Raw genomic sequence first — 144,179 nt, forward strand, 5'->3', positions numbered from 1 at the left:
CTTTGTGGTGAAGGCTTGCTATTATGAGCTAGCTGATGATGATGAATGGTAATGGCTCGTAGTGCTTCTCAAGAGCTAGCCTGACCCAGAAGGCTGCTTAAAATTCATCTATGGTATCAGCTGTTCAGCAATGTCTGAAACCCAGAAAGAGGCCTGCAATATTCTAATTTATTGCCAGTACCTCTTTTATGCCCATTGAACTATTCACATCTTTCATCAGTTGATTATTCTTTTTTTGCAGTTATGTTGGAGGGGGAAGAAGGAGAGAAAAAATTCCTTTGCCACACCAGTGTGTTACTATACTAGCATGTTGCTACTTATAAGGGAAGTTTTACCTTGTCTCTGTGGGATTAAGTTGGATCTGAGTTTGAAAAGAGACAGCAGGGAATGAGGATGAGAAAGTCTATTGAGACACAATAACCTCCCTTCCTAGGAGCAAGCACAGAACTTGTTTTAAGCTCAAGCTGTTCTTGCACTTCTATTTATTTTAAATCTCCTAGCATTGTGGACATTAGTAGGAAAAACCCTCTTCATGGCTATTTAAGATGCTGTCTCAGTAATATAATAAAAAAAATTAACGAAATTCTGTTCAAGCATCTGGTACCTGTATCATAGCTATAAAACACAATTTATGGAAAGGTTACTTACACTACAGTCATACTTTTCCTGATTTTCTTGTTTTCAAATGATAGACAAGCTTCTTGGTGGTTGGAAATGAACACTTTATGACTTAAACATGGTCAATACCTCTCAGATAAATTCAGACTCTCCCAAATATTAATTTCATAATTGGGTGAGCATAAGCAGCGATAAAGAAAGGACATCCCACAGTTGTACAGTTAGTTAAAAATAAGAAAACCTCCAGTATTGTGTTCCAGCCACTGGAGTATAACACATAATGGGTGTATCTAAGCAGATTTCAACAAGGTATTATGTTTGAAAAGCTGGGGTGCAGTAGAAATCAGCAACATAGTTTATTATTACATTCTTCTGTGTAGTGTCTTTAGAAATCATCAAACTACATTTTAAAACATCTTTGACACCTTTCCCGTTGTGTAAGATGAGTCAAGAAATTCACAAGTTGTGTTTTTCCTACCTATGGTATTCCTTCTCATAGACTGTTCATTGTGAGCATGTAAGTTAAATTGTTTGCTACAGTAAGAAGAAACTTTGAGTTCATAATCAGCATTTGCTATCCCTAATTCTGTGTCTACTTTACATGCTTGAAATGATAACTGAGATGCTAATGTAAGAATACACAGTCTGCTTAGTAGCATAGCAAAATCAGCATTTAAATGAAATCCCATTTAGCGTGCTCTTAGCACATTACCCTCTTGTAACCTAAAACAGCACATCTAGATCTGGTCTGACATGTCTTTTCTGGTTGAAGGGCTCAGCCAAGGAGTATGACTTCATGCTGCCTTCAATAGGTTGCCTAGAGCTCTTGATTACCCTTTATGATTTGTCTTTCTTGTAATAGATAGGGATGTTCTAGACTGAACTTCAAGAAAGTGAAATTAATTATTTCTGCCTTGGCTTCTTATTTGTGAGTATTGTAGGGAAACAGAATGAATGATGCTGCAGTAATTTGGGCTAGCTGTACACTTGTTAGGTAAATCCTGAATTTTCATAGAATATTAAGCAGCAAATCCTTATGTTTATAAACAAACGCATCTGCTTCCACACTGGAATAAGCTAGGAAGCTACTGAATTAATGGAAGACTGAAAGTACATGTGCTGTAGCTGTTCTCTTACTTTGTTTCTCTCTTGCATCATTGGTCTTGCAGTAGATACCTATCAACTACTTGACATAGCCTCCATTTCAAGGACATTAGAAATAAAAGAGGGGGCATGTATTTCAACAATTATTCACTTGTATTCAAGGGGTTTTTTTGTTTATTTTATGGAAGGAGTCTCATGACACCTTAGTGGCTGTGTATGCCACATGGCATTCAGAGGGGAGGCTCAGGAGTCAGTTTCCTGTGTTAGACATTGATGGAAAATGGAAAGCAAGTGTCAAGTAAAACCAATAGTCACTTATTTATAGTGGAAAGAAACACAGTGCATTGCTCATCTCTTCTAAGAGGGGGGCACAGGAAAAAAACAACACCATGTTATTTTAGACCTGTACTTGTAATACACAAGAGAATAAAAAAAGAATCAATTTCTTATAGCCTGTAAATTGCTCCTAGCCTGCATCACACTTTGCCAAATATAGAACAGTTGCCAGTATTATGTTTTAGTTGTGTGTCACAGCAATGACTAATGAGCAAAGGTGTGGATTTTTAATAGGACTACCTCCTTTCTCCCATCTTGTGCTAGTTAATAAGCTGGACTGTCTCATTGCTCGTTGGTCTCTCCTCTTTCCCCTCTTCATTTATTTGCATATTTTTAAAATGGCCTTGTTATAGTTCCCAATGATAAATTCTAGTGGAGGCAGGCTGCACTAGCTGCTGGCTGTCCTATAGGCATAGTTCTCTGGCTTCCAATTAGCTGCAGAAGAAATCCAGCTGACAAAAAATAAAAGATGGAATTCATATACTTGGCTGCATTAATCAAGACATAAACCACTCCATAACATGCATCAACAGTGCCTGCAACAATGGTTTTAAATATTTTATATTACATTCTTCAGACAAAGTGTGCTATTTATGGTTTTACATGTGACTTGGGTTATAATCTTGCCCAATGTTGTAGAATAGCCTCTCTGTCTTCTGCTCTGGTGTTGCCCTGGCTTACTAAAATCTTTCAGGAGCGTTTGGGTTATGCTCCCAGCTTCTCTCAGGGAGATTTCTTGAGTGCTGCAAAGCCTCCATTATAGACATTTAATGAACAGTTTTTTTGCTGATAATTATTCTGAGATTTCTTTGAGACGTTATAATTTTGCCAATACCTCTTAAGTAAAATTACATAATAATTGCTTGTAATGTTCAGGAAGCTGCTTACTGTCTGGGTGTGTGTGTGCTTGTGTGTGTATATCTATATCTAGATCTGGTTTTGTAAGGCAATGGAGAAGGCTGTAAACCTGCCAGGAGCTCTGTCCCTCCTGCCTCTAAGCCACTTGGTTTTTTGGGTTTTTTTTCTGGTATCCTGTGTGATTCTGTCTGAAGTCATACTCACTTTCAGAGAGCACTGAGGCATCTGGAGGGTTCTCTGAGTCTGACAAGGTGTTCTTCAGCTGCAGAGCCACTTGAGCCATGCTTTCAGGGTCTTTGTGTGCTTAACTTTTGTGTCTGGTCTGGAGAGACACCTTGCAGTTGCTAAGTGTCAAAGTAAACATGTCCAATGTGTTTTGTGTCCTCTTTTGACTTATCTTAGCCCCACAGATGTAAATAATATTTTACCAGAAATAATTCAGCACTTGAAGGCAAGCAGAATAGATGACCTAAATAGATGCTTTTCACCTATGAATATCTGTATCAGAGAGTTCTTTGTATCAGTCTGGCCGTGAAAGATAAAAAATACAGGACTGTACTGGCTTTTACAAAGTTTGGGGAATTCTTAGTAACGCTGTAATGTAATAAATTATTGCTTATCAGAAATATGTCATGTTTCAATGTCTGTGTTTTTAAAAGAAACTTCAAAAGAATGTCTTTGTCTCGCGGATTCCCTAGTTTTTCATAAAAGGCTAAAAAACACTTTTTGGAACCTTAAACCACTGTCTTCTCTCAAATCCATCTTGACAACTGTTTAACGCTATTATCATCACAAATGGACCTCACCAACATTGGAGGCATCTGAACAATTTTAAATGACACTGGAGTTCATGTAGGTGTGTTGCCTAGAAAGTAGCTGGATTAAAGGCTAAACTCATTTTGTCTGCTGTGAGCTGTGATACATCAGATATATTAAGTGGGAGCTTTGTAGACCAGAAGCTGAAGAGCAAGATTGAAAGAAAACAGTCCTAAAGACTAGTGAGCCAGGGGTATGGGCACATTAAGGCATTAATGTGCTATCTGGAAGCATGGGTTGTATTTCTAATCAAGGCTTTTCTGATCAGCTAATTCCTGTAACTGCGGACAATGAAACTCTGGTTTCCTCATTTCAAGCTCTTAGTTTTTCAGCTTAAGCTTTTGGGGAAGGATTTCAGTGTTGGTGAGATGGAAAAAAAAAAAAAAGAAAGCATATAGCTCACTTTAATATTGTTACTGAAATAATTCCATTTCTTGGACAATAGCTTTAGATCTGACTTGGAGTAGGTTGTGAATAAAACATATGATGATCAGTTGGCTGTCATGCAAACCTAAGGAATATGTATATAATTAGAAGGTTCTGGCAAGGGAGCAGGTGTCCATATGTTTTCTAGTACCATGATGGACATTGATTGATTTGGTTTAGTAGTTGTTTTTTTTCTGAGCTAGTTTGTTTTTCAGGTGATTGTACAAGCTTTAGGCCTGACATGTTCCAGAAAGGGCAATATGTGAAAAGTTCTTTTTTGTTTATTATCTGTCCAGATCAAACATTTTAATAATTGTTTTATTCCAGAATTTTTTTTTAAAGCCTTAAATCACCAACAATTCTGTGTCTGAAAGTAGATATCACTTGCTAAAGAACAAGACAAAAAATTACAAAAAATAGAACCTGCGGAATGTTAAAATTTTCCTTAAATACGTTACTTTCCAAACCTCCTGACTTCAGAAGTCTTTATGCTTAACTATCCTGACACTGAATGTGCTACAGGCTTTCCCTCTGGAAGCTCCCCCTGTCATCCTCCAGCTGCCTCTAGACATCATTCCCAGATGCCAAAATGTTGTACAAACTGTTGTTCTTGCAGGTCAGGTGTTATGGATCAACTTTACTTCTGTGAGAGCCTCTCCATTCAGAAAGGTGTTGGGAAGTCTGATAATGCTTTAGGGAAGGGAATCACTTGAAGTCTTGTTTGTGACCCAAATACACAAAACTCAGACTGCACTTTATGTATTTATTTTTTTTCTCTGCAAGTTGAATATATCTTAATGAATGCATTTATTAAGTGTTTTGAAGAGATATCAAGGATTGTGTACTGACAATGGTGAAGTGTGATGTACTGATATTTTAATGTGAATTATATGCCTTAATAGGATCCAAAGTCATGTCTTTTGACTGCCTTGCTAGTTGGCACTGTTGATAATGTTTTCTGAGAGGTAAAGCTGAGTCTTCGTCTGCTAAAATATGTGAGAAACTCAAATGGTTGGCTAAATGACTTTTATTCTTTTTGTATTAAACAATACTCTTCCATACTTCTTTAATGGTATGTGATGCCTGTCCTTGTCATAGTTATCTCTGTCTTCCTCACACTAAAACCAAAGGATATTAGTTTGCCTTTCTCAAGGGAGGAACATTGATCTACTCATGAGGAGGTCTGGTTTACAAAGCTTGTGAAATCCAGTGGAAATCCTTTGATTGGCAGGGAAAATTGCCACAGACTTGACTTTGTGTGCTGTAGCCTCACCAGAGATTTGCTTTGATGCTGCCTTGTTTCTTGCTAATATAAAAACAGAAGTTGCTGCATTCCCAATTACTACTTTATCTGTTGTAAACATCGTCCCTTGGGAAGGTGCTTACTTGGAAATTATCTGCATGTTTGACAGCAGGTTCTTTTCCCCGTGTTAAAAATGTAGGGCAGTATCTGTCAGTAATAGAGACCCTCTCTTGGTTTTTCCTTCTTTCTGTAGGTGGATAATTACATTTGCAGGCCCAAGGAAAAAAATCTGCTGTCATGCAGGCAATTTTCATTAATTCTGTAATAACTTAATCTGTGTCAAGGAACATAAAATGGATCAAAACCTAAGTGAGAATGACTTTTTAAATAATAAAATATTGGCACACAACTAAGTTTCAATGCATTATCATTCAAACTTGAGAAGCTGTTAAAGCTGGAATGTTGCAGTGCATCTCAAAGGAACCATTTTTAGTTTAATATGTTAAATTACATTAAAATTAAACTATAAAAATAGCCTCTCCTAAATTATATCTATAGCATGTGACCTGTCAGGCCTATCTTTTTTTTTTTTTTTTTTTTTTTTTTTTCCCTTCCTGCTTAATTATGACTAAGAATGTTATAAGCTTTTCTATTATATATATGGTGAAAACCAATTAGTCTTGCAGTGCTGGGCCTAGAAGCCTGATGGTAATGTGCTCAGTCACCAGCAAAAGAAAGTTATTAGAATCATTTGCAGCAGGCTACTCTGGAAGCCATAGAAATACATTCAATTCATCAAAGGTAGAGTTTCTGAGAGGTTCCAGTGCTGTATTTCTTCTTCTCCCTCAATCTCCAGAAATGCAGAGTGTGGCCTTTAGGTCCTCCTCATGAAACTGGGGAACAGAAAAACTTCAACACTGGTAAATTGGCTGTGTCAGGCTGAATGAGGTTGGACCACCACGAGCACTGGTGAGCAAAAGGGCTCTGATCAAAAGTGATGGAACATCCATGCACAGTGCAACCCAAAGCTTGTGTGGGTGAGGCAGGAAGTGATATGAAAGGCTGAATGAAGGTTAAAAAGACACATTCATGGGTTACAAATTACAGTCTGAAGCTGGTGCAGAAAACAGTGAATCAAGTATAGAGGGTAAATGTTAAAAATAAAATCCGTGCCTTGCTAGGGAAACATCTATTTAAGGAAACAGCCACTTGCAAGAATGTATCAGTTGTTTTTACCCTCTTAATATAGCTTTTCCTTGCTTGGATATTGCCCTTTTTTCTGTCTGGTGTTTTTTGGGGATTGGTTTGTTTGTTTTTATAATATCTAGCGTACTGGGGATAGGCATGGTCTTTGTACAGGATGAGAGCAAAGATTCTGGCATCATTATTTTTCACCTTAAAGTCTTGGATTCTTGGAAGCAGCCCTTTTTTTTTTTTTTTTTTCCCCATCCTCCCTTTCTTTTAATGAAAAAGGTAATATTCACAATATATACCTCAATAGACAACTCCCCAGTATTCCTTGTCTTACCTTTTTTGATGTATTTTAATTTGCACTGTTGCTGCAAAATAATAGAATTCATAATTCATGGAAGATTTGCTTTTATTTTCTCTAATTGCTCAAAATAAAGATTTCTGGAGCTTTTTATAGCTGAATTAGGAAGTATAAAGATACCATATCTCCAGGAAAACTTGACAGGTGACTTTTGGTTAGTGTTGCTGGGATTCAGCTGGTTCACAATAAATAGTAACAGGCTTTTGATTTCACAGGAATGGACGAACAAATATGAAGGGGGGCAAATATTTCATGGAAGTGAAATAAATTGGAGAGCTGGAGCCTCTGAGGAATTCAAACTAGTCTGGCTGGCTTTTTAACTCTTAACAAAATACTGTGGCTTTAGTGGCTCCGATCACCATGCTTGGCAAAATGATTTATTACTTCAGTGTTCACTGCTGTCACTAATGTCATTGACAATTGTATCATTTTAGGAAACAAAGTATTTAGCCAAACTCCATTTTCTTCATGGGAGCAAGTGCTCTTGAGGCTGAGTGGGTGTCATATGACTGAACTGATACATGAATAGTGTCATATCTGTACTTTGTTGATTTTATTTTTTTAAAAAAGACTGACTAGTGTTACCATGTGTATTTTAATATTTTAGTGAAATATTATCTAAACCCTGATGCTTGAGGACTGATGGATTAACACAACAAATAGTAGACTCTGAACTTTATGCTCGACTTGTAACAAGCACTGAACTTGCAGAGAATTGCATCTCTTTATTTGTCTTGCTTCTGTGGACTCTGGTATACATGTAATGCAGACTCCCACAGTTGAGATAATCTAAATGTACTTGCAAGGAGGTTTGTAATAAAAGTTAACCACCAGAGATTTGGTGGATGGAAAGTAAAACTTCGTTTACAAAATGCTGTGAAGACAACAATCCCTGTGGTTAATTATACTTCAGATAATTGGCACAATAATGCTACTTTACCTGAAGATGATTGATCTTGCATTTTTTTACATACACTCAGGATAAAATGTATTGCATATTGCTTTCATAAGAAGTTGATTGCAATATGGCTCTGGATTTCTTAGCTATATCTCAATGCCAGCAATAATATAATGAAGGCTAGAATACAGTGTAAAGGGGGGAAAAAAAAGAGTCATATTATGCTTAATTAGTCCCACAAATCTAATTTCGCACTTTCTGTAAAAACCAGAATAGCTTTCAGGTAAACACTGCCCTTCACTTTCTACATAAACATGTGGGAACACTTAAATGCTGTCCTTTGAATTAACAGCCAGTATTGATTTACTGTCAAAATAAAAATAGTGGTGATACAGGGAAGAGCTCCAGGAATTTTTATTTAGACCATTCCAGACCATGTTCCCAGTTAATCTGCTTGTTCCCAGAATTATTCTGAAATCCTAAAAATTAGAATTTTCTGTCTTGACTGCAGGAGAAGACTGTTTGCATTATCTGACACACGTTTAAATGGGATTATAGAGGTTAAAGGAACTGAATGTCTTCCTTCATTGCTAGGTCTGCTGAATAAGTGTAGCTTGAATGTGTAGTCATCAAAAGTATTGTCCATAGGTATTACCAGCTTTGGTTTAGTGCCTTGGGAACAGCTCACCTTGTGGGAAGCCATCTTACTAGCTCTATGGATCTGGACCTCTGCTGCTTTTAGCAAAATCATTTTAGAATGAGTCAATGGATGTGTCTGATTCTGAGCAGAGTGAGTAGCCTACTGAGCAGCTGAATATATAGTTTGCACTTTCTTCCTCTTCCATGTGTCAGATTGGCTCCTGACAGCCTGTGTGAGCATGGTTGGTAGCAAAGTGAATACACCAGACATAACTCCAAGGGATTCATTCTCTGTGCCCAAGGATGTGCTTGCAAGCCTGCAGGGTGGAAAACAGATGAGTGAACATTTGAGGCCACGTATGTGCCTACTAAAATGTGATCTCCTGCCTTATTTTTGATAGCTGTTCAAATTTCCAGGCATTTTGGGAGAAGTATTCTTGGCTATAGCACTACTAATGAAAGAAACTTTTGGGTAGAAAGACTCAGATTTGTTCCTTCCCACTTGAAAACTCAGCTGTGCTTATGTACTCTTTCTGTACTGCCTTAGGATGATCACTTGCTAGGTATTTCACAAGATCTGCCAGTAGCTGTGGAATGGGATGACTTGGCAGGAAAAATACTTTTCATGAAATCACTGAGAATGTTAACAGTGCTGCTGTGTGACCTCTCAAATCAGTTGTGTCCAGTCAGGTACAGCAGCGTGACAGCTGCCTCCTTACTGGCAAGTAGAAAGGTTCAGCAAAGGACCTTTAAGGTACAAACCCAAGAGCCTGCCACTGGAGAGTGGTTACAGGTCATCTGTAGACCAGGGAAGAGGAAAGATGACCACACTTGGACTTGGCAGTGAATTCCAGAAGCATTTGCTAAAAGAGCATAGTTCTGTGGGTTTTTTTCCCATTTACAGTGTTATTTAATTGCATGTGAGTTAAGGTTTTTTTAGATGGATTACTGCTGTCAGTGAGTTTTATAAACTATGACCTCTGCTCTGCAACCTCTCAAAGGCTTGCAAAAATAGCCACGCTGCTTAACCATGACATAGCTGTCAAACAGGTAATTGTGCTTTGACTGCCTGTAGCACTTGCTGTCACTTGGGAATGTCAGAAACTACTACTGTGGGCTATGCAGTCACTTAAGTATCTGTCCATAGTATGTTCTTTGCTTGATGAAAAAACTTCAGTGCCCTGTGTACTAGTGCATGCTTTCTGATGACTGGGGGTCATTTTAGATTTCATAAAGCATCTACAAAACCTCTGAATAAATTTGCAGAACTCTGAATCATTGTTTGGAATTTGATCTAGAATCCTTTAAAAAGAACTCAGAATAGGACCTGCCATGATATGCAACTCAAAACTCTTACCAAATGCACTAAGTTGGAAATAATTGCTTAGTTTCAATATACCTATGAATCATGATGGCATGTTAACAACAGATATTGTGACAGTCCTGTACCTCTCTGCTTCACGCATGCACCAAACCTGATGTCATGAGCTGATCCTGGACTTGCTCTGTAAGTGTCCATGCTAGTGAGAAAGAGATTGTTTACTGGAGTCAAGTCAGTCACTGTTGTCATTAAAAAAGGACTGTCAAAACCTTTTTTGGAAACAGATTTTACCATTACAGATAGGAAACATGCATTACTAACATAGTCATTTCTTATAGAAAAATTGAAACATTTTAGAATATCCTCCATATGTCCCATTTATTGCTAGTGAACTTGAACATCCACAGTAAGTTTTTTTTTTGCTTTGCAAGTTCCAGCCAAGAATATTCTGTTACTGGGTTATAGAGCAGGACAATGAGTGCTAGAGGTAATGTGTACTCTGAGGAGCTGGAAAGGTTAGCTTGTGTTCTTCAGAGGAGACAAAACCTTGGAATATTATATTTTCCCTTTATTTTTCTTTTTTTCTGTAAATTTGGTGCTTTGCTACTTTTTTCTTGACAGCTTCACTTCTTAGTCCATCTGCTTGAAGGAGATGTCAGTGTTTCATGACAACTACAATATTTTGAATGCAGTGGTAGTAAATCTATGTATGTTAATGATGATGAGACGTTCCAAAGCTTTGTATTTTGGCACGGAGCACAAACTCGGGATTGCTGGTACCTCGCTGCTGCCCTCTGCCTACCCACATTTGGTACTTAGTGGTTCCTTCTTTCTTTTTCTCTTGTCCTGAAAATTTTCCTTTCATCTTGTTTTTTAAGTGTTGTCTTTACTGTTCAGCTTTGATGAATGTGTCCTTACTCCTTACACCCCTTTAACGAAGTCTTGAAAAGCCTGTAAAAGAAAATTACAAACTCCTGTGTTATTTTTCTGTTCCTTCGGTTGAGGCTACTGAAGTCTTGCTGTCTCCTTTCCCTCACGAAGGCTGAGCCCTGAAGCAAACTGTTAGGAGGAGGAAAACACTGAGTATGAGAGGTTAGCATGCACTGCTGGAAGCATTAAAACCAGAAGGCAGCACTCTCTTTCAGCTCTGGCAATCCTGTACATTTTGTCTTTCAGGATTTTGTCCTCCCAAACTTACTATCATCCCCAGGTGCTAAACTATATGATACAGCTCTGACTGGGATGCTGTACCTGAGTCTGTATGCTAGTCCCATAATTGTGAAAACAGGACTCTGACAGCCATGCCATTCAGTGCTGTCTCTCCAAAAAACATTTTCTGAGTATTGCTGTCTTTGAAAGCAGGAACACTGATGTGAGACAAAAGAGTTCTAAATGGCAGGTTAAGAAATACCTAAGTCCCTGTCTAGGCTTTGACAGTCTCTTTTCCATACTCCAGTCAAATGAAATGTAGTAGTTAAACGTAGCAGCACAGGCTTTTTTCCTACTTTTTTTTCCCCCTTCTTTCTTTTCCTTCTTCCTAGAGTCAAGCTGAAGTGTTTGGAATAGGTAACATAGGAAGTTTTCTTTTTCCAAATAGATTGCTTTGCTAGATAAATTGCTTGCTTTGTATCTAGATAAAACAGAGTGCTTTTTATTCTGGCCAGGGAAGGGACATTCCTGACTGCTGCCTTTAATATCTGTCTTAAGTGTGAGTTTTTAGAAGTGCCATAGTACTCAGCTGGTGTGAAGTGAGTGGCCACACTTACACAAGTGGCTGTCGTGAATCGAGTTTCAAGAACTTCTGTGCTTTCCTGAGTAAGAGCACAAGAGCTCCAGGGCTGTTTCTAAGTATAGATGCAATTAATGTTAACTCAGGTAAAAAACCCTCATAGCAAAAGCTGATCTTTTTTCAGAGTGAGAGAATACAATGTTTTACCCCTGATTTAGAAGCAAAGAAAACACAACTGCAACCCATGGTGGATATCCAGTAATTGAAACCATCTAAACATAGCATGGAACATTGAGAGTTCTGCCTCAGTTGTTCAGAAGGAGCCTTAAGTCCTTCAAAGCAGGCTGTATGCAAATGGCAGCCCAGCCATTTGCATGGTAGCTGCTGGGTGAAGAGATGCTGCCCAGGATTACTGCATTTATTGCTTCAACAGTAACCAAAGCAGTATAATTCCATTAAGATCTAATCTGAATGGTTTTCAAGTTCTGTGTGTTGTGCAGAGAAAGGTGCAAATAAATTATGTGTCTAGATTTCCAACCTGTGTTATGAAGATTTGAAATATTCATAGAAGAGAGGATCATTTTAGCTTCTTGATTAGCATATAGTGATAGTGCTGGGGGCTCTAATATAAAAACCTATGAAATTGAACTTGATATGAACCATGACAGGCCTGTTTAATATGCTGATGGTTAAACTTTCTAGGGTTTTTTCACTGTATTGTACAAAATGGGGATGAAGTGGAAGTGATAAGTGTGCTTAAAAATTATTGTATAAATGTAGCACACTGTCATACAGTAAAGCATTTACCCTGGGGAAACAGAATGTACCTTGGTGTTTGTTGTTCCATCCCTTGCAAGTGCCTGTTTTCTACAGCTGTTTTTTCCTTGAAGTCTCATTTTTGTTGTTGTTTCTCTCTCAGTCTTCCTTTTAAAAAATATTTAAATTACAGTTAAAAGCTTGTAATCTAAATCTAAATAATGTTTTTGTCCCAAACAGGGTGAGATAGCAGATGAGATGTATATTCACAGCACAAGAATCTTATTCTGAGTGTACACAACTCATCTGCTATCTCGCCCCATTCAGGAAAATTTGTAAAAATAAGTAGCTTGATCAGGTTTCATCAACTGCATTTCAAAAGTAAATAAATGCTAAACCAAGTTTAGATTTTAGAGCTCTATTAACTGATGATATTTTTAAAAATACCAATCCTCTTGAAGCACTGAGATTTCATTCTGCTATGAAATGCACTATGATTTAGCACTCTGTCAGTAAAGGTTTGTTAGAAGCCTGGGAACAAAGTCCTTGACTTAACATCTTTGAAGCACAAAGCATCTTTAATATTAAAGGATCAAATAGGAAAAAATTACACAGACTCTGTGACAGAATTTGCTGATAAAAATGAATCTCATTGTTTGGCTTGCGTTTCTAATTTAGTGTGGATTTAGATGAAGTATCCTCTTTGTATGTGGCACAGACACGGTATGAGCTCTGACGCCAGAGCAGAGGTGGGATGAATAAACAGGAAATCGCAGGAAACATAATGGGATGACTCAAATGGTTTTTCTGATGGAAGTACTGTCTTTGCAATATGGTCTGTTGTAAAGGAATAGAATGACATTAAGGGTATTTCTTGCAATTTTAGGTAATTCATTATGCTCTATTTTTTCAACTGTGCTTTGCCAGTTTTTGCATTTTTACCTTATGATGAATGACAGCTCCCTATTTGTCTGCTTATTGAAACATGGCATTCAATAAAGTGTGCAAGATCAAATAATGAATTAGATGCTCAGCATCTGTAAGGTCTCCTTGGTTTACTGAAATTGATTAAATTATATGGGCTTATACCACCTGAGGGTGTGGCCTACTTTGGCTAATAGAGTAATGATTAAAAAGTAGGTTTTAGAACATCTAAGTTCTCCTCTGGCTTCTTCTATGTACTTAATTTTTGTTACTTGATTTAAGTCTTCTCATACTTTTTTAGAAGCTGGATTTTTTTTTTTCCATATTCCATCTGGATTTAGAGAAAGGTGAAGGTGAGTAGTAATAGAATCAATGAATGCATTACTGTAAGTGGCTCTGAGTAAGATAAGTGCTATCAATCAGAGTTTTTCAAGATCTATTTAGCATCCAGCAGCTCCTGTAGAGAACAGATGAGAATTTGTGAAAACACTTAATCTGACCCATCTTATTTAACATATCTAATTGGAAGCCAAGATTTTCTCAGAATGATGCAATATTGATTTGCAGGTCAATTGTAAAAATCTAATGCCCGTGTAATGTTGGAATTTTTTTTTTTAGATTTCCAGATCTTTCACGGAGTATAAATGTCTGGTTTGTTCAGTGATACACAGGTGTTACTTTCTTTCCTTTTACTTCTTGGAGTGGGCTATCAAATACTGAATGGTTTTATTGGTGTAAAGAATGAGGAATGAGTCCCTTGTACTTCTTAGCACCTGGTAACTGCAGTGGTCAGCACTCTGCTGCTCTGTTTGCCAGTGTGGCTGAGCTCACCTGATTTACCAGAGGATAAAGCTGAAGCACTTTGTCTTCAGTGGTTTGGGTTTTGGTTTGTCTACTTGGATGGTTTGTTTTGTGGGCTTTTTTTAATGTATATGGAACAGCAAAATAATATTCTTGGATAGATGCATAAATTCTTGCCACCAAAGGCAAATCTGTTGAGCTGTTGCACATACACAGAATTGGCCATACATTTATTGCTCACTCACAGCTACAGACATACCCAAGTTCAGTGCTTTGTTACAGTATGACAACTTTTCTGAGCCTTCTGTGTTTTTTACATAATTTGCTTCTATATTAAAGAATAAACTGCCATGTTTTTAAATTTTTCTTATATAACTTGTGTGCTGCTAATGTGTTGCTTTTCAAGAAAAATTGAGCAAAAATAGATCACATATAAGGTTGTCCTAAGAGGCCTGAGTAACGTTTAGTAGGCTTTTGAAAGGTCTCCATGGTGGAAGTCTTAACAGTGACTGGTAACAAGTTCATTCCTTACATGTGCACTGTTGCTTGTGTAATGTGTTGATTTTATAGAGATGGTTATCAGGAGAATTTGACCTCCTTCAAAATGGGTAACCTGAAGCACAGTGAAAGGGAATAATTTATTTAAGGTTACAAAATATGCCAGTGCCATTGTGGAAACAAGGGAGTTCTCTGGAATTGAAGCCCCATACTTCCCATCTAGAAGAGTATGCTTTTGTATGAAGAAACATTCAGAGTCTAGAAAGATGTGGAGTTTTGTGAATGCCTTGAAGTAAAACTTTGCTACCATTGAGCAGAGATTAGGATTTCTGTGCTGTTAATGGATACATTTAAGAATCTTAATTGATTTAATAAAGCTGCCATACTATTTTTTCCTTTGTAGCACTGACTCCAAACCGAGCTATGCCTAAGCTGTTGCTAAATAGAGAAACAGAAGAATTTCTGTGTAAGCCCTGTGGGGCTGAGAGCAGCAGGTATGATAAGGTGGAAAAACAGGCTAAGCAGATGGGCAAGAACAGGAGGAACTGTGTAGAAGACTTGTCCCCTAAACTAAGCAGTGCACAGTAATTTGCATCAGTGCTGCAGTGAATCAAACCTCTGTATTGTAACAATTTAATTGTAAATTGAAACTGCCGTGGGATGTCATAGCAATTGACTTTCTCTGCTGAATCCTTGAATTGCCACAGCTCTGCCAAACGACAAAAGATGCACATCTGTGCAGAAAGATGCCTTTCTCCCCTCAAACATGCAAAATTGCTGGATTTCTTTTGGATGTCTTCTTGCAAAGAAATAAAATGGGATAAACATCTTGCTACATCTGTAGCTACTTGCCAGGCTGGTTTTGCTCCTGGCAAAATCAAGCAGAATAGTAGAAAGAAATAGAAAGGGAGAAGGAGCTGGACACTCACAAGGGTTAGCTGTGTGATTTGTCAGCTGAGTTGGGCTTTTTTCCCCATAATTGTGCAGAAGTTTTAAGTAATACCTGAAACAGTTGAATGATTTGGGTTCTTTTCTGTATTCTTCTAGTGATAAAACAGGGAAAAGCCAAAAAGAAGGTAGTGGAAAGATGATTAATTGCTTCCAAAGCAATGATGCTTTTTAAAATTCAAAGCTTGAATGAACTGCAGCCTGCTTTTACCATAGAATCATAGAATCATAGAATCATAGGGGTTGGAAGGGACCTCGAAAGATCATCTAGTCCAACCCCCCCGCCAGAGCAGGGTCACCTAGAGTACATCACACAGGAAGGCGTCCATGTTAAACTGTCCTGTGAGTGTTGTCCATTTGCTCATCGTTCTTTGCAAAAATCAGTTTAATTCCATAGTTTGTTGCCTTAGATCCATACTTTTCTGTTGTTAAAGCAAAATCTAGTCTTCTGTTCTCCTTAGCCAAACTTGTAAACAGCCATGCTAGAAATCAATGGAGTTTACATTAAAAATTATACACAATTATTTTCAAGTTCATGTACTTTAAGAAGTTGTTTTAAGACAAACTAGTTAGTCTTTGTTAATTCTGTAGTTAGGCCAATAGTTGAAGAATCCACTACAGACTAATCTGTGGTTGGCACCATAAAATATTTAGTCTCTTTTGCCATACATACAAACCTTTTCGGAGTAGTTTAGATGTAGTGAGTTCTGCAAATAACCATAGGGAGCCACTGGGTATGGAGCAGTCTTGCAGAATGACATAAAACAAGAGAACAACAGAAAATCTTGGCTGCACAGTGGACCAACAATTAGGTTTATTTATATTCTCAACTATTCATTGCTGCTTGTGCTCAGAAGGCATCTTTTGGGCCATAGTTGGCAGTAAAATACTTACCTGGGGAGATGGCAGTTTCATGTGATGTTTCACAAATCTTAATAGGATCAGGAGAAACCTAAAAGCTTTTAACAGAGCTTCATACATGTCAGCTTGCATCTGACTGAGGCTTTTCAGTCATGTTAAAGCCAGCAAAATTTTCTTTCTGAGCCTTGTTTGTCTCACCTTGTGATACAAATGCTTTGTTGTGACTTTCTCTTAGAGGACCACAAGAATGCAGCAACCTGAGCTATTCGTTTTACTCATTTTGCATCATCCTTTAACATGTTGGTGAATAAGGTAGTGGTTGGTTTTGTGGTTTCTCAGGGAAGCAATCTCCTCTAGTTATTTTTGTTTTATGGAAGTTTTCTGGAAAATATCTTCTAATTTGTATTTATATCATTATGCCTCTCTGCATTCCTTCATCTTTACTGGCCCATGCTGTCTGCAATGGTGCTTTTTCCTTTCCCTTTGTCACTGCTTGAAAGTGAATTATCAGGTCAGCAATGCTGAGAAATGGCTTGTGAAGTGCCAGTTCAGTTCTCATGCAGCAAACCTTAGCTGCAGTTCTAAAAAGGTAGAAAATGTACAAGATGTGGTGTTGAGTGTCCCTTGAGGTGTATGTAATACACGCATGTACACAATTAGAAGTTAGTTGCAAACACAGTGACCAAAGGACTCAAACATCTTTTCAGTTCATGTACATCGAGATAATTTTCTATGCTTATGAAACATAAACTGCACTACAATCTGAAAAACTATCTTAGTTATTACTCCTTTGTTTTTTCATTATTTATGTCATGTAATAGTATATCTGTTCAGGTAATCAGACTATATAACTACAGAGGAATGTAAATGATATTTTTTGATACACTGAATAGCAGCCTTGGAATATAAATGATATTTATGAGTAAGTTGGGAGTGCTTTAAATATTGTGAATCTGCTTACTTTGACACATTGGGGATAATGATGCTGAAACACTAGGCTCTTTGTAAACTGTTTAATGGCAACAATTTTCTAAATCAAAGCAATCTACACTTCTCCATTTACAATTTCATTTCTAAGTACTAAAGTCTCATAAAGGGGCTTGCAACATTGAATCTTTAGCTTCTGTGAATAGTTACCTAGCACGGATGCAATGGCATTATCTCCAATTGAATGTTTTATCTTTAATATTATAAGGACTATCTATCTTCTATGCAGAAATAGAATGCTAACAGATGGAAAATTTATTTTTAAACTGTATTAGGGCCTGGAAAAGGACATTTTTGTGGAGGTGTTGTTTCAATTGTACTTTAGACTTTAATAGTAAAATGTCTTTAAAAAATCACCACTTTTCCCTAGCGAAACTTTCACTTGCTCAGTTCTCACTGTCAGGAACATTTTTCTTCACGTTCAACTGAAACTGTCCTTTTTAAGAAAATTTGCTGCTTTCCATTGGCAAGAGAATATATTGTTTGCTCTTATCTTCAGTTGTCTTCTCTGTTGGCATGAAAAGTGCAGTAAATCCATTTTAAACCTTGTTTGTTCATCTCACAATACAGCAGGTTTTTTTGATATTGTCTGCCCTACGAAGTCTTATTTCAGTGTTCTTGTGAGTAGAAACACAAAAATTTGGGTAATATGAAATATGCATAATGTTTATCTAAGAAGCTGAATGTGTCTAATATGTGTGTTGCAATAACACTTAGAAGTGAAAGATTTATGTCTTCATCTCCTCTTTACCCCTGTCTTCTTTCTTCTTGCTTACAGCTGGCAGGTTATTTTTGAATTCTATTTTGTGAAGATTTCTGACAAGCATAAACAGATCCTAACTGAAGCCTGTGTTTAATATTGCCCTTAACAAGGATTAGTGTAACATGTAAACACATTTCTCCAAATAATCCTCCTTCCTTTCTCTGAAGGGCAGTCAAGGGACTTGCTGTAAAAGTTACTTCCCTGAAGGAGGAGTTTTTCCATATGACCTGATCTTGCAGAGGAGGCAGGACTGTGTCTATTTTCTCTGTAGTCTAGTATATGCATCTTCACTGGCAAGAAGTATTAAATCTTAATTTAGTGTTTTAAGTAAGAAGTCAGGAGTATGCAGGTGTGGAATTGCTGTTGTTTAAGCTAACAAGAACGGATGGGGACCTCTGTGGAGATGACCTTGTGTTGGCTTCATTCATACTTATAAGTAAAATGTAGGATCTTCAGCTTTATCAATTGCGTGTGTAAACTTAAAGGTTAAAAATGTTACTAGGTATTGCCAAGTTGCATTGAAAAGGGAGAACGTTTTCTTGAGGGTTTTTTTTGTGGGAAGAACAGGGTGAGGGTTTGTCTGTTCATGTAGATTAAGGTTTTCTATTCCAATAATATTTTTGGTGTCATTAAGGTTGGATGCTGTTGTATTTTTAGGTAAACAATGGCTTAAGATAGGGTAAGAGTGATAATTAGCCCATGGTAGTTCTGGGCATAGTAAATGACAAAGCCACTCACAGAGCACACAAACGAGGGTGGTGTTTCCCAGTTTCACTAGTTTTCAGCGTGAGTCACATCACCTGTTGTTATTCTGGCTTAACTGGTCAGTGATGACACGGCTATTTGACATCATCCAGCCTTATTGTGGTAGGACAAGATAACTCTTTATGGCAATGGAGGAAGATGTTCCTTTCTGTTCTTATCAATCCTTCATTGTCAGGTTTTAACATTGCTAGGATTAAAAATCATCCATAAGGAGAAAAACAGTGGATCAGTTTGTACTTTTGTCTGGGTTTTTAATTAGAAAACCAACAAAACAGGGAGTTTGTCAAACCCCTGGCTTTTAGTACTTTTTAAAAAAAGTTTTTTAAAACCTATTTTTTTTTAATTTAAAAAAAATTGAAATCCATGGTCTGAAAGACACAGTATGTGGTTTTGAACCTGACTAGGATTCCTGCCTAGGTGGATGTGTTGCTGTTTGTGTGCTCTTGGAATGCTGACTGTGCTTGTATCCTGCACTACCTTGCATTACAATTATGTCTTAATTTTATTATGTAGGCTTTGGGTTTTATACCTCCAAGGAAGGGACAAGCACTACCTGTTAGCTGTCGAGAAGCAAGGGAAGTTAAGGGTACAAAACAAACAAAAGATACCAAAAGAAGACCATCTGAGTATATTTGCTGATATTCACTATTATAACATGAGTTGAGGAAATAATTTCTATAAATCTGAAGTGATTAAAGTTATTCATTATTCAGATGGTTTTGAACTGTTTTTGGAGCTGTTGAATATTTTTAAGTTTTAATTTACAATGAATCTTTCATACAGCATTTAGCTAGCTATTCTGTCATATTCTTTTAAAATATAGGATGTATTTTCCATTGAGTTGTCTAGAAATTGCATATACATACTGAGTGGGTAAAACTAGACAGTCATGAGATTATGAAGAAAGATAATGTCACAGAAATTTTTATGTATATTTGTTGCTGTTCAGAGTGTTGTGTCTAAGGAAAAAAAACAAACTATTCTTATAATTGTTTTTGACTGCCAGTAGTAAGAGGCAAATGCATGTAGACCATGTGAAAAAAATAAAACCAAAATTAAAATAAGAAAAAACCCAAACCACCTTATAGTACTGATGGTGGAGAAATTAGTTCAGATTGGGCTATACTTTTCATTTACAAAACAGTAGAGCTATTGCTTTTTATTCAACTACTTGATGTGCAGATTTCATCACAAGGAAATCCTAAAATCTTCAATAGCTGATACTGTGTCTAAAAGCCAGACACTCAGAACTGGATTTGAACAGCTACTTTAATCTCCCATCTGGTGGCTGGACTGGTCATGAGCTCTGAATGTCATGCCAGCTGGGGTGGTCTGCAGCCCTTCCGGTGTGTGGACAGGGGCTATTCCAAGTATAATGAAATTTAATAAGTTGCATCTAATTCTCTCAAATGTGGTAGCAATGGTCACCTTAGAATAGTTCAAGGAAGAACAGATTTCTTTAAGGAGCTCTATGATATATGAAGCAGCACCTTTTTTTTAATTTTATTTTTTAATACAGAAGACTGGTAAGGGATAGAAGAAGCAGTGCATAAATCTGGGCTTGAAAAAGGACAGAAGAGTTACAGGGGAGCTATGTAACTGTAAGAGGTCTGAAAATAATCTATTTTCACTCTGCGAGTGATTCAAGCAACAAGCTATATTTCCAGAAAGGAACACGGATGTACACTGCAAGTAGCCTGTGCTTGGATTGTTTGTTTCTTTTTAAGTCTTTTTTTGAGGAAATGCCATTCATTCAAGTAGTCTCTCAATGTAGCAATGATTGTTCATCTCAGTGTGTTGCCTCCTGTGCTACAGTCAATGCTTGAGAGCTGTTGAGACATTAAACTTGTAGTAATGCCTTGTGTGTGTATTAATATTCTGCTGCTGCTATACTGTGATTATCAGGTGTTTACTGTAATTGTGGTATATTAGGAAAAATATACGGAGTTTCATGATGCTCCCATATTCTTTTGCCACCTTTGTTTAGTGACAGTAAGGGAAAAGTTAGCAAACAGGTCTTAAAGTGAGGAACTAAAAGCTGACTCTACCCACAGTCCCTCCAGTTCACTGCGTGTCTTTGCACAGCCATGAATCAGTTGAGTACTTGTGTGCTAGCAAGAACTGGCAAGTGCAGCTGTGGCACATGTTGTGTGACAGACAGCAGCAGGATGAGCTCCAGACTGTTCAGAGAGGTTTGTCTCAGGGAAAGAATAAAGCCCTCTGTTGAACAGAAGAGAATCTGTTTATATGCAAATGTTGTCATAAGGCTTCAAATTGGATTATCAAAGGGTGTATCAGTACAAGCTTGTAAATCTGTCCCATGACTTTTTTATTCTGCCATGTATGTGACAAGTGCTGAAACAAAGATGTTGGTCAGATTGTGTGTATGGTGTGCAGCTCTAAAAATATTTGAGATGCACATTTCTCCAACATTCTGCACATACACACACACACTTCGCCAATATTCTAGATTTGACATTTTAAAGTGTATTTGGCTTTTTTTTTTTGTAATTTAAACAAAATACACAAAATATTGAGAGATAGTATGTTAAAGAAGCTTCATATTTACACTGCATAGCCAAATCATTCACTTTGGGGGTTTCCTCACTAATTTCTTAGCAACAACTGCACCAAAAAGCTTGATTATGTATTAGAAATTATGTTGAAAGTAATTGAATCACTCAGTAGAGTGAAAAGTTAAGGAGAATTTGCCCCTAGACTTCCTCTTGAGGTGTTATGGGTAACCAAACATGTTTGGAAAAGAAGCCTGCAATTTTTGGTGTTTCTCTGAAACTTTTCAGTAGTGGATACAGTTTGGGGTTTTTTTCCAAACAAAATCCTTTTTCTTTAGAAAATCAATTACATTCTTGACTAAGCATTTCATGTTGGAATGGAATGCTTATTCCCTTTTAAGTGGATTTAAAGTGGACTTAGATTCCCTTATTTAAATAGGCATGGGATGATAACAAAGCCATATTGTGTATCTGGGATAATCGGGAACAGAAGGAACCAAGAAAGATAAACCACCATCAGCTCTACCAGCTCTCCTTTTCTAGAAGACATTTGAAAAAGTTGTATAAACATTATGCTGCAACAGAGGGCACAACAGGAGATAGAATCATTAAAACAAAGGAGTTCTGAGTACACAAACTCCACGGGAAGATAAAACCTTCAGGCTATGGAAGCTGACACAAGTAAGCATAAGGAGAATTAGGAAAGAGTGGGGGATTCATGTAGTTCTTTTTAGCTGGTAAACAGAACTGAAGAGAATTGCTTTCTGTCTGTTCATGAAATTCGGACAGGTCATTAGTTCTGGAGAAATTGCTCCAAAGCTGCTGATGTGTGGATACCATTTCCAGATAGCTCATTACATACTGTCTAGGTTAAATGCTGATGCTCACCAATGTAAATCTAGCTATGCAGCTGGTGAATACAATTGGTTTGTAATGCATTTCAGCTGGTATGTTGGTCTGGGGAAAAAGAAAAAAAGGAATAATTGACACTGGGACAGTTGCAATGGTGACTATCACATTCTGAAGCATAAAATAAATAGCTCCTGCTTGAAGGGGAGGATGATGGAGTATCCAGCTGGTAGAGGCACACTACTCAGATATGCTCACTAACCAAGCAAGCAAGAAACAGCTGAATCAGGCTGGCTATGAAAATGAGCTTGCACTACTTAAGTCACTAGGCAGCTTATACGATGTCTTCTGCTAGCTGCAAGCAACAACAGACTCTAGGAGTGCACTTATTCTGGGATAAGAACTACATCTCTCTGCAAGATCAGAAAAAAAAAAAGGTATTGTGTTGATAGTGTGAAAAATAACAGAAAGTTTCCAAACTGCTGTTCGGTTCATTGTATGCTAGTTGGGCCCAAGAGAACATCCACTATCTCCTTTAGTTGATTATGCAAATATTAATAAATATGTGAATACCTCTTCCTACATTTTATCCTCTGTAATCTAATGTCTCCCCTGACACAATACTCTCAAATTATCTTCAGTGAGTAATGACTTGCATTTAGCATTTTATACCAAACTGTCATATAGATCATTTTCTTTAATACTTTACATAAATTAGGAATCCTCCCCCATGGAATGTGTATGGCTGCCAGAGAGTTTTTACAAGATTCAAAGTGCAAACAACACAATTCTGATGTAATTTGGAAACACATGAACAGAATAAAATGGTAAACTTGGAGGTTACTATAAATTACAGTGTCATTAGTCAAAACTATCCAGGGAGTCATTTAACTTTCCCAAATTATGATAATTTTCTTTGGTGGTGTAAACGGGGAACTCAGTCATTATTGTGTTAATTGTTATTTAGTCACCTTTATGGGTCTGTTTGGTACCTAAGAGATGACCTCTTCACAAAAAATACAGATGTGAGCACTGCTTTGTCTGAGGCAGACTTGATAGTAAAATAGAATGAACAGGCAGTAATAGGAGTATGTGCTACAGGGATCTCTGTAGGCTACAGCACCCAGGAGCTGCTGTACTGAACAAAATGCTGTCTGCACTTGAGGGGCAATGCCTGCCAATATGAGTACTTGCTGGAAACAGAGCACCACACCAGGCAGTATTCTTCCCATCCAGATACATGTGACGGAATCGTATGTTCCTTTCAGAATAAGTAGGATTTTTGATTCACATAATTAGAATTTTAGCAACTTCCAGTGCTAGGCTAAACTTTACTGCTCATTTTCTCCATTGGAAGTTGGAGTATGCTAAATGGGACAAAACCTGACACCTCTAATTCTGTGTTTTCCAAGCCATCAATTATATGAAGCCTCCTGAGGTAATTTTCAGTTGTTCTGTACTCTTTACAATTCATAGGACCCAACATTCATAACGCAGGGAAAAATAAGGCCAGGAGATTTCTGACAGCTGTTTAATGCATCCTTAAAAAAGCAGCTTTGAACAGGGAAGTGGTAAGTTCTGTGGTACCTGGCATTTCAAAGAGGAGCATGTGAGAAGGACGCTCTAACCAAGGTATCTTGCTGTCAGCACCTCCTCTTTATTACATTGCATTTATTTTCCCTTCTCTTGCTTCTGATGTGTTGCTCACGCTCAGGGGCTGTATCAGCCCATTGACCAGAAATGTCAGGGTGCTGGTGCAGCACTATCCTGAGAATGCAGCAGTTGCTTACCCAGCTTACTGCCAGAAAGGGCCAAGGTGTTCCTCCTTGTTCCTGGCAGCAGTTTCACAGAACTGTGGATTATTTAATTCCAGATGCATCATAGGTTGCCAGAAGTATTTATGAAGTTTGAATAATGCCTCAGTTTTGTACTAATGAATATTAAAAGGCAGCAATCCTGGTGTGCTTTTTCTCTCTTGTACTCCCATCCGTTCTATGTCCCTGTCTCTTAATAGCTCCCAACTGTTATCCTGGCAATAGAAGGGGGTTTATTACTTGCTGTGTCATCACCAGAAGGTGATATTTCACAGTGATAATGCAGTTCCCATAAAACGTGACTTTCAGGAAATAAACTGGGCCAGGCCATCTGAATTCTCCTAAGAGCATCCATGTTTAGCTTTTCCTGTTTATATCACTACAGAGGAAGGGATAAAAATTTATATTGCTTTTAAAAAGAAATAAAAAGTACTGAGTGTGACTGCTTTCTGGAGGACAAGGAAGAGGGGGAATAACAAGAGCTTTAGATGATGGAAGACACCATCTTCCCCCCACATTGGAATATCTCCCTGATGAGGAAAGGCTGAGAGAGTTGGGACTCTAGCCTGGAGAAGAGAAGGCTGAGCAGAGACCTTATTAATGCCTGTAAGTATCTCAGGGTGGGTGCAAGGAGGATGGAGTCAGACTCCGTTCAGTAGTTCTCAGGGACAGGATGAGGGGCAATGGGCACAAGCTGGAACATGGGAGGTTCCTTTGAAATATGAGAAAAATGTCTTTACTGTGAGGGTGACAGAGCCCTGGGACAGGCTGTCCAGGGAGGCTGCAGAGTCCCCTTCTCTGGAGCCATTCCAAACCCCCCTGGATGCAGCCCTGTGGAATGTGTTCCAGGGGATCCTGCTTTAGTGGGGAGTTGGAGTGGATGATCTCCAGAGGTCCCTTCCAACTCTGACAATTCTAGGAATCTGTAAAGAACAAACAGAAGGCAAAGAGGAAGGTTCTGTGGAACAGCAGGAGAGGCGGAATGGTTCAAGGGAGCATCAGGAGAGGAGGTGTTGAGGGGAGGGAGGGAAGGAGCTTCTAGTGTGTATGGGGAGAAAATCTGTCATGCAACTGCATGTGCAGATGCTGAGCCTGTGTTGATGACTCACGTCTGTTTTGTGAGGAGAATTTGCCTTGTGTAATAGGAAGCAATGAATCCCAAATTAAGTGCGAGGAACTTGGTAACTGTGTCAACTCTCTTTCTTGGCCTGAACTGCCTGGCATTTGGCAGGATCAGAGCAGTGTCTAGAGGGCTCTGAGTTTGTCTTACAAATCAACAGCACAGAAAGGAGGAAAGAGCAAATGACTAATTCAAAATTCTCAACTTCAAATTTACATGTAATAAAAATGAGAAGGATGGGATTTGTTGCTTAGTATATTCTTTGACATCATATTGGCTTGCAAAACAAACAGTATATTGTTATCTTATAAACCTGAGGTTTGATCAAGCTTATATTTGAGGATTTTTCATTTTATTTTTCTTAAGTTATATGGAATTCCCCTGCCTTACCCTTCAAAGCTTGGGCTAGAGACCAGAAGGACCTCATTAAAGATTGCTGAACATTGTTTCTCATTTTGCAACTTCCCTACTGATACTTCCATTACTTTTCCCTGTGGTGCTTGACAATGCGTGCGCTCTGTGTAGTGCGTTACTAAGCATAATAGGAAAGCATGTGGGGAATAAAAAGTAGTTATTCTTGAAGCATCTATAACATCAGCTAATTTATGTATGAAATCTGCTAGCAATATAAAGAAAATAAGCAGTGTGTGTTTTCAAAGAAGCTTGTGCATTTTGGTTATGCAATTCCAGAAGGAAATCTTTCATCTCAATGCTTGGCAGGGCCAGAAGCAGCTGCCATGTAATGGGAAGGAGGATGGAAAGTACATTTGCCCTGTGGTGGGTGATGCTAATCAACTCATGTAATCCCTTAGATAAATCTGTCTTGATATTGTTGCTGTTTCCTCCTTTGTTGGGAGGGTTGAGTTGGTTGTGGGTTTTTTTTCAAAGTTGGTACTGCATTCTCCTGAAATTAAGCTATGACCATAAGTGCTGAACACTTTTGAAAATCAAGTCTTGGTACATCATTTTTCCTCTTTTACTTTGTTTTATGGACAGAGTACTAGATTTAATATCAGCACAATAAAACCTTGCTAATATTCACCATCTAGTATGCATTACTGTAAAAACAGATCAATAAAAAGATGACTAGAATGAAAAATCCTCACAGTTGTATCTTGCAACAGGAACACCCTTTTCTTACTCAAACTGCTTAATTCATAGATGATGTTTTCATGTTGATTTCCTGCCCCCCCAATATTGTTCTTAATCAAGCCTCATAAAAGAGGCTTGCCTCTTTGAGAATGTGCCTTTTGGGGCTAAATTAACGTTTTAATTAACAATATATCCTCCCAGATTTCTTGGATATTATTACACTTCTGCTTCTTAACTGTAAGAAACACATTTCTTGTTTGTGTAGTTAACAGATGAAATTAAACCATAAAAAGGTTTATATTTTAACTCCAAGAGTTTTCTTACCCCCAAATGCACCTTCTAATGTTAGAAACTGAGCAGCAGGGAGGTCTGGGTTGGATGTTTCCTGGCCGTTAGAGCTCACTGTGCCCCGAGATCCCTGCGGCAGAACAGCACTAAGCGCTGCAGCTGCCTCACAGCAGGCTCTGGGGTGCTGGCCCGCTGAAGGGCACTTGCTTACCTTACCAAATTAAAAGCCCAGCAAGTAAAGGTTTGGGTGATATTTAAGCATATTTTATCAGCTCCTATTCTGCTTCTATTTACTGAAGTTCTCACCGATGGAAGATGATGGATGAGCTGATTGCTTGGCTTTTGAAAAGGTGAAATACATCTTCTCTGATTTATTCTTCTCACATTGATAAAACAGCTTTTGGTGTAATTGGAGAGTGTCCAAGCCCAGCTAGATACGTAGAGTCCTGGCAGCTTCTCTAACTGCTGGATTGCACTCAAGCTTGTGTATGTATGATAATGGAGATTCTCACAGATTTCAGATTTAATGTCAAGTCTAGTGTTAAAGCCAATTATAGACGGATATAAATCTATAAGCCTGCCTCTGGGTAATAAGAATATCTGTGTATTTGGTTCTTGACTGAAAAGAAGCCGTGGAACTTCCTACCAGAGAGGGATCTGGCCCATCATTTCTGTGCTTTTATGTGATCTATGGTTATATACACAAAGATGTTACCAAACCTTACCAAAATATTATTTTGTTGAGTGCCCACTAGGTAGCGCTCCCTCAGATACACGATTGATTTCTCTGTGTGTGAGAATCTCTGCAGTTGTTTTATTTGCTTGTGATTAGACCCTGATGAGTTGAAGGGTTATGGGCTTGGCTGTGCCCATAGGTTACATTTCTCAAAATATACTATGGAGTTCTGTGATTAACAAAACTACTTAAAATGTGTCATAATACAGCACTGTGAAAATGTAATAAGGTTAATTATATCAAGGGCTTATTTTCCAAACTCTTGTATTTAAATTCAGCCTAAAGCAACACCACTAATTTTACTAAATGGGCAAGGACTGTATCTTATTTTTTACACTTCTATAAATGTCTGTCTCCTTTGTACCTGTTGATTATTCAAGATCTAGAATGAAAGATGTCTAGATGGATTTAAGTATGTATATTTTATAAAATCTATAAAGTATCTGTTAAACAGATGTGACATGTAGCATTTCAGTGTTCCATAATGTTTTTGTATCTTTTTAGTGAGTTCTTTTCATGAAATGCAGATTTTAATCTAGCTATCGTTTGTTTCCTTCTTTTTTCAAATATCACACTTTGCCATGGTTTTGGCTCTTTCCTACAGTTCATGGTTTTGTCATTCCTTTCTCAGACACTGATGTTCACTGCAAGGCTACATCAGAGCTGTCAGCCTTGACAAATAGATCTTAAAAGTCTTGGAACAAAAGGGATTTCAATTACAGTGCTGATGAGAAACACACTAGGTTAATAATACTGCTTTTCTTAAGGAGAAGATGACTCAAACAGCAATATGAAGTAAAAAGTGATTTTTTTTCATCTTGGAGATCATAGAGAACATAGTTCTTGAATAATTCCACATTCTTCTCAGTGCTTTTTGTAAAAGATAAGGAAACACGTTCTGACTGTAGTGTGTGCATGTGTGTGTGCTCCTAAACATGTGAAGCCTGTTAGAGATGTTATTTCTTTGCTCCTAATGTTGAAATTGGCTGTAAGTAATAGTTTTGAGTGGTACATGTTTGCACCTAGTTGGTCACGCATCTACAAAAGTGACACTTTTTTTTTTTTCCCTGCACAAAGTCCTTAATTTTGTGGCTTTCCCTAAAAGGCTGCAATGTGGAGATGGGGTTTTAACTTCAAATCACTTCCCTTCAATTTCTCTTTCAGTTCCTGATTTAAATGGTGTGTACACTTAAGAGCAACTCACTGATACAGCTCCTGGGCTGAATGTCTGTTTATCTTGCATTGTTTGTAGTGTCCTGAACTTCCCATAGAAAATACAGTTCTGGAAGTGTATTGTGTTCATAGTTCATAAGAGTTTGTTAGAAAGCTGGCTGCAGATTCCCAGCTTTAAAAAAAACAAACCCACACAATAAAAAACCCCACTCAAATACTTTTTTTATTTTTTATTTTTTTTCTCCAAATCTGTGCTTTTTGTACTTCTGCCTATTATTTGCTCTGTTCTCTCTGTGGTGCTCATTTCCTTTCTTACTGCTATAATGGGTTTCTCACTCAGTATGCTGTAGTTTCCAAATATAATTAAATTACAGGATGCTGTGTTAAGCAATACAAGTCATTGTACTGACAAGAGAGCTATACTGTGAAGAGGCTGCAACATAAAAACCACAGAGGCTGAAGGTTCAGCTCAGAAATGGAGGCTCAGGAACAAAGGACACTTGCTCAAACCCACATTCAGTTTCTCTTTGGCAACAGCCACAAACTGAAGCCCAATCTTTTTGCCTCATGTATGAGGCCACTTGGGTAATTTTTTTTCTTTCTCTGAAAAAATTTTAAAATTCTTTATGCATATTTATGGAGTTTTCCAACATTGGGAAATACAGAAACCAGCAAATATTTCTGAAGTTTACAAAGAAAATCAAATTAAATTGCTGGTTTAGAAGGGAAGATAAAAACCTCAATGCTTTGTTCTGCTTTTTTTAAAAAATGACTAAAAATGCCCCTGTCTCTGACACACTAAGATTTTCAGGAAAGGCTTTGTACATTATTAATACAAAGCTTGTTATCAGTATAATTTCTTTCCATTGTCAGTTCCTAGTGTGAAATCTGCGAGTAGTTGTTGATTTAGCAGAGCTACCTGTGTGTGTATGACAAACTCACTGCGGTTTTTAAGCATCAGAATAGATTTGCCATACTTTTGTAACAGTTACTTGTCTTTTTTAAATATATTGTGGTTTATATATTGTATTTGTATATATATTGTGTTGTGTTTCTCTTTGTTTCCTATGACAAAGATCAGTGGGATCAAGCTAGGAAGCGGTAAGACCTTTGAGTATTATAGCACAGACAAGTTGCTGGGAGTCTCTTTCATCATTGCAATTTTCCAAGCTGCTAATCCTGTGTTTTAAGGGGAGGTGTTTGGAGGGATTATATTGACTCTTATTCTCACTCATGTATCTAAAGAAAATTCTGTTTTAGGAGTTAAATATTCCGTCATAAAATGATATCAGCTTTAGGGAGGTCAGATGCATCAATCACTGATAGAATGCAATCTTTCAGATTAACTAGACTTGGCAAATGAGTTAGGCATGAGTTGTAAGTCAAGCATGTGCTTAAATCTCATTGACTTTTTAAAAGCAGTATGAGTGCTGTTCTGTGCTAAATTGGAAACGTAATGCTGTTTCACTGTCATCAGTTTGAATCTATTTTTAGCTGTTCACACAGTATCAGGAAAAGAAGGTTCTAGACACTTGCCAGCCGCGCTTTAAGATTGTTGTGCTGATATTTCTCTTGGAGAGCAGCAACTTTTCTCCTTTTGCAAACTGATCATTACAGTTTTTCATTGTCTCCCTCCCCAGGACTTCACTTTATCTGCCAATGAAAGGCTTGGCAGGTGAGGCATGAAAAAAAGCTCAGCTGTACTGGACTTCAGTGGGAACAGCTGTAATTGGTATCTTATCCATCCAATTTCCAACGGAAAGTTGCCATTTATTATAGTTAATAAAGCACCATGTCTCTTAACATTTAGAAATTGAACTTAAATATCATGTTTGTGGAGTTTGAAGGAGGTGGATTTTAATGTCATACTCTGTAACTTTTGAACATATTGGGGAAGAAATTGAAGTGTCCTGGATTGATATTGCTGTTTGGTTTTTTTGAGAGCAGCTCTTGAGCTGTGAGTGAACAAAGGTGGCCACATATCCCTCTTCCCCTCCCCTTTTAGGGAGAAAAAAAAGTAAGTAGTGTGTTATCAGGTATGGTTTCTAGCTATGGGTTATACATGCCTGTCATGGGCATTATAAAAATATACAGCGTTCAGTACCAGAGACCCAATTTCTGACCTATTTTTGATTTACTCTAGTACTTCAGTTTGTAGGTTGCGTTACACGTAACGACACTGCCTCTCAAGCCATAAAGTAACCTCTGCTTCAAAATTGAAATAGTCCAGCTCATAATGGCATGAATAACCTGGTACATTGGGTGCTTTGTTGATTTAGTCATTTGGCTTATTCAACATAAAAATTACCAGCAATTTTAGAATAAGTTAGGAAGAAGAATGTAGCATCCTGTATCATTAGACAAGAAGTATAGTTTAGAAAAATTGAACTGTGAATTGGAGTCTGATGGGGCTGCATTGTCCTCTGCAAGAAATAGTCCCTGACAAGATTTGAGGAAAATCACCACTCTGTGGCTTTTTTACCTAGGGGCCTTTATTTGTCAGAAAAAACTTTGGGTCATGGTGTTTCTTTTTCCTTTTTCTGCAATAGCAGACAAAGTTTTGAATTCATGGTATTAAAAAAATAATAATAAAAAAATAATTTTAAAAATTGCTTTTAGAGATCAATCAAAAAATCCCACCCCAAGATGCTGGCCTGGCACTTTCTGAAATGCTGAAACTACAAAGGGGATCATGCTTTCTTACCCAAAATGCAGGCGTTCTTGACATCAGGAAATGGTTGAGATGCCAGAGCTTTCAGTAGAGAGCAGTCAGCTTTAGGCTTCTTTGGAAAGCATTCTGCAGTGTAAAAGATCCAAGTGCAGCATTTAGTGCCATGACTTGGAAACACATGGGCAGACAAAGTTGAAAACAATGATATTGATGCAAGGGTAGGCTGTAACACTTGAATACTTTAACTGATTTGAGGGGAAAAAGGGGGAAGAGAGTGGATGAGTTTTATTGCTTCAAGGTGTGTATATGCCAGGATAAAGATTTCAGGACTAGAGAATGCAGCTGATGCACATAAATGGCTAATCTATTAGAATATGGATCGCCATTCTCACCCAAAAGTGCATATTGTCAGCATCAACCACTTGCTGCAGAGCCAACAGCTGTAAGTCTTTTTCAGTCTTTAACATGACAAAAGCAGACAAAGTCTAAAATGCCCTTCTCCTTGAAAAGCAGGATGGAGCAGGATATAGAAAAGACTTTTCACAAAGTAGCATGCGATTCAGATGGAAAATGTCAGGTTTTGAAAATTATTAATCTTTGTGCTGCACAAAACTGTCAGCTGTAGGGGCTTTTCGTGTAGGAGGTTCTTGAGGGAGAGTATTTTGAAATGGATGTTTTTTGTTTTTCTTCTTTCCTTTGTTTTGGGGTTCTTTCTTTTCTCCTCCCACCTGTAGGAAGTTTAAGTTCACCTTTAGGATGGTAGCTGCCAGGCAGCAAAAGTTACAGAAAACTGATGTGAGTTACTTATAGCTCAGTCAGAATTACACTTGGATGTTACTGCCCCTGGATTCTGATTCACTGTCAAGGGAAAAACAAGGGAGGGGAAAAAAATATTTCCAAAATTGGAAAGCAGCTGAATGAGAAATTCTGTGCCAATTTATTACAGAAATTAGATTTTGGTAGGAGATGCTAAACTAGAGATCTGCCAAAGCCGTGATCTGGAATGTCTTAGATGGTTCTTTACTGCTGAAAGCTTTTCTGTGAAAGCTTATTGTATTTTGATACTGCTCTAGACAGTAAAAAATGGTTCCAGCTTCTGTTAAGACCCAGAGGAGGAAACAGTCCTCAGTGTATCTCAATGAGAAGGACCAGCTCTTTGCAGGGAGTTTGCTCTCCATTCCAACCAGGTGCATTTCTCAGAGACTGTTGCTATTGTTGTTCAGTGGCCTCTCATCCCTGGTGGGGTTACTGTGAGCTGAGGAGGGAGGTGTTTGCTCTAGAGCTACGTTACGTCCTTCAGTAACTTGACGTTCTTGGACTGGGGATCTATCAGGTATTTCTAGCCTGTGTTGCATGATCATGATGGCTGTTGAGGAGTGACTTCAGGTTTCCTGTTTAAAGGTTCTTTAAGACTGGTACACAAGAAAAGTGAAAAAACTTTACTCTCTCTGTTTAGGGTAGGTTATCTTTGCTTAAATTCTTCCAGGGTTTAGGAAAAGCTATCTGACTGAAAGCTATCTGAATGAAAAAGTAAGCAAATTGTAAAGTATTTATTTGTTAAAACAATTAACTGGAGGGCACTACAGAAATCATGTTCTAGTGCAGAAAGCAGCTTATAAGAACTATAGTAACAAATAAATGAAATGCCTCACAGGTGTATGTATATAATATTACAGTGTGCTAGAACATTTTAATATTTCAGTTTTAATTGCATGGATGCTAGGATCACAAGTTGTATTCTCATAAATGTATCTTTTTCATCTTATCTGTCTGTAATGTCTTTCTGTGTGCAGGTTGTCTGTGGTTTTGTTCATGTCCACTGTTATTATATGTAAGACTTAAGATTCTGGGATCCTGTAGGAACGTGATGTTTCATAAGCTTTTTCTTAATTATGTATGTGTGGAGATTACATCTTTTACTAATATCTGTTACAAATTTTAAGCTATATTGGGTAGGAAAAGTAGGAAAGTAGCCCCAGTCATACCTTGAAATTCACTAAGGTATTAAAGTTGAAAATAATCTTTGCAGTAAATGATGAGTGGCCAGAGCACATCTGCTGACCGTAGGCTGTGACACTGCACGTCTTGGCTTGGTCACCCCAGCTAATAAAACTATAGGATCTTTTCAGCAGAATAAGAGTAAAACCTAGATTGATTTAAGATTGAGAGAAGAGCTTCCATGATACTTAGGAGCAGGAGGAAGGTGTGTAATGGATCCAAGCTTTCGACTCCCAATTAAGTTGACATAGTCAATAGGAAGTAATATGAGTAAAGACCACAGATTAATTGGGTTCCATTTGCTTTGGGACTTTAGAAGAAACTGCCAGATGTTGAAAATGTCTCATTTCAGCAGAAGTGAATATGAAGCCAATCCACATCTTGACTGTATTGCACATTTTTCACTTGCAGCACGAGTCATGAGTACAATTGGATGTAGATAAATTGTGCTAATTTGAGACACTAATTCTAACTGTGTCCAGTGTTTCTTTTTCCTTGTGTTGCCTAGTCTTTCCTTCCCTGTTATGGCTGACTCAGAGAATTAATTTCTTTAATTGGAGAGGAAGCACAGGACTATGCAAGTGTGTGTTTGTTTCTGGATTATCCTTTGGGGTTTTTTTCTCAACTGCTGTTTCAGAATTTGAATTCCGGTACTGATGCAGATGGCTCAGGCTGCATGCATGACAGCCAAGGGTAACAGTTCTGTGGGTGAATAATGACCAGTAGATGGCAGGTGGTTTAATGAAGAGCTGACCAGTCTGCAGTGCCAATGAACTGTGAAAGATGTGTATTTTACTATATCCTTGTCCCACTTTGTTTCTGTTTCATTTAGCTGGTGCAGCTGGTCATGTGTCTGTTTCATAAAAGATTTGAAGCAGTGGAGTTCCTCGAAAGTCTACAGGTATAAAACCAGTAGCCAGAACCCTTTAAGAAGATCACTGTAGTGCTCACTGCACTGGCTATTTTTCCCCCCTTTGTTATACTGCATTCATTTGCTGCAAACACACATTAAAATATTTGAAAATGTGAATGTCATTTGTTTGTTTGATTGATATTTACAGAAAGATCTAAAAAACCTCTATGGTTCAAATCTCTCTACGTATGTAGAAAATACCTACTAATTGGATCTTTCCCAGTATGAGGGATACTGGATACTGATAAACTGGATAGTGTTTGAAATTCCTGGTTTTTTTGGTAAGAAAAAGCATTATAAATGTTAGCTTCCAAAACTGTATTATTTAGCTACAGAGAAAGGTAAAGGTTGCTTCCCCCCCACACACACCAATCACAGTAAAATAAAATTTCAGAATGTCATCAATTCATCTCTATTTAATTACTGTAAAGTGCAACAAGGAATAGAAATGCTCACAAATACAGCTACTACATGGTTTGCTCTTCTGTATTTTATAGGAATTTGGAAATGCAGTATCTAAACTTGTATCTAAATTGTGCACTGTCTGTCACAGTTGGAGTGATGTATATCAATATCTAATGTTAACAATTTTAGTATAAAATTTTAGTCAACTGAAGAGGCAAGAATAACTCCAGCATTCTTTAGTCCAATTTTAATTAGCTCCTTAGGGATTTAAGGCTCAGATCATGACAATTACACCATGATGCCTTACTCTTGGTTACTGAGTGGACCTAAACTGTGTTTCAATCTATGCATGACTGCAGTGGCATTAAAAACTACCAGCATTAAAATAAAGGATGTATCTTTAAGAGCTTGCTTTCTGAAATTAGACTAGAAGGAACAAAATTCTGTTTCTCTCTTAGCTTATATTTTTTTCAAACAAGCATTTCCATATCATTGTCTCAGTAATTAAGATTAACTGAGCCCAGATTTCATCACAGGAATGATAGTGTCTTCTGTGAATGCAGCAGGAATGAACAGTACTTTATTAGGTGAAACATGGCATTTTTAGTAGCAGATGAGCTAATTTAGGGAGTCCTCTTTCAAATCAGTTTCTTCCAGAAGTTGTACTTGTTAGTACTGGGAACAAAATTGTTATTTAATGATAATATGGCTTACTTTCTTGGGATGAATTATTAGGCATAACTCTTTACCATATTTAGGGAGTATCACAGGAATTTTAACAAAAGATGGAATTAACTGCATGTAAGTATAATTATTAGTACAACTTTGGACTGTAACAGTGGACTGTAAGAGGTTATGTTAGCTAAGGAGGAGCTGGAGAGAGCTGCTTGCATATCCTAGGAAGGAAATACTATTTCTTCTTCTGTTTCTTGTTATATATTTTACCTGGCAGAAAAGTCACTGTGTCAGGACAGGTCCTAGTTAATTTTCTACCTTTATGAAACAATACCTTTAAATAAACCCAAAGAAGCCGTGTGGTTCATGTAATTGGTAACTGGCTGTGGCTAAAAAAGGGAAAATGTGGGAGGGCAAGTTCCTTTTGTATTTGGATTTGTGCTATTGTCTGTTCAGATATTAATGATTCAAACACCATACTCACTTTTTCATGCTATAATTTTCTTATGACAGTGACTGATATTTGAGTTTGATTCACAGCAACATTATGGTGCAAGGCAAAAGAAGAAAATAAAAAATGCCAACTTTTCAAATGGGAACAATATTTTAGCTGCTATTAGAAGTGCACGTAGGCATAAGAGCTATTTCTGAACAGAAGGTCAATATGCTTACATTACTCTGCACACCACTCAGGATCTTTATCTTATCCCTAGTTATCACAACTTCTAGATGTATATATATAAAAATATATAAATCCACGTGGGGTTGGGACGGCTGCCTTGTATTACTTTGGATCCAAACAAGATCTTGTGAGGTTTTAGTGCCAAACCAGGCTTTGCTTCCACAGTGGTGCAGCTTAACTAATCTTAAGGCAAGCAAGTTCCTGAATGAGACTTCTGACTGAGTAATTTGACCTGGCTTTATAGTAACTTTCATCTAACCAATTCACCACTTTCAAGGCATTTCTCATTGTATTAGTTCACGTTTTAGCCAAATATTAAGGACAAGGGAAGAAATGAGCTTTTAATCTTTGGTTCAGCACAAATCCTGAGGTTCCTGTGCTCTTTGTCAAAAAAATAGGAGATAAATAATAGTACTTATCACTATGAAGCTTCTAATATGAAAACATCCAATTCTAGAATACTTTTAAAATCTCAAGTATGATCTCCATACATTATTTTTATCTGCATTAGAAAAAAAAAATAAGACTTGCTGTTAATGTTTGCTTAATTAGAAACTCTGTTTTGAGGTGTCTTGTAGCTGAAGACAAATCCTGCTTTATTAATGCAAATATCAGTCTTCGTAAAAATAAGGATCCCTTGAGCTTTCTGTTTCAAAGTGTTGGGTGCTACTCTCTGTTCTTGGCTCTGGTGCAATCATGTGCCCTCAGTATTTAATACTATCAGTTCATTGATACCTTTCTTACTGGAATGCAGGGATTTGAGAAGTTTAAATGGACAGGCTGGGCAGAGTTTCTGCTGGGATGACAAGCACAGCATTAAACAAATACTGCCTGTCTTTCCAGTGCTGCCAGCCAAGAGCAACGTTAATGTGCTTTGTTATGCAACATCTGTTGTCAAGAATTGTGTGCATTATCACGTGATGGTGGAGGAAGAAAGGTGATTTTTTCCCCCCTCAAACATTTACAAAAGAAATTAAACTGACATTATCTGCAGAACAGCTTTGAAGCTGCAGTAGTTTTAAGAGAAAAGCAGTTTGGCATATGTGTGGGTTATTTTTGCCCCCTTTTTTAATGCATTATCAGCAGTTGTACAGCAGCCTTATTACTTGCTTCCAAACAAAACAAAAACTTGTCTGTAGTCCAGTTTGAAGCAGAATGTGAATAGCTCTGCAGTAAGCATCTCCTCCAGCAGCTGAATTGGTAGCTGGGCACATCAATGCCTTTAGCCTTAATAATGACAATTGATTGGTGAATTAAGTTGGAGAATAGAGCTCTGTGGCTCATACAGGAAATAAAATACCATTGTAGCTAAGAATAAGCCTTGTACCACAGGTGCAACTGTGAACCGGGTGTGAATTCATTACATTTATTATTGCTTTGTTGCTGAGCTAGAAGTACTTGCATCAGCAGGTACCGAATTTTGGTCCAGGGTTTGATAAGCAGATACATTAAGTCAGTAATTGTACTTGGGAGAAATCTTAGCTTCCACTCATTATTTGTGGACAAATTGGAGTTTTTAGTTTATGTCAGGTTAGTTTCTCCCATGGAAGTTACTGTCTTTGGTTTATCACAGTGCAGTTGATCCAAATGGTTTTTACAGCCTTGCTGCTCAAGGGAGAGCAATCCAGGTGGAGTGTCTTTCGAGCAGTTCTAGCAGCTGAAGAATCCCATCCTCGTAATTTCAAGCTGATTTCAGTCCTTGGGGGATGGTAGCAGGGACAAAGGGCAGCAGATTAAAGCTGTTACTATGTATCTGATTAGATTTGGGATCAAATATATTCTCCAAATTGCTGGGTCCTAATCAAAATGAGTTGGTGATATTTAAAAGCACATTACTTATGTTATGATCATTTCCCTTTGACTTATATGTTAATAAGCACATTAACTTTATCCTAACATAATTCACTTCCTGTTGCTGAATTGTTATCCTAGAACAGAATTCAAGAAGTTACTTTTTTTTTTTTTGCTGCCCTTTTTGTATCATTAGCGAAGTAATTATTGCGGTTTTATTCCTAATATTCTCACAGGTGGAAAGAGTTAACTATTTTCCCTTCATTGTTGAGGATAGAAATGAACATTTTAGCCTTACTCTATTTTGGTTCTAATTAGCTCCTTTTCTGGGTTACAGGCATTTGAAAAACCAAGCTACGTTTTAATACGTAAAATAAAAATATAATTTAAAATCTGTGAAAATGTCCTTTTGTGGAAAAAAAACCTCTTCAATTTAAACTTAAACTAGATAGTTTATTTGCCTTTGTGTGCCAAAGATCAGTCTACTAAAGAAATCTGGTATAGATTTCAATGTAAATGTGAGATACCATCTAAATATACAGAATATCCACAGAGAGCACTCCAGAGAAGCCTCCCTCAGTTCTGTGTCTCCTGCTTTATCTTGTGCTTCTGTGCTAAATTGTAGCAGTGACTTTCTTCAGCTGCCTGGAAGACCTGTTCCATAGTGTAGGAACTGTAAGTAAGTATTTGACTTTTTAAAGGCAACCATTGTAGCTGGCAGCCCTCTGAGGAGCACGGAACATCAGTTACTAAAATGATATTGGTTAATCTATTCAGAATTCATTTCTTGTTGCCTGAAACAGGCCGAGTATCCCAGGCAACAACCTTGAACCTTCAAGGCAATTTGTTGATCCCAAAGATGATCAACCCCAAAGGTGACACATCTGATGGTCTGGAAATACGTGGCCGCCCCCCTCTCTCCCTACACCTCCATGATAAATAGGAGGTATTTCCAGGAAACCATTGTTAGAATGTGTATAGGCAATGCTGTTGCTATTGCAGACAAACCCTGCATAGTCAGCATGTGGCAGTAGGTATTTGGTACATACTGGAAATTTTAGGGGCCTTTTAAGGTCAGTCAATAATCTATTGAGGTTTTGGTCTTTTCAGTCCTCTTTCTTAGGTGAAGGTAAATAATTGTCCTCATCCATTTGATTCTACTTGCAAGGCCAAGTCCAGTAGTACCATGTATTTTCCCATAGCATTTTAAAAGTAATTTATTTCTTCTGGTTTAATAATCTTCATACTTTGCATGCTGGAAGACCTTTTGTTACAGATTAATCTATTTAGAATGCTGGAGAATCTTTTTGCCCTTAAAAATTTATATTCCTTGCATACTGCTTAAATAAAAAAAATCTAGATTTTAAATAAATGCATGAGTGTATGAAAGATTCTTCAAGTTTGTAATCCACTTAATATTTAATAAATACAATATATCATTTTAATAAATGTGTCTAGCTTAGATTTAGAATACATAAGGAATTACAATAGGATAACACATTCATCTCTCTTGGCATAGAAAAGACCACAAATATTTTATGAACATATTAATCCTCATTGGTGAAAATAAATGCCCTACCCTCCTGCAACCCATTAACAATGTGGCTTATGGAGAGCTATTTTTATGAATTTCATTGAACTGTAAGTTTCTCATGAAATGGCTGAAGAGAGGGCACAACAATGTCAGCCCAGCAATTAAATTCTAGAAGGAAAGCGGTGCTAGTGAAAAGGGCTCCTTTTCCTTTTCCTCTGGGACTTGGCAGCAGGAATAAAATGGTAGTTCTGGTCAGGATTAAGAATGGGTGGAGATGGTGACAGGTGACTGCTTTCACTCTTGATCTGTGTAGGTGAAGCAATCAGTTGGAGAACTGGTATCTGAAAGATACTCTGAAAGAGTAGCCCTGTGTAGAGCTGAGGAAGTACTTTTTACTTGGGTTGCTTGATAAAAGAGTCAGAGATTTAAGGCTGGAATTTGTGGATAAAGGTGTGATGCTTTTAAACTTTGTTCTATGTTATAGAATTAAACATATATAACTAAATTCAGCTTTCTGCCTAGTGCACAGAGATTAAACAAAAACTATGGGTTTTAAGGAAAGTATACAGCCCTTAGCTAAAACTCACAAGATATTAAAAAAGAAGATGGAATAAATGAGGATTGAGAAAATGGCTTCACTTACTAGTGTGAAAATCCTTTATGTGGAAGAAGTCCTGCTTGCTAAAGGAACAGTACTCAATATTCTTAAGGAATGCAGCAGATTTTTTTGACATCATAGGGTCTTTCTCAAATAGATTCTGTGTGAGAAGACATTAGGATGATAGTGTTGCTGTTATTTGTGAGAAGTGAGAGGAGAAAAAAGGGGTTTGGCCAGAGAAATACAAGAAATCAGAATGGTTTAAGGAAGCAGAGCTTTTCTGCTGAGTTCTGGTTGAGGGATTCCATGTGTGCTCCTTGTCAGTGAGAAGAATAGGTGTTCAAACCAACACGATGCCTTGCTTTTTAATGGAGAAATTGTGTGCACACGGTTAGCTAGCATGGGGTTTTGACCAAGGAGCAGTAAGTTATTAACACAGGCTCACTCAGTTGCTTACAACTGTGACAGGTCTTTCTGTCATTCTCCAGACAGTTCTGCTCACCACTCATGAGCCTGGATAGTCTTTTGTTCACTGGGACTTTATTCTACAAGTCTGTTTTATTGCTCTTGAAAAAATCATTTAACCTTTTACAGCTTTGTAGACATAAGTTAAGTAGGAAAGGCTGTTAAAGTGAAGAGATGAACAGGCTTTTAGAAGTATGTATATTATACTTCACAGTTATCTTGGTTTTTAATCCTATTAAGAAAACTTATTTCTACAGTATACATTGACTCTTCCTCTCCTGATAATAAGCTGGAGAGCCTTCTAAATAACAGAGGATGCAGCTTGGCATGCTTTTACTAAGTGCTGGAACACAGCTCTGTGGCTTTTGGTTCCTGGTTTCATGGCTTGCTCTTAGTCACATAGTCCATATGCAGACTGACTGCTTACTCTTCTGTAAAATTAGATAGATAATGGGTGCTTCCTAGGTTTGTTTGTCAGACTGCCTTGATGCATGCAAAAAAAAAAAGTAATTATCAAAGAAGCCACAGAGTATTTCAAAGCAAGCAAAATGGAAAAAAACCCCAGGTATATAACAAATAGTTCCAAGGAAAAGCATCCAGCTTAAAATCTAGTCCTATGCACAGAGAAGAAATAAGATTCTTTAAAATTCAGATAAGCAGGGTTAGTTTGCAGCTAAAGATTCTGAGCACACTGTTTTTTTGTGATAATATTTTAGATTTATTTCCACAACTTATTGCACATTCATTTTTTTGAGTTTTCATTGCAGAAAATTGCCCAGAGGAATGGATTTTGTCTTCCTCAGCTGGCAGAACAATTTTCCACTTGTCGCCCAAATATTTGATGGGAAGGGTTACGGTACAGCTGCTGGAAGTTTATACTTTATATCCATAGGAAGCAAGAGGGTCTGATGAAACTAATATACTGATATCAAAGGTGGGCTTGCTGAGATCTGGAGAGAGAACTTGTGACTTTCAGCATGTGCTGAAAATTTAGGAGACCTTGTCTGCCAAGGTGTGAAGCACAGACATGATCATGGTTTTATAGTATGGTTTTAAGCAATCCTTGATTTCTCACCAGGCCTCCCTTTTGTTCAATGCAACACCTTTTCTTTTAGTTGCTAAGGTATGTGGGTTTTCAGTTTCACACTCGGTGTTTCAAGTGCTGGTAGGTCTCACACCTTATCAGTGGAGCAGATTGCATCAGCACAGAAAGGGAGTCAGAAGGGTCCGTTCATTGGAACTTTTACTTCAACTTCCCCACAAGAGGGCATCCGAGGAGACGTCAGTATTTAAGAGAGCATCTTAAAAATAGAAGTGGCAACTACCTCAGACTTGTAACTTAGAAGCAGGAGAAATGCTCCCTGTAGGGTAGGTGAATATCCAGTGGAAAAAAATCAATAAACAGCTGTATTACTGGGTTGCAGAGGCATCTCTCTGCTTGGCAGAATGCTCCTGTATCAATAACTTGTGTTATTAGTCTTCTTTACTCCTGGGTACAAAAACGTCATCAAAAAGAGAGGTATTTTTTCTAGTTTTTGGTAGGTACTTGACACTGAAGCCACCAGTTTTGCTATGAAGTTCAGTCCATTCTGGAAATGGAGTAGAAATAATTTAGCTGTAATATGATTTTGCCAGCTGAGAATCCTCACTGTGATATTAGCAATTTTTTTTTTAACAAAGCAAAGTTGATCATGTAAGATGAATTTCTTTGATTTTTAGCTTATCTTATTTGTGTTTCACAACTCTGAAAACTACAGTTGCAATAAACAAAACCAGAGAGAACCAGAGCAAATACACGTTATTCTGATATCTGCTACTTTCAAAGGTATTTTTTATTCAAAAGGAAATTAGTCTGCTTAGTAATTCTTGGTTGTCTCTGCCTTGATGTCACAGGGAGCCCAGAATACCCTTAGTTTGTGTGTCTCTCAGGTGTAACTGGTAATTATTTTTGTGTTTGGTTCATTAAGCCTTATTCTTTGGTGAATAAATAATCTGACACGCGGACAGCTGTCACATTGCAGTGGGAAGTTTTCCTTAAGTGAGTTTTCTTGTACTGAAATGTTAAGATGAGAAATTTGCCTGAATTCTTAGGTATTGCTCTGGCAGATTTCCCTCCATGAGCAGCACAAGCCTGCTCAGCCACCCCCTGTGCTGGTGTGCAAATTAGAGAGGAGTGGGTAGGTGAGAGATGCTTTTGCAGAAATCACATGGATTTCCACCAGCATTGTGCAGTTTCCTAGAGAGGAAATGGTAAATGTAGGCTTGTGTTGGCACTGACATTTTTGCATTACTGTTGTATCATTATCTCTACAGACTTGCACTGCCACTGGTTTGTTTTGTTTTCATCAGAAAATTATTTCAATTCTAGTATCAGTGGCATCTTTATCTTCTTCCACTTTGATATTTTATTATTATCTTATAAGAACGGGATATTGTCTTGGCAACCTAATTATGATTTCAAGCACTACTGAAATGCAAAGTGAACAAAATATCTCAGGGAAGAAAGAAAAATTACCCTAAATGTATATATTTGATAAATGTACATGCTTCAGTTCCAATTCCATGTTTCATTTGCCTGAAGGTGTTTCAGCTATCTTGTCATGTTTGGTTAGGCACAGAAGTCACATGAAGAACAGTTCTTAATTCCATACCTTTCACCTGCAGCCTAATGTCCAGTTTCTTACAACATGGTTCATTTACCAAAATAAAGGAGGCTTAATTCACAGTAACACAAATGCAAGCAAACACAGCCATGCTTTGTCAGATCATACCAAGAGAAGAGTATAATGTCAAAAATTCCCCCCAGTGAATTACTGAATAAATTGCATCCAGATTTTATGTATCCATTAAACCTCATATGGAAATTTTGCTGGAATTGTGGGAAAATATATAATGAGAAACAGTTTACCAACATGGTAGTTCTCACCCGTGGATGCAGAGTGTGCTAATGGGTGTATAAGCACATTTCCTTTCTGCAAACATTCTTCCCACGCTGCTTTTAATATATTCATTTACTGAATTAAATATTCATAATTTCAGCAAATCATTGTTTTGTGGAATCTACTGGAGAGGAACACTGGGTATTGAACGTGTCTGAACATAAGCAGTGCTGCTTTCCTTACTCATTGTTTTGCATCATTGTCATGCACTCATCAACAGTTATTGAACATTTTCTTCTTCCCCAGGGTATTATATATAAACTACATGCAGCACAGGACATAATTGAATTTTAGAATATCAGAGACTATTTTTCCTAATCCCCAATCAAGTACATTACTTAGTTCTTCTCCTTTACTGATCTTAAGAAGTTTTTCTTGAACTTGCTGAAAAGTATGTGTTTGTGGAGAAAAGGAGGACCAAACAGCTTGTGTGGTAATTTCCCCTTTGTGTGCAGTTACGTGTCAGGTTGCACAGATAAAATGACTTATATTGAAAGAAGTCTGTAGTGTATAAACACATGTAGTATCAGCATAGTAGATGGATAATATCTATGGAAATCTGTGTATTGCCACAGGTGCTGGAGGTCCATGCAGATGTGTTAACTCGTAAATCTAGACCTGGCATCATGCTGTACAGTAGCCAGAAGCAGCCAGGAACCCAGTTAAAAACATTAAAAAACATTTGAAGTGTTTCTTTAAGCTTACAAATTATATAATTGGGGAATAGGCTGGAGTAGAAAAAGCAGGAAACACTGTGGTACCACTGACCCTGAGGCTGCAGAGCCTGGCACAGGACATCAGTTAGTGCCACTTGGCTTGTCCAGACGTCTGTATCATCTGTGGAGACAGATTTGGCTGGCAAATGAAAATGGCTGTGCAGTGGGTGCTCTCTGGCACTCATACCAATTAAGCAGTTCTGTATCATTTACCAGGAGTGCTGAATAAGTAAAAATTGGATTCTCCTTCAATGTATAAAGTTTAAAGAAAAATTATGCAGTGAAACTCATCAGCATGCATGTTTTATTACTGACCATTCCCACTGTTCCTGTATTGTCAATCTTTGCTAAATACCACGTCCCCATAGGCTTTAGTAAATCCGTGTACTAGAGGAAATAACAAAAGCATTAAAGGATTTAATGTGGGCAACAAGATCTCCTATTTCCATCTATATCTGAATGGCTTCCAAAAAATCCACATGTTTGCATAAGGGACAGGGTCATCTGATTAAAAAACAGACAAATCTCACAGAGTCACTGACTTAATAATGCCTCAGATGTTATTATGAGAGCCATTCCACACATAAGGAAGTTAGGCATTCTGTAATAGGAATTTTTTTCATCCTCTCATTTATGGATTCAGGGAACTTGAAAAAAGGAAGCAAAGGGGGAGGAACTTCTGAGTAAGGCCAGGAAGTTAGAGGGAATGCTTTTCTATCAGAATGGCTGTTGTCCCCCTGCCAGCACAGCTAATGAAGGAGAGGAACAGTCATCAGGGCAGTAATGTAAATTAGAAAAAAAACTCAACAAAAACAAAATCCCACAAGCATAAAGGGAAAGCAGGGATCCTCTGATCTCAAGAATGCTTAATGAGAGTGGGAGGAAACTATCATGTTTGTTACTTTGTCTAGAGCTTTGTTTTTATTGGACCACAAACATTTAAAAGGGACTGTGTTTAGAAACTTAAGAAACCTTCCCTGATGGGCAGCATTAGAGGATGCCGTTGTCTTCTGAGGGTGATTGTTACAAAAGGATTATTCATATTTATTTCCAGCAAGTTACTTGGTTTGTTTGGGACACACCTAACTTGGATTGGTTGTTTAGGTTTTTTTAATATAGAAAGTAATGCTATTTACTTATTTTAAATAATTCTTAAATTAAAAAAATAATAATTTAGAATTCAGGATTTATCATTGCTTTAAAATCTCACTTTAACATCTAAATTAGATCCTAATCAGGTTTGGAATATTGAAGGATTCATGCCTCTTGTTGTCAAGATTTTCTACTGTGATCTCACAACTAACAGCAGTGTAGTTATTTCATATAAGAATTTAGTGTTTGTTCCTAACTTTCCTTTTTTTTTTTTTTCCTCTTTTTTGTTTCTATTACTGTCATAAAAAGATTTAAAGTCCCTCTTGGTCTAGTGTGCAGAACATAAAACACAAAGCACTTCCCGAAAGGTAATTTTCCAGGAATGAAAAATACAAGAATTGTGTTTCATAGTTTGCTCTTCTGTCATTCACTATTGCATTAAAACAGCCACTTTTCTGTTAACTATGAATGGCCTGAATCTTAAAAACTGACAGTTATAAATTAAAAACCTTAATAATTTTAAATCAGAGCAATATGCCAAGTTCAGAAGGCTTTCAGATTATTTTGAATACAAGTTGGGGTACAAAAAAGTTGATACACAAAAGAAAGATTAAAGTTAAAAAATCCAAATACTGTTGTGTGACTCTTCTGTCTCAGCATAATAAAGGGACCAGTAGAAAACTCTTGTGTATCATAAATCACACTAGATAGTTATGATGCAAAACTTTAGATGTTGCGACACATGAACTGGGTGTCACTGCAGTCTGGTTGGTCAACATATGGAGGAGTTCACTCCGTTTATCTGTTGGTGAGGTGAGCTGGACAAAGGCATGGCAATCTCATAGGTGGTGTAGAATTTGGTGTTTTCAGGTGCTCGTCAGTCATACATAACAAGAAGGTAAATACATATATTTAAATGCAGATTCCACTTCTGAGGAGAATTGTGCCCTTAATTTCAGCAAGGCTGGGATTTCATCCGTTGTGCCTTGCTTAAATAGCAAATTTAGTGGAATAACAATGGGTCATTCCTTGTAAAATTGTCCACTCTTCTTTCTGAACAGAGGGGTGTTGCTGCCTTGTGAAGCACTCAAAGCTTTGGTGGGATCATGGGATTTCCAAGCCTCTACACAATCTTATAATGACATTTTTGTTATTTCCTATAAAGCATGGATTTAATAAAGCCTGCAGGGACACAGTATTACTGAAGATTGACAAGATGGAAATTGGCATAAATTTTCAGTATTAAAAGGCTAAAAATTATGATAATATTTTACAAAGTACACTGTGAATGTAGTTTAAAACATTGAGCTCACTTGAAAACGATAACGATCCCACAGTGCACACAGTGTGTATTTGCACACACAGATAAAATGAGTGCTGAGAGAGATACCTATTTTTACTAGAAATTGAAGACAAAGTATGTTCTTATCATTCCATAATCTACTAGACATGTGAAGGTTTTCAGATTTCCTTCATAACATTGTAACTTACCTTTCCTCGAACTTAATTGGTTTTGGTTCAATCACATAGATGTTGCCCTCAGCTACTCCTCTCCCTCTGATACTCTGTTCCCTTCATCTGCACGTCCCCCTCCATTGCCATTTGGCTATGCTGTAGTGCTCAGTACTTTAATCTGACTTCATAAATTGATCCCTTCTGACTTTTTGTTGCCGTTTTCTGAATTTTCTTACAAAACTGACAAACTATTGAAATAAATCCCAGCGTTGCTAAAAATCAGTGGGAATTTCCTGGGTTTGACAGCAGCAGCTCAATTAGAAGAGGTGTATTAAAGGAAAAGCTTCTATTCCAATGCTTCCATGTTCATGTCTAAGCACAGGAATTCAGGAAATAAGACACCTTGGCTTGCCCATTGCTGGGCAAATGCCCTTGGAGCCTGCTGAGCTACACACTGAGAGAGCTCACTATCTCTGGCCCTACAGAAACCATTTTTCCGCTTTTATATCACCTTAAAAGGGGCTGCAGTAAATGGGACCAGTGTAAAAGCATATTGAAAATTTCCTGTAAGTGGGTATGAAATCACAGTTTGCTTATTCTGCTGCTGGAGTGCTGCAGTAATGCTGTTCATATCAGTGTATTTCTCTGTGGTTAACGCTCTGATCCCTGTTAAATCCGCAGCAACTGTCTAAAGGAAATTAAAGTCAGTGAAAGAAAGGAAGATTTGGTGGTTAAGGCACTGGGCTGTCACTCACCAGAATAAGGTTCAGTTTCTTTTACTTCCGCAGACTTCCCGTATGACCTTAGGTGACTCATTTAATCTTTCTGTGCCTCAGTTCACCATCTATAAAATTGGCAGTAGTGATGGTGCAGTTGTCTGATGATTCTGATATTTCTTTTCTGTCAATTTTCTTGACAGTTCTTACACTTAACATTATTTTATAGTTTTGTGTGTGTCCAATTCCTTGCATAGCACAATCCTCACAGCTCTTGAGTTCTGCAGGGGCTTCTCTAGTAACATCAGTTTTTAATAAATTCCAAACTGATACTTAATCAATTAAATGAGATGATACAAATGGTGCAGCAACATGAAAAATGTATATTTTCCTTTCCTTCCCTTTCAGGAAATGATAACAGTGAAGCCCTTCCAGAGTCTATCCCATCTGCTCCTGGAACACTGCCTCATTTTATGGAGGAACCAGATGATGCCTACATTATAAAAAGCAACCCCATTGTCTTACGCTGTAAAGCTATGCCAGCTATGCAGATTTTCTTCAAGTGCAATGGTGAATGGGTCCATCAAAATGAGCACGTGTCTGAGGAAAGCATGGATGAGGCTACAGGTAAGGGCTCGTGTCCTTTGGGAGATAGATCTGAACTCAGTGTCTATCAACAATGCAAAAAGCAGAGTAAAGAACAGGAGATCTCTTTCAGAGGTACACACAGAGGAGAGTTGTGTGACTTAGCAGATAGCTGCAGGCTTGCCCTGGGCTGAAGGGATGGGAACCAGCTCCAGTTCAGAGATGATGTTCTGATGTCTCCTCTGCCCTGAGCACAGCCCTGCAGCTCTGGTAGGAGGCACAGTGGGGCAGCTGGTTACAGGGAAGGGGAATACAGATCCTGGCAGAGGAGGGATAGTTTGAATGGGGGATACAAAGGGAATGAAAATGACTGCAGATTAGGAAGTGTTACACAGAGACAGTAACAAACTGGATGTGCACCACCAACTTTCCCAAGGGGAGACATAAGGCCTGACCAAAAACTAACTATACACAGTGAGCCTTCTGAAAGAAACAAACCATTTGGGAGGGAAAGAGTGGTGTAATTTGTAGTAGCAACTAGAAACAGAGAAACAGGCTTTTATGAAATTCCTGTCAGGATGAAATCTGAAAAAACACCATCGTGGTGGTAGAAATTTGCCTTTACCCCCAAGCAGTGAGTGGTATTTGGTAGATAATAAAGTAGGAGAAATCCTTTGGATAAAAGTGTGTCTCTAAAAGAAGAGAATGAGAAGGGAGAAAGTTGAAAATTATCAACAGATTTTATCATGCTCCAAGCACACCCCATACTTTTTCTCATTTAGAAGCAGCTTGATAAGTATTGCAAAGCAATTTAATACTGCAGTGTCTTGTAATTTTACAATTCTGTTTTGTTATTGCTTTCCTCCCCTTTTGAAATTCGAGGATTGCTAGGCAACTCCATGTCTTGGAAACAGTAATGTATGTATAACTCTATCAGTAAAAGAAATTCTTTTTTAGAGGAAAAAAAAGCTATTTAAAAAGAAGTTACATCTCCTGAAGTGGTGTTTGGCATTCTTTCTAAGTGACACATTCTAAATAAATTTCATATTAAATACTTTGTAAATGCTAATCTGGATGAATTTTAATTTTTACAGTTACCTCTTCGAAAATAATTTAATAGGCATAACCTTTACTTCTAAAGGCACTGCTGAATCAATGTAGAAGAAATGTCATCCCTAAATGTTTTTCTTCCATATGGTTAATGAAAATCTGTCTTGTGAATACTGCAATTATGTTTTCTAAGCCTTGGATTAATAACAGAATAAAAAAAGATAAAGTAACATTAGGTTTTGGGGTTTTTTTTAATTAACATGAGTAACATTGATGTTTGAGACACGGAGCCTTAGGCTTAGCAAATGGCATCTGGAATATAATTTTTTCAGGTTTGACTTTAGCCCAGGGACAGAGCTAACCCTGAAAGTATTTTCTTTAAACATAAGCAAGGTCCAGACAGTTCAGTGTGTCCGTGTGTTCCAAGAATTACCATAATGGTCCTTAGGACACACAAATGCCAGTACAGGCTCTATACAGTGTAGTGAAGGACAGACAGGAGTATTCTCTCACCATGATGCATCCATTTCCATAACTGATTTTGGAACTCTTCCTTATCCTCCAGTAAACAGGCAAATTTTGGGGGTTTTTAGAATTCATGTGCATACTGGCAGTGCCCTCACTTCTGGAGTCAAATCTGGGGCATAAACATGAGTGTTACCAAGCACACACAGTGTTCTACATTCTGTGTGGACTCCAACTGTGAAAAACTGCACTAGAATTTATGGCAAGAGAGGGGACTCTGGTTAAAGGGTGAGTTCTGGTGTGCTCACTAAAGGAAGCTTAAACTACATTAAAATGCATCTGGCCTTTTCCATCCTTCCCCTATTTGTTATGTGCTTAAAATTCTGAGGGGGTGTATAGGAAAGTGGTGAACAGTAACAACAAGAAACCCAAACAAGAGGAAATTTAGTGCTGAATACAAGAAATATCTGGTAGCATCTCCACTAATTCCTGCCAGCCAGCTCTTAGCCAGGCATGTGCACGAAGTGCTTGGCAATGGCACTTGAAGGCACACTGTCCTGCTGGGCTTCACCTCCAGCTCTGCATTGTGTGCACATAAAGGGCCAGGAAGGACAGCTGTCAGCAGGGAGTGGGTATATTTTGTCATTGTGATGCACATGGAATCCAATTTTCCATTATTTTGGTTTTATCCTCAGTTGCAGCAAAGAGGTAATACTGCATAGTCTGCCTTTTCTGTTTATTCCATGTATGTGGCAGAACAGGAACTTCAATCTCTCTATGTACTCTGCCTCATAAAGTGAGAGCCTAGGCTAGTAGATGCTACTGTGATAAAACTGTAATAATTACAGTTTGATTAATTTCCTTCTGCTATATTTTTCTTGCCTGAACATTGCAGCATGCACCTCAGAATTAGTTTACAAATATTTCAACTTCTGGTTTCACCAGAGGATCAGACCTGCTAAGAGTAACTAGAGTCTTCTTGTCAGATAAATAAAAGGATTGCAGCAATAACTGCTGTCAGTGTTTTTCTTATTTAAACAAATAAAGCTGACAAATGCTGAAGTTCTGTGCAGCTCTGTTATGTTTAGTACATGGAGAGCAATTATTCATCAGCTGCCAGCATTAGTCTATCTGCAGCTAAACCATCCAACAGTGCAGAAAGCTCATTAGCATATCAGTGCCACAGTCATAATTTTACATTCTGTAAGGCTGTACTGTATAACAAAAGATGATGGTTATAATTTGCACAATAATTTAAAGGGTTGGACTTGCAGTGCTTATTAGAGTTATACAAGTCATAGGTAAAATGTTGCTCTTGTTTATTATGTGCCTGTTTTTATTTGCATGGATTTTTCATTCTGTGTAATTTTCTATGAACAATTTTCTTGAAATGCAAAGGGTAGGTGAGTACATTTGTTGGTGAATTATAGTGATGATAAATGAAGAATATATGCTTCTGTTCCCAATAGGTTTGCCTTCTGTACTTGTTTCTAAACCAAATGAAAATAGGTGTCCTTTCTCCATATACAAAACATAACTTTCTCCAAAGACCAGATGTTCTCCAGAGGTCCCTTCCAACTGCAACAATTCTGTGACTCTGCTCTTTTGGATGCATGTATTTAGTCTACTGGCAAACTGGGAGACCTTTAAAAGGACCTGAATTCCTACCTGTCCCATTCTCAAAATGCTGAATCACCAGCTTCTAAAAATCATGTGCTGTTTGTTTGCCTGATTCAAACCACATTAAATGTCACTTCAGAAAATATAAGTTGATATATGGATTAATTTAATAACGTGTCAATGAAAGGAAGAGTTGTGGGCCGGATAATACTCTACCTTAGTAAATCTGAAGCTATAACTCCCTGTATTCCCTGATAGCTGCTCAGAATTTTACAGTACCAGTGAGCCTAGAAATGGCTTCTGCTTCTCAGAAGTTGGTACCAGTAAAGGATGTGTCACTGTTAGCATGGATGCACCAGGAAGCTGTATGATACACAGTTCTTATTGCCTTGTTTCTGTTTGCTGCTTCCAAAAACTCCTGGAGCAGCTCATAAATTAAAAGTTCAGAAGACAGTTCCAGAGCCAGGTGGGCGAAGGGCAGCATTGTCAGCAAAGCTGTACTTCATGGCTGGTGCCAGGGAGTATAACTGGGATGGCAGTATAACTGGAGATACTCCAGTAGAGCCGGAAGTTGTACCTTCGCAGCAACACCCAGAGCAGTGCTGAGCTGACAGGCAGGTTGGATGCAGGTGGCTGCCCAGAAATGCTTGTCAGCTGACGGAATGCTGGGCTAGCTGACTGGAGACAGCCCAGCTGAGAAAGGTCAATATTTGTCAAAGATTTAACTATTTTACACCCTTATCGAAAAAGGCTTCAAGTGGATGGTTTGCAACCTTGTTGGACATGGCTGCAAATGAACTTGGATTTGGAGGCTCTGGAGCTTTGATGCTTTGCAGCTTTGGTTGAGCTAATTCGGGGACTGGACACAGCACAATTTGCCAGAGCTAAGTATGGGAGGTGTGTCAGTGTCCTGTGGTGTGGTGGGATACCAGAGCTCCAGCCCGTTCAGAGCTGCTGTGCCAGGTCACCAGGATTCAGGTGCTCTCTAATGGAACTTACTGTAGCTGCTCTTATCTTTAACCTATAAAGATCACTGTACAAAATGGTTGTGTGACTGAGGACCCACAGTTTCATCACTGTTGGAGCAGGTTGGATATTTAAATTGAGATGGTGCATTTTCATCATGCGTTTTGCAGTCATTGTGTCAGCAAGGAGAGGAGTTTCTGACAGAACTGCTGAGCTCAGTGTGCTGCATTTATTTCATAATGGCTTGTTTTCACCATGGCAGAAAATAAAGGGACGTTTTGTAGATGGTTTTCTTGAAAACTGCATTAACATATTTTTTAAAAAAAAACAAAACACAAACCGAAATTCAAATAAAAACAACCAGGAAACCTCTGTTTGTTTATTACAGAGTGAATAAAGATTTGAGTGACTAATATGATTATTGAAACAACTTGGGAAGCTACCACAGGTTTGTCCATGTCTTTAGGTGTCATGGTGGAACCAGGCAGGCTGACAAGGTAAATGAAAATAAGTAAAAATCCCCTTTGCCTGCTACTGGAAAAGTAGTAAAAAATTGTATTGCTTTATAGTATTTCAAGCTTGTCTGACTTCCCTGTCCCTCTGCTGTGAATACCCCCAGTGAGTCTCATGTCTCCTGTTTACCAAATCATAGAATCATAGAATCCTAGGGGTTGGAAGGGACCTCGAGAGATCATCTAGTCCAACCCCCCCTGCCAGAGCAGGGTCACCTAGAGTACATCACACAGGAAGGTGTCCAGACGGGTCTTGAATGTCTCCAGTGAAGAAGACTCCACAACCTCTCTGGGCAGCCTGTTCCAGTGCTCTGTCACTCTCACAGTAAAAAAATTTTTTCTGATATTCACCTTAAACCTCTCCTATGCTCCATTACTCCTTGTCCTATCACTGGTCATCACTGAAAAAAGCTTAGCTCCATCTTCTTGACACTCACTCTTTACGTATTTGTAAACATTAATGAGGTCACCCCTCAGTCTCCTTTTCTCCAAGCTAAAGAGACCCAGCTCCCTCAGCCTTTCCTCATAAGGGAGATGTTCCATTCCCTTAATCATCTTTGTGGCTCTGCGTTGGACTCTTTCCAGCAGTTCCCTGTCCTTCCTGAACTGAGGGGCCCAGAACTGGACACAAAGGAACTCGTTGACTTCTTAGTGCCTTTCAGAAGTGAAATATCCAGCTGTTAATGATGCCTGAGATTAAGAGGAAGCCAATTTTTATGGAGTTTGTGTATAGAAATTTCCTGCTGCTTTATAAACTTCACAAGCATGAAATATTTTAAGATTGAATTTTCATTCATTTCCAGTGAAGGGGAAATAAGTATCTTGGGACTGCACAGGAAGAGAAAGAAGAAAGTAGTAGGCATAAATGTTTTCTATTTTCAAATTAATGTTTTTTCTGACTAGCTCTTTCAAATGATTTCCAATGCCTTCTAACCTAGATTGGGATTATATTTCCTCTCCCCAGGGCTGTCATGCAAATCTCGTTGCAGATAAGGCAAAGATCCCAAGTTTATAAGGTGTCAAGTTTACAAGGCTTCTTGAGGTCTTGTATTTAACTTCAAGCTTTGTCTGAAGGGCAATACTGCTAAATTTCACATGTGCCCAGGAGGTTATGAAAGTGGTAGCAGGCTAAGAAAAAGCACAGGGCTTTTCCCATCCTGTTACTTCTGCTTAGCCTTGACTATTCCCTTAGATCCTTTTCTCACCTCTGTATGTGTGACTGGTTCCTACCTCAGGAAAGAGATACGCATTTGTTTTGATAATCAACAAGTGGATTTGCAGTAGACAACAACAACATTGCACTGCAGAGGAATTTAGCAAGGTTATACTTTGGGAAACCAAGGTATCTGATCTTATAAACACTCCTGCTTGTCAAAGTTAAGAAAAGCACGACTTAGTTTTGTGGCTCATTCACTTGCTTCCCAGGAGGACAGGGTGGCAAAAGGACCATCTCCATTTGTGAGCTATGAAGTTTAGTCTCCTCCCTTTCTTTTTTCCTCCTTCCAGACTGGAGTGGCTAGAGCTGAGCTTTCTCTGTGCCACAGTGCAAGGCGTGGCTTTTCTCTCCCATATGAAGAAATGGCTGCTGGACAGAGCTGTGGTGTGGAGCAGTGTGGCTGAGCCAGGCTGGGATTCAGTGGGGAATTTGATTAGTTCCTCTCATATGTGCATAGTTCTGGCTGCTTGACTTGTATGGAGCTCTACCAGGGTACTTCAGAAAGGTTGTCAAGGTTAATGAGAGGTTAGATGGGAGGACAATTTTATTGTATATTTTATTATAAAATTCCAGGTAAACATTCTGGGTGAAAAAAACACAAGAGACAAGGTTTGTGAGGGAGGTGATGTATTCAGGCAAAGACCACAATGGATGGGCAGTTCTCCTAACTCAATGCATTATGACTTACTCAGCTTTTAGGATTTAATTAGTGGTGATATATTAGCATCAAAGCAATTAAAGCATTGCCTTGATTAAAAATGGAATTGTTTAATTACAAGAACAGGTTTAGCTACCCTTAGCTTTATGCCCAAGTAAGACAGCCTGTAGCAGCTCATTTTCTGTATCTTTCTTCCTGCAGGACTGAAAGTTCGAGAGGTGTTCATCAATGTGACGAGGCAGCAGGTGGAAGATTTCCACGGGCCAGAAGATTACTGGTGTCAGTGTGTTGCATGGAGCCATCTAGGGACCTCAAAGAGCAGGAAGGCATCTGTCCGCATAGCTTGTGAGTAGAGCAAACGTTCTGCTGCCCTAGGTTTTGTAAGATGTGGAAACATTCTGGTTTTTAGGGTTAAATATAAATGCACCCTGGTAAGGTACTGCTGTCTTTGCAAGGCCCCCCTTGCAGAAAATGTGTCTTGGTTTTTTTTGCAGACCTTACTTTATATTTTAATGTGGATTGATTTAATTTGTATTTAAACTCAGCAAGTCTGTTTCAGAGATTCTGGATGGCACACACAGTGTCACAATAGTGCAGTGTAATGGAAAAAGTTAATGCAGATTGGAAATCCCCTGAAAAGTGCCCTTTTGCTCCATGTTGATCACAGGAGTCTAAAAAATGTGAAGAACCATTTAACAATGTCTGTCTTCAATACTTTGTATTTAAAACATTGCAACAAGTAGAAGCTTTTGTAGAATTAGTATTTTAAATCTGTTTTTTGATACTGAGGCACATCATTGGTCATTAGGTATGATAAGCTGTGGGGAAAATGAAATAAAAGTAGGAAAAAAGGGAATAATTCCAATCAGTAGAGGGGGGAAAAAAAAAACTTTCCTCCTTTCACTGAGGAAATGAGATACAAAGATCCTAAACAAACAAAGACTGCTACAGAAATTTACTCATTTCTCTATGGGACTAAGCATAAATTGTTTGGAAAAAATAATTTTTAAATGCTGTTCATATAGACATTTCTAAGAGCCACTGTTGAAGATGATAAAATAATGCATTAGCAAGCTAGGTAGTCTTCCACTTTTCTAACTGCACAGTTGATGTCAAATCTGTATCAGATGGTTGAATCTGTCATTCAGACAAGTTAAAGTACCTTAGGAAAAATTTCCTTCTGGTAACAAGGGGAAAGTGTTATACTTGCACATCATCCTTGGACTGGAAAATGGAACAGCAGCTTCTCAAAGTCAGCCCATATATTGCATGTGCTGTAATGAAGTTAGAAGCTCAGCATGTGCTTACCACATTGGAGAACACCACACAGAGGAAGGAAGGGCAATCCTCTCCATCAGCTGCTGGCTGGTAGATTATTCCATCTCACTGCCATTGTGACCAAAGGTTGCTAGAGGGAGGTGGGAATGGATTTTAGGCTGCTGTGTGTTCCCAGGTGCTAACATCTGCTCTTTCATGTGCCTTCTGCAAGACCTCCTGCTGAGACTTTGGAGCCAGGTGCATGACCTATAGAGCCATATGCTGTGATGTCCAGGATTGAGACATGGGACCCTACATGGCTGCACTGTGCTGCTAAGCTACTTGTGAATGATGCTATATGCCTGCTGCATAATGGGGTCAGAAAGTCATTCCACTGTTCAGAATTATGAATTATTCAGCTAAAATGTATCTCTAAGTCACACCAAACAGGAACAGTCATTACCAGTGGTAATTTTGAAAACAGCCATGTGATTATGGCAGTTGTTGTCACTACTTGCTTCCAGAGCATAGCTACTTCCTACCTTAACCAAGGTCTGGTCTTGTAGGCTGACAAATATTAAGATGTAAACAACAACATTGTATATTAATTAAGAGTTATGGGGGGAGGGAAGTATTTGTTTTAGTTTCTTTTGTCATAAAAGATTCAAGCCAGAATTTTTAATGCAGTGGGGAGCAGAGGACAACCATTGTCCTCAGATAGGAAGTGTACAGTTTATTTCTGTTCCTCATAGCTGAGGTAGGATGCTTCTTGGGAGGAGATGAGGGACAGGACGAATGGGTTGGAGAGGTTCAAGCAAAAAACTCTGAATGGTAACTTTGTCAAGTAGTGTTCTAGAAAATCTTGATAAATCTTTTTCTGTAAGATTACGCTCATTTGAGATAAGTTATTGACCTGGTTAAACCATGACAGTAATAGGACAACTCTTTGATTTTATAAATGATAGATTATTTCTTTTGTTGGCTGATTTACTTTGAATGTGTAAATGCGTAAATTCAGTTTTTTATTTTGCTGCATTAACTGTCATAACACTGAATGAGCTAATAATACCCCTGTAGTGCTAAGCTGCGAAGTACTATTATTCTGAATTGAATTTTTATTGACTTTTCTCTGCACTGTGATTTCCCAACCCCACAATATGGCAATGTGAGTAAAAATCAGAATGAGCAGATGCAGGTGGAACCGTGCATTGGGACTTTTAAAGCCATCACTGTGGTTCCAGTTCTGCAGAAGACCACATCCCCAGCTGCCATCTGTAACTGCAGACACCATATGAGCCCAGCAGGGAACGCACTTCACTGCTGCTCTGTGTACTGCCCCGAGTGTGGCTCAGCACTGCCTCACAACTGGGCTCCTGTGCTGCCCATTTGCTGTGCTACTTTGACTTGAAGCCGTGGGGATTTTTTAACAAAAGAACAGCAATTCGGGAGGGCAGAGATGACAGGACTTCTTAGTCCAGACAGAAAAAATGAAGAGCAGCCAACAGCTGCCTATGAACCACCCAGCCTGAGTTTCCGGGGCTCATCCTTTTGTGCACCTGTATCACCCTCTTGCTGGTGAACAACCTAGCTGCTTAATTATGGGCATGGATTTCTGGCTTAGGGAATAGGCTGTAGGGGATTAGAGATGAGACTGTGTAGGTCCAGTTTGTGACAACACACAGCACCCATAGCTTTTCCACAGCACCTGCCTGTGTGATGCATAGTGTGGTGGTGTCGTTTGCACTTAAAGTCTAGAGAGTGTGAATTGTGCTTCAAGTCCAAAGCATTTCAGCACTTACATTTCTGTGAAAAGCAGGTAAGAAGCTCTTTATGATAGTGTGGAATGCAGAGAAAATTAGAAATGGATCTTATTCCATTTTTCATCCTGATAAAGGCATTTGTAGTCACAACTGAAGCCTAACTGTTAATGAATGAGTTTTTAAATAGGGTATTGGAAAAGAGATTGGTTATCTGTGTGAAAAAAATCAACTTCAAAGAAATCATAGAAAGGAGAATATATGCGCTGTGTGCATCCTGACTGGCATGCAAAAGTAAGTCTTAATGAATTTTATGAAATACATTAAAGTGTAACTGATTCAGAGCGTCTGCTGATCAGGGAGTGTATTTCATGAAGTGTAAGCAATGGAGAGAATTACATCAGTAAATCCACACTGTGGAATTTGAGACACTGAAGACGATGCATATGTCTAAAGGATTCTATGAAACATCCTAGCTTTCAAAGCACGTTGTAAGTGGCGTTCTCTCCATTTTGCTTTCATTCCCCAGCAAGCAAAGCTAGGTACTCAAAGGCAGCCCTGGGTTAGGTCCAGGTCAGTGGGTACAGGTTTCCTTTGTGGCTGTTCTCAGGTGCCCAGACACTTGTACATACAAGTGTTGCAGCCACATCACTGTGTCTCTCAGACAATATGCCCTGTTTCTTACCCTGAATTATTAGCTGGGCCATGGTGTCTGAAATGAAAGAGTCTTCTAATCAGCCAGTTTGGAATGTGTGGAATTGCTCTCAATCCTTTCCTTTCTTTCCCTGCAGCTCATGGTATGTAGGCAATCTAAAAAACCATGTAGCTTAGAACACTTTGTAAAATACCCTGGCACTCCTCTGAAGTAGAATGTACTAGGAAAATTACTCGGCCAGTCTTGGATTCCTTCAGTTGGTTCCAACAGAACCATAATGATGCCTCCTGTTGTTCTTGCTGTGAATTCTCCCATTTTGGACAGGCAACTGGGACCACAGAGCTTATGGGTTCTAAAATTGATTGTGTGGTCACACAGATCGTTTCTTAAAGGTGGGGAAATAGAAACACAAGTAGAGATGTCAGGATCTCTGCCTCTCATCTGGGGAAGAATTAATAGCTCTCAGCCCTTCATTGCTTTATGCTCACACCGAAGAGCCTGGCAAAGCAGCACTGGTGCTCACTTCTACAAGGTGTTGTTTGGGGAGGAATGGCTTTTGGAGGAATAATGAATTATTGCATTAAACTCTGCAGATTTACGGAAAAACTTTGAGCAAGACCCACAAGGGAAGGAGGTTCCTATCGAGGGGATGATCGTTCTCCACTGTCGGCCACCTGAGGGAGTCCCTGCAGCTGAGGTGAGGCTTTGAGCAGTGTCACTGCTGGTGGCTGTTTCCTCCTGGGCTACTGAGCAATGGGGACAGAAGCAAAAAGCAAACTGCTATGTGGTTTTCAAGGTCTAGTGTTGGTTACAGTGTTCTTCTCGCACAGACTTCTTTCAATATGTTTTATCATTATTGTTGTTGTCATTATTATTGTAATTATTATTATAATTATTATTCTTATGTAAATTTTTTTAAAGTATGGCCTTTTCATCAGAATTCAGGAACGTTTGCTTGAAAAAAATTCCAGTTATGTGACAGTTTTCAAGTTGTATGCTTACATTTTAGAATTATTTGAACTACACTGCTTTACACTCAACAGTTATACACGATATCTGTCTTTTATGAACTTAGGAATTATATCCAGTGTAAAAATGACATTTTAATTGCTTTCTACAGATAAAAATGGTAGAGTTCTCAGTAAACCCTGATTCACTGATGTTGACTGTAAAATTGTTATTGCTGTTAATAAAGCCTGTAAATATGAACAGGTCATATTTGCTTTGGACAATAAAATTTCACATAAAGGCTCAGGATGCAAGGCTAATTCTCTGCTCATCAAGGTGAACAGTCTACTGGAAATAATTCAGTGTCTTTAGAACCTGGGTACCAGATTCAAATAATTAATGGCTCTGGTCTGTGAAAGTAAGCTTGGGGTTATAAACACTCTTGGTCTTTTCAAGTTAAAGATGACCTGCCCTGATAAACATGTGGATGAGAAATAACTGAGGTTGCCATTAAGTCTTGCTCAAGAATTGTTATGTGGGTACTGAGAAGTGTAGAAGGTTTCAAAACCCAGTGTTGGCAGCAAATCTACAGTTCTGATCCAAGAATTTGTTTCATTAGAGTTTGGATGAAGCCCTAGATTCAACATAAGGCTTGAAATAGTTATGGACAAAGAAGTTCATCTTCTGTTTTATTAGATGCAAAATAGATGCTAATTGTGGCATTGCTGATTTTTGTTTGTTTTCTTACTCCTTACTCTGAATGGAGCTGGAAATGCAAACTGAAAACAGAACACACAGGAGACTTGAGCACCTTTTTATGTTACCATGCCAACATCTGTCTGAACCTCTTGGAAGATTGTGATTATTCCATCAAGCACAGAAGTTCAGGAACATTTTCCCAAAGAGCACACATTTCCTGTGCTTGCCATAGTCACAAGTTATCTAGTGATTTATTTCTGACAATGGCTACGAGTGACTGATCATGTACCTCTAATCATGTAATGCAGCTCCATGCAAGGCAGACACTTTACAACTGGAATGAAATTTAAGTTCAGTTCAATTATTTATGTGAGCCTGCCCCATTATCAAGAATATAAATCTTAATCTCTGGAATTGTTTTTCTACAGCTTAGAGGTGCTGGAGACTTCTTAGATTCAAGGATAGAAGCATTAAAAATAAATGTTCTTGATCTACACCATAGTTTAATCTGAAAAATCCTGTCATTAGTTCTATAACAAGTGGAAAGCAGGGGTATTTTTTGTGATGGCTGCCATCATAGGTTCTTTGGAATTGCCAGGAGGCAGAGCCTTTATTTTCCTCTATTTCTTTCCACATTTCTAGTCACTCCTGATATATTTTCACCTAAGTGGTTTTAGCCCCTGCTAATGTTTCTGTGTTTCAAACTGAGCGAGTGGATGTCAGCAGTTCTTGGTAGGCAGAGATACTTGTTACTTGATTTATCAGCATTGCCCAGGCTTATTTATGCCATTATTTGCCACCAGTGGCAACCCCTGTCTGTACTTTTTTGCAGCACTAGGGGTCCACATCTGAGAGTTCCTGACCTGTCAGCACAGTCAGAATCTTTGCCCATGGTGCTTCTACTAATCCTTTTGTTTGTTTGTTTCCTTTTGGGGTGGGACAGCAGGGATGACAGAGATCATGCAGTGATCAGGACCAAATCTCACAGAGAGGTTATCTAGAGAGAATTCCTCTAGATCAAGTTTAGTTTTGTTGGGGGAATTCTCTGTTCCTACCATCTGTTCTGGTATGAGTCAGGCTTCCATATCTCATCATGCAATGAAAATACCCAGATTAAGTTTGCTTATTGTGTTAGTTTCCACATACAAAATGATTAAGGGTTTGGATCCATAGTTTAAATGTATCTAAACTGTATATGGCTTAAAACTTGGCTTATAGAAATTAATTTACAAATAATGGAAGCTCACATGAGATAGTCAATGCTGTGTGCTCATGCAGTTCAGTTTTAGTACAGTCTTAAAGCAGAATGACATGAGTGAAAGCAAACCATCAAGGAGGACTGCAAATAAAGAACAGCAGTGTTCTAACTTGACTTCAGTGTTACACAGGAGTGAATCAGGAGCACCAAATCCTGCTGAGTCAAGCACTGATTTTAATACTGCTTCGAAATGCACTGTACTGCTTTGATTCATTTAGCAGCAAGTTTCAGTTGGTTGTGTCAACTAGGTCTTAAGTAAAAGACATAAAGGAGCATCTCTCTAAATCTGCATTCTTTTTCCAAGAATTTGATTTCACTCTTTATGGAGCCAAAGTCCATCTCTTGTGCATGAAATAGCATGGAATGTGCCTGATTTTACTTCATGTGGCAACAGCAGTCAAGAAAACAGTGGAACTGATGTATTCTCTAGTGTTGTACCCTTTCTAATAGTTTAGACAGCCTTAGCAAATGAGGAAACCCTTTTGAATTCTGTGTGAGCTGGGATAGGCACCTACCTCTAAATGTGGTGATAGCAGCTACCATCTCTTGGAGCACCATGGCTCTGCTTCTAGAAGGTGCAGCATCTCGAGTCATGTGCAGGTCCAGGTCAGCTCTCTTCAGTCACTCTTTCGCCTGCCCTGTGTTTCGGTCTCTGCAGCCTTTAGTGGCAGGTTTCCCATCTCCAGAGTCTGCCTCTATAAAGAAGAAAACATAAGAATATTTTGCACATCTCTGCTTTGGAAGTTGCTGAAGGTTTGAGGCATTCAGGCTGGAAAAAACTATTAAACCCTCTTCTCATGCATTCACATGGCAAGCGAAACAGAGCTGGTGAGCAGCTGTGCCTACAGGCATCAGCACCCAGCCCAAATAAATTCAGGTTTTTATGAGTTAAACATCAAAATAAAAAAGAAAACGCAGCATTTAAGTAGAGTATTGGATAATCCCCTGTGTTTGCAAATGTTGATTTAAATATAACAGTCTCTGCTGGCACAGGCTTGATGAGACCAGAGCCATTTCTTTCACTATTGATGCAGAGTAGGCTTAGGAAAGAGACAGTTATGGCTTTCAATTCCCACAACAGATTCTCCCCATAGATATGTTTATTAATTGTGTGCAATAGAGGCCTCGTTTACCTTGGAGCAAATGCAACAAGGCAGTTGTACAGTACAGGAATCAGCTGCACTCTGATGAGTCCTTGTCTGCTGGTCAGTTTTGTTAGACTGCCAGGTGAGTACCTTGGGCTTGGATCTCTGGACCTCATGTTAGTATTGCTGAGGCTGTTACACTTCACAGAGAGCAGGGGAAGTACTTCTGATTTTCACTGGCGTGAGGAGAATGAGAGGAAAGGGAGGGCTGAGTTCTCTCAGAAAATGTGGAGTTGAATATTGAGTTTGCCAGAGTAGCCTTGCTACTGATACTTATCTGCATCTCTTTAGAAGACTAACCTTACATTATCTACAGCTGGTTGTTTGGGGGAAGAAGGGCTTCACTCTATTAAAAAGACATTTTTACAATCAGTGTCCTTGACAGTCACATAATGCATGGTGTATTTCTTTGAGTTTCATTATCTGCTAGTCTACCTTACTAGTAGCCTCCCTTCACACATGAACTTCTCTAACTAGAAAGAAACCTTTACTGCAGCTCCAAGAAATACGGGGCTGGTGCAAAGCGGCTTGGCTTGGCTGAGGCACGACCTGCCTGTGCAGTCCTGATGGCACCTTGGGGTAGCTCACAGCTGTGTGCCAGGCTCTGGGAACTCAGGCAGCCTAGCAATGCGACTCCAGAGTATATCGTGTATCAGGCATATCTGCATGCTTTTGTCCTGGTGGGCAGCAGCCCCATGTATGACTATCCTCAGCTGCTTTTAGCAGTTCATTGTTATTGAGGTGAATTGCTTCTCACACTTGGGTTTTTTTTTCCCAGTGCTGTGTTTTCTCTGTGTGTTTTGCACTTGTTTATTATTGTTGTGTAAGTTTATTACTTTGCATTATTCCCGGGACGTCACAGCAGTTATTCGTGGTGCACTCTTTTGTCTCACACTACAGAAGTATGACACTGGTTTTAGCTGACTTTTAGATCATCTCCTTAATCTACAGCCTTGCATAAAATATGCTTTGCCTTTAGCTTTAGCCAAGACTCTTAACTCCTGTGTGTGGCTTATAAATGGCTACACTCAAGCCTTGGAAGTGTGAAATGAAGACTGGCTGGGGGAAATGAGGCATAGCTTCGCCCTTTTTAAATGAGAGAATGTGTTCCATAGTGCCTAGTGGAGCTCAGCAGTCTCTCTGCTTACTTCCCTGCCCCTGCTTCTCAAGTTTCAGGCATTTTCTCTTCATCCCAATCCTGAAAAGGTTTCTCAAGGGGCAATGGTGCAGTCCACCTTGGGATCATGGGAGCAGCAATACATTCATGTATACATTATCTTCTCAGCTGATCTTAACTTTTTTTCTCTCTTTAAGTAGTTTTTCTCTGGTCTGTATATTCTTCAGTTTCTTGAAATTCTTGGTTTTGGGGGTGGGCAGGGGAGAAGACATCAGAAATAAATCCCCCTTTTTGCTGCATTAGACAAGCTTGCTGCTCTACGTGTATGTGCTGAGTATTAGCATTTTCGGTCTTTGGTTCATTCTGTTTAATGCTTTCTCCTCCTTCCTCCTCCTGTGTTTAAATAATTCTTCCCTAAAGCACATACTCTTTGAGGTGCTTTTCCTTTTGGTCAGCCTCAGCACAAAGCTGGCTTTCGCTGGGGCCCCCTGAGTGTAAAGCAGCATTTCCATGGTTTGGATTGCAGGGCTAGGAAACTACAGTGGGTTTTTTCTGCTGCCGGGTCTAGTCTGATGATAGGAGGCTTTGATGTTACCACAGTATCTAAGGTTCCCTAAAGCTTCGCACGAAGGTTCACAAATATGTTTAAAGGAGTTAAACACCTTTGGGTCCCTAAACCAGCCAGGCCAGGTCCCCCAGCCCCTTTTTACAAATCTCAACTTTGAATCACTAGCCAAACTGCAAAGCACGTGAGATGCAAGCTGCGAGTTTCTAACTAGGTATTAAGTCCTCATCCTTGAGAAATACACAATGTACTGCTGTTGTGTGTGCATTGCAGTCCTGCCATTAACATGATCTAGTGCTGTTCATGCCTATTACCTTGGCTATATAAAGCATCTTTGGTAAGATTTCATATCCATAATGCTGGCAGGTTGGGAACCCTAATCATACCTTAGTGTTTTCCTGTGCTCTTGCCAAAGGATATTTTGCTCTCTATTAGTTTTAAGAACATACTGAGCACTGGAGTCATTGCCTCTCAGTGACACAATCATTTACTCTCAAAGTGAAACAATGAAGAATGTAGACATCTTGATTCTGTCACTGTGTGCAGCTCTGTGCCAGCTTAGGTATAGCATCTGGAATCAATGTGACTGATGGATCCTGGTGGTTTGAGACAGAGTCAGCAAACAGAATAAATTCTACCATCCTCTCTAGTTCACTGATGGCCATTCCTTCTCACTGCCTGGTGCTTGATAGTTAGTCTTGCACTCTGTGACTGTTGTCAAACCAGTCTTGTAGCCTGAAAAATAGTCCGTAATCCATTTACTTAAGTTTAGGATTATCTGTTCTGTTTTTTCTATCTTATTAGTGCTTCAGGGAGTAAAATATTAATTATTTTTGCTACAGGAGCCACAAAATGTTTGCTTCTATAGCTAGTAATCTTTTCAGACAACTGTTTTTAAGATCCTTTCACTGTTGTGGACAGGCGTTGTGGTACGCTGTAGGCGTATTACTGCTCAATCTCCCAGCAGTAACAAAAGGCCTTTAAATTTCTCATAGCTTATTTCACTTTAATTCAGTAGCCTTGAAAATCAGGTTGTAAAATGTTTCTTTCCTAGGATAATGAGCTTCCATATTTTGTGCTGACATTAATCAGCAGAAGGAGATTCTATCACCTTCTTGAGACCTGGGTTTAATGTGAACTTAATATATCTTGAATTTGAAGAAGGTGTGAAACGCAATCCTGTAAAATGGAGCATTTCCTAAAACTGCAAGCAGTTGGCCTGTGGTGTATTTAACACATTCTATCATCATTGCTAGTTACTCTAGATTTATAGTGATCCTTAGAAATGTCAGGCCCTTTGTACTGAAGTGCCATATAAACCATGACATTAGCAATAAGTGTTTATAAACCTCAGGCTTTTCACATAAATAAGAACAAACCAAATCTTTGGCTTGCTAGACTCTGCTCGTCTTCACTAGAACAGGGCTGCAGTTCTCACGCTGCAGTTTTGTGCTGAATGTGGTAACAGCTCAGGGCAGCCAGCTCCCAATCAGAAACGCCTGATAGCAACAGGATTGAGGTCCATTGTGATGCACAAGGTGCAAATCTGAGCAGAAATTGACCTTAAAATGTATTTTAATTCCTTTCTATTATAAAGAACTACTCTGAGACTGTATCTCTGAATAGCTCATATTTGACCATTTGTAGCTTTCAGCTCTTTCTATACTGTCTGATTTTGGTTGTAGTTTTATTTTTTGGTAATAAAGGGCAGCTGTTGTGCTGAACTATTACTGATGAGGGTAAACTTGTGTTGAGTGTTCTGCTGAGGCTTGTGGAATACTCTAAAATAACTTTATCATTTAATATATGCATATATTTTAGTTTTAAACATGTTTTATACAGTGCTACTTTTTCAAATGTTTAACACAGATTTTGACATTTTTATGGACTGCTGTAGATGTTCCAGTGAATATCTGCATGAGTTCTGATGGTTTATTTACCACTATGGCTTTTAATGGAAATGCAAAATCATTTCTCTTCTGGGCAGCACATACTGCATTGCAAACACATCAACAAAATGTGAAACCCCCATAAAATTCAAAAGCTGCAAGTATTCCAAAAGTAAAGTCATTGCTGCCTGTTTTACACAGGCTTGTGTATTTATGGGGCTTGAACACATACTGTAAAATGTAATATGGCAGGATAATGGTATTGTAGTGAAACACTATGGCAAAAAAGGCTTGGTGAATTATAGTCTTCAATGAATCTTGTGTCTAGTTACAGAAAACAGAGTATGATTACTAAATGCAAACAGCATGCATTTTATACAGTTAGTTATAGATCTTGGGTCTCATCTGGAATGTCAGTATTTGCTTTACTTTTAACATGAGCTACAAGCACAAGGAATGCCTTCCATTTTATATCTCAGACTGTTCGCTTTCAAGACTGGTCTCAGGTATGCACAATCTGTCTCAATGAATAGTTGTCTACATGTAAGCTCTTCCTACAGACTGGATTTCCTTCTAAGCAACCACTGCAGCCAACATTCACATTTTTTAAATCATAAAGTTATGGAAAACTCTAAGAAATGTAATAGTTAACTTAGACATGACAAAATTAGATGACATTGCGTTTGGAACAGCAAAATAAATTCCTTTGGCTTTGTGAAGGGTTTATGCAAATTCTTAACTCTTGCTGTTAGAAATGAAAAGTAGGTTTCAACATTTCAGGACCCCTGACTGCTCCTCTGTAGGTTGCTGCAAGGTCTCTAAGGCAGGCCCCTCCTCTGCAGGAGGGAATGTTTGTCTTCAGCCTGCTACTGACACATTAGTCCACGCTGTTAACGAGGAGTTTTGTTTCTGGAAAAGAAATTGGTCGTGTTCCAGATCCACATTTAATGGTAATTGCTGATGTCTCTGTCACCCTGAAATAGTCCATGCTGTATTATGATGGTTAGCAGGTCAGACTTCTAAGACATAAAGGTATTTAAATGTTTAATAAGTTATTCTGAAGGGTTACACTTACAGTAGGGCATGAGTAACCATCTGCTCCTTTGGGTGACAGCCAGCTGACAAAGATCTTAAAATTGCACAGGTATGTTTACCCTGTGGTATTGCTGCTTAGGAATTACACCTTTAAAATACTGACATCTCAGGGGAAAAATCTCCTATTCCAGAAAGCATCACTTTAATGACAGTTTATATAGATATCCCACATGGTCTCCTGGAAATGTTAAGAATTGCACAAATATCTAACTTAGGAGTGTTTTCCATGTCAAATTGTATAAAAAATCAGTTTGGGCATGAAGTAGTAGAGAATTATGAAGTACAGATATAGCACTTTGGAAGTTGTTACACGCACATATGCAAGAAATATTTCCAGAGTAAAGCCACATTGTGGGAATCCTGGAAGAGATCTTGAGTTTTTGTAGACTTAATTGTCTGTCTTTGGGGAGTGGCTACAGCACCATAAGCAGACTGAGGAGCAATTATTCATTTAGCTAGGGAGAAGTGGTATTTCTTCCTAGAATGCTCTTACTCCTCCAAGAATTCAAAGAAATTTAGATTTTTTTATTGGACACAACACTGTATATATGATGAAAATTACCAGGTGTGTGTGTGGACAGAGCAGGTTTGAACCCACTTAGAACATAAATTCTACTGGAGAGTTCTCACAGATGTTAGAAATATCAAATTACCTTCCCTGTAATCTGCCTTGGTCAGTTCTCACCATACCAAATGACACACAACAACCTCTAAATGTTGATTCTACTGAAACAATGTGGCAGCTTACTCATAATTGCTCAATTATTCTAGTAATTTCTTTGCCATTTTTATTTGCTCTGTGTTTTAAAATTCTGCTGTTTCTCTCTGCTGCATACAAATGTGCCCTGTTCAGTTCAGATGTTTTAGCTGCTTTTAAGAGCAACTACATCATTTTAATTTTTCAGCTTTCACATCCAGAAAAAATTGAGAAATGTGCAGTTACTGTGGATAATACAAGACTTACTGGTCTGGACTGATGGTGTTCAGCACATGACAATCTTACTTAATAATATGTAGGGCCTCTATATTCTATAAAACATCTGCTCAATTAAAGCCTTTTTGTTTAAGCCTGCAATTGCTTCATAGAAACACGGACAACACAAAACCAATCAAGCTTTAGTTTATTTTATATGCTGTTTCATCTTTGATCAAATCTAGTACTCATCCCTGTGCTTCACCACCTGTCTTCAAGAGAAATGTCTGCTTCAGTGCTACCTTTTTCCTAAAGTACTTCATCTTCAATGCCCAGAAATTTATTTTTTTCTCTCAGCCTAGATCATGGATCAGGTCTTACAACAGCAGTTGTAATACACAGAGTGCAGAGCCTGGAGTGCTGCTCTGTAGAGGTTCACACGAAGAATAGGCTTCAAAGGCAAAAAAGGCTTGTGATTATCAGTGCTTCTAAAATCCACTTTAGTGCTATTGCTCAATATGCAAAATAAAAAGCCATGGATTTCACAGTTGCTCTTTGTAAATGGGGAATAGAAAGGGCAAGGTATGCACAGAACTGGTAGTCTTTTAAGTATGTTAGAGACATTCCAGTGGGTTTTAACTGGACATTTTTCAGGGAAACACAAGCAAGTACTTATACATACAACTTTGGTTAATGTTGAGTTGTTGGGTTTTTTCCCTTTTGTTTCACTACAATCAATTTATTTTTTTTTTAATATTATTGCTAAGCAATTTACCATTCAACTGGATATATTTTGGATGCTCTTTTTTGCACATTGGCAACTCTGAAATATGATGGAGAGCTGTTTGTCCTTGTTTGCACTGCAGATGCTGACTAGCAAACAAACCTCCCTGTTAAGCCATACCTGGATGAGCAAACAAGGCCAGCCAGGTGTGCTGCACCAGTCCCATGTAGCTGCCTATGGAGTCTCCACAGATAATAGTGTTTGAAGACTTTGACTGTCTAATGTTGTTTAAACTGTAGTGTTATAGTGACATAGGCAGATAAAATAATGCCTGTTGAGTATTTGAGTCAAGAGGAGTTTCTAGGTGGCTTCCTGTAGGGATGCCCTGAGCATTTTTCATGTGCTTAGTGTTGCTGCCCATTCATCAAGCTCATCATAAAAGGCCTACCAATCTCTGTAGCTTCCTACATAAAATACACTGCGTTATGTGTGAGCAACCTCAGGGAGCCAGAGATTGTATAAGATCTGCAGAAAACTAACCTATTTATTGGGACTGTCTGCATGTTAGATGAATACTTGTTCTCATTCTGTAATGCAGCTGTCACCTAAATTCACTTTTTCACACCTGTGCTTAGGATGCAGCCTGCGTGACTGGATCAGTCATTCATCACTGGTACGTCTGCTGGCCAGAAGAAATAACAAGTGTTGTGGAAACTCTGCTTCTGGCATGTTTTATCATTTTGTGAAAAAATAATTCAGTTCCAGATAAGCATGTTCTCCCATTCACCTTGGAATCTGAGCTTGGAGGCATTTAGCATGGTTTGAATTCATGTACCTTACCAAGTTGCAGAGGAAAGCTATCCCTTTAGCAAAAGCTGCTCCATTCCTACTTAGACCAGCCCCTAGAGAGAGGAGGAAGACTCACAGTGTCTGCTGCCTTCTGCCGCCCTAACATGCAGTTGAGATCAGGCTCCTCTCTTCACTGTTGTGTTGCAGATTGAACATGTTAAATCTGTCACTTCATATTTTACCTGTACCCCATTTCTTTACTTGTACCAATTATTTGAAACAATGGTATTTGTCAGCTCTCTTCTTATCTCCTTAGTGGTATCTCCAGGTAACCCTTCTGATTTTGTACGTTTTGCAGTTACTGGAGTCATCTTATTTCCTGCACACATACCCTTTATTTGAAAAAAATCCTTGGATCTTCTTTTTGAAATGAGTATGTATGTTGGATTTCATGCAGGAAAGTGAACTGTGCACTGTTTTCCTCTCATAGAAAAAAATGTTTTCCTTCTGGGATTTGACTTGTTCCAAGTAAATCAGTACACCCGGGAGCTATGCTGAGGTCGTGAAATAGAAATGCTGGAGCAAAACACTTCTGAATTAGATTGCTAAAATGAGGTGGGGAAAAAAAGTGAAATAACTTTGTAGTTCCTCTGAATAGATAATTCCTTTTTATGAAGACATGTGCTTTGGGGCTCTTCTTTTTTTGAGGTACTGTTTTGCAGTGGCATATATTTTTCTGGTGTTGTTTTCAGAATTGTTCTTAATTTTGAATGCTTGAACATGAAAGGATAAGTCATAAGACTTTATCATTATGTTTAGAATGATAAATAATAAAGGTAATTGTGTGAAAGAGGCCTACAAAGATCTAGAAACTTTCCTGTGGTGGACTCTTTGATGCAACAAGATAGTTGTAGGCTCCAAATCAGACTGTGTTGGCAATTTTTGATCCTCTCATGTTAGTGCCGATTTTGCTAAATTGCACCTCACAGTCACAGCAAGAGCAGCTGCTTTGCTGCCAGCTGTGACCAGTGCTCTGATGGAGGGGGCGAGAGGCGAAAAGCAGCGTGTCCTTGGAGGGAAGTGGGTTTGTATCTACTACACTTCAGTGCAGATTCAAATGTCATCTGCTCATTCACCATAACTCAGTCACGGTAAAGTTATCAATTTGTTTGCTGGAATGTTCTGAGGGAGGACAGAAATTGCTGTGATAAACAAGATGTAGACACCACTCAACCAACGCAAACTGATGACAACTAACCAGCTATTCTTGGGTACACTTTCCCAGCGAAACCAGGACAACATAATTTCCAATAATCTTATCTAAAACATTTTTTTCAGTGTCAATTCTGCTTATAGTTACTTTCCAAATGTCTGTGCATTGGAAAACAAAGAAGATCTCACTGGGCTGGCACCACAAACACTGTTTGTTTCTTTCTAACACTCCCAATTCATGAGACTAAGAAACACAGTGTGCACTGCACATCTTTAAAACAAGCTCTGTGGATTGCTATCCCTCCTTAGATCCTGAGTGACTTAGGAAAATAAAAGTTTTAGATGAGTCTCTTCTGCTCACCTGTATTGCTGAGCTTTATGGTCATGGGACCAGGATTTGAGTTTCAACTTGATCGTTTATTTCTGTTTACCATAAAATAATTGAAGTCATTTATGTGCACTGTCCACTGAGAAACTACTGTATAAGCTCACATAATAACCTTTGGGTTTATTAATTCTGATTCATTAATAATTTTTGCACGGAGGTAAAAAACAGTATTTCAATGTACGTCAGATACTTACTACTCCAAAAATAGGAATAAAGATAAAATTCTTTGGGGATCTAATTATACATCTTTAACAATCAGACAGTGTGCTATTAGCAATGGCATATTCAGTAATGTATCTTTATAACAATGTTCTGAATTAGCATGTCTGAGTCAACTCCTTCCCACCTTTAGCATTATAAATGGAGACACACATACAGGCTGTCACCTTTCCTGCTATACTAATTCAAAAGCTTATTTTAATTTCATTTTGACTCACCCCTGCCACGTTAGCCTTTATTCCCCTCCTCTGAATTTCTCGGCAGTAGGAATTTTTGGCTGTGATCTTAAAGCATACAACAGAAATGCTCAGGTGATTGTGACCTGGCCACAGCACAGAGTACAGGCTATGGTGGATGGAAGGCAGGAGCCAGTGTCCCCTCCCTTGGCTCCCCTCACTGTTGGAGGCCTATGGAGCCTCCCCAGCTGCACGCCACACCAAGGGAAACAGCAAGAAAGAAAATGTGCATTAGCAGCACCTGAGTTTTCAGATTATGCCTCTTGCAACAACTGAGTGCATCTCTTCAAAGGGGTTATTGCTGTGCTGCTTTGCATGGTACAGCCAACAAAAGCCCAGGCTGATTTATGAGTCAGTGTGTCAGATTTATGTAATGAGATTATCTATTCAATCTAATGAAGGGAAAATATGCTTACAGAACAGTACAGCAGTGCTGTGATTAAACGATTCCGTAGGAGTATTCCCTCAGTGGATTAATTTAAAAAAATTCAGCAGGTACCAGTTGACCTGCTTCTTGTGTGTTGCTGGTGGTAGACTCCTAGCAAGGAAGATTAATGTTTTTTGATTGTGCTGATAAAAAAACTGTGATCCTAAAGGTAGATATGAATGGTTTTTATCCAGCAAACAGGCCTTTGTTGTTTATTAATCTGCCACAATGGTTTATGCTGATGGAGGCTTCTCCTGCTTATTTGTTTGAGTCTTAGTGTAGGAAAGAAAATAAAACTATAACAAAGATATGCTGCCACCTTAATGCATTACTGTAATTGGAGCACCTGCCCTACCTGCAGTCATCCATTCTAACTATAACATAAGGAAGATTTCTGCACCTTAGACACTCTGAAATTTTTAGAAACAGGAGTTTCATGCTAGATCTGAAAGGAATTTAAAGGAACGTGTCTTGTTCTCTTCTGCTAAACATTATAGGTCACTGAAAAAGCCATTTTAAATCAGGCTTTTAAAGATTGGGGAATATGAGACCTAAATCAATTATAAGGTAGAACGAGCTTTTTCTAGCCAGAGGGCAGAGCTGATTAATATAGGGGGAATATTAAAAAAAGCTGAGGTTGGCCTAGACATACAATCTCCCTAGGCTTGCTCTAGAGTCAGTGGAGGAAGTGTCAGAAACCTGATAGACCTGCTGTTAGTCCTGATGTGGAGGGGAATCTATTGGAAACATTTCCTATTAAAAGGAGCTTTTTTTGTAGAAAAGAATTCAGCTTCAAACTTGTTTTCTTTTCTAGTTAAAAAAACAAACAAACAAACAAAACACCTTTCAGCTAGAAATTAGATATTCTGATTTTTAGCAGTCCTCAGCCTTTTTCTTCCTTTCTTTAATGCAAAGTCAGGTTCTAGAGGGGGGAATAGGGTATTGCCTAGTTCTGTTGTAAATATACCTGTGTATTTTTGTTCTTAGGGAGCTAGGAGCTCAAGTAGAGGTGCTTTCTGTATTATTTATGTTGAATTAATTAAGTACCTTCACGGGAAACAGCAAAAATGTCATTGGAACTAACTTCAAGATAATGTTCACTGTTCTGCAGCTGTCACTACAGCAGTGTAAGAAGATTTAAGATCCAAAGATGTGACAGCATGAGATCATTTTTAATGACTTTTTGTGAGCTTGGATAGCTTGGTTCTGTCAGGACAGAATTTCATGTGCAAACTTTATTCCTTTCTACTGAAAGTTGTGGGGGTTTGTTTAATTAAAAACACCCAAGAGATTGATATGTCAAATGGGTATTACTGCAAATAAGAATATTCTTTAGTCTTACAGAAGGTGTAACAGCCCTATAGCTTCCATCTCAGACTTGGCAAAGGATAAGTGATGCTTAGCCAGAAGAATGTTATTTCCTTCTCTGGAATCAGCTTTTGTCCTTGGATCACAGAGGTGATGTCTGTGTGAAGGCTAACACGGGGCCTGTCCAGGGGAAAGAAAATGTTCCCAGTGACATTGCCATCAGGCTGAAAAGCAGCTGAGACTTCAGAGCATAGCATTCTGTTTGCATGGAAGCCACAACTGTAACCCATAAAATAGGCAGAGTTTTGAGGGAACTGTAGCAACCTTTGCCAGAGCTTTCCTACAGTTTCTAACTCAGCTCTGCCTCCACCAGTGTTCTTATGGATTCCTGGGAGTCCTCAGAGTGTTTGAATTTGCTGTATGGCAACTGGAAGATGAACGTCTGTGGTACCTGCGTGGATACACAGACAAGGCTGACATCTGTACAGTATTGATTTTGCACACACCAAGCACAGTGAGACTCCACCACCTGCTGTAGCTCAAACAGTGGTTTTGTCCCTGGGATGTGAAGCTGATGGGCTGCTCTAATGTTGTGCACAGTGGACAGAAATATGGATGAGCTGAGATAAGCTTTATTTTTAACACAAAAGTTTGCTGGCTCCCGTCATAACCTGCCTAGGATATGGTGTATTTAACTTATTTATTTTGATAATGCTGTAAGCTGGTCCTTGATAATTGCTTTCTGTGATTGGAGCAAATTTATGATTATGCTAATTTATCTGCTGCCACCCAATATGTAGTAGCTGAGTTAATCTATATCTGCCCTTGCATTTCTTTTGTAGATCATTATGTGATTAGCCTTTGTTAGAAATTGATGGGGGTATTTTAATTCTGAGGAGATTTAATTCAGAGGAATAAAATCAGATATCTTTATACAAACTTATGGCATATTACAGCAGTTTTTAATTCTAATTCAAGGTATAAACATTTAAGTCTGGTTTTTCTTCAAGGGAGGGGGAGGCTGGAATTAGAGATGAGGGTTGGCAGTGTCATCAAGCCTCCAGATCAGGAGCAAAGGCAAGGCATGCCCCTGCTTACCAATCATCTTTCGATTGGACCAACACTTGCATGTTTATGTTCTGTCTGTTTAATGTTCTCCTTTCACTGTGATCATCACTCTTTTAAATGCTTTGCATTAATGTAAATGTTTTTCATCCACCAAGCCTTGCAGTGCTGCACTCAGTAAACAATGGCTCTGTGTGCACTCTGCTGGAAAAGTTGTCTACAGCAAAAATAGCCCAAAGTGCTGGTATAACAGTCCTGAGGACCTTGAACAATCCTGCCCTCCCCCTTGCTGCCCTGCAAAAGCCCCTGTCTTGATCAGAGTCAAAATGCAACATTTTTTTTAATATATAAACTTGTGAAGTAATGAACTCTTATAGTACTAGACATGTTTGTCATTTCTTTGAACATTACTGTGTTTGTCTTTACACTGCACATAAAGTGAGTTTAATTCTGGCTGTGACCATTGAATTTCTGTCACTTGATTTACACTAGTGCTGCTGGTCCATAATTTAAAATGCATTCCTAGTTTCTTTGCTGAAACCTCCTTTGGTAATTAGTATTAAAGTTAACTGCAGAAGGGAAACTGAGTAGTAAATGGATGACTTGATTGTTCTTCATCTGACTCAGAGCAAAGGGCAATGTAATACACTTGGAAAGACTTTGTTAAGGGAAGAGTTCAGCCTTGCTGATGTAGGGAGGCTGTGCCCAGCCAGCTGTGGGCAAGGCAGCTGGGTGGCTTGGCCTGAGGAGGGACAGGCAGAGTGCAACCCTGTGACTGCCTGGGTGCTTCTAGCAATGGACATGGGGATGCTACAGCTACTGGAGTGTTAAGGTCATAACAAGGCATGATTGCATCTCCTAACAATACTAAGGAAAGAAAATACAGGGAGTGAGGCTTTGGCGAAAACTCTGCTCTGGGTTTACCTAAATAAGTGTGTGCTGCCTCCTCTGCTGTCATGGGGCACCCTTGAGCAACTCCCTGTCTTGAAACTTCACTCTGGGTGTCTATTCTGATGTGCACTGCAGCATGCAGTGGTCCCAAAACTCTCTAAACTTCTGTGAAGAAGATGGTTTGAAAAATAAAAACTTAAGACTTGAGAAGAAAATGAAAGCAAGCCAGCATTTTGACAGAGCTTTGTAAGAAAGCAGAAATAGATGTGTCTTGAATGCCTGACGTAAGCTTTGATGGGGACATTGTGTCTCTTTATCATTTTTGGTTAACTGCAATTTGAGGAAGAGCATAGAGCTAAAATCTGTATGAAACCTATGATGTATTTCATACTTGGGTAACACCTCTTTTGACAGATGTCTAAAATAATTACTTCATTTCATGTAGGATACCAGTGCCACAGGCCTAGGTTCTTTCCAAGGTATGTTCCCAGCTGACTGCTGAGGTGCTGGGACATGAGAAGCCATGGATGTGTCAGTCACACACCTCCTGAAAATGACTGATGCTACTGGAAGGGCAACCTGCTTTCTGGCATGAAATCTAATTGGCTTTGATGGTCAGCTTTTGCAGATTTGTTTATAAACTGGAAAAATCTACAAATTGCAGACCATCTGCGCAGAGCAGTGTGCTAATGAATGCCTGCAGCTAGCAAATCCATAAGCTCATTACCACAGAGTTCCAAGTCCTTCCACAAGTTCCTAAACGAGGTTATTCATCTGAACTGAGATGAGAAGGTATTTGACTTCAGGGTACAGCCATGCCTCCTTCAGGTCTCAAAAGCTACTATAATAACTCACATTTATTCAGTCTTTTAATAGAATCTGTTTATTCTGCTACTATTTTTTTCACCTCTGTAACGGCAGCCTATCTTGCCTTAACTAATTTTTTTTTTAATGTTTCATGTAGAGAAATGCCTTGCAGATAATTTCTGGGTCTGCTCAGAGATATGTTGGTCAGTGAACTAGAGAAGCTGTAATGAAATAGGTGATACACAGCATTTCACAGTATTTATGTACCTTGACAACAAATAACTATTGGACTCTGGTTTAAGAATATTTATGTAAATTGGGAATCTGCTGCCATGACTTAGCTCTTCCCCTGTGTGTGGTGTCAATCGATTTCATCCTTCTGTCTGTTTCTCTCTCAAACAAAGTGGAATTAATAATACTTAACTACTTGTCATTCCAATCTATTGCAAAGCTTAACCGATCTTTGTCCAGTTGTTTGAACATGTAAAGCAGTGTGTGTCAAGAGCAGCACTTTAAAATATTCCTTATTCTCACTCAGTCGTGATTTTCTTTCATTCCTCCCAATCAACCTTTCTGTTACTAGTCTGCGTCTCCTTCCTCTGAAGTTTAGGAAAAACAGAGAAACGAAAAATTTCATTAATCTTTTTCCTACTTTGTATTCTTCTCTTCTCCATCCCTCTCCAGGTGGAATGGCTAAAGAATGAGGAACCCATAGATTCCAACCTGGATGAGAACATTGACACCAGAGCAGACCACAACCTCATCATTCGACAGGCACGTCTGTCTGACTCTGGGAACTACACCTGCATGGCTGCCAACATTGTTGCCAAGAGGAGGAGCATGTCTGCGACAGTGGTGGTGTATGGTCAGTGAAAATGTGATTGTTATGGAAAAACCTAGATGCGTGTGCTCCTATTGCTGGAGCACTTTATATTTTTAACACCCAACTGGTTCTAAATCAAACAGCTAACCTCATTCCTGTTAGGGTGAATTTCAGTTCTGTTGCTCAAGGCTGAGATCATGCCTGCTTTTAGAGTGCTTAGAATTATGAGGGGTTTGTTTGTGATGGATTCCTAGAATCTTACCCCAGATACTAAGTTCCCATTATAAGCTAAACTACATAAACAAGCCTTGCCTGTCCCAGGAAGCCCTGAGGCATGTGCCTAGGGAGGTGCTTATAGGGCCACTGCAGGCTGGATCTGTGGTATTGCAGTGTCCCAGCACTAACCAGTGAATGGAGGTGTTACACAGCAAAGAAGAGCAAAACCTTTGCTTTACTGCCATCCTCTGTTGCTCTCCATGCTCATTTTACTGCATGTGGCATTTTATTGGTGGAAGAAGAGCATTTCTAAATAATTCTTTTTAAAATAAAGGAGTCTTGTTTATGATTTAAGCAAAACGTGTTTCATGAGGATTGAGGTCCCTGCTTTTATCTTCCTCTTAGATTCTTTCCATCAGTCATTGCACTTCTCAGCATCTTACTCTTCCAAACAAACATTTGTGTTGTTTGTCACCATGGCCTTTACATAGCTGTGTACTGATGGTTTATAGGAGGCAATGCTCCTACTTCACCTTGGAATAAAATGATCTGATCGGATTTGTTGCTTGATCTCTCTTAGTCCACTTAGACAGCCTCAAGCATGTTTGTGTTTTGCAGTTAATGGAGGCTGGTCGTCATGGACTGAGTGGTCCAGCTGCAACGCACGGTGTGGCCGGGGCTGGCAGAAGCGATCACGGACCTGTACCAACCCTGCACCACTCAACGGAGGTGCATTTTGTGAAGGAATGTCAGTGCAGAAAATTACCTGCACTTCACTTTGCCCTGGTGAGATATACACAGTCTACTAAGCAAGAGCTCTTTCAGTTTGAACCGCTGGGTAGGCAGTTGTGCTTTGCAGAACCCACTGAGGTCAAAGAGGAGATTCCAAATACTTGGATCTTGTTTAGACTACAGCTCAGAGCCTTGCACAGGCTTTAACTTACACTGAAGCTAACTAAATACTCAGTAACAAAACAGCAGCTGGCTCAGTATGAGAGGCATAGGGAAGGGGAGGTGATGCTAGTAACGCTAGGAAGAGAAACACAGAAACCTCAGCTGAGAACTTAGAAGCATTATTTAGCTTGCAAGAGTTTGCTTTAAAGTATACTAAACTTTGGAAATTGAGCTTAAGCTGCACATGGAGCAGTGTTACATCCCTAGACACTGTTACATCCCTCATTTGTTCACCTGGAAATTCCCTTCTCTAATTTTGGAATTGGTGTTTTGCATCTACAGCTAAAAGTTAGTGTATACACGTATGTTTGAACAGACTATGTTTGCCTGGGTTTGCCTGGATTCTGCCAAAGCTCTCTTCTAGCTTAAATACATGTCCTGGACTGGGATTTAAAGATTTTAATATTATTTATATTTTTCTCTTTGTTCATCTGAATATTGTTTGGTTTGATTTATGCACAAAAAAGAAAGGGGACTGTGGAATCCCTTCTCATTTGGGACAGGGTCAGAGGCAGTAGCTATGAATCAGTCAGCAAAGCAGCAGATTGATCCAAGGCTACGAGGCCAGCTATGCTTTTTTGTAAATGTCAGCATTGTTTCTCAGGTAGGAGAACGTGTGGCCTCTCTACATCAGCCTGTGTTAATATAGAATTTGTATCAAAGTATTAGAAGCTAATAGCTAGGTGGGAAAGGAGATCTTTCCTCCTGCAATTTTAACTGACTGTATTTGCAGAACGTTGTGTACTGGTGCTGTGTCACCATATTGCTTTTGTATGACACGCCTGAGGTGGTGCCTTCTAATGCTGGATTTTCCTATCTGATATAATTATATTTATTTCTCCTGAGAATTACACTTTGTTTCCTTGCTGTGACCTGAGAAGAGATATGAAACAAGTATTCTTGGTAGGACCCGTTAAGTACACCAGTTTGATGTGCAGTGATGATGGTTGTTCTCTCTTCCTGCCCACTCAGTGGACGGGAGCTGGGAGGTGTGGAGCGAGTGGTCGGTGTGCAGCCCGGAGTGCGAGCACTTGCGAGTCCGGGAGTGCATCGCGCCAGCGCCGCGCAACGGAGGCAAGGACTGCGAGGGCCTGAGCCAGGAGTCAGAGAACTGCACTGAAGGGCTTTGCATTCAAGGTGAGAAACAGTTGGCATTGAACTGGATTTAGGAGGTATGGCCTGAACTACGTACTGTAATCTTGGTAGTGCAGCTTATCTGCCACACAGCCGTGTCAGTAGAACTCCTCTGGCTTAAATACTACTGTGAACAAACAGATTGTTGTCAGAGGGTTGCGTATGTGAAGTTGGAAACCCACGGTGGTTTCAGAGTCACTGCATTTCTCTAGCACATACTTTACCTATTAATTATCAGAGGGTTCTAAAAATCCATGTAAAGGTTTTTTGCAATGTGTAATTACGGCCACCTGCTACAACATATTTCACAGCATGTACTACTTGGCTTTCTACCTTTTCTTGCAAGCAAATTGGCAAAGCACCAACGCGTATACTCTTGGTGCAAGAGCTGTTGAATGTCAAAGTTGCCTTTAACACAGAAGTTAAATAACAGCAAATCTACTCTGTGATGAGTTTCCTGTGAAAGGATTTGCCCTTCATAATTGTCTAGAAAGCATCTGGCATTTGGTAGTTGCTATTATCAACAAACAACTACGAGCCAGGAAGATCAGCCCTGCAGCTGCGGAGTTCCAGAACACTCAGGAACAGCTGCATGGTCTCAAAACAAAGAAATCCTCAAGTTCCTTCTTACCCTGAGTGCTGCTCCCTACCCATGAAGTGTTACTGTTTCCTCATCACTTTGTAGCAATGAAATGGCAGCCACAGGAACAATCAGGGATGTCAGGGCTGAAAGATCATAGAATCATAGAATCATAGAATCCTAGGTGTTGGAAGGGACCTCGAAAGATCATCTAGTCCAACCCCCCTGCCAGAGCAGGGTCACCTAGAGTACATCACACAGGAATGCGTCCAGGCGGGTTTTGAATGTCTCCAGTGAAGAAGACTCCACAACCTCTCTGGGCAGCCTGTTCCAGTGCTCTGTCACTCTCACAGTAAAAAAAATTTTTCTGATATTCACCTTAAACCTCCTATGCTCCAATTTGTATCCATTACTCCTTGTCCTATCACTGGTCATCACTGAAAAAAGCTTAGCTCCATCTTCTTGACACTCACCCTTTACGTATTTGTAAACATTGATGAGGTCACCCCTCAGTCTCCTTTTCTCCAAGCTCAAGAGACCCAGCTCCCTCAGCCTTTCCTCATAAGGGAGATGTTCCACTCCCTTAATCATCTTTGTGGCTCTGCGCTGGACTCTTTCAAGCAGTTAAAGATGTAATACTTTTTTCTTTAGTTTTGTATTTAAATAGTTCTCTGACTCTGTGGTACTGGATTACCCATCCTTCTTGACTGTTTACATATATGTGTTCATGTTGTGCCTAGCAGTCATTTTCCTCTTCTCCAGTGATGCAGGCAAGAGAAGGAATCTAGCCAGAATCCCTAATCCCTGTGCTCCTAGCCGTCATGGATGGGCTTACCTTTGTGTAAGCACCGCTGACCTTTCCCCCACTGCACCTTCAGTGCTCGTTGGCAGTGTCAGAGAGAAACAGCCACTGTGCCCAACCAGCTCCCCAGTGAAGTGCATCTGGTGAGATGAGGAAAGTAATTTTCTCAACAAAATGAACTCCCTTTTTTGCCCTGAGATTTTAAATATTTCTTAATAGCAGATAGTGTCCTGTGTATTTATTCAGGCTTCAGAAAAAGGTATATCTCAATGATATACCTATCATTAGGTATAATAAAATCTGATTTTGTTTGGTTTTGGAGGTAGAGAATACCCTGCAGTCTTGCTATATGTCTCTAACTACTTAAAATTTCCAGGATTACAGAACAACTCTCCAGCTCCAAGGTGTCAGGCACAGAAACTTCAGTGTTCAAAAGGTCAGAAATTAAAGTTAGACTTTTTTCCTTCTCTGTGTTTTAAAAAAGAATAATGAGAATTTGTGAGCACTGCAATACATTCAGCTTCTGAGGACTGGTAATCATAAGTTTTCTGAGGTCCTTCTCCTTCCTGTAGATGGCTTGATAGGTTCAGAATCCATGTCTGTGTGCAATGACCATATCCATTGGCAGTTACCAGTGCTGAACTCTGCATAAGGCATGTGGGATCTAAATGTGTGTGGCCTGCAGCTTTAGTGAGGAGCTTGTGTGCAAGTTGCTTCAACAGAAGGAGAAAGGGGCTCAGACATTAGCTGGTCCAAACACTTCACCTAATCTTAGAGGGTGTGTGAGATACAGGAGGGCTTGGCTTTTTCCAGCAGACACAAAGTTAGTAGTTTTGGCTGTGGAAAATAAAGCAGATTGCTTTCTGAAAGGTCCTGCAAAGAAACATCACTAGGGGTTGAAAGCAAAACACTTTGGGCTGTAAGGAGCCAGCAGCCAATTCACCAGCCATCCTAGGACAGTTTTATCACTCATTATAGATACACATATAATGCAGCCAGACTATTTATTTTTTCTGTTACTAAATGTCTATAAAAGATGTCATGTTGACAGCCCTGGAGACAGAGGTTCTCTGTTTATCTATAGGATAATAAAGTGTAGCTTTCCCTGCTATTGCTTCATTCAAGTTCCTCTGTTAATGTGCCTTATTAAGAACTCCAATAGCAAATGTTGAAAGCAAACCCTTACAGCCCAATGATTTGATAGATGGACTACTGGAATAGTCACAACATGACAACTAACTTAGTTTTAATAATTATCTGGTTTTTTAATTATTATTTTTTATGTCTGCCATATGCTTCGTGTAAACAAAGGGGGGAGGAGAAGTATTCTGCTGAGTTTTCCATGCAGAAATCTCATCAGATATTTATAAGGTGAGATGGCAGTTAGGGAAACTGAACTAACAACAATACTCTAAGTCAAAGACAAATATCACAAAAGATTTCTTTCTGCTGCCTACACCAGCAGTTTTTCACTTAATATTTGGATCAGAAATTGATCTCCAGGTATTTTTTTGGGAAAAAAATCTACTCCAGTGTAATGTGGAGTTCAGCATGTTGTCAGTAGTATCCTTCATGCACAGCAGCACTTTACTGGAACTGAGCAAGTGAGCAAGTAGCAAAAGAGGAAGCTAAAGGCCAATGACAGAAAAGCTGTTACTGGCAGCTGATGAGTGGAGCCGAGTTCAGCTCTGCCCTACGTGTTCTTTGTGCTTTCAAGGAGCTCATCTCCCTTTGCTGGGATGGGCAGTACTGGGCAGTGCCTGGTGGTTTCCACACGTGAGTTTCCATGTGTGTTCAAACACACTGAAGGGTTAAGTGTCTCATTTCTTTCATCTTGGAGCATGATACTATTACTCCTTTATGGGTCATGCTGCATGTATATGATTGTGCCCCATTATTTTTAGGACTGTAATTGCTTTCTCAGCTAATAGGAATTGATGAAATTACCCTGTTTTTTAAAACGTTTTTCCCTGTTTATCTTCCAATAGGTGCCTTTTCTCTTTGCTTTTCATCTCATGGGGAATTGTGAAGGAAATGCAGTACTGTGCTACAGAAAACTAATCTCTTGCAGGTTATTTATCAGGCACTACTTGTTAACTTTGTTCCTTTCATGAGGCAAAAATACAAATTGAACGTTTCTTTGGTTAACAAATAAGAACTTAAATGAAAGTAAGGGTGAGAACATAAGATGTCAACAAAGTGTAGGCCTGATTCTGAACTGGCAGAAAAAATACTAATCCTTAGCATGAATTTTCAAATTTGGAATCAGTAAATGAAATGGTGATAAAACAGAGTCTACTCTCCGGTTGTTTATTCAGTCCCTGGCAGGAGATGTTGAGAATAATACAAAGATGACACCTTTCATTCACAGGAACAGCTTTTTTCTAGGTTTTTTCATTTTTTGGATGGATCCAGATAGCCCAGTCCTTATCTGAGGAGCAATTGACAGTGCACTTCTTTCAGGGAATTTGTCCTAGGGCTTGTAACAATTGAATAGATCAATGCAAAAGAAATAGATATATAGAATAGATAAATGCAAAAGAAAGATGGAATTATTTCTGGCTTTGATATATATGAAAGATGGCCAGGCCTGCCAAATTGGTAGAAAAACAGAGATTGACTCACTCTGAATGTAAAGATCACTTTCACTTGAACAATCCTAATAACTTTCTAGTTTCTTGCCTATTTGTTCTTCCATTGTTTATTCCCTACCAGCATTCTCAGTAGTATACTTTTCCATGGTGGGTATCTCTCTGTCTTGCAGTGGTTAAAGCTTTTTCTTTGCTCAATAAAAGAGAGGGGGTTGCAGAGGTTTGGGGTTTTTTTGCTTAACTTTTATATTTTGTTTGCTGCAAAGTTATTTTTTATAACTTTAAAAAATATTGATTTCTTTCCCTAGTGCCCAAAATAGAAACAAACAAGTAGGCCGTAAGCAGAAGAACTGCAAACATGTTTTTACTAATGCATCATAAAACAAAAATAATTTTGTTTTCCATTTTTCAACCAGCCATGATACTGAATATTGCCAAGGGGCTTCTGGATCTAGCACTCTCACCAGCGTACATGGCAAATGCATTCAGTTCTATTGCAGCTTTCTGGAGATAGCAGTGTGTGTATGCAGCATGAACACGTTTCCATTGCAAAGCTGGAGTCTGACACTAATCATTTGGTGTTCATGTACAACATTTCTTAGCAAAAATGAAATTAACCTCAGAAAGAAAAAGCCCAGTTTTTTTGCCAAGCCAAAATTCACAGATCTTTTCGGTTAACTGATCATTTTCACAGATTGTAAAAATAATCGAGGGTGGGTCTAATCCATTTGCTCACATTATCCACAGAAGAACACTAAGCTGAGTACGTTGTGCCTTGGTGTGGTTTCCATTAAGACCCTTTCCCAGCGCGGGTCCCAGGATTGGTGAAACAGCAGCTGTGCCGATAAGCGACCTCCAGAGGGACCCAGTACCAGAGCCCCGTCCAAAGAGAAATGCAAACGATAAATCAGGGAGCAGCTCAGAGAGTTAGAACTTACTGAGAACACCTACAAAATGCACAGACTTATCTGCATAAGGATTTGTATCCCACATTTTATTCTCTTGGATTAGCCCAGTTCTGCTGCACTGCCAGGTATGAGGTTATAAAGGATGATTCAAATGCTTATTCCAAGGGAGACAGAGAAGCCTTGTTCTTAAGAGAGATGCACTAATCTACAAAACCTATTTTAGAATATGTTTGCATACTTAGGGTAGTACACTGATATTCTGTATATTCTTTATATTCACATATAGATGTCATTATTGCTGTATATTTAGATGCATAAGTGTGAACATACTGTGCATTTCTGTGTTTCATAAATTACTTTAAAAAATGTCTATCACTAACCTTTCCATATATCAAACATACAAAGAAATAATTAATTCTTGATTGACTTTCTTTTGCCAAGTGATCCACTTGAGTATTGGAATTCTTTATTTTTGAGATGTATAATATTCTACAGAAAAGCATCCAGTAAAGCTAACAAATACTTGAATTAACCAAGTGAGAAATTACTGCTAAGAAACGTTCTAAAAGAGATTTAGAAAAAATAAAATTAAGGCAAAAATATGGACAGCATAAAACATTCATGTTGTCAGCAAACAAGCAGAAAATGTTTCATTTATAGAGCTAGACAGAAGCCATATAGGAAATAGATACACTTCATGTAAATTTATTAAGTGCAACTTTCTCTCTTTCTCTCTCTCAGATAAAAAACCTCTTCATGAAATAAAATCCCAAAGTAAGTTATTTTTTTTTCTCTTGAAATATTATTTTTCTCATCTTTTCTGCCATTCTGTTTTATTTGTTTAGGAGCTAAATAAAACTAAAGGCTTTCACATCTACTGAAGGCATCTTTTTAGCAACTTTGTGATCATAAGTTTTAGACTAAAAATAGAGAAGTGACTGTTCTTCAGTAATTTGAGTCTGACTAGGAACCCTCTCTCCAGGAATGCTCATCTTTAAACTGATCTCTTAAGGACTTGTAATTAGAAAATAATAACAATAATAATAATAATAATAACAACAACAACAACAACATAGTTTGGCTTTCTTGGCTCAAATGTGGTTCCACTGCTGGCTCTATCTGATCTTGTTCAGCTCACTTCAGCCTCCATTTATCAGCTGGTGAAGGGTGTTTTGTGCTTCATCGTGTCAGGAGTATTTCATACTCATTAATACCCTGCTTTGGGGGGCTTCCCTCCTGCATTCTTTGTTTTTTAATCTTCCATTGATTTCAGTGGAATTTTAGTTTAGAGCAGCAGGTTTGAAGTGAATTATTCCAAATGCGTAGAAAGCTTTCAGGAGAGTATTTCTCCTTAATGTTTCCAGTTCTTAAGCATTTCTAAAGATACACAAAATGAATGTAGGTAGCTCAAAAACGTGCTGTGGTTGCCTTGGCTGCTTAAGCCTTTTTAATTTTGTCATGTTTTTGTCCCACTGGAATCATCTCCTATTTGGTTGGGCACAATTGGTCCGTGTCATAACTTAGCTCAGGCATTTGATCCATTTTTGTTATTCTGCGCAGTTCCCATTAAATTAGAAAACCTTGAAAGCATATCAGTCAAATTGCTTTATGTTCTGATTGATGAAAAAAGTAATTTTAATAGAATTTATTTTAGCATATAAGATACGTAGGAGAATTAGAGAGTTCCTTTATACCTACAGGTTTAGAAACACACAACACAGCTTGTTGCTGTTCAATGAAACAAGAGCTTAGTTTAAGACTGCACAAATAATCATTGATGCAAAATCAAAGTCAGTTATCAAGATAATTGAGAAACAACCTCATCTACTCAATCACTCTTACGTGATTCTTTGACTTTTGCTCCTTGTTCCCAAAGACTGGCTATATGAAGAAATGGACTTCAAGTTGGTAAGGGCTACCAAAAGTGAGAGTGATGGAGAACTGGAGGAGGATAAAGGGCTGGAAAAATCTTTCAAATCTCCTAGCAAACTCCAGTGGTAGACAGGGGGAAATGTATGCCCTGCATAGCTCCTGGAAAGCACTTATTGTAAATGAGATAATTTAATCAATTACATTTCCTAAGGTACTAAACAAAATGTTTCATTTTCTGCTCCTGCACATCTTAAATTATCTTCAGGTGCTTTATGAAACTTAATCATAGTTAATAGAAACTTCATTACCATCAAATGTGCTTTCAATAAATGTTGTGTAACAGTGTCAGGAGGTGGAGTGAAATACAGGCTACAATTACCACAAACATGTATCCTGTAACTGAAATGTATGAAAATGGTAGTGCTGTATGAGAGTCCCTACCTTCTCTGGGCTGGGAGGATGCAGTTCATTAAATAGTAATTGGTTAACAATACATGTTTTCTTTTTTAGTTTGTTTGGTTTTCAGCTTGTTCCCTTCTGGGAAAAAAATAGAAGGAGAAAATTACCCCATTACCCAAATTTGCCATGCTTTTCTGTTTTCTTTAATTTCTTCCATCAAAGGAATTATCCATAAGGAAAGACTGACATGGGAAGATATTAGAATTATTTTTTTAAAACCAAATAGTATTTATTTCTAAGGAAATCCTAACATCCTAAATGAAAACGAAAGTCCCTTTTCTTAACGAGTTATATTCCATAGGCACAATTCAAAGGAACACCAAGTCACTCCTGTTTTATGCCTTTAAGATAAAGCTATTTAAATATCTACTAGCTTTTGAAAAGGATGTTCTTTTCCCTGGAACTCTAGACATCAGTTATTTTGGGTTTGCAGGTTGTTTTGGTTTTTTCTCTTGCAGTGGAATATCTATGGGAACACTTGAATAACTCACCTTTGGTCTTCCATGAAACAGACCAATGGCTGTTTTATTAAAAATAAGGAAACTCAGAAAGAGTAACTCTTAAAAAATGTAAATAGCAGTTCTAGTAAAAATTATTAAAAATGTTTATTTTGGGTTGAATGGGATGTTAAAAGGTATTTGAGGTTGACTGGTTTGAGAATGGCATGGGAAAGGGTGTTTTCTATTAAGGATATTTGGGTCAGACAGTTTGTTTTACTTTTGACTCAAGTGCCCAAATAAGAAATCAGTTCCTGTGCCTTACTCACAGCAAGTGTCAAGCCCAGTTCACATACTGGGTTTACTTGCTGCTGCTGTTCATGTGGCATTGCATGGGTGTAGGAGAGCAGGCAGTGCTCAGCCAGGGCGTGGGGCACCTGCTCTGCCTTCCCAGGAAGCTGAGCTGCCTGGATTGGCATTTGTCAGACATTTTGTTTGTGTAACACACTGGAGAGCCAGGAAAACCAGCTTTTCTGATGCTGCCCATAGGTACTCATTTATTTCACCTCAATGGTCTGAAGTTCAGCTAAAATAAAGTTATCTGACTTTTTGCAGAAAAACATGCATAAGAGCAGCCTCCTCCCAGATACTAATTAAGTAATTCCAGTAATTGGCTACTCATTAAATGCTGAATCTTACTTCCTACGCTATTTCTGTACATTGCAGTTTGTTTACTGATGCTGAGCAGTCTGGATTTCCTAGCTGTTTTTTTGTTACTGTCCTATGGGATAAATAAATGCACTTTCTGTACCAAGTGCTTCTCACTTGACAGCAGAAGCACCACATTGGGTAACAGATGATGTAGAGGGTGAGCACACGATTATCTCTGCCTCTAACATTGAGTTTGGCACTAAGGCAACTGTCTAAAGACCCACTAAGTGTACTTGCCAAGTAATTCTGTTTTGTGGTATACGGTCCCAAATCCCAGAAGATCTAGAAGAGTGGGATTGGATAATTCAATTACAAAACATTGCAGGTTTCGTTTGGATTCATTCTCTTGAAGCAATGAATTATTTTTCTCTGCTGTAGAAGTCTGAAGTCTTAGAAAACTTGGTTGTAAGCTTAATGCATGGGTGTGATCACAGGGAAGGTTTGTTTTCCAACCTGTTTTTAAAGACTGAAGATGCTTTGAGGTGTCCAAGAAAGTATGTGATCTCCTCAGCGCCAATCTGAGCTGTGAGAAGACAGACTGTTCCTTTTTATTCTAAAGCTCATACAGAAAATAAAGAGGGGGGGAAGGGGAAATCTCGACAAAGATTTTTTCAGAGGACTTAAGACCTCCTGGATTAGCTCCAGAATTCAAACTTAAAACTTACATGTCCCCGGAAGCTAGCAATAGATGAGACTCATGCTGATACCTAAAGCAGCCCTCCCTAGCTGCAGTTGTTCCATGTTCTCCCTTTACGGGTTGTATTACCATACCTTAATGATCTCCACTGGGCTGGAATGGGAAATGATGTCGTGTCTCAGCAAGGAGCCCGAGCTAGCAGTGTGCTGAGAGAGAGGATGCTGTCGATGGTACACACTCTGCTTGGCTGCCACGAGTCCAACTCTCCCATTTTAAACAGAGTGCACAGATCATGATACAATCCCTAAACCAATGTAAGCTCACCTATAGGCAGGGATGCATCTGGAAATTTGCTCATGCTTTCAAATGCTTGCTTTTCAGTGCTCCTTTGTGCTCCACTATCCTGCTGTGATCTGCTCCACATTTCTGTCTCCAGCTTTACATCCCTGGCTGCGTGGCTGTGGCCTCATCTAACCATGTAACCTTTGCTCACAGCAGCCAGTGCCAGTCAGAGCACTTTCACAAGTGCTGCTGACTTGGTACCCACTTCTTCTCCTTTCAGATATTGAGACAGCCAGTGACATTGCCTTGTACTCCGGCCTGGGAGCAGCAGTCATTGCTGTAGCTGTGCTGGTGGTTGGCGTTACCCTTTACAGACGGAGTCAGAGTGAGTACGGCGTGGATGTGATTGATTCATCTGCACTGACTGGAGGCTTCCAGACATTTAATTTTAAAACAGTCAGACAAGGTTAGTGTTGTGATTTCATTTTCTTCTCTCCAGAGCTCCTACTGCAAAGAGATACTAAGCTCATATTCAGTGACTGTCTGTGGGAGGGCATTCTGTCTTATTGCTGAGCAGATGTGTTGAAAGCCAGGGAAGGGCAGGTGCCCTACAAGGAACTGTGTATTACTGACTCTGCTGCTGATCTGTCCTGGCAACTTGGACAAATACGTAATCTTTCCTGACCAAACTTGTAAGTGCTCTCGAAAGACTGTCATGAGCTTCTACGTTGACATTTGTGACTTAGAAAAAGCCCCCAAAAACCCAAACAAAATAAGCAAACCCAGAAGGCATGTCTGTAGTTCTTTCCTATCCAGTTACTGATCTCTTTTCTTTACTCCAATAGAAGTGATTAGGTTTTTACTGTTAATTTGGATTTTAGGTATTTTTATAAGCTGCTGTTAGTATGCAAACATCCACATTCTGAGGTCTGTGGGAAATAAAAGTGTGTAAATATGTATTGACTTAAAAAAAAATAGTCCTTCAGAAAGCCAACAAAATAATAAAATGCAGCAGAAAGATGTACTTTTACTATAAGCAGAACTCAGATGTTTTCTGGAATATTATTTCCTTTGGACAGAAAAGTGGGGAGGAATGCAAATGGTGATGAAATTAGTACGTTTCTTTAATTCTATGCTGATGTTCTAACTTAAGAGACGTGCCTTATCGTGGGTGGGGGTGTGAAAGTATCCCCATATCTCTGCTCTCTTTGGAAAAGTGAAATAGGTTGCAGCCTAGTTTGGGGGTTTTGTGGTGGTGTTTTTACAGTTGTTTTATTTTCTGGGAGACATTCCTCACCAAGTATAAACTGCAAGAAATTGGAAGAAGGGCTTGGTGGAGGAGGATTTCTGAAGGACATTTACTCATCTGTTGACAAAGCCAAGCCTTTAATTAGAGTCACATAATTCTCAATGGTTGTCTCAAAAAGTAACTTTTTTCTTTGATATTCAGTTTGCCATGAAGTCTTGGTTTCAGTCTCGGGAATTGTTTGTTTGATTTCATGTTTCAAAAACATTAGTTCTGGATGCTCTGAAAATCAGAGCGTGCCAATTTCTCTTATGCCAGGATGCTATTAGTTGGATTTCAGTTACTTTGCTTCTCTCTCTGTGGGTTTTTAAAATATAAATACACACAAACCTGAAACCAAAACAAAAATACAGTTCCTTCTCGGATTAATTCAAACTAGATTTGCCTGAAGTGTGGAAAACAGTGACCAAGCGTGTGCCAGATTTATTCCCTGATTTCATGTGTTTAATGTTACCTAATGTGATTTTGAGCTCTGAGAGTATCATGAAGGAAGAGCAAGTAAAAAAATGATGGAGGGGTGTCTACATTTAGCCTGTAGGCAGGACTAAACTATAGCAACTGTTCTGTCATGGGCTAACCGCTCCCCAACCAAGAAGGGCAACCAGAAAGAGGAGAGGAGACCTGAGGGTTGAAATGAAAACAGATTCAATAAAACACCAAAACTTGGATTAATAGACTCATAGAATGGTTAAGGTAGGAAAGGACCTTAAAGATGATCAGGTTTCAACCTCCCTGCTGCAAGTAGGGACACCTCATACAAGACCATGTTGCACAAGGCCAATACTAATACTAAAACCAAAGCTGTCCTCAGGAGCAGGATGATGAGTGAGCCCTTGAGAGGAGACGGCAAAGGAGGAGCCCCATGCTCAGCAAACCTCCCGCTTTACGGTGAGGCATGGGCTACCCTGGTAGCCAGCTCAAGTCAGTGGTCATGGCTATGCCCCTCCCTGCTTCAGCTCCTGGCTGACTCCAAACAAACTGCTTATGGCCTGCACACCATGGCTGGCCTATGATTCTATCCCAGAAAAAACAGGACAAGAGGTCAGGAGATTTCTGATTCAACGTATTAATACAGTAGCTAACTATCTGATCCAATTCATTCTACCAGGTAACTCCCTGCTTTTGAACTCATCCATGCAGCCTGACTTGACAGTGAGCAGAACATACAGTGGACCCATCTGCCTGCAGGATCCCATGGACAAGGAGCTAATGACCGAGTCTTCACTGTTCAACCCGCTGTCAGACATCAAAGTCAAGGTTCAGAGTTCATTCATGGTGTCCCTAGGGGTTACAGAGAGGGCTGAGTATCATGGAAAGGCACATTCTGGAACTTTTCCTCATGGGAATAATAGACCTTTTGGTACAATACAGGCTAGAAACAAGGCTGCATATATACAGAACCTGTCTTCTATTTCAACAAGAAGTGAATTGAAGACAACTGCCATTTTTGGACACCTGGGTGGCCGCTTAGTGGTTCCAAACACAGGTGGGTAGATCTTTTCTCATTAAAAGCATATAAAATAATTTTAGACCAAATTTATTTTGCCTGGTGTTGAGTTCTAGTTCATGTTTCATAAAATGGGTACTTTAAAAGGTTACCAACAAAAATGTGGTCTCTATTTAGAGAAAACTGGTAACTATATAATCCAGGGTACAATATTTAGTGTACAATCATGCACAACACAGGGAATGTATTAATTTCTTCACAGATTTTTTTTATGTTCAGCAATGAAAATTACAGAGGCAGAGGCACTAAGTCAGTTCACTTGTCAATGAAGACCCTCACACTATATATTTAGCTGCTTTATATAGAGATAGTCCCATCAATTATATTATTTAAATACACATTTTGTCTGCTTGCAATTTATGTTTTTCCTTCTGCCTATTTAAGTAAGATCAAATTTCCTAGCCAATTGTAAATTACACTGCAATCATGTTACTACTTAGCTGAGGTCCTGCATTGTGTGACAAATGCAAATTAAGATACAGTTCTCATGTACTGAGTATGCTATACACCAGTTTAATTTCCCTGGTAGCCACTGGAAAGAATCCTTGTTAACTTCTAATTTTTACTAGTGAAATAAAAATAAAATCATATCACTTGGATTCACTAATTATGTATATGAACAGAAAAGCATGGTAATATATTGCAAATGCAGATTATTTGTTTAGATGGTCTCTCCATTTAAGATTCCTTGTGATCTTAGAATTAACAAATTTGAGTTTAAAGTTAGAAAGAGGCAAAGAGGTTTCAAGGAAAGTTTAAACCATGATCATGTCTTGTAAAACATGGAGCTGTGCAGATGGCATAGTGTACCACTAAGAGGCAATTTGTCAAGTAAGACTGAAAGAATCAACAAATGATTGAAATTTTTTCATACCTGGCTTCCCAAAACCGGCAAAGGGTAACGGAGCAGCTACCGGAGGCACACATTCTTTTGACTGTATTTATTATTTAAAAAAAAAAAGAAAAAAGAAAAAAAGAAAAAACAGGAAAATAACTATTAAATAGGGCACTCACAAGATGTTGTTCTGCAGCTGCATCAGGTAAAGCCTGTCAGGATAATGAGACCATCAAAATGACTGGGATTACAAAGCACTTGCTGGAAGTCTTAAGGAATCAAGTGATGGCCCCTTTTGTTTTCATAAATTATTCCCTTTGTGTAAGCAGTGAAGTAGACAAGGAGTCTGCCTGTACCCAAGGATGAAGAGAAGCCTTCAGTCACATCTAGTGAATCCAGTGTCATTTAATGACACAAAAAATTGGGAATTCAACCATTCAAGAGTTCTGTTGGAGAAAGAAGCTTTTAGCCATGTCAGTCTACATAATTCCAGGCTCTAAGGCAGTTAAATATCAGTAACTGGGTATCATATTAGTAATGTGTTTTCCTTTCATCTGGCAGTGTCCTCAGAACCGCTGTTTCGGAGGAGCATTCCGCTCTAGTAGATGGCCTTTCTAGGTCACAGAAGTTAATCAGAATGAGAGGCCAGTTGTGCCCTGTTCTTTACATCCAGTGCCTTTCCCACAGTTCTGCCTTTGCTGTTTTGCAGGAGTCAGTTTGTTGATACCACATGGGGCTATTCCTGAAGAGAGTTCGTGGGAAATCTATCTTGCCATCACTCAGAAGGAATCCAGGTAAGAAGTACATAAAAAACTACACGCACATCCTGTGTAAATGTCTCATTCAACGGATTCCTTGTCAACCCTGTCTTAAGGAATGGAATGTGCAAGAGTCACTCCACATCACTCCATCTGCCCTGCTGCTGTGACCACACTGCTTTGACATGTGCTGTATCTGCATAAATGACAGCAAAAATTATCTTTGCTTGACACTTCTGTGAAAGCACGTGGAATTACTGCAAATGTTGTTAAAAAATGGGCCACCTCAAGGAGACTGATGTATGCCAAGTGCTGAATCCCGAGTCTATGATTTTATCTTCTTTGATTTGTAGATGTGTCACACTAGTCTAGTAGCAGCACATATTATTTCATAGTTCCTTGTTACAGAACCTTTGTGTCCATAGCCTCTAATAATATGCAGACAACAGGTTAAAATTCCTTCTCTACCTCACCAGTTTGAGTGACCCTATAGTATGTACTTGTTATGTCATGACAGATGTTTAGTAGCCTAGATGATGCAAATAATGAATGCTCAGGACCATTTATTAAATTATTTTGTTTTATAAATCACCATTAAAATCCCCGGATGGATTTGCTAGCACCAGCTGATGAACAGTAGAAACTGAACTGCACTTTGATTCTTGGGGGTTTATTTCAACACTGCATCTAGTGGGACAGGAAGGTGATGTTTGAAATACTGGTGGTCTCTCACAAATAGACAAGTTAGTTCTCTGAGATTCTCAAGCTTTCATCTCTGTCATAGTTATTTCAAAGGCAAGAAGGAAAAAAAGGAAACAAATAGAAGTTGCTCTGCAGTTCTTAAATAACTTTCTTGGCTTTCTCAGACAACCCTTTTTATATTCCAAACAGAGTGAATAATCTGTAGTCTATACTCTCATTGGTTATTTAAGGATATTTTAAGGAGACATGGGTCACAGGTGAATAGGGGTTCACGGGTTAACTCTCATTCCCAGTGCTTGTGCGAGGGACAGTTGTTCAAAGTTGTAACCAAGGGCAGGTTTGTACAGCTGGAGACAGGAGAGCTGGTTCTAGTTCTTTACAGTAGTTATAGCTCTTATCTCCCTCACTTTAAATACACATCTAGCTAAAAGCACCGAAAAATGGTGGGTATGTCTGAGGAGATGTGGAAAGAAGAAAATAACTGCATATTCAGTGAATATTTACTTACAATAACTGATAGCCAAATGATTGCTGGAATTGTCCTTTAAGAACTGAAAGATACAGAGCTGCCCATAAATTTTAAAGCCTAGAAATATTTTTAAAAACTTAAAAGTGAAATCTATTTTTATTTTTTTCTCTCCTCTGATATCTGAACTCCTTTGTGAAAACTTTCATATTCCATCCCCATCTGCTGCCATAGTTTTTTGATCATTTTCAATGAAAGATTAAGATATGTAAAAAGGAGGAAGATAAAAAAACAAAACCAGCTGTTTTATCTGCAAGGGTTCTGCAGACATGAATTAAAATAGGTTAATTAAAAACAAGCAGCAAATCTTGCCTACTCTCTTTCTTTTTTCTGTGTAGGCAGAAGCAGAGGTAGCAAACCAAAGCAAAGATTATCACAGGGAGATTTTTCCTTCTTTTCTAAAGTGAAAGTCTATGAAGTGAGACAAAAGCAAACATTAATTTATTTTTTTCCATCAAAATACTGCATTTTTCTTCACAGAGTTGAGGCGAGATTGATGTATTTTTCACTCATCTGGACTGGGTGAAGTAAACCAGACATTCCCAGCAGCTGCAGACTGCACCAAGGTGTGGGGAGGCTCCTGCCCTACTCGAGGGTGGGAGGCAGTGCCAGCAGTTCAGAATTATTATTACCTGATTTGTACGTGTGTATGGAAGGTACCAGGGAGAAGCACTGAGCCACACTGCAGAGCTGCTCTACAAGCACGTGGCCTGTCATGCAGACATCCCAAAAGTGTAGGTGACTGTTCATCTGGACAGGCACAATGCTTGGATGTGGATGAAGGGTAGAACAGTGGATTAGAGAAAGAGGATAGGAGTTACAAGTTGAAGATGTATCACTATTAACAATGAACTACCTCAAGTTATAATTTCTGAAAGAACCCTTGTCCATATGGTAGTGGGTGGAATTTAATACAAAAGTTAACCAGCTGAACAGATGCATACAAGCAGGAAGTCCTGTGTTCTTGCAGAGATCTGAACTCACCATAATAGGTACCATATGTGTGACAAAAGAAGGATGATATTGTTCAGATTTATTTAGGACTAGGGGGTTAGATGTCACTTCTCATCTTCCTTTACCTTTTGAGGTAGGTTGGTATGAGAGGCACATTAAAAGAAACAGAGGAACAAAGATGATACAGGATCTGATAGAACTATGCTGAATTCACTGTTACTTTGTAATGGGGGGGGAAAAAAGCCTGTCTGTGCCCTCCAGATACTGTGATGAGATAATCAGTTGGGTTTTGTTTAGATTCATACAATCCTCTGTGGAATAAAAAACTCACTGTATCCTAAACAGAAATCAAATTAAAGTTTGAAAATTCTTCAGTGTCTCATGTAACTGAACAAATTAGTGATGGAATGGTAGTCCCTCCAAAAGGACACTAAACAAAACATTTTTAGGGACACAAATATGGGTTTCACTGCATAGATCCTCTAGGATGACTCTTGCAGCTAGAATTTTAAGGAAATCATATATATCATCTGAGAAGTGTAGCAGTGACTGGTGTTAAGTGATGGTATTTTGTGTTTTCCTAGCAATGCAGGAGTTGTGGAAAGCTTTGTTATTCATAGGCAAAAGCAGAAGAAAGTAGTTTTGCATGAACTGGTTGCTTAGAGTAGTCACTGTGATGCCAGGTCAGCACAAGACCCAGTCTGTAAAGGTGTCTCTACAGGTGGTGAGGCTGCTGTGCTGCAGCAGAGCCTGCAAGCACGGTCTGCTCTGTGGTCTCTGCCCTCCCTTCCCCTCTTCCCTGTGGCTCCAGAGGAACCTGGCAGCTGGAGTAGAGGCTGTGCTTGTGCTTTCATTGTTTTTTTTTTAGCTTAAGAATCCTACAAACAGAAGCACTGAGGCTTAGGGAGCATTTCTTATATTGACACTTGAAAAAGAAAAAGCAGAATTGACCTTTTTTGTTAGCAAGTTCTGTCTTCTTTGTTCACTCCAGTTTTCATCTCACAAATACTTGTACATGTAGTCTTTAGTAAGGGATGTCAGTGCAGTTGTTGGAACTTTTCAAGCCTTTAGCAAGAATGGTATTTTTAACTGCATTTTTCTGAGCACCTACTAGTAAAGTTATACTGAGAGTGCTACCCCCAGGTGATGTTAGATAGAGTTTTAAAGGAATTTTGCAGGATGGGAATCTGATTCATTTAAGTACAGGGCTACACATAAGAGTGCCTACATGACTGCTAAATTTGCTGAAATGTATTCCTGAAGTCAGCTTGGGTAACTCAGAACTCATTGCACAGGACAGCCATGAAGCATTGGGCTCAGCATAGACAGTGTGGGCTGGTTTGGTTGTTGCCAGGCTGCTATTGCAAAGCTCTTATGGGCAATGTTGTGGTTAGTGGAGGTACATCCTAATTTTTAACAGGGATTTTCTACTTTTATATCTTGGGGTTTTTATTATACATCTTATTTTATATCTTGGTTGAGATTCTTCCCATTATTTTTACCTTGGAAACACCATTTGCTCTAGTTTTAGGAGTAGTCAACCTGTCCAGTAATTTAGAAGCCAAAAATTGGGACCATGAAGATGAAGGATTACAGTGAAAAAAAACAACAAAAAACAGGGCAAGATGTTTCCATAGCTAACTTCAATGTCTCAGAAGAGAGTCTCATCCCCTTTGTCACTGGTGCTGCACAGGTGTTTATTGTAAGAGGCAAGATAAACACATTTATGTAGGACAGGGTTAAATTAACATTTTAATGAAAAGAGAAGAAGATTCTTGTCAGGTGCTTTATCTTTGTAACTTCTCAAGCAGTTAATCTAACCAAACATAAGTGATTGCATTCAGATTATTCCCTAGTCTTCAACTGTGCTGATGGGATCTCCACTGGCCATAATGGAGCCCACATGCACATTATCTACTATGCAGAGTTCTAAATTTAAGCAAAGCAGCTCTGTCCCTGATGTCTGCTCTAAGTTTCCTAGCTTGTTCATTCTGCAGAATATAAATGTGTTTTCAAACCAGGCAGATCACACTCAATCTGGAAAAGATTTATGAGACTGTGTTTTTAAACCATAATTTGTTTTATCTTCAGTAGTGTGAAAATATTGTTGATGACAGTGTTTGAAGGCAGAATTAGATGGGAATGCTACCAGCTGGTGCATAAAGCAAGGCTTACTTGTGTAGAGTCAGTTTAGTGTTGTATTTGGTCTAAGCAAATTGAAATGTATTTTAAAGACCAGAATCCTAAACTGACCAGCCCATAATCTGAGTAGAAGAGGCGGAATAGTTTTGTTTCAGCTCCAGCTACTGCTACTATAGGAAAATGAGCACAGTAATTGTCTTGCTTGTCCTTTTCTGTAAGAGATGAGTGAGGTACTTAGTTTTTAACTAAAATATTTTGAAATTTGCAGTTAAACAAATTTTCACTCCTTATTAAAAAGAGTCTGACGGATGTTACTGTGTTTCCTCCCCTACGCAAAGCATACAGCCAGAAGGCACAGGTGTTCTTCTAGGACCAGAAGTAACTTGTGGGCCCTCAGATTTGTCTGTCAGCACTCCTTTTGCCTTGACGATACCACACTGTGCACAAGTCAGTTCAGACCACTGGAATATTCACTTGAAAAAAAGGACACAGCAAGGAAAATGGGAGGTAAGTTCAGACCTCTGCTCCCACTTAAGAGGTTGTACTAGCAATGGAAAATGCTTGCTCTTACTCATGCAGGCACAGGTCAGGGATTATGTAATTGATAGAAACAGACATCTTAAACAGATAAACAAAAATATTTTGCATTTTGTTAAGAAGCAGCTAAACAGTTTTCAACTATTGTATCAACAGGTGCATAAAAGGGTGAACTTTTATGTCTAGCCCGTGTGACATGAGAAAGTATTCATTTTCTCAGATCACTTCATAATGAAGCCAGTAGTCACTTAGTTTTGAAAACATTGTTTTGATAAACTGTAGGTCCCAAAGAGACTCATGTCAGAACAGATCATTATAACTACACATGAATATATCATGACATAAAGTTATGGAACTGGTTAAAAATACGCACTTCAGTTTGGTTTTTCGTTGTTTTGTTTGTTGGGTTTTTTTTATTTAGAAGGATCTTCCTGATTTAAAAATTCTGTCTCTTTGTGCGTGTCATTAAGTTTTGTGCATTTGGGACATGTGCATTTGATAATTTTTGTCTGTCCACCAGCATTTTTTTAAGTCAGTCCACTGGCCATCTTTGACTGAAACCACTTAATAGCAGCAGTCTCAAACACACTCATCTTTCTCCATCACTTGGGGAGACAGCCTACTAATAATATTCCTGAAGAGATGGCTAAAGCATGAACTGAACCGTTCCTCAACATTACAGAAATCCACACAAGATAGAAAGGTGCTGAATTTCCCAACTACGAAGTGTTTGCTGTACATGCTGTCAGAACTACAGAACCAGTTACTAGACACAAATCCATAGTCAATCAGATTTTATCGCACTGCTGCTGGAACTATTTAATTCATTGCATCATGAGAGGAAAAAAACAGTAGTTAAAACATTCATTGATACCATAATTCACTCTATCCTTTTCTTCCTCTAAACCACTATGTTGTTTGTTGCTCTTGTTTAAACCATGTCAAGTTCAGCTTAGTTTTCCTACTTTAAGTGCACTCAGTACTCAGTCAGCTCCATTAGTGTTGGTTAACTAAGCAAGAGTGGGATAGTTTTTTTATGAAGGTAAACGTAATCGTAATGGATCTTCTGAAAGGAAGCCAAATACCAACTATTCAAGGTTTGCTTAATTACTTTAATCTTCAAGTTAGTTTCTTAAGCTTGCATTGGGGGAAAAAATAGGTAGAAAGTCAAGAGCACTTGAAAAAGAGATGCTAAAATTGCTTGCGCATTATCATTATTATTATATATGGTAGACATGGAATTCTGTATAATATATATTGTCATAAATCCTATTGCTGACTCAGGCCTAAACTGGGAGCGTTCATTCTATAGACAGTCTGACTTCTGCCCTTCCCTGAGGTCAGCATGAGTTGACTGACTCTCAGAAACACTTTCCATTCCAGCAGAATGAAAATAACAAATAATGTGATTATTCCTGTTGTCAAGGCCTATTGATTTTTTTTTAAAATTTATTTTTTATTTTTTAAACTTGAATTTCATTTTGCAGGAAGTGATGTCTATGGAAGAGGAAACTACTTCTTGCTACTGCCTGTTGGATCCTTATGCCTGTCACATTCTCTTAAACAGCTTTGGAACTTATGCTCTTATTGGAGAACCGATCTCTGACTGTGCCGTTCGACAGCTGAAAGTCGCGGTTTTTGGCTGCCTGTCTTGCAATTCTCTGGATTACAGTCTGAGAGTATATTGTATGGATAACACACCTTGTGCATTTCAGGTAAATGGTTTCCCTTCATTAATTTGGTTTTAGTTACTTTTCCATAGAATAAAAACATCCCTCTATTCCTGGGGATAGTCCCTGGATAACAGCAATAATGCAGAACTCAAAACGAATCCTTTATTCTCATCCTCGTTCTACTGAGAATTAGAATTCTCATTCAAATATTTTATATTTTATGCTACTTGCTGCATGACTCAATTCTAAGTCCCTTAACTTCTCTGCACTGTTGTTTCACTTGTGTTTTAACACTCCAAGAGCTTTAGGACAGCTAAACTGTCTGGTTTTTGCCAGGCAGATGGAACCCCCCCCTCTGCCCCTATTCCACACTAAGCAGAGGTCCCATGGCCGTGCTGAGCACAGCACGAGGCAGGAGCCTGGGCTCCAGGCTTGGGCTGCTGCCTGGCACAGGAGCACGCCTGTGTCTGGAGCAGTGCTGCTCCACTCCCACTCCAAGCAGAAATGTAAGTCGTTATCATTTGATGTATTTATCATGCTCATTCCTCTTACGCTGTCAGTAGTTCAGGATTTCCTCTCCTTTTTACGATTTGAGCAAGAATAAAAGGATTGCCTCACCATCTTTTGTTTTTTTAAAAAAATGAAATTATAATCGTGCATTTCCCCTTTGAAAAAATAAACCAAACACACAAAACAATCCTCAGTGGCAATTAAAATTAGCATGATTTTTCTACGTGGTATTCCAAGACAAAACAAGGACATTCACTGGCTTTTTGCAGCCTTAGTAAACTCAGAAGCTTTAACAAAATGGTTTTCTTTTGGGAACTGAAATTAAGACAGTTGTGACAGATAAATTTTTCCTTCCTTTTCCAGTCATACAGAATAGAAACATGAATCTGAATGAAGCACACACTAATCTCTATGTGCTTCTAATAAAAGGAAAGCTACTGAAAGGATTGTTCAAGACTTACAATAGCTTTGTAATTATACCTTTTATTACACACAATTCTTGGGCTACCAGTATTTTCTCAGATGAGACTGCCTGAAACTCAGAGGCCCCAACTCCTCCCTGGGCAATTGTGAACACATACAAGCAGTGCTGAGTCACATGTTCAGTTAATGCAAACCTGCACTGTCTGATGCCTTGGGCCACTCTGCATCAATTATGCTCTCCCAATACACCTTGAGTATTGTGCAGCAGGTTTATAAAAAAAATTAACAAATCTTTGGAACTTTTAAATATAGAGAACAAACAAAGAAGAAGAAAGGCTTATTTTTTTCTTAATGCACATTAAAATAATTAAGCTTTCAAAGTTACTTGTCACTTCTGTGTAGAAAATTCTTAGAAGAATAATTACCAGTTTTCAGCATTCACAGAAATTAGAACAGGGTGTTTGTACATAATGAGACAACTGTGTATTTATGAACCTATGCTTCCCTTAAAAGCATGCTGCATCCGCTTCATGCTAGTGTAAACACTAAGTAGTAAACATGGAAAATACAGATTATTTTGGATTAAGCACCACAGTTGGGCTTGCCAGGTTTTGTTTGACACAATTAATTCTTTGCAGTGCAGTCCTCTGTGAGGTACACCTTTGTCCCTATGTGATAACTTACCTTTTCTAATACATGATTCTGCAATTCCAAGTGTGTTGGGAAAATCCTAGCTTTTAAAAAGATAGGAGAACCAAGTATTTTTTATTTTGCCAGTCCTCCTGATACTGATGGAATTCAGGACCTCATGCATTATTAGAGCTAGAGCAGTATTTATAAAACATTTTAAAAAATTCTAAGACATTCAGGAAATTTTGAAAATAGTTATCAAATAAACTACTCCCTTTGCAGTTGAAAATGAAAACTTGAAATCTCCCTTGTTATTCCTTCTTTCATATAAACTCAGTCATTAGGAGTTAAACTGAATGCCTGTGAATTGATTCATCATAGAAATCCATTATTACAGTTTCAGAAAGCTCTAGCAGTCATTATATTTTCAGAAGGTCACTGATTCTAGTAGCTATTCTAAGAATAACTTTGCTACTGACAAACACTAAACCTCTTCAGTGTACACAGATTTTATATAATTTATGTGGCTAAAAAAAGGTCATCTTTAAAGAGTGCTTGCTAGCTGATTTTTTAAGACTTCTGCAAGTTTTTCTTTCTCACTTGTTTTTTTAGTGTAACAGTACAGCATTTTTTAAGCACACGTAGGGGTGATTTTTTACTATTATGTTTTAAATTCAGAGAATTATATGAGGATTTGGGCTGGAACAGATCTCTAGAGGGCTGTAGTGCAAATTCCTGGTCCAAGTCAGCCCATTCAAGATTGCCTGGGGTCTTGTCCAGTAATTCTAAAAATGTCCAAGAGAGGACAAATGAAACTGAACCACTCTGTTTAATGTGTACACTTGGGGTGTTTCTTTCTGTGCTCTTTAAAGTCCTGAGAGTACTTACGAACTTTATTTGTAACTGAGTAGATGATTCACCAAGTGTGTGTTGTTTATCATCTTCCTCTTAGTCCATTTAGTAAATATCTCACTGAGCTTTGTATGTCAAGTGTTTAAGGAATACTAGGCACAACCTCTAGGGGTTTTTTATTCAAAACCTTAATTAAAATACCACGTAGAGTTGTGTTACTTCAGAACAGAAGATAGGCTAAACTGCAATGAAGTCACAATTTGTCAGGTTTCCATTTTCCTCCCCATAAGGCAATAGTTTTACCTGGAAATGGGCTCCCACAGCCTTGATTCCCTCTTCATGCTGATGATGGAGCATGCTCTGGGTATTGAACTGCTGGTAAATTTCTCCTTTGTGATAGTGATCCTGTGGGACACAGCAAAATAGTAACAATCAAATGTGAGTAACTTTCAGTAAAAAAGGAAACTGGCTGACTTTGACCTGAGACACCAAAATGTGAAGACAAACACTACTGTGTTGCAATACCCTTAGAGTGTCCTCCTCCAGTTCTGTGCTCCCAGTGTGATGTGGGTGTTGATACTGAGGTAGCCAACAAGAAAAGTCAGTGACAGCAGTGCCACCGTGACATACAGGGAAACAGAGCTGGCCATGCTTAACCAGCCCTTTAACTCCACTAATAAAATGAAACTGCCAATGCCCATCATCTGGCCCATGAGAGAAATACTCCACTGCTGTCCCTCATACGCTGTAGGTGAACCAGGAACATTTGGTCTTTGTTCTTAATGATGAAAAAAACTCCTTCCTTATCTGCTATTTCAGGAAGTGGTTTTGGATGAAAGACTCCAAGGAGGACAATTACTGGAGGAACCAAAACTTTTGCATTTCAGAGGGAATACCTGCAGTCTGCAGATATCTGTCCTTGATATCCCACCTTTCCTTTGGAGAATTAAACCATTTACTGCATGTCAGGTACGTGTCTCTTTTACTGGTTTTCATTTTAATTCAGAGGAAGTGAGAACTTTCACTGCTATACGCATAACCCAAACAAGAAAATGAACCCTTTTATTTTTGAAAGGTGTGGGTTTAATCTATTGAGTGTGCAACAAAAATGCTTTATGATTTGGACAAATACAGATTTCATGTATAACAGAATGCTTTAATTTTTTACTTTACAAAAATGCAAGCTTGTTCATTTCAGTAACCTCCACCAGAAGGCCTGTATTCTTGTTAAAATTTATCACTCATTAAGATGTTTTTTCTATCTCTATCATTCTGATTTCACTACGAACATGTAGCTGAAAATGTTCAAATTACAGAAGGTATATACTGAGAATTAGAACTAAGGTGGAGAAAATTATTTTTTCTGTACTACATTAATGAAAGAGGCTGTTGAAGATAGGCTTCAAGGCTTGAACAGATGAAAAACAGTGACATCATGTAAAACTGTGGCACAAAAGCAGTAAATGGCAGGTGCTAATCAGAATTTCTCTAGATTATGTAAATGCATTTGTTTGTCCTGGCCACCCTGCAGAAGCAGATGCTGAGTGCTTGGCATCCTTCCCACTATGTTCACAAGTAACTAGGGGGAACCCTTAAAAACTGGTTGGGTGTTAGAGCAGGAAGAGGCTTTGACAAGCATGTTAAAAAGCCAGACAGGCACCTATGGGGGCTAAAAGCAGCTGTCTTCCTAGCATCTTGTGTCTCTTGGAGGATCCAGTGTCTGTCTGTAGCTATGAGATGATTTACATTCCCTCTGTCTGCTAGGAACTTAATTATGAAAACACTTCTGGAATATTTTAAACACTCATCATTCCACCATGCCTTGCTCCCCCGTATTATGTTTCATAAAATTCTTTTCAGCTGAGTGATTCTTCCACTCTAAATGAAAGCAGAGATGATTACTCTGGAAAAATCTAATTACAGTTGCTCCATGTCTAATATTTTGCTAATGTTTTCTTTATCAGCATTGGTATCTTGCTAGTGCAACCAACTCCGGATCTAAATGCAGAGCTTATCATTACCACTTAGTGCATCATCACAGATGGCCTGAGACACTCTTCAGAAGCACTGAACTGCTGTCAGCTCTGAGGCCATCCATACTGTCTATACTTTAGTCTTGACTGTACTTTAAAGTACAGGGTGAGGCTGATCTTTGAAGCTGTGCATTCTCAGATTACCAGTGTATGACTAAATTCTTCAGGGATATAGGAAAGACACAAGCCAAATAAAAATTGCTTATAAGAAGGCAAGAATGAAGCAATGCATGTTTTCTAAGCTGTAAGCTCTTAGGTGAGCTTCCAGATATAAGCTGATCATAAGCAATAAGTACATGGTTTACTTGAGTTAAACAGCTAGTTATGACAAGTGACTATTAGGTCACTCAGTTGTAACCATCAGTATTAAATACTGAAGGAATTACAGCTGCCTATAAGCAGCACTTTTTTTTTTTCCTATTTTTCACAACTTTCTCTGATTCTCCCACCTCCTTCCCTGTTCTTGTGGGATATGTTTCTCCCCCAGGAGGTTCCGTTCTCCCGCGTGTGGTGCAGCAGCCCCAAGCCGCTGCTCTGTGCCTTTTCCCTGGAGCGCTACAGCCCGGCCACGGCACAGCTCTCCTGCAAGATCTGTGTCCGCCAAGTCAAGGGCCACGAGCAGATCCTACAGATCCAGACATCCATCCTAGAGGTAAAGTGTTCTCTCCCCTTTTTGTTTTGTGAAGTTGCTGGTTAGTATGAGACGTCATCCTCCCCATTTTTGTCCTTTCTATCTGTGGAGTTTCTTATGCCCTGTTCAAAACTGTAACAGGTATATAAAGCCTTAGAGATTCCATTCCCAGCAGAAATCAAAGCACAGAGATTCCACAACATTTAAAAAAAAAAAAAATAAAAATTATTTGAGCTGGTGGTAATAGTTTTTTTACAAAAAGTTTTTTAATAGTTTGCAGAGCTCTGAGTTGGAAAAAGACGGACGGCCTGTAAGCTGTTCATCCTTGTATACACGGGACATCTTGCAAGGTCTGTAGCTTTGCTCAGAGGTGAAAGATACCAAACACCTATTCAAGCAAGCTGGTGTTGTGTCCTACAGCAATGAAAACTTCAGCTGCTTATTTTAGATTATTAGATCTTTGTTGATTAATCCAGATAATTACTTGTGGACAAAAGATACATGGCTATTGCTAAATGCACTATGCAGAGAACGCAGCAACTAAATAAGAAAACCACCATCATCATTTTGTACAAAAACATCCTCAGAATATAGCCAAGTGTTTTTCCAGTTCTGTCCACAAGTCCCCAGAACATGTTATAATTCTGTCTTCAAATAGATTTGCTAGTACGGAAGGCTGTCTCATGCCTATCTCAAAAAGTGACTGGAGAGCAAGGATAATGTGACTGTAAAATAAATATATAAATAATAACAATGTTTCAATTCCTCACTGCTTTACAGTTCCATGAACTAACCAGGTAGCAGTAGCTTATCTTTCATGTGCAGGGTATGAAAATCTACTGTTGTTCTGCATATTTAATTCAATCAGTCAGACCATACATCTACAGCATTGCTTTTACATTGCATGGATGACTTTTGGGAAGTGTCGTGTTATATGAAGAGACTGTAGCATCATTGTTATTTAATATTTCTGATGCATTGCACTGAAACTAATAATGCATAGAAATGTGGTTCTATTACACAGATTGGTATAATTCTATAGGAAAAGAAGGCCAGATCTACAAAAGGACCTGGATTCCAAAGAGATTTTTAATATTGAAGAGCTGATGTACTTAGAGAATTTAGGTGGTTTTGTTTTGTTTTTAAATCACAAATGAAAGATTTATGTGTCTATATTTTAGGCTTAAGCAGTTAGATATAGAAACCCCTATCTTTTTGTGGTGTTCTACCTACCAGTCACTACTCTGTTGGACTTCCTTTGTAACCCAAAAATAGTCAAAAAGAGAAAGCTTGTAGAAAAAAGTGACAGTGTTTAAAAAATTTTGATATGTGCTTGTGATGTTCTAGAAGTTACTTCACAAATCAGAAATACACCTCTTAGCTATTTGATTTTTGGTTGTCAATCTGTAAACACATGCTGGAATCTCAGGCTCAGCTTTGCAGCCTTGATACACCAGCAGGTGAGTGTGGGCAGGCTCACTGCAGGTAGATCCTCTCATAGCCAGGCAGCAAAAAGAGCACAGAGCTGTCTGAACTTACAGCTGTTCTCATTCTAGAGGCTGTGTAGAAATCCTGTTTGGATTTTCCTTGTCTAAATAGGAGTGTGTGACAGGACTCAGTGTTACTCTGTTACTGTGCTGAAGAGGCACCCGCACCCCCAAGGCAGGCAGCAGCCTGGTTCCCTGACTAACTGCTCTAATTTTATGTTCTATGTAGAATGAAAGAGAAACCATCACTTTCTTTGCACATGATGACAGCAACTTCCCTGCACAGATGGGCCCAAAAGCATTCAAAATCCCCTACTCCATTAGACAACGAATCTGTGCAACGTTTGACACACCCAATGCCAAAGGCAAAGACTGGCAGATGTTAGCACAGAAAAACAGCATTAACAGGTAATGGAAGGCAGTTTTGAAAGGTGAACATTTACATATGCAATGGGAATATTCTGCTGCTGTTATGGGGTTCTTTGTTTGTTTGCTGGTATTAAACGTGTGCATAGTAATTACCACACTTACTGTCAAGGATGAACTGTAGTTCATACATGCTTTTATATACAGCTAGCTACTGAAATCAGGAACTGCTTTCTCCTCTGAATCAACTCGTTTGTCCTGTCCTACCTGATGCTGGTTTTGAAGGTCAGTTTTTTCTGGACTGGACTTTTTCTTTGTGCACCCACAAGAGTGGGGTCTCAATGAAGTACAAGACTGCAGAAGGATTTTGGCACTGTTTTGTACTACAAAAGCAGTGGTTTAAATGACTTAGGGGGTTGCATTTGCTCTAAAAAATAATCATATGGCCTGTTGTATGGGCTTCTATCTGTGTATTTTGTTTTCCAAAGTGAATTAGGTATTTTGCAGATTTATTTTTTTTTAGGGAAAAGGCATCTCAAATAAATAAAAAAAAAAGTCATGCTCTACAGTTAGAAGTAATAATACTATGATTAGTAAAACTGAGAGATTCTGTATAAAATAATTTACTACTTATTTTGCTTTTTCTGCTTGGCTAAATTAAATTGGTGGAGGCAGTTCACTCACAAAAATATTTTCTGATTGTCAAAAATGCCATAAATATGTTCCCAAGAGGGCAGAGGAATACTTAAATCAAGCAAAGTAGCTTTTCATTGACTTGTTGCTTTGCGTGGGAACCAAAGAAAGAAGTATTCTACAGTCTTGCAGCAGTGAGACAGACAATTCTGCTTTACTTATTAACATTTACTACCTATTTTCAGGCACTTTGATCTCCCAGGGTTTCCATTCCTCATACACAGAGGAAGGTCGAGGAGATTTATTCTTTCTCAGAAAACTGAGAGACAGTGTATGAAGATTACTCTGACTTGCGTAAGGCCAAATTTGTTTTTATAAAATTAAATTAATAGACAAAGGAAGTTGTTGATCAGCTCCAACAACCCAAAATGTAGTTATAAAACTAGATACAAGAGCATAAATACTTGACTTCATAGATTTTGACCTATCCACTGTACAGCAGAAACCATAATATAATAAATACATCACAGTATTTTCCCCATCTATTTCAAAACACAGACACAGCCATACCACTAGTTCTGCTGAAGTCAAGATATGACTTGACAAGAGTAACAGCCTGGCTTTGCTTCCTCAGTTTAGACAATAACCTGTTCTTTCAGTGCACTGAAACTACTCACATCCTTGCTACAAGGAGCTTCTTCAAAGCTGGAGTTGTACCAAACCTCACACACATGCACAAACTGCTCATTACATGTTAACTAACATTCAGCCACCAATGGAGATGAATGTATTGAGGAAAGGTAATTAGGATGTGTGAGAAAAAACACTGTATTGGCCTGGTTTTTACTGATGACTAACAGTCCCAAAATCGTCTGAAGCAAATATTTCATTACCTTAGAGTTTGTTTTAAAAATCCAAATAGTATTCAAGTCCAACTTTCTTTTTCTGTGCTACATGTTCATCCGTTTCTTTCTGTATTTATGGATACATATCTATATGTAATACAAATGCTATAAATAACCCTTGTGCTTGTGAATGTGAAGTTAATGTATTTATTCAGATTATTATGTCCAAAGCCAGTAAGTACAAGGACTTGTAGGGTAATGTGTTTGAGATAAACTCTTTGTTTTACCAAATTCTTTGCAAACATCACCCTTGCAAAGCCCTAAAACCTATGCTTTAATAAAATATATATTTATAAAATAAAAGATGTCATGTCTCCATGTAATCACAAGCATCAGTTTAAGTTATATAATTCTTCTCCCTGACAAACAATTGCAAAGTTTACAAATGATGATTTCATAACTGTCCTGTTTTCTAGATTATATAGGATGGTACTGCTGGCCAGCATTTATGCACCTCATAATATTCAAGTCCCTTGTCTGTTCTCCTACTAAATTCAGCAGGTGACATTTGAAGACTAAAGGCACCAATATGTGTCCTCTTGAGGGTTCCCCCCCCACCTCATCTAAGATCTTGCTGAAGGTTTTGTGTCTTTTAAACACATCTGTAGTGCTAGGCACAACAGAGGGCACTTCAACATCCATGGTAGGTACAGTATGTATTGTCCCTTAACCTTTTTGTTACTCCTTTCTCTCCCCTTTTAGAAATCTCTCCTACTTTGCTGCACAAAGCAGTCCATCTGCTGTCATTCTGGACCTCTGGGAAGCCCGACATCAGCATGATGATGACCTTGACTCCCTAGCCTGTGCCCTGGAAGAAATAGGAAGGACACACTCCAAAATCTCAGACATAACAGAAACTGAGATTGAAGAGCCTGACTTCAACTACAGCAGACAAAATGGACTTTAGTCACTTTTTCTCATTCAAGAACTGATGGCCAGCTTTGACTAGTACACTAGAGATTCTCTATGGCAGGGAGGAAATAAGGGTTTCTGCATAGTGTGTATGGAAACAGACGCTCATTTCTACAATGCAGTTTTCAGTTGGAGGAGCAGAAGCAGCCCTATTAAAAATCATCTCAATAACAAGGAAAACACAAGGTTCTCCCTGTCCTCTCTCATTCAAAATTCATGTTTTAATGTCAAAACTGAAACTACACACTTGTCATTCCTGGGGCAGGAAGGACTGAGAGACAGAGCATAAAAGGTAAACATTATGACATAATGTATTTAGGAAACAGTAGTGCTAATATAATGCCTAATGAAAAATCAACGAATATGATATTGAATATTTAGACTCAATAGAGGTTAATCCTAGTTCAAAGGTTTGTCTTCTCAGGGCCTTGAGTCCCCTTTGTCCTGCATCTCAAACTTACCACACTTAAAGAGTGGATTTAAAATGTCACTTCATAGCATCGTGTTGTCACTTTGTATCTGCTACAGGAAAACTGAAAATCTGGCCTTATACTATTCGTATGTCTTAGGAATTAGAAGATCTCATAACTATTTATATAATATGCATTCCAAACAATTTATTTAAAAAATTCATTCACTTAATTAGTGTACATTTACTGCAGTGCTTTCCTGCCTATCACAAAATAACAGAACCAAACCCTTTTCTGTGACATTAGTGGGTGTGTGACAGAGAAATTTTCTGAAGTTCTCAATCTGCACATTTTCACTTAGTCAAAAAATATTTCTTTGGGTGTGGATTTATATGACCAAATAAAATGCAGACAATTGCCAGCCCTGTTTTAGCAAGTTTACACATTTTTTTATTACTTCATATACTGGAGCTAAACTACCACCAGAATAGCATCTAGCTAGAGAATTCTCAATTTTTATCCATTTAATCAAAAAATATTTTATCACTTCAACTGTACCAAAAAGAGAGCTGTCACTGTGAGTGAGTGTCCTAGTGATACTAGTACCAAATTGGAACCAAACTTGGTACTGGAGCCAAGTATAACCATTATTTTTACTCATATATTCTTTAAAATAAGCCAAGGTGCTCACTAACTGGTCCTAGGGTAGTGTTAGTGACAGGAACACAATCAGTATAAAGCAGGAAAACAAGATTTTAGGAACTTTATGGAAATGCAACAAGATGAAAACAAGCATTCTGGGGTTTTTCCCTTCATGTTTCTCTGAGAGTGATAGGCCACAGGATACCTAGTGTGCAAATCCATAATAACCTGAAACCATTTCTTTACCTAGCATTCCAGTTCTGAAAAGTATGATGAAAACTCTTGATGTCTTTGCTTGTTCTCACTGACCTGAAATTGCAAATTTCGTTGTTTTCCCAGCTATGCAGGCTGGAATAGTCTTAGACTTGTAAATACTTAGACTTTCCCAAACATTTTCTGCACTTTAGTATTTCATAAGAGCTCATGTTTGCAACAGGAAATCATAATGGCTGCAAGCATATTTAAGACAGAGACAAAAATACCAGCTTATTTGGCAGCAAGCTGTCACAGTTTTCAGCAGCACATAGTTCTGTCTGTGTTTGAATTATATTTCTAATGACTTCCAGTCCTCCTCCTCAGAAACCTGTTCTTCATTGGACAAAATGTCATCGATTTGAAAAAACAGGGAATGGCATCCACAGAAAAGTAATGGAGTTTTAGCGAGCTGTTGTTGTCTGGGAAACCAGCTACAGTCTCTCCAGCAGTTAATTTGTTCTCAGCTGCTCCTCAGGTGCAGTTTTAATTTTCAAACTAGCTTAGGTTTGCTACCACAACAAAGAGCTAAGAACTACCCTGCAGGTGCTCTAACATATTCATGTAATTCTGAAGAGCTGTATGTATTTTCTCCTCTTGTTTTTCAAATATGTGCGAGCATATATGGGGTCAAAAAAGCTGCTATATGGAGCTCAGACCTTAAAGCTTTTTCTCAGAAAATGCACAATGTTTTTTTTTCAAGACCTTTTCTGCCTGCTGAATGCACAGTTAAATCTAGAGAGAGAGAAACCAGAAGCTGTCTAGACTGGCTTCCTCCAAATTACATCTAAAGGGCCTTCAGGCAGAAGGGATCTGGGTTGCACAGCAAAATCCATGTTAGATCAAAAATTCAATGAAGTCTAGAGTTGTCTGAGTTAACAAACTGAGAAGGAATAAATGGCAAAGTTTCTTACAATGCCAGAAAATAAACCCTTCAGTTCAGGCCTGAGGTAAGAACTTTACATTGCTCAGTATTGTTGTTTCCCTTTAGGTTCTGTTTCCCTGGTTTTCTTCACTTTTGCTAAAGCAGCTACTTTGTTACTGATCTTCCTTCTTCTTGCATCTGAATCAACAACTCTGACTTTTTGTAACCTATTACTGTTTTGATGATCTCATATTGTTTAAGTGCACTAGACATGCCACAATACCACTTATTTACCTTTTTTGCCTGTAATGGTTTGAAACACTAACCAAGCTGCTCGTTCAGGGAAACGGTGTAACAAACCTGCTTCACCAAGGGAGTTGGTCTGGACCACTGTATCTGAGAATAACTGATACTGTCCTTCCATGAATTGACTAATCCCTTTTGAACCCACTGAAACATGTAGCCTTCACAAACAATATTCGGGAGAAACAAGTGCCACTGTCCTCTTGTGTTTTCTAAGAAGCCCTTCCTTTCCAAGCTTTCCTTAGTTTCACACCTGCAGCCTAACAATTGCACTGGGCTCCCCTAGTTCTGTGTAATAAGGAATAATGAGGACCTGTTACCAAATCTCTTTGTCCATATTGCCCGTGGTTTTACAGGCTTCTCTCTCTGAGAGTGAGTCCAGAATGCCTGAGAATACAGTGACTGACTTTACTGTGCAAATTACTCAAGCTAATATATCCTGAACATCCAGAAAATAAACACTGTGAGGAAAACATGTGCAACTGAAAAAACAAAACAAAACAAAAAAAGATTGAAGTGACAAGGAAGGTATAAAAATAATTAAAAATCATAAAACAAATTCTTGTTTTCCATTATAGTGATGGATATTGGTTGGTAGTAAATGAACAATAAGAAATTTAGAAGTCTGATTGGAGAAATAGGCTACAGGCTTTTTCTATTCCCTTTCCCCCACTGCACCAGTTGACTACCTGATATGGCTGGTACAGACATACCTGTTTTCAGATGCTCTTTCTGTTGTTTTGCATTAGCATCATGGGATTATATTAATAGCACTTAGCACTTTTACTTAGAGAGGCTTATGCCAGTTCTTCTCCCTTTTTTTTATGCACAGTTCCAGTTTTAGAGATGGAGAAATTAAAACAGTTTTTAGGTAAGTGCTTCTGCTACCATATAAATGAGGCAGCCACATGGATTTTGTTACCACTAACAAAGAGTTAAACAATACAAGTAAAAGATGTTAAATGTTTGCTTCCTATTTTCTAGAGTAGAAAGCAGCTGACTTTTGCCAGCTCCCCCAGAAGCCTGCTGTAAGTATGCTTTGCAATAAAGTATTCTCTCAGAATGGTAACTTTGAATTTGTTTGCAAATGCTATATAAATAGATATGTTGACCATTATTAGTGATCTTAATATTCCAGAAGCACATTTTTAGTATCTGTGTTAAAAAGGTTTCTTAGAAATCTGTATACATATATATATTTGATCCAAACTGCAGATATAAAGGAGCATCTGAAGCAGGAGTAGAGGCCAGAATTAAAAATGTAGTTTATAAATGATGACTTTTTAAAAAATAATTTTAAAAAATCTCTTCACAAACTAGAAAGTAAAGGAAAATAAATGTAATGTTGCACACTTGAGATTCCATCTAGCTGCCCTGAGTCTGATATGGTGAAATAGCCATTTTGAGTTTACATCACCAAAGAATCTGCTCTAGTATACTGCCATCTTCCTAAGCACTTTTTACAGATATTTCTGTGCTGTGAGTCATTTAGGACTAATAGTTGCATTTTAAAATGACTTACAATTTTGTCACCAAAATGGGGCACTTCACAGCTCCACCAGACTGCAGCATCGTAAAGCTAATTTACAGTTTTTACGACACTGCTTTTGCAGTCTTACTAGCTTACATTAAAACCCTTTAAGCCAGAAAGAAAGGAACCCTGCTCCGTAGATTTAAATTCAAACTTCATTTACCAGTGCAAGTCCCATAAAACCAAAATGTACTCCCACAAAAATTTTATTGGGCTTTTTGTAATAGATGATATCGACACGATTCTCTTAAAATACAGGGAACTATTTTGTTATTATTTTTCTCTCTGGCAACAGCTGGTCTCCTTCTCTATGGGCGTGTGCACAGCTTGCTTTCAGCAGATCAAGTGAGAAGCTTATTCAGCATAAATCACTAAAATAGGGATCTTGTCATAGGACACCATGGTATTAACATCATGCTAAAGGTCCATTCTTTTTTTTTTTTCACTTGACAGATAGTGCTATGTGAGAGTTTTAAAACATTCAGTAACTGATGAATTCCAGATAATATTTTCCACTACAAAAAATATAGCTTATGTATACAGTGCAGCTAAAACAAGTAAGTAACCGTTGTGGACTTCTGCTCATGATTTGAATTATTTTTTTCCATTCTGTTTCTGTGTATAAGACACAGATTTAAGCAAAGTGCTGCATTATTTCTTGGGTGGTAATTAACTGAATGGAAAACAGGAAATTATTTTTAAGTCCTTAACAACTGTGAATTACCTGAAGATGTAATTCCAGCCTTTCTTTTACTAATTTTAATTATACTTAGGAAGGTCCCCAATTTTTACACAGCAGTAGAGATGGTTAACTTTATTCACTGAGAAACTTTTTCATGTTAAACCTGCTGAAGAGTGTTTTCTATGGGTTGTTCATTTGTGCTATAAGCTTTGGCAAAATTACTCCCTTGACACTATTCCTGCTTCTGAAGAGGCTAGTGGATTTTCTGCAGCAGGGTGTAAAGTGGCACATATATCCTTTCTTGGATATAAAATTATTGTCTAGCTAAAATGACTTAAAATGTAAAGGATTCCTGAGCAAGTCCAGTAACTTAAAATACTAGGTATATAACACCCGGTACCTGTAGCAACAAATAAAACTCAATATGCTGGCAAAAGATCATGAATCATTTTCTAGTAACACACAGTTCAGCCCTTTTCTCTCATTGCCAGTACTAGCATAAATGGTAGCAAAAAATCTCCTTTCCAACATGGACAAAAAAATAAATAAATCACTCTAAGATTAAAGAATCACTTGGAGAATAATTTGATAGTAATGGCATCTGCAGTGCAGAGAACAGAACTGATGTTCTCACTGCTGCAAGTAAAAGAAAAAGCTGTTGGTATCCAATGTTCACTGTTCTGTCCAAAAAATAAATGTCTAGGAATTTGCCACTATATTTTTTTGTATTAGAGGTGAATAGTACAGATTCTACTAGTGCTTCTTGTTTGGGGCTTGGGTGGGTAGGGGTGTGTTGTAATTTTCAAGCTATTTCAAAAGCTGCATTTAAATAAGCTGTTCAATTGTATTGAATAACTGGTTTGTGCTTTACAAGGGAATCCGGGTGAGCCAGGATTCAATGGGCAGCCTCCTCACCTTGCTGTCCCAGGGTAACTAGAGCTGAAGTCACTTGTGAAAATTTAGCTATGGGATAGGGAGATTAGATGACCCATCCCTGATCTGTAATGTAGTTTACTGTATTCTAACGAGATTAGACACCCACCTACTGTAGAACTGTGGTTTTGTCAGCAGCTACTTAGTTTGTCTGCCCCTGCTGTGATAAACTTGGTTGAGAATGTACTTCTGCAGATTTAAAATTACGTCAAACCCTTGTGTTATCTGGTCTCTGTATATAAATCTTACTGTCTAATCCCAAAAGGAGATGTGTAGCACAAAATGAAGTTAAGCATCTTCTGCACCAAGCCTGGTGAAACTTTTTTCTGATATAGCAGGAGGAAGACATGCATCTAACAGTAAGTGTATTTGCTACAGAAAACAATGTTTCCTAACAAATCCTCACTTAGAACTGACCTAGGCTTTGTTTTTGCAGTTTAAAAAATATAAGACTTGGTATTTCCCATAGTGAAATCTGGAACATTAACCTTGTGGTGATGATATCTTGCCAAGCGATACCTTCAGATTTCCCCCATTTGTGCACTGAAGCTGGAGGGGGAGGGAGGAATATTTTCACATGAAGCTCTAGACTTTTGCATTCCCTAAACTTTGAATCTAAAACCCAGATACCATTACTGAACCTCAAAAAGTTCCCCGATACAGCAGGAAGCAGTACACAGACACACACACACACATAGACGTGCCTCATTGGGGATGCGGCATATGTATATTTCTTGTATGTATTTGGGAACAGCAAATTGACATAATATAATTTGTGACTTGGGAGATGTAGCTGCCTCCTCCCACCTCTTAATCAAATTCATGCCCACTGTGACTCTGTGGATCTTGGTTTATAGGGTACAAAAATGTTGTGTACACCCTTGTTAATTTGGATGAAGATGTGATGCTGGTCAGTCTGGTGAGACTTAGTGTTACACATGACTAGAGCTAACTGAAAAATTTCCACTGCATTTTTACCTTTTTAAACTTTTGACCAGTCTTTTGGTAAAAAGGCGAGGGGGGGATTTAAACCTAATAAAATACAAATTTGTAAAAAAGAAAAACCACAAGTATTCCTCTAGAGAGGCCTATTTTCTCTTCTGCTCCTTTACTGTCACAATGAATAGGTTCTGAAATTCTTGGTTCTTGCTCATTTGGCTGAGCATTCTTCCCTCCCCCTGCTCCTCCCCTCGGTTTGAGTGTATTTAGAACTGAAAAAAGAGCAGAGGTTTCAATGCTTTCTTTAGTATGAAGCCAAAGGAGTAGGGAAGAGAGACAGAAGAGCATTAGGTAAAAAGCATGGCCTTGGCTTCATACCACACTTTCTGTGCCTTGTTCTATCAATGTAAATTCTGAATGTTGTACAGTAAAATACTTGGGAAAGATTCCTTGGAAAAGGCTGCACTGGCTTCTTTTTTCAGCACATGTACATATATAAATATATATACATATATATATATTTGGTAATGCCAAACAGCTGTGTTATATTGTACTGAAAAAGTAATAATGGACAGTTTGGATGTTTTCTTGTAGAGTCTGCAAAAATTGTATGGCTATAGACTTTTGAGGATAAATGTACAGACGTAAATTACTGCATATCAGTTATTTATGAATAAAGAGTCTTTTACTGACATCTTAGATTACTGTGTGAGTGGCATGTTAATTTCTGTGATGAAACACGGTGCTCTTAGTGCTTTGGGATGCTTCGCGGGTTTAGGGCGTGCCTTCTATGGCATTTTCACTCTCATAATCATACCGTTACTTCCCTCCTGTTATCTCTTTCCTTGACCAGTCAGACATTATCTTTCTTGACCTGCTTTGCTCTGATTTTACCTTTCCCCCCTAAGCAAACTTCATTCAAGGACTTCAAATGCTCAGTCTTTTCTATTCACTGTTGAGGCATCCAGAGTGGTCACGCTTTCATGAAACAATGTAGAAACAAAAAACATTTTACACTTTTCCCCAGCATTCCCTTCTCCACATAAGTATTTTTCCCATCAAAGAAGTCAAAACTAGACTACTGTTTCTTTATATTATCCTATCATATCATCAAAGTTACATGCAGGTCCTGAAGCAATTCACAACTAGAAAGATACAAATGTATCTTAAAAGCACAGTCACTTTTCCCATCTGTATGAAAATACACCTTTCCCTAGCATCCTGTGAGGTACATACTATATCCCTTCCAAAAGCTCAACATCCAAGTTTTGTCTCAGAAGGAACACATAACTGAAAAATATATGAACAATTATCATCACTCCTGTGAGTAATGGGAGTTGCTGGGATGCATATGTTTTCTGAAAACATCTAACTTTTTAAAGGTGCTAATTAGAAGCTGAGGTCTTTTGAGAAATGTCATACCATTTGTGGGTGATGAACATTTCCCAAAGTAGGACTTTAAATTTCTTTATCCACATTTCATATATACATATATATATATATATACACACACACATATATTTTCCCTCTCATTACCTGGAAACATTTGATTTTGCTTCTTAGAGGCTTGCCTGCATCTAGCAATTATTTCCTACTCATTATTATGATCTGCTTATCACAGCCATCTACAAAAGTGTCAGAGTCAGGGAACTGGGACTGAGTAGGAAACAGGAGATCCTGGTTTTATGAATACACCAATAATACTATTATTCAAGGCAAGAAAAAATACATTAAGCTCAAGCTTGATTTACAGACTTTTCAAGGAAGCACCAGTTGTTCTTTAAAGGATGTGTTATGATCAAATTAATTTATGGGGCTGTAACAGAGTGCCAAAACCTTTGTATGCAACATTTATGGGGAAAATGAACTTGAGTTTTGCTGCATACAAATTCAGTTAAAATTTGACTTAGGAAAAGGTGCTGTGATTTTTTTCTCTCATTTTGTCCTTGACTAATTACTTTTTCTTTTTAATACTCTCTGCCATCTCATATACTTGGAGAAAGATCTTTGCAAATAGCAGCCTCATTAAAACCCTGCAATACAGTTTATGGAGATTACATATGTGTACAATAAAATGGATTCTGGTCTTTAAAAACATGCCCTTTCCCCTCAGTACTCCTTGAAGAATAAGGTACATGCCAAACAGTGTCATTTTCCTGAAAAGGTGAAGAAGGCATTATAAGATATCCTAGACAACTATACACCATTTTTATGCATGCTTATTTTAATCCCACGGTACATGATGCTATTATGCATGCAAAAAGGTAATGAGGCAGGCAAAGGTTATTACTAGGGACACTACTGGAATGATGAGGGGCTGCCAATGCAGAAGACTAACCTCAGGCTATCTGAAATTGAAATTTTTGGTTAAATTAATAACTCAACATGAGACCAGATGGTAATGCTGTCTGTCCCCTGCAGGGCTGAAAATGTCTTTTGACATTAATAAAAAAAAGGGAGGGGGTGTTACCTGTGAAGACATATAGAGAAGCAATCCACTCAGCTGTATTGATGCCACAGAAACGTCAGAGGTGGGAACCAAATGGACTAAGACAGTGCCCTTCCTTAACTACTTGATAAGCCAAATGAATGCTCCTGCTGACTCTGGGTAAGTTGCAAGAGGAAGCTAGTAACTCCCTCCATCCTTCCCAGTACTTTCAGAATTTTTTTTTTATCACTAAAAAGGGAAACTGCCTCATTATCCTCATCATTATTCATAACAGTAACAGAAATTTTCTGAGTTATTTTAAAGAGCAGTTTAAAAAAAAAGTCCTGCTCCCAGAGCTGAAGAGTTTACAGTCTAATTTACACATGCAGCTCTAGGTCAGAAGCACAAAGAGCATTTAAGAAGATGGGTGAGGAAAGATAAAGACTAGAGTAATAACATCACACAGTTAATTTGCTTTCTATGTGCAAAGCTAGGTGTGCAGTGTTTGGCTGAGCTGGTGATATCCAGATACCCAAGACAGACCTCTCTTCTTTGAACAAGAACAGGAAGGTAAAGGGTGTGGAGGGGGAGGGAGAAGAGGAATATATTAATAAACAAGGAGAAATCAAATCATACTGCAACATTAAGCTGGCAGAGATTCTAAACTGGCCAACACTAGCAACATCTGTCGGTTTACCTAGAATCCTTTGTCCAATGTGAGAGCTTGAATGATGTCATCAGCAACAAAGACTTCTGATAAAAGCAAAAATTAACTAGGTTTTATGTTTTAAAGGAAAAAAAGGAGAATGAGAAACAAAGAGAAGATGAAAATAACTCATAGTGAATGTCAGAAGACCATGACAGAGCTAAAAATCTACCCACTGGAGCAAATGCAAGAAACCAGAAGAAAACTTGATGAGAAACTACTGCATGAGTCACAGGGGGAGGGAGTTACCAGATGAAGGTATATTGCAGCCTATTAATTTTATTTTGGAAGTAATCTGTGGGTGTATCTACAATGTCTTGCATGGGTCACACTGGTCCTATGGTTGTGCGTGGCCAAGCCTGCATTAACACATCCTATTTCTACTGCAACTGCCTCTTAGAACTGTCTGGATTCCACTAGCAAAAATCTGGGCTGTGGATATTTGGCGGTAAATTAGCAGCTTGAGCTTTTTATTGTGGCAGAAGCAGGGGACACATTCTCCTCATCTACAGCAAAGGCCTTTCTGCTTTACTGCTCCTCCACTGGTTTTGTGTATCTCAGTGTTAGGGAACATCCTGCTGCCTCTGTAACACAGGGTGCCTGCACGGTCTCTGAAGTCTCTCCCATTTGTCTATTCGACTTCAATGGTGTTCATAGGTTGTTTAGGATTAATGAGGCAAAGATCCTCAATCAAGAAGCATTTTAAGAGTACATGGCTAATTCCACCGAGTTCTGTAAATGAACTAATTCAATACTAGTTGACCTTTTCATTTTGGGATATGATTTGTGTCTGCATTTTCCCTCAGCAGTGTCCTTAAGCAGTGACAATTTGGAAGGGCATTTCTGGCCCAGTGACTGAAATAAATCATGTTACGAGTAAGATGAACACACAAGTCAGGAGCAACACAGTTTTAAAATGTGCTAGCATGCAGCCCACTGCTATGAGTATTATATTATGGCAGTGTCTATCTGGGTAAGTAAGAAGCAGAGTTCCTTGCAGAAGTGGGCAGTATTCTGGCCCTTTCCATTATGCCTTGGGTCCTGGAAATGGCAAGTGCATTAGGTAGGCAGACTGCTCCAAAAATGGGCAGAGGACTTGCAGGAGTTTGTCATTGGTACAGCATTACCACAAGACACTATCTGCAACTGGCTAGACCAGGGACTGGCATCCCTAATTTGCCCTAAATTACCATTTTGCTGTCATCAAAAGACAAATAAAATGTATTTTTTGCCAGGATGGTAGCATTTGGTTGTTCTTCAGGTCATTATGTTAAATATTATAATAAGGACAGAATACTAGCGGATGCTTGGAGACTCACACTTACTAGAACTGAACTTAACAGAAAATAGAAGTTACTGGGGTTTTTTAATAAAACGAGATAAATACTTTATAGATAAACTCTGCACTACAACTACATAGTACCAGAAAAACAATAAGACATGGCAGTTAAAGACATGGTTTAGCACGCATGGTGGTGTTGGGTTAATGGTTGGACTTGGTGGTCTTAGGGGTCTTTCCCAACCTGAATGATTCTATTATTCCAACCCTGTGAAGCTAGGTCAAATGTAGCTGAGTACTGACAACCCTAGCAGTATATGCACCCTCAAGTGAAGGTTAGGACAGAAAAGAATGAACCAAGCCCCAGAAAGATCGAATGTTAAGAAGCTTAGGGAAGCAATAGATTTGTCTAATCTGAAATGGCTCTTTTGTTCTGTGTTTCTCCTTGTAATTAAGATGGGATCTGCTGAAATAATGGCAATAGATAACCAGCATTTGTGTTAGTTTTCAAGAATACAAGGCAGATTACTGTTTTGTTCACATTTAGTTTTTCTTACAATAGTGGTGAAGTTGTGAATTAGTAAACACAATTAGTGATTCTTTTTTTTTTTTTTTTATATACACTAAACCTTTCCAAATATTCATTATATTGTTAGCAGAAAGTTGGTAATTTTACTCTAAATAATGTGTTCCTGTTGTGATATAGATTGTGTTTTACAATGCAATCTAGCCAGCTTTCTCCTTCCGTCCTTTATACGTTGATTTCAACAGCCTTCGCAGATAATGTAATTCGAGTCAGTAATAAACAGTAAGATCTGGCAATTGAAGACACACACTTCTTCCAGCTGACAAACATTTATCATTGTCTTCACCTCTCATTTAGCAACCAGAAAGCCAAAGCTTAAATATAGGGTTCTGTTCTGTAGACCTAACACATTTTCAGGTTTTGTACCAAAGCAAAGCACCTGCAAACACTGGCTGGTGTTTGAGAGACAGAGCAAATCCAGGGAAGTCCAGTTCAGCTACAGAACATGTGAGTGACTTGAGCAACTTTCCTCTAAAAGAGGGAACATCTTCCTGCATCACAGAAGTTTAACAAGCCAAGACAGTTATTGTACCTTATGTCATGTATGTACAAAAGAATAACTATACATCTCTCCTTTCATGCAAAGTTTAAATTACGTTAAATGCATTAATTACTTCAGAACTTTTCTACTTATCCATCAAGCTAAGAAATACTAGAGAAAATTTAAATGAATAGTTTTTATTAATTTGCTCATAGTTATGTTCTCCTAGAAGTCTTTATCTGACTGAACTCAAGAACAGCCTCTTGAAATACAGTCACATCAGATTACTACTCCTTGAAGATTTACGTAATGAAATTGACACATCTTCTTCTGCTTTTATTCTACATTCTTGCTTTAATTATACACATGGTCGTTATGAAACCTTGTCATGTTGTCACAAGTGGCCTCTGTGCTGACCTTTGCCTTGTCAAGATAGCTTTCTCATTCATAAATATTTCAATGAGAACCAAAGACTGCTTCTGAAAGATTGATTTCTTACAGTTCACTGACCCTTCCTTCGAGGCCTTTTATTAAAAGTAGAGTAAATCCATCCTAGAAATCTGAGCATTAATTGTTAATATTACAGGCTACTGAAACATAGAGTCTTCAAGGAAAAGAGATACACTGCTGGCTTAAAGTGATACATCACTGTAGAAATTAAAAGCAATCAACAGATTTTAAATATGTTAATTTTCACATTCAGAACCAAACTGAGGCGTTTAATGGACTTGAAATTAAATCAAGCAGGTTGAGTGCTTTGGAGGCCTCTTCTCAAAATTTGCTTTGGAAAATTGAACAGCACCAGTTAGAGGTTTGAGCACCCAGGAGATCTGGCTGAGTCATCAGCTGCTGCCTGCTGTGTAGTCCAGCAACTTCAGTTAACTACACTGCTGGAGAACTCCATCTCTGCCTTTGAAGCAGCCAGAGGCACAAGATTAGAAACCGGAAGCTGTGCAGGTAGATCCTCTTAAAGATCTGACTTCAACAGCTGTTTCTGCTCTTATCTGGTGCCTCATGTATGCCAGCATTTTAAGTATCTAACTTGACCAAGGGGATGTGGGTGAAATTATTTCCTGAGGTAAATTTACTGCAGAGTGAAAATGTTAAAAAAAAAAAAAAAGGAAGGAAGGAAAAAGAAAGACCAAGAGGAGGCTCTCAAGCCTGTAAGTTTCTCAGGCCCAGGGTTCTGTCTTCCAAATTACAGTGTGGATACAGGTGATGCTACATAAATAACAAATCATGTAGCTGATCAAGATCACTACAACAGCAAAGATCTGCCTCTTTCCTTCACATTAATAACATCCTGGCTCTATTTTTCCAGAACATTTACCTTTTCTAAGAAAAACCTGTTTTCATTCTAATAATATACACATAACTCAAGGACAAACCTCAGCAACATACTGACTTAAATGTCTTCTTTTTTGTATATTTCTGATATATTAGGACATATTTATGATCAACAACTGATCCCTCTTTTCATGACGTATCAGCAAATACAACTAGGAGCTTCACTAAGTCTCAGTAATTATTGTATTTGTAATTTGTGTGCCACACCCAAGGAGGATACCACAAATTAATCTGATATTACTCTGTTCCTAGACATCATATTTCATCATTGTAGGAGCAACTGCTAATTTACATAACAATGCTATCAAGACCCTAAGTCCAAATGATCAATTGCTTGTGGTCCTCCATTGTTAAGGGAGGTTAGAGAAGGCAGGGACATAGTTACCAGTTTAAATGTCTTTTATTTACTTTAACGCAATTCTGTCAAGAATGCAGACCTCTCTTTGTACTCAGTCCTGTCTACTATAGATATGCCAGATGGCTTGACAGCCATTTGGGAAGCTTTTTATGCCAGCATGCTCACCTGTGGGAACTGAAGGGGTGAGAATTTTCTGCCCACTTTCACCTTTAAAAAGAATTCCATGTCAATCACCCCAACTCAAGACTTAGAGACCAAAGAACCAGGGGAAAGAGCTTCCAGGTGATTTGCACTCAGACCACAGTGCTTCCTTGTCAGCAAGTAGAAAAATTCATAAATCAAATGAATAGTGGACACGAAATTTTGCTTCTGCTCTAATCCCTATCTACCCTATGGCAGAAAAATAAAAAATCTCACCACACTGTATTTATACTTGCCTTTTTCCATCTTATCTCTCCCCAGCCTGTGTTTCACTTCTTTTTTTCTTTCTTTTAAAGAGCAATTGTTTACTGTTTAAGACTGTGTAACTGCTCCTTTCAAAGAGCAATGTTTACATTACTATAGGCCCCTAAATGTCACAGAGAGACGACTATATATAATATACCATTCTTTTCTAAAGAGACTGAAAGTTACAGCCCAGTTCTGCAACAAGCTCCACGCAACAGCACTGCCTCCCTGTGTTGGGAGCGGGAAGGAGGCTCAACTTCTGTGCAAACTGCCATGCTTCGCATTTAATCTCGGGGTCCAAAACAACACCAAACGCAGAGAGGAGAGAAAACAAGTTTCTTCTACCCACTGAAATGGAGGGAGACCTGAATGGGAGATACGATGTGGACTTGCTAAGAGCACAAAAATAAATTCGTATCAGAGGACCAAACTGGTGGTCTCCAAAGATCTCATTCTTGTCTGTTCTCCTCCTCTTTACCTACTTCTCTCTGAGGTGTGGGACACAGAGAGAGCAACAGTCATTGTAAAAACTGCACACTAAGGACATGGAAAACGTCACTTATTAGGGACAGGAAAAAGGGTCTGTTTTTTCTTGGCTGCTTTTAGCAGCTCCTGAGGTCTTTGCAGCTCCTGGGAGCACAGATGATCCTGACCTCAAGACTATACTATCTTCTGCTCATATTTATATTTTCCCTGCAGACAAAACATCATTAATATTCAAAATCTAAAGTGTGTCATGTTCGTAGAGGAATAATTCTACTGGTTCATTCAAAATGCTTTAAAAAACAAACAAAAAAACCCAACAAAAAACCAAAACCCAAACAACCAAGAATAAAACCCCCCAAAAAACTCACACTAAACACTCAGAGGAACTGTGAAGCCCTGAGCTTTTATGATGAGCAGCAAATTGACACCTGGATGCTCTGCGTATAACGAAGTTCCGATTTCACGGAGAGAATATAAATAAATTGTACAGCCCAGCATTATTTAATATGTAGCTCATCTCAGGGGAAAAGACTGCAATTGTGAAGTTAAGTCTGAGCTGCACTCCCAAGTTTCCAGTCTTCCTGTAGGGGAAGCTGGTCCTCTGATTGCTGAACCTGAACACGGAACACCAGAGCAAGACATTTGAAAGAGAGAAAGGCTTACAATACACTAGCATTGTTAATTGCACTAGGACCTCTTTTCACTATTTTCTTCTTAGATTAAGCCATTAAGTACCCTTTGTTTCTTTGGTGCACTTGCCATGGAACATATTAATTAAAACACTATGGGGTTTGATGTGAATTCTGGCATAGCTTATTAGCCCAGAGCTGCACAGAGTTCAGTGTCCACTGACACACTGAGTACACTTCTTATCTCTGAACTTCTATTACACCTCATCATAAGCACATCACAAATACTAGTTAATTGAACTTTGCTAACCTGGAAAGTAGGCCCACCAGACAAATGATCCAACAGTTAGAGTGCTAAATTGAGACCTCGATAATCTGTTTTCATGTCCTTGCTCCCTCTTGGCTTATGATTGTTTTAGTAACTCCTAAGCAAGTTACATGGCCTTTCATTAACTCCACAAAACAGAAGCATCTAAGATAGGTACTTTAAATGATACAAGGCATTAAGAGTTGCTCACAGTGGGTCATTTGAATTTTAAACAGCTAGTTACTACACTATGTCTTTACAAACAGTGATCTTAAACAGGAAGATACTAAAACGATTTGCCAAAGCTAACTAGCATCAGAACCCTCTTCTCCTGAGTCTCATCCCTTTGCAAAAAAACAATTAAAAAGTTGCAGAATTCAGTGAGGGAAGTACATGTGCATCCCTAGGAAAAAAGCAGATTCACAAACCAAAAAACCACTGCATTTATGGCAAAAAAAAAAATACACAGCCTCTTACTCTTCACAATTTTAGAAGCCTCTTAATTCCATAGTGTAGTTACAAACTACAAAAGATATGGTAAAGTGCTAAATTGCTGTTACTTAAAATATATACCAGATTAATTTAACCCTTCAAGCTTTGCATGCAGCAGAGGCAAGAAAACTCTTAAATCAAACTTTCTTGGTAAGAGAATCAGTTTCTGCTACACAATTCTGTGATCTCCCATGGAATAAGCAAAGCCCTGAACGGATGGCATACAGAGAGCTGAGAGTTTGTGGGTTTTTTTGTAACATGCTCTTCATTAGACACCAGCTGGGATATGGTGCTTTATTCTACACCTCCCAGAACTTAACACACCGACTACCTAGAAGATAGTTGAGAAGTAATTTGGATTTCTGAGATCTTGTAAAAGAAAATAAGGCTCTGAAAAAGGGTTGGCCACTTAGGGGAAGGGTCTGTGGACATTTTAATACCAGTCCATCACAAGCCATGGGGGCGGTGGAAAAGCCTGGATCGCAATTACAGCCCCGGTGCTGGTCATCGGGCTCACCTGCGGCGGGGCGGGGCTGCCCATCAGCCCCCCGGGCACAGCCAGAGCTCCAGCGGCAGGGAGCAGAGCTCGTCCTGCGGTGTTTGAAGAGGATTGGGCTTGCCTCAGTAGCCGTGTGCGGGGAAAAAATAAGGTGAGACGAGCGGTTGTGAGAGAGGGGTGGGAAACGACGGAATTTAAAGTTTGTCTTCACTCTACAGAAGGCAAAGGCGCTGCCTCCGGGCTCTGCCTGAAGTGTTTTTGGGCCGTATCGTGCGGTGGAGCTCTTGAGGGAGTCTGAAGTACCTCACGGCGGCGGGTTGTAGGCCCGAGTTTTGGTTTTAGCCCTCTCGAAGCTGCGCCTGAGGCGACGGCCCTCCCTAAGGCCTCCCGCGGGGGGGCGGGCCGGGGTGTCCGTGGGCAAAACCCTGCAGGCCCTCGGGGCGGAGGAGCACGGCGGGGCGGGAGGAAGGGGGGGGGGGGGAAAAAAAAGTGGGGGGGGGCAAAAATAAACCCCGAATAAGCTGCCTGAGCGCTCACCGTTCGGTGCGTCCAGGGGGGCTGCCTTCCCGCCGGGGCCCGGCTCCCCTCAGGCGCTGGCGCTGCCCGCGCGCCAGGCGGGGCGGCCGTTAACGGCCCGCGCGCGCGCCGGGCGGGAAGGTTCGGGAAGGTTCCTCGGGGCGCTGAGGGGAGCCGGGCGGGAGAGCCGCTTCTGAGGTAAAACCAGCGAAACGCGCGCTCTAGTTGTGTGGGTTTGGTTTGGTTTGGGTTGTTTTGTGGTTTTGTTGGTTTTTTGTGTTGTTTTTTTTCGGTGGCGGTCCGTGTCGAGCTTGTTGTGAAAGAAAAAAAAAAAAAAAAAGGGTTTTCTATTGAAATGGTTGTGTTTTTCAGCTGTGCAGGAGAATGTAGAGCTGGGAGAGGGAGGGTGAAAGCAAAAGAAAGACACCCCCAAAAAAAAAAAAAACAAAAAAACCTCGCTAATTAATTGCTCGCAGAACTAGTAAAAGTGGGGCTGTTTTTTGATTCCTTTCTCGGGGGTTTGTGAAGTCTAAGCTGATTCCGAGCTGAATATTTTGCTGGGCTGGTGTGACTGAGAGAAATATGAAATGTAGATAACTCCGGGGAAGACGTTAAATTGACTATTTTTTTGATGTTAAAAGGATAAATAAAATGGCCTTTATGGCATTATCGGTTCAGGAGGATAATGCTCGAGTAGATGCTGGAAGAAATAATTGCGCTAATGGCTGTTTAATTTTATGATCGGTTTAAGAGCCATGAATGAGGTGGGAATTGGACAGAGAGGAGAGAGGGGGTGTGAAAATTTTTAGTTCAGAAGTCAGCTGGAGCATTTCTGCACTGATTGCTGCATGGCTGGGCAGGTGGTGTGTACCCAGCAGAAACTGGAGGTCCAGGCTGTTGGCAGCTCAGATTTGAGATGGTGTCGTTTTGCAGCATTGTGTTGTAGTTTTCTGCAGTGAATTAACAAGGCAAGCTTAAAGAACATATGAAGTGCACATCCTGGAGCAGGTCCAGCCCCGGGGTTTAATGGCATCCACAGGCTCCCTGCATACCTGTGCTTCATGGAAATCTTTTCATTGATGATAACCCACCTGGAAAGTCAGCCAAGTTCATTAGCCTGCTGCAGTTCATTAGCTTGCTCTGCTGTCCTACAAAGGCAGTTCTGTTTCCTGCAGGCTTTCCTTCATCCATAGGTTATCCCACAGCTTATGTCAGTTTCTAGCATTGCATGTTTTGGTGTTCAGTGCCAGTCTGGGACTGGATCCAACCCTGAGCTGGTAGTTCAATTTAATCTAAGTTTCTCAGTACTGCTCAGCATGAAAAACCATGACCAGAAACATGTTTGAATAGAGACAAAGTGCAACTAGTGTTTTCTGGGTATCTGAGGGCTTATAATAATGTTCTAATATCCTTGCAGTCTGGTATTATGATTGAAGAGGGTGAACTACATAGATGGAAGTGCTATGGTAACTTTTCATCTGCCAGAATAAAGATAAAATAGAGTACTGATAGAAGTTACTGGAATTGTCCTTAAGCCATACAGCATGATTGAAGATCATAAAAGAAAAATTCTCCTTGAGGGATGCCCATAGTAGAGAATCTGAAGATGAGGAATCCTATTCCCTGCTATTGGGACATAACTGGTTGAGGATGAGGGTATAACTACAGCCTCTCCTGGTCTCCCCTCCGGTACCACTGAATGGGTTGAGATGCCGGACCATGAGAAGAACCTTGGGTGCTCTGATGTGCTGGGTGGCTAGCTCCTGTATTTGATGGGGAGGAAAATATGCTGGGATCTGGGCAAAGCTGAATGGCAAGAACGTGAAGAACTAAGGGCTTTTTGAGATGCCAATAGCAAATCAATATCCTTGCTCAAAGAGCAGAATGAGCAGAGTTTAGAGTGAAATTAATGGGAGGACCAGGAAAGAAAAGCCTTGGCTGTCGTTGCCATGACAAATAATGACAAAAAATGATTGAAGCATTCTAAAGGTAACGTTGCAATAAAATATACTCTGTGGTTTGCTTGCTTATAATTGGGCTAGGCCCTGTCAGCACTTGTTAGGGCTGAGAGCAAGTGCACTGCAAGATGCAGAAGCAGTGTGTGCACTGGGTGATACAAAGAGGAGAAGATAAAGCTATTGAGAAAAGGCCCTGAATTTAATTCCCCTGGGAACTTCTTTTCCTTCCCACCCCAACTAGAATTTGGTACCTGTTTCTGTTCCTTTGTTATTCTTAGAGTGTATTGTTTTGGGAAGTTACATTGCCTTTCTGTCACCTGGCTTATTTATCTATAGTAGTAGGACTTGGAAATGTGTGTATGAGGGAGTGAAACTTAGTGAGAGGGAGAAAGGGGGTGACAAACAGCTGTTGACCCCTGGTGTTTTGTGAGAATGGTTGAGGGGAGAATGGTCCTCGGTGCTTCAGAAGTGAGGATTAGTTGTATGAAAAGTTGCACTTGAGTATTACAGAAGGACTGCAACAAGTACGGCCAGCTGGGCTGCTGAGTTACAACAATGTAACTCGGTAGAGCCTTTCTCTCTACCTCTGATCCTTTTCCAAACTAAATCTTGACTTTGTGGCATCCTGTGGATGCAAAGACCTTTTTTTTGTTGTGTCTCTGAGGAGCATTTGGAGATGGGCTTTTTATGGCTCCTTGAAACAGTGCTATGTTTAAAAGAATAAAAAAGGCAGCTTACTACTGTTGTCTGTCATATAAGTCTCTGTTTTTGTACTTCTGCCTGCTCTAGATTCTGCTAGAATCAATAGGTTTGGCATAGTTTCATAATGCAGGATTCAGTAGGTTCTTCATGGCCAGGCCCCTAGTTACCAACAAGGGAGATTCTTTTAATTGTGTATGTGTTGAACCTCTTCTATTGCGGTTTTTTTGCCCCTTCCAAATTAGATTTTTAACATCCAGTTCATTAACTTAAATTAGCATTTAGTTTATACAATTTTTACATCTGTCTACTCCCCTTCTTGCTCCCTCTGCTGCAGGATATCAACAGAGTCATTCCTGAACCGGTCCCAGTGATGTGTCAAAATAGGGAGGGTGGCTGGGATGCTGCTTCTTCGGCTTTAAGGGCTGTCTCGGGGTGTGACAGGCAGTTTGGGTGCCGGCAGCGTCCCCACCTGGCATAACTTGGTTCAAAGTGCAGAGACTACAAATGGCTTTTCATTGCCCTCTTGAGAAATATTTGACAAAATATTTCACTGGGGCTCTCCTGATGGTCTTGCTGAATTCCTGCATGAACAAGCACAAATCAAAGCAAAGATGGGTACCTCCTTCTCTTCAAAGCTGTGAAAAGAATAATGCATCATGCCCATACCAGTACAGCTCTCCTTAAAATTGCTCAGTCTTTCATCCTTGTGTAGCCGCACACACACGCACAAAGGATTTCTTTGAGTGTCCTCAGTGATAGGTCTGTGGCCCTCCTAAACTGGACAAAAAAGAAGGGAGGTGGACAGGGACGAAGTAAAAAAGCTTTACCACTAAGTAAGTTTTCTAGGGGACAAAAAACTACTGGGAAGTAAGTCAGGATCATATGACAGATGTTTTATAAACGTTGAAGGTTTGTTACGTTAAAAAGTAATGTGTTTTCCTTTTTTAAAATGCCCCTTTGCAGTTGGATAATTAGTTAAAAAGTGTTGGAAACAGGTGAGAATCCTGCTGGATTTTCCTGCATGCTCCCTGTGGGTGGGACTGGAAACTGGACCTGGCTAGCCTGAGCTCTTGTATGACTTGGAGCGTTCTTTCCAGTTCTTGTGATAGGCAATGTACCAATATATCTGATGGATTTCTAGTTTGTTTACAGTTTTGAAAGCAATGTTGACTAGAATAGAAGATGAACAATGTATCTTTTTTATTTTTTAAGATATTTTAAAACATTTGTCTAGTTATTCCAGTTTCATTAATTTAGCTACACCACTTTGAATGAGCTGAGGATCCAGTCTTTGTTCTTGAGCTTCACCTAGGAAGGCCTTTTTTATAACTCAGTAATAAACTTCTGAAGATACAATATTAGTGTGGAAATTCTGACACAGGCTCAGCTAAAGCTGTTTGCAGTTGTCACTAGAACATATGCAGTGCAAGTGTCCAGCTAATGAATATAGTGAAATCTTGTGTCCCTGTTATGGAATAACAAAATCTGGGGGGTGATCCAGTTTCAAGTGAACTCTGTACCCCTGTGGTTCTGAGGCACTTACAGTCAGATTGTCAATCTTTTAGTGAAAACCCAGTGGCTTCTGCTAAGTGCCAGAGTGAGAGCTGAACTGTTCTTCCCATACTATGCACCCTGCAATTGCTGATCCCTTGTGGGAGTGACTTCCGTGATAAGGCATACTACAACACCTGGAGGAGTGTGTGGATATCTGTTTGCTGACTTCAGTGAACAAAAGTTGTGGATTCTTAATTAGGCCAGCTCAGGGGCTATTAGTATCATAGTGGTTCTACCTGAATGGGTTTTAGAGGTGTAAGTTAAAGGGTGTTACTACAAGAGGCAGAGTCAAACCTTTGCTATTTAGAGTGAGTGCTAAATTTAATGACCCATTCCATGGCTCTGTTCTCTCCTTTAACCACAGCACATGAGCACAATAACACTCCTGTGCAAAGGGCAGACTGGTCAGACAGTTCATGCTCTGAAGTCGAATAGGAACTGTGACTGCTTTAGAGAAGTGTCCTTGACAATCTGTGTCTAAGGCCAGTAGTGATTGTTCTGATTTGACATTGTTTGGAGCAGAGAAAGGGTTTACTGCTTGGACAGTTTGTCTTGACCTAATACATCTTGAGCAGGAAGTACTGCTGAGCTGTGAAGGCACCCTCTGTTTCTATCTTAAGGCTGTCTCTGTACCTTGTTAATTGTTGCCTTAGTCTGCCCTCAAGGCTGCATTCTGCCGAGGCTTGTATTCTAGAGCATAGAGAAGCTCAAGCATGCTGTCCAGAAGGCTTTTGCAGGCTGTCTGTAGCCTTTTTGTGGGGTGTCCATGAATTCAGTGTATGGATGGGGTACAGACCATGCAGTGTTTATTTTCACTTACATTATTTTTCATTGGACAGTGTGATTCATCAAAGCTCTAGCTTAGATTCAAAGGAAGACTTAAAGGTGGTCTGATTCAGAGCAATTGGGAAAGTCACTTGTATCTTTTGAGTCAGGCTCAAGACTGTATTAGGTGGAGAAAATCATAATGGCTTTATTTCCAGACATCTTCAAATGATGAAGAAATCAAATTATTCATTAATACTAATAAGTTTGCAAGGGCCTCGGGGGTGGCTCCGGTAAGAAGCTGAGACCTCCCCCCAGCTCCAAAGCCAGCCAAGGAGCCATTAGAGAGACAATAGATGCTCCTCTACAATGAACATACTAAAGAACCGATGTAAGACCTGAGCAGAGTGAGCAGTTAGGAAAGAAGAGCTGAAAGAAGAGGTGAGAAGCAGTGCTGGGGTGAAGATCCTGGGTGGTTGGTGAGGATGAAGGGGAAGAAGGTGCCCAAGCAGAAGTTTTCCCTGCGACCTATGGCATAGATGGCAGCTGTCCCCCTGCATTCATGGAGGAATGTGGTGGAACATTCCCAGAAGGTGCCAGGAGGGGTGAATTTGGCCATTGGACTCAGATTATGCAGCTCTGGAAAGCTCCCCCCTTCCCTTCCAGGGGAGAGACCCCGTGGGGAAGCAGGGGAGGACTGTAAGGAAACATCCCGGCTGTTTCTTTGTTGTTGTGTTAGGCCCAAACCACGACAGCACTACAGATGTAGACCATGCATGTAAATAATTTATTAAAACCATGGTATGGGTCTGATCCCTTTTGGTATCTGCATTTGCATCTCTGAATGTTACTTTTGTATTCTAGGGCTGCGACAGGTAAGATTTTAAGTGAATTGGCTATGGTGGGGTTTTAGGAGAAAGCAGAAGTAGCTGTTATGTAAATATGCAAAACTTTGCTGGTAACAAACTGGAAAAAAAGGCTAATTAGTGTAATTACTGTCATTATAATTCTAATTTAACTGCATAGACTTGTACTCCAGGAACATCAGAGCTGTCACATTTGCAAACCGCATAATTATATGTATTAAGTTCTCTGTGGCATCCAATACATAAAATGGCCTGTTACCTTACAGTGCTCCAAATCAGAATTGAATATGTCTTTAGAAGGCTGACTTAAGCTTGATTTTTCTGATTACCAGTGAAAGGTGAAACAAAAAGCTTGTCTAAATAAATATATTTTTACAACATACTTAATATAATTCATAAATAAGTGGTGCACTGAAAATAGCAGATATTCTTTGTATTTTGTTTTTGGGCTGTTTTGGTTTTTCCTTTAAACTTACACATCAATACAGTCTGCATCATAAACAAGTGCTGTGTTGTTCATACCTCAGTTAGAACTTGCTGTAAAAGGCAAGCTTGGTCTGTTTCTCAGGCAGCATTTCATTCCTGCGTTGTCATCTTCAGTGCTGCATGTTTCAAAATTGGGTTTGTATTTATCATTACAGTGTGGGGACAGTGATGCTTGTCCAGTCTTCCCTGTGTCATGCACTTGACTAGCTAGTGACACAGACTGAACTTGTCCCAGGACCTCAAACCAAAATCCTCCTGAGCTTCGAAGCTAAGAGACCTGAACCAAAGGTTACAGCTTTAATAAGGATGAATAGAAAACTTGGGAACAGATACAACTTTTGACATGACCCAAATCAAATTTTGATTTGGAATTCTTTAATTTGGTTTCATTCCCTGAGACCATGGCATATTGCACACCCTTTTTGAGCCCCCAGCCCTCTTTCAACAGACTGAGAAAGTACATCCTGTAAGACTTCCTTACTTAATATGTATTTATGCTTCTGGAGCATTCTTGACAGTTTGTTTTCTCCCCCTTTCTACATAAAAAATGAGTTGCTTTTGTACTGCTCAGCATTGTGTTATGAATATTAATCCAGAGAGTTTATTTTTGTTATTCTAAATCTGCCTCTATCCTTTGTAAGAAGAAAAATGGGACATAATTAATCTTTCTGTTGTTCCATGGCAATATCAAGATTAAGTGAAACAAGCTCTTCAAACCACTTACTCGGCTTTTAAGAAGTATTTACACTGCGGTTGAGAGGGAAAATCGAGGGCTTATTTATTTATTTATTTTCATCATCCAAGATTCAATACACACAGTGGGAGGCAAATTTCCTTGTCCCAGTGAGTTTTGTGGTTCACTGTAGTGGTTGGAAGATGCCTTCAAAAGTGTCAGCTGGAGAGGAATGGGAAGTTCCCAAATTTGAAAAGGCAGCTTATTTAATAAAATGTAGCTTGTCATGTACAGCTTAGGTCTCTGGCTGCAGCAGGCCAGGTGAGGACTCTGTGATGTGTGTATGAGACCTGGTGTTCAGGGTTACTGGGAACCTGTGACTGAAGGGACTTGGGATAATCAGTGCTGTTGAAAACGGTCATCCCTGCGGACATTCATTTATCTGTACTGCCTTAATAAGGAGATGTGTGTTGCATGATAAAGCCCGTATTTCCCTGGAGATTCATCTGTGGGGTGCAAAGTTTGTAACAGAAATGCTGATACCAGGGGACACAGTGCTTAGGTCAGTGAACACTAAAGGTTCATGCAGCAAGTCCATCTGTAGAGCAGCACAGGGAAGTAAAGGGTTAAGCCTGTCTGTAGGTGACCCTCAGCTGACAGCAACAGAACTGCACTGTATGTCATGCTGTGCAACACAAATTAGTAGGTACAGTAACAATTTTTTTAAGACACACCCTCTGTATTAAAATTTGTGAACCAGTGTCAACTCTGGTGTCTGACTTCAAAGGACTTGGGGTGAGAGTGAGCTCGACCCTCCATCTGAAAAGTAAATTGGAGCAAGATTGAATCTTTGGAAATGGTAACCCTGCTTCAAAGGCTCCTGTTTTGTGAAAGATGCTTTGAAGGTTTTCATTCACTCTGAAATGAATTCATGCTATTCATTCTGCCACTCACAGAACAAGATATAATAGCAGTTACTCATGATTGCTGTCATCTATCAACAGTTCATTACATAACAGTTAGACTGAGGATATAGCACTTGGGAAAAGTATTACTATGTGCATCTTGAAAAGAAAAAGCCAGCAACTTTGTATATAAAGATGCTGAGCTTGTTTTTCTAAGACTGGATATCTGATATTTTGGATGTTTTTTTTATCAAATGAAGCTGCTGGTATGCTGAGCAGCCAGACTGGTTGAAAATGGGGCTTCTCCAAGGAGTCAATTTACCGCAATTGAGGATTAGGCCTGTTCTGGACCATTTTAGCTCATATGGTGCTTTACTGTATGTAATGACTCCTACCAGTACAAGGTAGCTGTGAAACACAGAAGAAAAACTGGTTTACTCCCATTTTCCACTAACAAGGTGTGAAGGATATTCCTAGTGTGATTTTCCTTAGAAGCTCCTATCTTTGGAATTTGTCTTCCAAAGTGCTGATGTGTCTTCTCTGCTTTTTCTTGGGAATTCAGCCAAAAGTCCTTTAACTAGGTAGGGAGATGAAACTGGCAGTTCGATGTGTCTGGGTTTATATACAAAGGAAGTTTGATTCCTTTTGATGCAAAAATGACTTCTTGGTAATCTGATAGTGTGTGTAGTAGAGAGCATCAACGGTAGAACAGCTAGTTAAATACTGCAGTATTAGCACATACTTGGCCAATGGCACTCTGTTTAAAAGGTCAGCCAGAAAGAGAGCTGGGTGTCTGCCTGGCCCCAGTCTTCCGTTTGTACTTGCTGTGTTGAAATCTGAGTAATGGTAAAGATGAGAAGAGGAACCCCTAGATAAGTCACTTCATGCCCATGTTTCCCATTTACAAATACTTAAATATGATACAATGTGAATATACAGGCTAGGTTAAACACCTTAGCTGGGAGTATAATTTCTCCCAAATCTCTGAAGAGTAATTCTTTAATAACTAGTTAACTACTTGCTAATGTGTGATTTTTCTCATGTAGACAAGTAAATTGTAATTAATATGTACGGCCTACAGATACATGTTGGGGGGGAAGAATCTAATTTTCCTCCCTCTTTTCCCAAGTACGCATAGATTAAGATTTCCTGTTTTGTTGAAATTGCATTTCAATGAGCTATAGTATGCACAGATCCTTTCTTTTTTTTTTTTTTTTTTCAATTAGGTCTTTTAATTATGAGGATCAGCTTGAAGCAAATGAACTTGAAAATCTTTGCATATAGGGGGAAAAAAGAAGGGAGAGCGGGATCTCTATATGTGGAAATAAAACCTCTAGGAAAGTACTTTGCCTTTTTCCCCCCTTCTCTTTAATGCATGGAACCCTTGTGTTTTCAGTTACTATCCTTTAGGTCAGAACTTCACAAACATGAGCTAATCAACATCATTTTGAGATTGGAGAAATACTTAAAGGACCTGTTGGAGTCCATGGCATTTAGCAGGTTATTGAGAAGTTGATTTCTTATTGACTACTGTCACCAACTCTCAGAAATGTCCATACACAAATGCCACTCTGTATAGTTTTCTTTTTGCTATTTTGTGCTTTCAGATTTGTAATTACATGCCTTGTTGTCAAGGTGACAGGCAGTGGAATAAATACGCTCGAAAATTAAATCTCCGAAGTTTGCCGGTCACGGTTGCTATTCCTCCTCGGTGTTTCTGCTGACACGGAAGGCATTTGAAAACTGTTCGGGTTGTCCTCCTTGCAACAGAAGCCTACATGTGTATCTTACCTTGAGCAAAATGCAACAGGCATCAGGTAGTAGAGCTACAGCAGAGGCTTTGGAATTGACACTGCAGAGGTATGTGTCAGCACCAAGGAATCTGTATGGAAATGGGATCAGATTGATTAGTATATACAAAGGGATTGCTCTTCATCGTTTTGTCAGATGTGAGGTATCTGAAGGTGTTAAAACTCTTTTGGATCATCATCTGCTTCCTGATTATGTTCATTGAATCTTATGGATCAAATTACACTTGTAGCATTTTATCAGATTCCATTTACATTCTTTCCTGGAATGAAACCATACATTTATTTTATTTTTTTTGTAAATGGGGATAAAAAGCAGCAGTATTTGAGAACAGACCCAGTTGAAGAAACACCTCACAAACAATTATTTCACTGTATTTGGTTCCCTTTGAGTTCATACACACCGAGGAAATGAGTGAGCCTCATCTTACTGTTGTGTGTTCATTAATTTGCCTAGTTAGTGGTGTTATATTTCTTCAGATCTGTATTTATGCTTTCCAGTGTTTTTAGACTGCCCTGCATTACAAACAGTGAACTTACCCATATGATTCTGTCATTATCAGCCTGGTAATTAATTCTTACCCAGATGGACTCCCATTTCCTCTCTTCAACCCAGAAGCTGATGGAAGCTTCCCCCACTGTTAGTAGCATAATGTACAGAAAGAAAACATTTAAAACATATGATAAGTTCATACCCTTGTAGACAATTTGTGACCACTTCTGTCACGAGAGCAATCTGGTCATCTATTCATGTTATATTAACAGTTGGTGTTTTGATATCTAATTTTTGTTTTGTTTAAATCTTGACTGCTGTTGACTTTGGAAGATATAGTAAGGGGTTATCTTACGTGTTTAGAAGTTCAATAAGTTAAAACTAGCTACAACGTTAATTTCCTAAAAAAACAGCAAAACCCGTGTCACAGTTTCTTCAAGTGTTCTGTGAAGTTTTAATCTGTTATTCAAGAAACAGCATGATTGCATGTATTCAAGAATAATTGTTGGACAAAGAAAAAGGAATTTTTAAAGCTCAGAATTATTTGATTGGGTAATAGGGAAAGAAACCAACAAGCCTAACTTGTGGGTTATGTGGTCAGTCCAGGAAATAACCAAGAAATCATTAACAATTTGAGGTAAAATATTACATAAAAGAAATAAGAAAAAATAAAGATCATTTGACAAATAATGTTTTGACATGATGTTCATGAAATAATTAGGAGTGAAAATTAAGAAAATAAAAACTCATTCTGTAGAGTGAGCAGGGGAAAAAAGCTAAATCAGGCAGATAAAGTGCTCACAACAAATACTTTAACCAGTTCTAACACAGAGCACTAGAGAAAACAACTACTGTTTGATAATATCAGCCATGCTAATGGAGTAGGATTTTGAATTAAATAAGACATTTTGTACAAGGAAGAGTGTGTGGTATGTAATTAAATATCAGAGGACTGCTAAAAGTATTCTGGAAGAAGTAAGCTCAACACAGCAGCTATCTTGCTCTACTTACACAAAACTACAGAAGCATCAAAAGTATAATTAGGGTGGAGAGCTTTAAGTCAATGCACCCTTGTGATGTAAAATGTCAGTGTAGTTGCTCTGGTTGCAATGGAATTAATGCCAGTGAACAGGCTACTTATCTTGGTGTTCTTGGGGAGTGATGCGTGTGTGTGTGTATACCCAGTCTACATGTGCTTATGTACACATTCATGTTTGTGTAGATTCAGAACATACATATTACAAAAATCACAGAATGGTGGAGGTTGGAGGGGACTCTTGGAAGACACCTTGTCCAACCCCCTCTGATCAGGCAGAGCCACCCAGAGCTGGCTGCTCAGCACTGGGTCCAGATGGTTCTTTGCTTATTTGGGGTTTTTTTGTGTGGTTTTTTGTGTTTGGGTTTTTTTGTAAAGATTCTGTTAGCTTGGCCATAAGAGTGCACTAAAAGATCTATATCACTGTTTTGGAAAACTGGCAGAGGGGTTTGAGCTTTTCTATCTGTCTGTGCTGTTGCTGTTTGTGTTGCCTCTGCTTTTACTCAAAATCAATTCAAGTATCCATTTTTTGGCAGTTAATCAGACACTGCCTATTCACAGGTTAATCTTCCTCAGTTTAACCTTTAAAAAAATAGATAAGCAGTTCTGATGTGAGAGGACAGGGAATTAATAAAAAAACATAAATGTTTTGTTGACTTTTCCCCCACTAGTCACTAGAAAGCGAATACCAACAGCCTGTTAGAAATTTGAAAGTGGTTCAGGCATGATCTCTGTCTTTCTACCAAGACATGCACAGTATGCCAAGGGCAAAGACTGCATGTAATGCTTGACTAAAGATTTCTGTTGTGCAGTGTTCCCAAGAGATTGGCAGATACAGTGCTAATAAAAAAAGTTCCATGAACCTATGGTTTCATATGAGGTGGGGAGGTAAATGGCAATTGAGCACATTTTTCTGTCCATTAGCTGGGGCAATGTACTGCATAAATAACCATCTTTGGCCTTTTCTCTGCCCTTTATTATTAGCAATGGTCTGCTATGAAAGATGGGGAGGAAAAGACAAGGACAGTCTAAACAAATAGCAGGAGATGGATCATTTCCATTGCAGGCTGGTTGTTTTGCTGGGGGATGTGCAGAATGAATGGTGTTAAGTGTGATTGTTTCTCTAACTGACTATAAGATTGTATATTTTCTGTAAATATGCAACAAGAAAACAATAGATGTAGAAGAGGAAATGGTATGTGAACTTAAAAATTAAAAAAGAACTAACGTTTCCTGTTGTAGGTGAGCTCAAGAGCATAGGTTTGTGCTTTAGATTAATGGAACTTCCCCTGTTGGTTGTATATGGAAGTAAACATCTTAGCACAATTCTTTCAAAAATAAATGGACAAACATGGTTCCTCTGGATCTTCCAAAGCTTTCAGGTGAGATCAGTTCAGTAGCTTGCTCTAGAGTATGTGATGTCTGCCATGAGACCAGTTTGAAGGTTTGTATAGCCCATAGTTCCTACAGTTCCAGGTTGAATCGTTGAAAGGGATAAAGGAGGAAAAGGCAAGAAACAAAAATAGAATTTACTACAGCAGTTTACATAAAGTTCTGTGCTAATGTCAATATAAATACAGAAAAATACCCAGCTGGACTAGAATGCCTGACATTTATTTCTTTTAAAGTCTTCAGAATCACATTAATTCAGTTGCCAGTAACAGGCAGGGTTTTTCCAGTTGTTAATTTTAAATGGTTTTAGCAGCTCTGGAGGTATTAATGAATTCAGCTTTGCTCATTCCCCTAATCATGTTGTCGGTTTAAAATTCACATTTAATTAACCTCTTCACCCAAGGCGTAAATCAATACTAAAACTCCAAATGCTAACCATACTGGCTAGCCTGCTGAAAATTAGGAAATAAGATGCCTGCAGGGAAGGAGCCAAACTAGTTGTGTGGACAACTAACTCGTAAACTGTAATAATGAATGTCCTTAGATGGAATGGAAAATCCATTCATTAAGGTTCCAGGGAAGAAAGTGAGAACCAGACTAAGCAGAGCATGATGCTGCATTCAGAACAAAATTCAGAGTGCCTGGGCTTGTATTTAAGTACAGATTGTGGGTGTATTCTGGAAGTCCTGAAAGTCCCAGGAAGGTACTGGAATTAGCAGTGGCAGAGCAAAAGAAGTTAGAAATATGAAATATGTGAATTTGCACATGTGCAAATTTTTAGTATGAAAATCCTATACAGTGTTATTTTCTCCTTTTTATTGCTGTCACCTAGCAATACTATAATGTATTTTTAGTACAGCAGCTCCTGGGAGACGGGATGTGCAGCTCTCTGTATACTTATATTGAACGGGAGACACTTCATGTTAATGGGTAACATGTATAAAATATATTATCATTTTTTCTAGGATTGGGGAGAAATATTAGTCATTGACCATTACACAAATACTTATGTACTGCAACACGTAAAAGTGGTTGCAGTATGCTGTTACAGAGATTAAACAAATTATGTATTTTTATTTTTGTTTATGTATCTTGCAGGGGCTTAATTCCTGTTAAGAACAGGAAGAGCAGAAGAAAGGATTTCCTATATTTTTGTGCTTCAAGAATTTCTACATCATTCTGAAATTCCGTTTTTTTCCCCCTAAATAGGGATTTGATGTCAGATAAAAAGATTTGTTTTCACTATTGTTTTGGTAAAGACAAACTAAAAAAATCCTAATGCCATGAGCTTAAAATTCTCCTTTATCTATTGCTCAAGCTTGAGTACCCCCTGAAGTAGTAATGAATGATAACTGAATAAATAATAATAATTTGAGGTTTAATGAGATGTTGAGGTAAGTAGAATGAGGTTCTTTAGTGAGATGTGATAGTGGTCATGACTACCTGCTGCAGTTAGTATTTTTGCAATTTGAATCTTTGTGTACTAGGAATGTAAGGGCTGTTTTCTGTGTGGTATTTTAGAGCTGTCAGCTGAACAGTCTCCAAACATTTAGGCTTTTTCAGGAGGATGTGCAGTTATATCCCTATGCGTAAATATGTGAGGTGAATATTGTTGTGCAGCCCTGGTCAGTCTGGGTCTGGAATAGCAGGGATGCACAGTGTATCAGAAGCAATTGTGCCTCTGCAAGAGGTTGTGTTTGCATCCTGCTCTCCAGGTGTTACTGGCTTGGGTACAGTGCAATATGGTTTCCAGTTTAGTGACTGGTGAAATGGAGTGTTTGTAGAATTTGGTGTTTTCTTAAAGCAAAGGACCTTATTTCCCTCTCTTAGGTATGTATAGTAGTAAGGACAGTGCATTACTGTGTTTTGAAAGCATGCATATCTTTATTCCAACACGCTAACGCAGAGTGCAAAGATGTGAGCAAAAGCTGTTGAATGTTACTCTTGATGGCAAAGTTGGTTTTGACTCTCACTTATGCTGGGAAGGCATAGGATATTTTCATAACAAAACTATATTACTATAAAGGTGTCTTGCTTTGAAAAGGTAAAATGTATTTTGAGCATGTTTCTTCAAAGACCTTGAGAACTATACTCAGTTTTGTGTGTCTTGTTTACAGATGTTACTTCAGGTGCACCTTTATATTTTGCAGTAAAGTCCACATAGTTAAACCTTTAAATGGCTTGAATTCCACACCTCATTTCACTGGAGCCTAGTGGTTGGTATATCTTCAAGAGAACAATTACATAAAGTCTTAGCTCAGCAATGTATTTAACCATGTGGTTAATGCTCGGCACACTCTTGGGTCTCTTGATACTTGAGGACCTTCAGGCAAAATTATGTCTTCAATTATATGCATGTTACTTCCAGGGTGGAAGTAGAAGTGCTCAGATGTAATGAAAAGCAGAATGGGCCAAAAAAAAAGTGCATCTTATATAGTGTTGTCCAGTTGGCTTCTCCTTGAAATTGGGTGTTCTGGCATTAAAAACTTGGGCAGAATACAGGTTCAGACCTGTTTTGTTACCTCTGTTTATTTGTAATGCTCAGATTGGACAGAATGTTATTAGGGGTTCTAATACAAAGTTGAGTTTATATAACTGAATAAATAGGGAGTGGAGAGAGCAACCCAGCCCACTTTTTAATGTATAATGTAAGCACATTTTACTAGGAATCAGTGACAAATATGGAACCCCACAATGCTGTTTATTCAGAGACGCTGTTCAGAGTGTAGCAACACTCTACAACACTTGTTCTGCCCTAGTTGGCCAATGGCAATAATTCCTGTGTTCTTTATTATCTCTCTTCACGTGCAGGTAGATTCTCTTCTGACTTGCCTTCTGTTTTCTTTTGACTGAACAAAAAACAGATACTGTTCAACAGCTTTCTGGCTTACCAATAATTCTTAAGAGTTTGGGTACTGTTTTTTTCTTCCTTAACTGAAGTGGTTGGTGCTGTCATGCCTAGGCCAAAAGCTATGTGATTTTTCACTTCAAGCCCTGCTAGAATTGATACACTGTTGCTGATTCGTTCTGCAAAAAATAATATAAGTGTTTGAGGAACACTGTCCTGCCTTTCTCCTTTAAGGAGCTTCTCCTTTCCAGGACCTGTAAGGTTACTTGTAGGCTAAAGCCTCTGTGCTACTATTCCAGTGCATAACAACAAGGTGCTTCAGAGCTCAAGGAGCAGTTGTTAGAATTTAGTTTCCCTGACCTGAGAAGTTACCATATTCTGTAATAGTCTGTTTCAAAAGGATTTCTTGCTGGAACAAGCTCTCTGCATATGCTGCTCAGGTATTGACTGTTTATTCTTACATAAGCAGAGTTACTTTGCTGTCTGTGCATGTTGAGTTTTTTGTTGTTTTTCTTTTAACTTGAGTGTGAAATCCTCCTGCTATTTCCAGAGTCTCCATACAATTCTCTCACTTCTTGGTACTTATAAGGGCAGTAACTGTTACTGTTTTTGAGGGAAAATCCTGAAGGGATGGTAGGTTTAAAACAGCAACAACAAAAAAAGCACTGATCAGTTGACTAGTAGATTTCTGTTACTTATACTTAGTGTTCCCCTCCCTCCCTTCAAATTGCATTAGGGGAAAAAAGGAAAATTGAGGTCTGCTTAGGAAAAACCACTCAGAATGAGATCTGTTAGGAGTAGGGATTTATGTACTTGTATTGTAGGACTTAAGGGAAGCTTTTTTTTTTTAGACTCCTATGGTCGTGCATCTGCAGAGCTGTGCCATGCGATCACATATGATAGCCATCACTTCAGGCTCTATTTCACCTTGTCACATTACATTTATAAACTGGGGTTTTTAATAGGATGAGAGTCAGTCACTGAAGAGGGAGGGCCTTAGAAAGTAAAAGACTGAGGCATTCAGAAAGCATTAAATGTGACAACACCTTACATGTTCATTAATTATGAATCTACTTTGAAGAGCTTTGTTAAACTGGTGGCAAGAGCATGTGATGTAATATTCGAAAGCACTTGAATCAACTATTGCAAGACCTGAAATAAGAGCATAGAAGTGAAATTCAGTCTGAGGGCCTTTAGATTAAGGTCTGCCCTGGGTCGACCCAGGGTTTAAGATTGCTTAAGTCTTAAATTCTTGCCAAGTGTGCTTTCCCTACAAACTGCCCTCCAAGGTGCTTTGCTCTGGTAAAAAGAGAGTCTCTGTATGGAAGAAGAGTTGTTTATTCTGTCAGCCATGTCATCCATAGCTCTTACACAGGTTGTACTGTGACTTTCCTGATAGGATCCCAGCCAGTCTCCAATATGCTTTATGCAGACAACTGTACATCAGTGAACATTGTTTGCCACATGTGGCAAAAGCCTGGAGGAGGAAATTACTGTATCTATTCTGTTTCATATTGCACCTTTTCCAGGGGAACCTGCTGGTTGGCAGGTGACTGCAGATCACAGCAGGTATCTGTCCTTAAAGCTAGTGTTGTTTCATATTGAAAATACAAATTTAATCTTCATGTAGTAACAGCTGACCTTATCCAACTTGCATAGAACCTTTCAGGTGAGGACTTTGGCAAACATTTCAGACATTAAATTCATGTTATAAACACTAAGAGTCCCAAAGTTTTTAATCCTCCTATACAAAAAGGTCAGTGAAAGTGACCAGAGCAATTTGTCAAAAGTCAAATAGTGAGTGACTGATTGAACTGCAGTTCAAAGCCCAAATTATCACTTGGAATGTGCTGTAGATCTAAACTAGTGTTTGTCTCCTGGTTTGAACCAACATTTAAAAAAATACCAGTTACTCAGCTGGAATCTTAAGGGTAGTTCTGAAGTAGGAAAAGAGAAGGAAAAAAAGAAAACCAGAAGATTGGTAACTCTTTTAATCATTTAATGATTTCTACAAGGAGGTGGTAGAAAGTCTTAACCAGGTGCATGGTATAGTAAATGAATCTAGATCTAGTTTCATATACAGTCGATGTATCTGCCTGTTTAAGTGTGACAAATCAAACTCAAATGAAAAATTCTCCACTATTTAAACTTTCTTACATGTAATTGCATTTTGACTGCAATAACATTATCGGAGCATCTTTCAAGCTCCAATTAATTCAGACCTAATTCTCCTTTAATACCAGTACCAGGAGGATTTTAACTTAACATACAGATTTATCTTGGAGCTCCCATATGATTTTCAAATGCCTTTTGTACAATTTTTATACTGTGTGTATGTAGCTTAAGGGATGGAGCTATACTGATGTAGACATCTACATCAATTTAAGGACCTGGCTGTACTGGTTGCTGTTATTTACATTGCAGTTCCTTGCAGGATGACCTGTGGAGACAGTATTGATAAATAAAGACAGACTGGGAATTAAGAGATTCTCTGACTTGTGTTCTACTTTCTATAATAGCAATATTTAAGAAGTGTTTACACTTCAGTTTGACTACAGTCTTGTCTCTGAACAGGGCAGCACTAAATTTTAAATTGCTTTTGATTGCAAGATGCAGCTGTTAGACTTTTTTGTGGTCAGCTTTTTTTCTGATTTAACATATTGAGTTAATATACTGTTACTGTAGCATATTTATGTCTGAAGTTGCATTAACATAACAAGAAATTTGGCCTTTTTTTATGGGTGCTCATGAAATGAGAATGGGCATAAAATTTGTATCTGATTTAAAATCTTATAAGTGACATTACACCAACCATTAAGTAGATTGTTTTCTAATACCGTAAAGCACAGTGACAGGAGGGGAAAAAAAAAGAAAAGGCTTGAACCACTTCTGCAGAACTAAAGCTGTTCCTCTTAAGTAAGAGGCTTGTATCTTGTCCTGAATTGGGCCAACTGAGAGAGACACTGAGGAAACAAAGATCACTTTTTTTACTGTGTCTGAGTGTAAGGTCATCCAGAATCATATCAGCCATTTAAAAGCAGGGGACCCTCAAGGTCCTGCTGGTGCAATCAGGCATGAAGATTTGGCAAAAGAAGCTAAACTATTGCAATACGTGTGAAATAAGCAGAATTTCCTAAGTACACAGCTTGATATGAAAGAAGGTGCAAATCGGGCAGCAAATTACAGAAAAATTAAAATCCTCACAATAAGTTTCTTGCCAAGCTTTAATGTTCTGTACCCAACTGTTGGAAAAATACTTAACAGCATCAAAGTAAGGCTTGGCTAGTTGCTATTTGGTCCACAAAGGAACTGTAAATGTATTTTCCCCCTCTT

General features: G+C 38.8%; 1 protein-coding gene across 1 annotated transcript; it reads left to right on the forward strand.

The window, feature by feature from the left end:
• Positions 1-47,437: 47,437 nt before the first annotated feature.
• On the forward strand, positions 47,438-115,474 carry UNC5D (unc-5 netrin receptor D). The gene is made up of 16 exons (XM_051640750.1): positions 47,438-47,705; positions 54,352-54,495; positions 58,413-58,516; positions 76,199-76,379; positions 77,172-77,339; positions 78,480-78,644; positions 84,264-84,296; positions 88,201-88,386; positions 90,335-90,712; positions 92,278-92,362; positions 96,989-97,157; positions 98,675-98,902; positions 102,095-102,244; positions 103,796-103,960; positions 105,656-105,834; positions 108,033-115,474. Exons 1-16 carry the CDS (start codon positions 47,438-47,440, stop codon positions 108,235-108,237), a joined length of 2,808 nt encoding a protein of 935 aa, XP_051496710.1. The 3' UTR covers positions 108,238-115,474.
• The last annotated feature ends 28,705 nt before the right edge of the window (positions 115,475-144,179 follow it).

This window comes from Apus apus, chromosome 26, assembly GCF_020740795.1.
Source record: "Apus apus isolate bApuApu2 chromosome 26, bApuApu2.pri.cur, whole genome shotgun sequence".
Taxonomy (NCBI): domain Eukaryota; kingdom Metazoa; phylum Chordata; class Aves; order Apodiformes; family Apodidae; genus Apus; species Apus apus.

What these genes read in the sequence shown, in the direction of transcription:
- UNC5D (XM_051640750.1), top strand. Translation starts at nt 47,438, where the DNA reads ATGGTGCAGCAACATGAAAAATGTATATTTTCCTTTCCTTCCCTTTCA. An exon ending in TTTTAAAACAGTCAGACAAG is followed by an intron (nt 88,387 to 90,334) that starts GTTAGTGTTGTG and finishes TCATTCTACCAG; the next exon opens with GTAACTCCCTGCTTTTGAAC. An exon ending in ATCACTCAGAAGGAATCCAG is followed by an intron (nt 92,363 to 96,988) that starts GTAAGAAGTACA and finishes CCCTACGCAAAG; the next exon opens with CATACAGCCAGAAGGCACAG.